The following is a 144179-nucleotide window of genomic DNA, read 5'->3' as shown; positions in this document are numbered from 1 at the left end:
GTCCTTTTCTGGAATATACTATGGATGGCTGTACAATCTAGTCATGCATGTGTAGAGAGCCAAATTCTCAACAAGGTCATGGTAGCCACATGTCACGGCATAGTGGCTAGTTTAGGTCTTTGATGTGGCACAGTCATGTGATTGAGTTCATGTTGGAACTCTGAAACAATGTTCAGTGTTTATTATATTGCATATAATAAAAGTATCTTTAACACATTTTCAACTGTAAGAGGATAAAAGCAAAGAAAACGTACAGTGTGCTGACACTATTCCATTCAGAAAAATTCGATAAAGGTATAAACTGGCCATACAAATGTAATAATAATTGGACCCTATATGACGAGCTAGAGATGTGGTATAGAATATATTGCAGAAATGCAGTTAGGCATTGTACACACTCGTATAGCTTTGTCAGTATAGTTCAACTGCACAGAGGATATGTTAATTTAGAAAACAGTTGAGGCTGCTTTTTGTTTAGGTTAGCTCATATGGGTTTTTTTTCCTCTGCTTGGTGATGTTAACCTCTTGCAGAAAGGCAAGAGCACCTTAAATAACATCAGATTGTTGGATGAATAAGCCATAGGTATTAGCAGATGTGTTAACAAGTCCCCAACGGTGACAAGGGTTTCTGGCATTGTTTCTGAAGCCTGGCTATAAAAATTCTGACCAATACACATCTGAAACAGCTGCCAGATTTACTGGCAGTTAACTTTATTTGTGAGGGCTCAGAATTCTGGGCATGTGACTATGCACAGACAATATGTCAGTTTGGGAACTTCAGTCATCCTATTTAGCATGTACCCAAGGGTTCAATTTCCACTATTTTGGGGTTGGATGGGTTTTGCATCATAGTTTGTTTGATCCAAATGCCATTGAAAGCAGAACAAGTCCCTGTATTGACTTCAGTTAGTTGATCACCGCATGACATAATAAGCATGTGTTAATTAATTCTCTGCAGTTCCTAATATGCACCCACACATAGTGGAGCATCATTAGAGGCCATTGTCACTGTTAGTCAGTTTCCAGTAATATCTGATTTTTAGATTCTGGCTGAAACCCCCAGTCCTACACAGTATTACAAGTAAGCCATGTAAACAAAAAGTTCTTGCCACATAATTGGAATAGTAGGAGCAACATTTTCTAAACTTGGAACTTTCCCAAAGTCATGCTCACGGATCCATGTGACATATTACAAAAGTTGCTTATTTCATGGTTTAGTTTTTGAACTTGGCTTTCGACTCTAGGCAGCTGAAGGTTGCTGCAGCCTGAAAGCAGGAGGGCACAAAGGACAAAGTATTGCACAGTGAAACGTAACTGTGACTCAGCTTTTGCTGAAAGTAACACTCATTTCGTTTCTTCTACTTCCTCTATTATCAAGAAATGCCCTACAGTACTGAAGGAAAGGAACACTGCCCATTTAAAGAATACTTTCAAAACTTACTAGAAATGGTGAACTGCAGAAAAGTAAAGCACTAGCTAGCAGTGTTCCTTTCTTGGCTGTGAAATTTGTGAGAATTACTCATGCTACTGTGCCATTTCTAATTTTAGGAGAAAAATGTCTATCACTTGTTGAAAACTTTCTGTTAAGGTATATCCTAAGATAATTCAGCTGTGCTATAAAGACATTGAGTTGCAACAGTAGCACAAGTATTTTGGAGGACCTAAGCAAAAATCTCGTGCTGATAGCACAAATGTTTTCCATGCTTGATGTGTGTGTATCTTTGGACATGAGAAGTGGAGAAATTAGTAGCATCAGTACAGGATGGACACTTTTCTCATGCAGAGCTTTCTGACCTTCCTTTGATGTGGATGAGAACTGGTGCTCTTGCATTCCTTGAACAACTCTCTGTAATGTAAATAGCATAGTGTTAGGTAGGTTTTATAAGTACTCTTCTTCTTTAAGTTTGTCTCTATTTATGTTCCTGTGGACCATGGTTTTTACCCTGCCTCTCATACCACAAGAATTCCAGAACTTCTGTGGCAGCAGTGTCTACACACTTCTTCCATGTTTGCCACAAGACAAGAGAGTGGAGATAAACATCACACATATTTGTTAAAATAAAGGGCTTCAGAAGTTACCAGAGGTCCACCAACAAGATTATTTTCTTGAATCTTTGTCCCGTCTTTTGTTTTGACAAGAGCAATGCCTGGTCAAGGATCACAGGATTATGTGGATTGGAAGGGTTTCTGGAGATTAGCTAGCTCAAACCACTACTGAAAGCATGGCCTACTCAAACTGGTTTGCTCTAGTCCTTGTTCACTCAGGTTTTGAGCATTTCCAAGGACAGAAATTCTGTATCGTGTCTCAGTAACTTGTTCCAAAGTTTGATTGCCTTCATGGTGGATATTTTTTAAAATTTTTAAACAAAATTTCCCTTGTTGCAACCAATGTCTATTGCCTCATCTAATTCAGTCCTTTCACTGCACATTTCTGAGAAGAGTTTGCCTTTCTCAGCAGCCTTCTATTGGGTCATATAAGACAGCTATAGGACTCATCATGACCTTAAAGCTGTGCAAGCAGGTTTCTCTCAACAGTGCTGCTTTACTACTGTTTAACTGTCTTCTGTAAGGTTGAAAATGCACGTCTTATCTTTGGACAAGAGAAGGTTTGTTCTGTCTTCAAGGCATTTTTGTTAGTTCCCCAGAGCAGAAGCCGAAGGATCACTAAAAAGCCTCAAGACAGAAAATATATTGGGATATCTCGGATAAAAGTGTCTGACCTTTACAATGGAGAGTAAGAAAAGGAGCCAAGGCTTGATGCTTTCTGCAAACAAGACTGGTCCTGTTCACTGTCATTACAGCCAGACACAATGACATAACAAAACTGCTTGAAACTCTACACATCAACATATTTTTCTCCCCTTCTGTTATCCTGTAGGACATTTCTGGTGCCATACCTTTTTTTTCTTCTTACTTCTGCTATCTCTTCTGTTACATACCAAAGCATTCTTCTTGCTACTGAGAGCTTTAGCACGTTTAGTAGCTATTAGCTGGATTTTCCTTTCCCTCATTTGATTCCAGTGCCACTGCAGGTTGAAGTATAGGCTGGAAACCTCTACGGGAATTTTTCTTTGAGGTGGGTGCCCGCTCTGGCATTGTGATCTCTACCAATGTTAGAAGCAATGTCAGACTGGCAACACCATGCTGTTTTTAATCCTCTTGATATAGCCTCACCTGTGCCAATAAACTGCTTATGCCCACAGCTAAATTCAAGATTTGCTGGAAACGCGGCATGAGGTAGATCCAGGAGCAGTTCTCACATGTTTTTGCTGCCATTTTATACCCTTCCTCTCAGCTAGATACATATTTTCTTGAGGTAGGGAGAACAGGGTGAGGTAAAAGGCTAGAGATTACTCTAGATTGTGCTTTGGAGAGTTGCTATTACAGGTACCCCTCTCTGCCACAGGACAAGGGTGACTGCTGAGACATGGGATTCTGCCACTCCAGCCCCACAAAGCATGCTCTATTTGGACTGTATTTCCAGAGAAAGGAAGATGCCAAAATGGTGGCTTTGAGCATTATTTTTTAGTCTGCATCAATGAGAAAGATCATATCCTTCTCTGCTATTTCACAGGGAAGCTTCATACCTTGGCCCCTCTACAGGAACACTTACTTTCATTAGCTCTCCCCAGTAGCTATTAACTGCTTCACAGAAGCTCAGTGTTGCAACTGACTTGCTGAGCTGAGCCCAAAGCAACTTGAAGAGCTGCTGCTGCTTTGAGAGGTGGATCTCTGGAACTCATAGCAGTAGTCCTCTTTGTTCTAGCCTGGTCTGGGTCGCACCTATTCCTTCCTATAGATAATTCTGCCCTATTAGGCTTTTTTAAGTGTGGGTCATCTCTTCCATCATCTCCAAGGACTGCAGCCAGCTCTAGGTCACATTTGTGCAGGATAACCTTCTGTATGTAAGCACAGATCTTAGAAGTCAGACTTTAGAAAACTCATCATCATGTAGTCTGCTCATAGTATTTTCTTATTATCACAAGATGAAACCCTGAAATAATCTTTTGCCACATCAGATGATGATGCTGGTAGTTGCTAAAGGGTTGCAGATGTTTCAGTACTTCGAGATGGCTCCATGCCTAGTCTTCGGTCCCAGGTGCTAGGTAAGGTCAAGTCTATTTGGCACTGGTATGATTACTATGGAAGACCTCATTAACTCATAATAGCTCCATACTAGTTTGCTTATTGCTAGTACAAGGGCATTTTTTAGGTCTCTTTCTACAAAGGCAAAGGCCTTCAAGGTTTTATCCAAATTTTTGATAAAAAGTAGTGACTTATTTAATATTATTTATTCTCCATTTTTATGACCAAGTTTTGTAAGCACAGGGAAAGTTTACATCCTCAACTGTTCGTCTAACTCTTTGTGCTATTCTAAACAGAAGCTTTGGTGTTATTCTGTTTATTCCGCAAGTAAAAAAACCAGAGTGTATACCTGCCTATGTATAGATGCTTGCTGGATGGTATTCTCTTATTGAGGACTAAAAGGTCAGTTTAAGTCTTTACGTTACGTTGCCTTACTGTTACATTACCTAGATTACCTTATGATTTCTAAATAGCACACAAAATGTAGTAGGGAAGCCAACCTTTTTTTGTAATTTGCAAATTAGTTTACTTGGTCATCTGTTTGTGTCATTGCAAAGCACTGTCTGTTTGGGGGCTGATGCAGGCTTGGTAATATTCATGTCTTTCAAGTAGTGATTCTCAGGATCATGAAGTATGTTTTGAAAGTCTTATAAAGAAGAACTGTAAACACAGGGAAAGTGTCAGGTTTCCTGTTTTAGAATTCTGCCTTTTCCTTCCACTTCACCTTGTGTATCCATTAGTAATTTGACATGATGGAATGGAAAACAGGTCAGAGTGGTATCTGCTCTGGTCAAAAGTGAAAAAAAAGTGCTCATTCCACTGAGAAAAATCTGTCTGTAGTGCACAGAAGATGCCTTAACCAGGAGTGGAAAAGATCTATCTGTTCCACCAAGATGATGAAGGAAATGGAGCATCTCCCTTATGGTGAGGGAGCTGGGTCTCTTTAGCTTGGAGAGGAGGAGACTGAGAGGTGACATCACTGATGTTTACAAATACTTAAAGGACTGGTGTCAGAAGGATGAAGCCAGGCTCTTCTCAGTGATGTCCAATGATAGGACAAGGGACAATAGGTATAAGCTGGAGCATAAGAGGTTCCAAAGAAACATCTTTGCTGTGAGGGTGAAGGAGCACTTGAACAGGCTGCCCAGATGGGTTGTGGAGTCTCCTTCTCTGAGGACATTCAAAACCCACTTGGACAAGTTCCTGTGTGATCTACTCTAGGTGGTCCTGCTCTGGAAGGGGGGTTGGACTAGATGACTTTTTGAGGTCCCTTCCAACCCTTAAGATTCTGTGATTCTGTGTAAACATTAGTAACTGTTTTTTCCTTTTACATAGTACAAACCCTGACCATCTAACATTCCTCACAATGGAAATTATTGCTGTCCTTCAGAACTGTATACAGATAAAAGTCAGTCTAAGGAACCCGTTACATTGCTCTTTAAATAGAAATGTGCATCTATTTGGGAGATGGTATACTTCTTCTGTAGTAGCAATACTTATTGTCTACTTGATTAATGTTACTGTTGTCTTCAAGCCTAGCAAAAGAAAGTCATTGAAGTAGATTGCAGTGTGTATTTTTACCGTGCAGTAATACTGCTTTATTTCTTTGTAAGAGGTAATTTAGATAACAAAGCACATCTTAGAATACTGTAGTGACATTTCTACTCACAAACTGGCTTTAGAAGGAAAATTTTCTGATGAAACTCCTTTAATTTTGTTAGGCATTAGTGTTTTTCTCAATAAACATTTAATTTTCTATCCAAGAAAAGAAAAAATTTGTACTAACACTAACAGAGTTAAAAAGAAGTCAGCATGATTGTGTACTGATTCTGCATTTATGAGACCTATTTTGGCCTGCCTTACCACATGTGCAGAGATCAAGACAAGAGATCAAAAGGGTCTATACACTAGTTCTCCGTCTCTCCTTATAGCCACTGTTGTAGCATTCTGCAGATGCGTTCCTGGCCCCTGTACAGTCCGAGGACAGAAGTTATTTGAGGGGAGGGAGCAGTTAGAATGCTTTTGTGTACAGATAGACAGCTCTCTTGTAATAATTTATAAGGACTGCATCAGGAGCACCAGTTGGGTAATGCTCCAAGTTGTGCTGATGGTTTTGCATGACCCTGACCCTGACCCTCAGTGAGGAAGGTGCAAGCCACCTCCCTTACATCAATTAATCTGAGTTGATATGGACAATCTTTATGTATTGAGATAAACCAGATGTTAAGGACAGCTACTGTGATCTTGTCTTCAGACAATGGGCTTTTTATTTCTGCCATGTAGCCTGTGTGCTCAAGTTAACTAGTTGGAAAGCACAGTGCAAAACGGTGTGTGAGATAATGTATCCATACAAGAAATCCACTTGTTTTTGTGTGCTAGGGTGAATTCAGGTGCATATTTCCTGGATTCTTTTATTGCAGTGGATTTTGTTGCTCTCTGGATTACCAGTGGGTTGTTTGTTCTAGAGACGTGGAAGTAATTGTGAACATCTCTGAAACACTAGTGGCATATATGCATTGTAAGCAAATGTCTACACTATGAAGTGGTGGTGTGAGCAACAATGAGTTGTGTAAATTAACCTTTACCTGTCCGTTAATTCTCCAGTGCCATAGCAAGCTAGATTTTGTTAGGGTTTATGTATGGATAAATCTTAAATTAAGGTCAATATTTAACTTGCAACTTAAGCTAACGTTACAGTAAAACCAAATCTAATATCAAATTTCAAAGAAGCTTGTAGGAGTGGCTCATAGATCAAAAAGCAATAGTTGATCTGACATGCCAGTCTCGTTAAAATGTATGGGCCTTTTGAAGAATCAAGGTATTAATTCCTATAAACATAAAGGCGAAACCTAGGGAAGCAAGGGCACTTATCATCCGAGCATGTACTCTGAATTAAAGACTACAGGGAAACATAGTTCTACGTTTCTATTTGCAAATCTTCTGTAAGGATTCAAATTGTATTGCTATCGTAAAGCTTTCAATTCCATTGAGCTTCTGGCTGCCCGAAATACACCATTTTGCTAGCCATTGTTGGGTTCTGTGCTGCCCCACCTAGATTGCTACAAGGATCCCAGCAAATTATTCTAAAGCTAGAGCAGGCACGTCTAGATTATACTGCAGCCAATGTTATGACTGCACTTTTAATTACTGTCAGTTAACAATTTTTTCCTTTATGAGGACAACTCTTGGAGACACTTCTCTTTCTCTTTATTTGTATTGTTTCTGTTGATATAAGATAAAAGCCACTCAGACTAAAGCAGTGTAGAAGTTCTTTTCTTATGAAAAAAAAAATACATGCCAGAGCGAGCACATCTTACACACAAAAAAAATAGTATGTCAGTTGCACTTGACAATTCTAAAATTCTAAGCAATGATATACACAAGAGGTTTTAAAGTAACTTTAAACAGGATCTTACAATGCAGGCACATTGGGTAATTCTGGACTTTCAAAGAGCAGATATTGTGTTACAGACTTATTTTGTGCATATCCGGATTTAGTCATGTGTAGATCAACTATAGGTAGCTATATAAATGTTTTGTGGTGGAGAAGGGACATAGCAAGCAGTACGGAATATAAAACTGAAATGGGCCATATTGAATTATCCTTCATTGTTTTACTTAATTTCATAACGGGTTTTGTTGAAATACTTAAATTCATAAAGTATTTAGTTTAAATCCTTAAATTCAGTCATTCTCTACAAATAAGTAGTAGAGCATTGCTATTTATAGTAGCAAAAAAACAGCTTGATAGAATACTAGCTGACCTGAAGTTTTCTAGTCTAAATAGAATTTGAAGTTTTATGTTAAACAAAACTGCATACACAAAAATCACTTGACTGAGATGATGTCTTTAGTAAATAACCACTAGATGATCTCTAAAGGTCCCTTCCAACCCCTACCATTCTATGATTCTATGAACCAAATTAAGAGCAGTATGAACAACTACCGAAACAAGTGTTTAATGACAACAGCAATTCTTTCTAAAAATGCCCTTCTGGGAGCCAGTAGTATGTTTCCCATGTGAAAGTGATCTTTCTCTTCCCTTCATAGCTGCATGTGTATATCCACTGATGCCTTCATGAATCTTAGTTTACTTCTTGTCTGCCTGCACTAGGAGGTCCTATGGGCATAAGTGGAACATATGTATGTCCTGGGAAAATAGGATTTCTGGATTTTAATTTATTCCCTGTAATGGATGTGCTGTGCCTGTTCTGTCATTACTCTGAGTGCCAAGCAGACATTGCGCTCAAATATTAAGCCTGTATAGATAATTCTTCCTCTTAGATCAGCAGGGATGTTCTTGGAAGGGCTCAATACAGTTCTGTGTTTCCATTTTCAGTTACTGTTGAAATGACAATCTCTTTTACCTGATAATGTGAATTTTTCACATGAAATTAAGCAATCTTGTTCCATTTGATGTTATCAATTTGTAGTTTAAATATTTTTCTTAATGCAATATGTTATTTTATATTACAAATATAGTTATTTAATTAGTCAAGTTCATTTCAAACTACATACTGAGCTGTTAAGGATAAACCTTCAGTAGGTGTTATCACGTGTGCCTATACTAATCTATAACCTCTCTTCTGTCCAGTTTTTCACAAATGTCAGAATCACTATAATTTGCTTAACAAGTTTAAGGGGTTTTTAATGCATAAAATATAGTTAGCATTGTTTGAATGTATATATGGATGTGACTTCCTGTGGGACAGAGATATCAGTGGGAATGCTGCTGTTAGAATAGGATCAGATGGTCTGTTCTGTGTGGTAGATACAATATCTGTATTTAAGATAGATTAGATACAAATTCCCATTTCTATTCTCTGCATTTCAATATGCATATGTATTAGTTTACCTTGGTCTACAAACCACTGTATTCATAGACATCCTTCACCAAGCTGGTGTTCTGGATGAGCAGCAATCATGGAGTTGGGTATCATGTAATTTATTTTATATGTATATGTGAATCCAAATAAAAATACCATTTATATCTAACTACAGCTTACTGCTATTCCAATGGATTTTCCATTTTTAACTTTTTTTATTGGTTGGAAATTAGATTAATTTCTCCAGTTTAAGACTTTCTGTATGACTTTCTAATCAAGAGTTCTATCATGCAGAAAAAGAAACCAAGGAAAGTTATTAAAACCTACCTGGTGTGGATAATGTATTTAGATTTCCTCTTGGTGTATGTTGCCCCTCGTCATATGCAAATTAAATCTTTACAACTGAATGATTATTAGAATTGCAGAGCATACTACAAAAACAAGAGTCATTTCCAGTACATCTTTAGTTTCCTTTAGTTTTCACTCTCATGTGCTAGTAAGGCTGTTTGGAAAGAAACCAAGTATTGGGATTTTGTATGAGTCACTGTGGTAGGTAATTCTTAATCTCTGAAGAATATACATTCCTACAGCCCTCGGAAAGTACGCTCTTGGTTGTATAGGAGGTATTTGACTTGCTTAATGTGTTACCAAACACTTGATTAGTAAACAACACTTTACCTGAGTGAATTTTGCTTGCAGAGAAATTCCATGTTAGATACAGTGTACCACAGACTTAAAAGTAAATGAGAACATGTTTTGTTTTTCTCAAACCTATGACTTGAAAGGACAGCATAGGAGGGAATTATACTCTGACCAAAGTTCTTGGTAAAATCCAAAACTCCAACAAAATACGTCTAGTGTCATGATTTTTGTACATACTCTTTTGGCATTACACTTGCTGAATTTTGTTTTGCTTTGTGAAACAAAAATTCTGGTTTTGGGATGAGATATTTTTGATTTTGTAAACTTGACAATAGTATTTCCTCTCACTAACAATCATTCTTATACCATGTGTTCTAAACTAAACAGTCCAGATTCCAGATGAGTGTTGATGTCTACAGTACAAACATCTGTTTTATCGACCTTTAGTACTGGTGTGTTATTTCCTCTGTTCAGCTCTAACTCATCTATGGAAAAAATTAATTAATCGGGTCTTATTATTCCCAGTTACTCTGGCTTCAGCACAGTCTTCACCATATAAGATTCAGGGTGAGTATTATTTTAAATTAGGCCTTGTTCTGTTAATAGCATTTCAAATCGCTACTGCTCTTTACAGAAATGTTTTGGGATTTTCATAGATGAATGTGCTAAATAGGTTCTTACAATCTAATTTAACTTTTTAAGAATTCATTCCTGTGTTTTTGCCTTATCTGGGTTATTCCTTCTGCTCTTATAGCCCTATATACTTGAAGTTAGCTGTAGGAAGCCTTGATAAACATCTCATAGTGTGACTTTTTTGCATGCAAGTCAGGTCTCATATTTAGGTACTTACTTCATTGGACTTACTTGCTTTAATCCTATAACAGGGCTAAAGAATTTAATCCTTTTCAACCCTTCAGTATTGGATCACATTAAAAAAGCCAGTGATCAGGCTGGATAATGCTATGAACCCAATTTCTGTATTGATCTGATGAGAACTGTGAGTTAGTGGTAGTCCTCTCAGGCAAGTTAATTTTCCCTCCCTGTTTCATTTCTTCATGTGAGTCTTTAAGAGTTTGACTTTTTCCAAAAGGAGCTGAAAAGCAGAGTTGTTTTCTGAAGTACATGAAGAAGGCAGGTTCAAAGACTGTAAATAAAATTTCTGCATAGGACCAAATGCAAGAATTTTGTTACAGTATTTGTTGGAGTTATTTATTACAGTTCTTAGATGAAATTCACTCTATCAAATAAGAAACAAATTACAATCTTCTTCTTATAAGTATTAGTCATCCTTATATAAGCATAGATCCAGGTCTTTCTCTAAGTACATATCCAGTGTTTTTTATCATACTTTTTGTTTTCTGCCATAAACATATATCGGGAAGGTTATCATTACAGACACTTTCCAAAAGATTTCCTTGTTACAACGAGCTTGATGCCAGGGCTCTGCCAAAATTCAGAACATGTAATCAGCCATATTTATTAATTCAACAGAATGATATCAGCGATACTGACTGAGCAAAGTAAAGTCTCTCAGGACATGAACATTTCTCTGACTAAAGCATCTTAATTTTTAATGAAGCCATAGTGTTTATTCCAAAACTTCAAGGAATGTTCTCAGTATCATTTTAAAATTTCCAACTGATTGTGATTATATATGAAAAGTCCAGTTTCTGTTAAGTTCATTTTAATTTACTTTGTTACCTTAGCCCCCTGGAGCATTGTTATGTAGTCAAGAAAGGAAAGCCAGAAGCCTTCAGTTAGAAAAAAAAAATAGGGGAAGGAATAATGAAAAGCAAGGGAAGTTATAGTGAAATGGGTGGAATTATGACTAGCAAAATGAGGATTCTGGTAGGGTTTGGTTTTTTTTCCATCAGAACATACAATTTTTCAAATGTAAAATGTTTTGTTGTAATGAAAAGAATTCTCATCATCTTGTTGAGAAGCAGATGAGCTGCTCCATTTTACCTCTGTTTTCCAGCCAAGCAAACAAGAGCCTGAGGGAAGCATGGAGATATACAGTTATTTCGTTCAGTAAAATACAGCTATTTCTTTATTTTCAAGGCCTCCTTGTGCAAGAAATTTCCAAATCTGCTTCACGTGTCCCAAGCTGAAAAATGCTCCACACATGAAGTCCTGTAACATCTTGCAATAAGACACTTGGATCCAATTTACACATTGCTCCACATGCAAGGTTTCATTTTGCTACGATACTGTGGAAAGAACTATTGCCATTAGACAAGCTCTGTCTGGATCAGGAAGATGCTTAGAAATACATCTAGCTCCTTGCAACTTAGTCATAAATTCTGGAAATGTATACCTTGAGAAGCAACATCCTTCTGATCCAGTCCTTTTTATTTTTAGTTTTTTCTTTTTTCCTTACAGGAATGGCTTTATGTGGACTGGTTTACTAGAAAGTCGGTTATGTCAGACATGTTTCATATGCCACATTATTGTTTACTATAGGAAATTATCCACTTCTGATTCCTTGGGTGAAGTGAATAGCGTTGTTGAAAAATGTAAACTGCCTGTAGCTTCATTATAATAGGCTTGTATGACCACCATTGTGATGACACCTACAGTTTATTATCAATCTCCAGCAATCTGAGCAAAGAATTCTAAGGCTTGTGAAGTGGAAAATGAAATTTTGCCTTCTTTAGTCCATCAAATTGTAACCAGTCTACCTTTCACACATCTACTGCTTCTTAGTGCCTTATTAATTGTATGGAGCATTATATACTTCCTTCCTACTACCACACTCCACAGTATGATAGTAATGTACAGGCTATTGATGGAAAACTTACAGTAAGTTAACAGTAGAAATATTTCTTAATGTATATGTTTCCAGAAGTTAAAAAGAACAAATAACAGTCAATCAGCCTCATGCTTAAAACAAGTGCATGGTGCAAATTATTAACTGATATGGCTCACACAGCTTTGGTCACTGTGCTTTGATTTTTATTACATTTTGTGAGTCAGGGTCCATTAGCTTCAATAACAACTGGGATTATAAATATCCACTGATCGTGTCTGTGTTCTAGGAACTGGTATTAAAAATTCAGTATTTGGGATTCACACTTCAGGGAAGGTGTAGTGGGATGCTGTGATACAGAGGTGCCTTTTGGAAAGAAGCCATTTGTCATCAGTAAAGATTCTTTTCAAGGTTGTTAACATCTATATCCTTAAGTTATATTCATAAAGCAGCCTAAATTGTTTCTGCAGTTTCAGTTGGAATATATTCCTCAACTAAAAAAAAATTGTGTAACACAGCTGTTACCTTTTGCCCTACAGATACCTCCCTTTCAATTATGGCTGAAGTAATCTCTAGGTACTTTCTAAGATGCACTGGTTAAAATTTTTCATATACATGTGCTTGAATATTAATTAGGTTGTTAGGTTTATTAACATTGTTATAACTGCATTTTCTGAAGACCTAGGGCTGTCATCCAGAAAGTCTATCTATTGGCTTACAATCCTGCCTAAGGCATATTAGCTTGAAAACTGTTCTGTTAGAATTTGTAATGTATTTGTTATATTCACCTATTGTTGCTAAAATGTTGAATTCTGTAATATGAATGCACTGGAAAGTTATCATAGTGGCATGATTTTCTATTAGAAATACTAACATTTCTGTCTTTTTTTTTTTAATGAGTGCATGTTTTGTGCAACTGAAGATATATGATCCTACCTTGTTCTATTTCATTCTCTCTTGACAGTGCTCATTATTTTCTTCCTCTTATCAGTCTCAGTCTCTGCATCAGAATGGTATGTTCATATTAGAAAAGTTTTTCAACAGAGACTTGTATTTTTTTTCAGAATACTGATATCTTACCCGAAACTTGTCTGGTAGCTCCAGAGAGCAGAAGTGTGTGAACTAAGACAGCACATTACAGCTTAAATCTTTACAAAGTCCATGTTCCTTAGAGAGGAACCATGGCATAATGAAGTATTTTGAGGTTAGCATGAAACTTACAGGCTGATTTTTCTGACAAATACCAGATCTAGATTTGTACAGCGATTCTGCCTCTCATAGAAATCTGAGTCAGCTCATCGTGTCTGTCTTTTTGCTGTTATCACAACCCAGGCATAAGAGACTAAGGACTGATTTTTGTCATGCATGTGGTGGAGTATATCATATGAATTAGAGTAGTATGATTTTGCTTGTCCAAGTACATGCATTTTGGTGGTAGGACTGGAGAGAACAATGATACAAGTTTCCTACTGAATACAAGAAGAGATAAGTACTTAACTAAGTCCTCAAGACAACAGCATAATTTAAAAAAAGAACACACCAGTTTATTAAGCTCAAATTATCTTTTTTTCTGCAGGAGGGTTGAGCTAGATGATCTCTAAATGTCCCTTCCAACTCCTACCATTCTGTGATTTTATGAAATTCCAGACTCTGAACCACTAGAGTTTGTGTAGTGAAGTGTCATGCTGACATTCTGTACTGCCCATTATGGGATGAGCCCACAACACTGAGGCTCAGCATACGTCTACCTGTACTGTATCTTATCTAAATGGACCTGTCATGGAAGTGTCTTATTGTGGATCTTTTTTTTTCCTGTGGGAAAGGAAGTCAGTCTTAATTTTGATACTGTAGGCAAGGCTGCCTGTTCTTTCACAGTCATAATGATAGTGGACAACTCCATTTGGTTTGATGTGAATGTGGACATGGATGGTGATTCTAGGAGGTGTAACATCTATGGGACTGGATGGTGTTCACCACTTTGCCTGAGGAAATAGTAAGGCAGTATGTTACATCAGGGGGGTTGGACTAGATGATCTCTAAAGGTCCCTTCCAACCCCTACCATTCTGTGATTCTATGATCAGTGGGGACCATGCATGTCACTTTTCCGTATCTCTTATCAAAACTTGGTAATTTAGCCAGGATCATTTTTAAGCTGCATGAGTAAGAACATTTCTGCAGCATGCATTCTCTTGTAATTCTCTTTATCCTTTGCTAGGCCTTTTTATTTTAATGGTTGCAGAGGTTAATGGGATGTCTTGTGTTCAGAATGTAACGCTACCTTTATATGGCTGTAGAAAATAGTTTAGTGATACAATCCTTATACTTGTAAACCCAAGGATCCTTGGAAGTGTAGGTCAGTTGCAATATATGAAGGCTATTCTTCACTCAGAGCCACTAAAATTTTAGCCTTTTTTTTGTATTTGCATGGAAATAATCACATATTGTTAGAGTTGTACAATTCCCAACTTTACCCCCACAAGCCTTATTATTGTGTGCTGTTGAGCCGAACATAGGAACCTATGTCCCCCTCTTGAACTCTATTACAGCAATGATTAGGTACTCAGGAACAGATGCTTCTTTCTAATACTGACTGCTATTTACTTACAGTTGTTACCCAGTCCCTTTAAATGACAGCACTGAGATGCCAGGAATCCAGGTACTGAGGTTGCTGCATCATTTCTTCCTTGAAGAAATCTGATTTGGCAGTTTTCTGTTCTTTGACTGGAAGTTTTTAAGACACCTTAATTTTATGTATTTTGTCTTTCTGTAAAGTACTTCATATGCTGTAAATGAAGATACATCATCTCAGAATCAGGAGTCACATGTTTAGTTGCAAGTGATATAAGCTTACTGCATTTTGATGTAATTCCATGATGTCCTCACCCAAGAAACAGCACATGATTATTTGTAGTCATGCCATATCTAGGAGGAAATTTGATAAGGCTTTCAGAATCTGCGTTGTAAGGCCAGTAATTGAAGTTATCCAATAAGGGAGCCCTCTGCGGTGGCATCACTCGAGAGAGTAAGCGTGGTGTGACTGCTGCTGGCTTCTCGGATCATGCTGTCTAATGAAAGATTAATGAGGAGATGATGCTTTGTAACAAACATCTCAATACTGCCACCGGGTCACAAGTTTGATTTGAAACAATCAATATAATTCATTCTTCTAAAGGTAGCTAATGATAGCATGCTTATGAGAAATGAGCTGCAATCTAAGGCAGCCTGCTTGTTCTAACTAGCTTTAAAGAAACAGTATTCATTTTATAATGTCTTCTAAACCCTAGAAAGAATGAAGAGTTGAAATTCTGAGGCAATATGGTAAAAAACTCTGTTTTTAAAAGTGAAGAAAACTGAACTAAAGGAATCCTTATATTAAAAATAAATTAGAATTAATGAATCATAAGGAGGAAAAGAAAAATGTCTCTCATTCTTAGAGTTAATAGTAGCTGAAAAAGAAAAGACAGTTTGATCTGACCTTGGGGTTTAAGAATCAGATGTACATTAATGTCTGTATTCTTAATACTACAAGTGACTCACCTACCTATGAAAGGCAAGGGGTCAAGTCCCCACCTATATCATACTGACTCATCTGAGGAGGGGGAAAAGAAATTGGACCATCATTCTTTTTGTGCTAACAGAGGGCCAGATAAGTTTCTGATGTAACTTCTGATGACTGGTTTTTTTTTTTACTTGTTGGGGTTTGTTTGTTTGATTGATTGATTAAACCAGCTGTATTAATTTCAGAAGGCAAGCACAGGACACAGAGGAGGGTATATATTAAAGTATTTTCCTCAGAGATAATCCTGTGAGAAAGTGAACAATCTGAGAATTAGAGGGCAGAATGAAGAAACACAAAGGCAAGATTTTCATCTGAACTTCATGGTAAAAGTTTTGATGGATATTGTGCATACTTCCTTCTTTCTAAGTAATATTGTGCTGTGAAAGTGCAGTGAATTACTGTAGCTACACATGGAATAAGATACAGTAAAATATAAATAATGGAGCTTGACTTTTGAACTCCTGATTGAAATGTCAGTTTTGCAAGCTACAGAGAGGGAACTCCCTACTTCTCTTAAAAAAGAAACAAATAAAATTCTCTAATGAAAGATTCTGATTTTCATAGCAATATAGTATTGTCCTCTAGGTATATGTAGGACTGTACTGAACTGGCTCCAGTTACTTCTTAGGTACAAAATAATATTTTAAAATATCATGACAATTTTTTCCTAAATGAAAATAGTATTCACTTGATGTTTAGGATAGTTGCCTGTGTGGTACTTTCTATCTGGCTAGATTGATAACATCATAAACTTTGTAACTGTTAGCATTATTTTCACTGACAATCTTACATTTGTAATAGCTGGAACAAATTGAAATTATCACAAAAAGTATCATTGTGTCATCAAAATAGCAGTATCAGATCTAGAAATAACATTAAAAACCAGGAGAACTTTCATGCTAATATCATTTTCCAGATGCACAGGTGCAATGAGTAAGCAGTCAATATTGGTGAGTAAGCCACTTCTAAAGCACTGAATAGCAACTCTAATAGCAATTTCAAGATCATATTTTGCCAGTTTTACACAGCTGTAACAAAGATTCTTATTGTCATTAGATGACATTTTCATATTTAGCTTTCTAGTTCTCATTGTACGGTAGGGGTAAGCACAAATTAGTCACCCCTAGCTGCAATTTGAGGATCTTTGCTTCAGTCACCAAAGCAGTATCTTTACTTGATTTCTTCCCCTCTCTATTGATTGCATTTTCTTTCCAGACTGCACTGTGATCAATTGCCATCATGTTTCTTGGGTTAACTTGGATTTCTTATTTTTTTTAATTTCTGTTTTCTTTTTTTTTCTTTTCCAGTAAGGGCTTTAAAGTTTAAAATGTTTAGATAGAACCTATTTACCATAAAGATTGGAATTTGCAAGGATCCCTTCCTAGACAAGGAGCATGGCCTAATGGTCAACACATTCCTGGGAGATGGATATTGTTGTATTCTTATCCTACTTAATTTACTTTAGTGGCCTTAGGCAGATGTCTCAGCTACCTACCAGAAGAGCTGTGAGGATTGATTGAGCAACCAATGTGTCACGTAAAGCTTAACATTATGTCTAATTTTAAGAATACTGCATTATTTACTACCAGCCTTGAAAACAAAATCTGTGATGGTTATGGGAGAAACCATTTTTTTTCAGTGATGTTACCTGAAGAATGACAATAAGGTTCCTGATTCCAGCAATGTGAATTCATAATTGCAGACTTTCTTTTCATGAGGAAATCAAACTCTGTCAAATTCTATCTCTTCTTGGTAACTGATATTTCTGCTAAAATTTCCTATAACACTTAGAGAGTGACAGATGTTTATCGATATTTTTGAAGGATCATGTTGAACTGATTCAACATGATTACCCCTTGTACTTCCAGTGACAGATCAAGGGATAATGGAAAGTAGCTGGGACACAAAAGCTTCCATTTAAGCATAAGAAAAAACTATTTTACTGGGGATGATGGAGCCCTGACACAAGCTGCCCAGGGAGGGTGTGAAGTCTCCTTCTCTGGAGGTTTTCAAAACCTGCCTGGATATGTTTCTGTGTGACCTGATCGAGGTGGACCTGCTTTGACAGGGCATTTGGACTGGGTGATCTCTAAAGGTCCCTTCCAACCCCTACCATTCTGTGAATCTATGAAATGAATTTCAGAGTTCTTGCTATCCATAGCCCTGGAATAAAAGCTGGAAATATATCCAGAATAAAAAAAAAAAAGCAAAAACTGATGTCTAGAGAAATGAAGTAGTATGCAATGCTGGTCATAATTCTTTACACATGATATTATAAATGAGATAGTCAAAGTAGTGAATTTTGTCAGCTTGTTGATAGTTTGGTCAGACTTTTCCTTCATAACAGACATTTTATCTACATCTTTACCATTTGTTTTTATTACTATGTTGCCTGGGAGCTCAACTCAGACTTTTCTGTAATTGCTGTATTTTGATTTATTTTTTCTTGAGTGTGAGGGACAAGACCTTACATGTAATATGTTTCACTCTGATTAGCCCTTTGTATCCTGACATTAATACTTCTCTCTTCCTGGCAACATCTCACCCAGAAAATCAGATAAGAGTGTTATCTGTGCTATATCACAATGATTGCTCATAGTCATCCTCTGATGCACTAATATGCCCTCTTCTTTCTCCTCACTTGTTATTTCCAAGTTGTCGTAAGAATTCTTTCTCCTATGTGTATGACCATGCACTTTATTTTGTCTAATTTAATTCTGTTTCTGTTATTGAACTTCCCCATTCACCTTCAGTGTAGAATACCGTTTATCTTTTTACTAACAGCTTATCAGAGACCTAATATCTGTGCCAAGCCTACAAGGGAAAATATCAGCTATGTCCCTAGACAGATACTTGAGGAATTACCCTAACGTTTTCTCTCTGGCCTGATACTTTCGCTTTCACTTTAGCCAGCGCTATAGAAATACAAGGAAGAAGATTCCAAATTTTCCTGTTACATTTACACATGAATCTTAAGGTTGTATAAATCATACTGAACTGTGAAAATGGATGCCCCAGCAGTGAACAGAGAAGTCTCTAAGAGGTTTCAAACATTATTCAGATATTTGCAAAGCGTCTCTCCTGAGACTGCTGTGCCAGCATTAAAATTTCCAAGTTCAGCATCACATTTACGAAGGGATCTCTGCAATTGTTAACTTGCTCTGACTCTGCCCTCCATCTAACCAGGGCCATGCTTTGGACTTGCCAGTAGTGGCATATGTTTTTGAGGAGTTTTCAATACCAGAACAAAACACTGTTTGTTAGTAACTAGAGTTCAAGTTGTGACATCCTTACGCACATGCTCAGAGCACTATTCAGTCAGATCTTGAATACTGACAAGGATGTAGACTACACACCCGCTTTGGACAACCTTCTCCAGCTCATGAAAAAATTTATCCTTTTATCAAGTTGAAGCTTTTCTTGTTTCAGTTTGTCCTTTTGTGTCATTCTTCTGCCATGCAGTGCTGAGAAGAGCTTGGCTCCATCTTCTTGGTAACCTCCTCATGGTTATTGAAAAGCTGCCATTAGGCCCTCCCAAAGCCACCACTTCTCTAGGCTGAAGAAACCTGCTTCCCGCAGCACCTCCTCACCCAGCCTCTGCTCTAGAACTTTTACCATCTTGTTCACCCTTTAGTGAATATCAATATCTTTCTTGTACTGAAAGACCCCAAACTGGGTGCAGTATTCTTGATGCAGTATTCTCAATGCAGTCAAAAGCATGCTGAACAAAGACAGCTATTCGATTCCAATGATCTACTGTCTGTGTGCCTGGTGGTACAGCCCAGGGTGTTGTTGCCTTTCTTTGCTGCCAGGGAACACTTCTGGCTCATGTTTTTGCTACCAATGTCCCCAGCTGCCCAGCCAGTTAGTCTGTAGCTAGTACCGCTGCATTTTTCCTTCCCATGTGCAAGACTTTCATCTGTTTTTGTTGAATTTCATAATTTCATATCAGCCCAACCCTGTAATTGATCTAAATCCCTTTGACTAGTGGACCAGCTCTTGAGTATATTTGGCTGGTCTGCCCAGTTTTATGTTATCTGGAAGCTTGTTGAGAAGACATTGACTCCTCTAAGTCATTGACAGATGTAAAACAGAACAGGTCTTAGTATCGACATGTGCAATACTTGTTACAAGCTTCGAGGCTGAGGAAAACCCATTAAGTGCTACCTTCTGAAATGGCAACTATCACACCAGTTTTTTACGTGTCACATTGACTCATCAATGTCACTTTAAAAAAACAGTCAGTTATTACATTAACATTTTTATCATAGAAAGGCATTTAAGCCGTGATAGCAAGAGACCCAGATAGCGTGCAGAAAAGAAAGTTGTGCATAATACTACTGCTTTGAAATCTAAACTTGTAAACCTAAATTGATTTCATTTATTCTTAGCTGATCCTGAGCCAAGAAGTCTCTGAAACTGGCTGCTCAGTGGAATGCAGTGTAGAGGCACCCAGCCTGGTGCGTTATAATAATTTATAATATTTTCAATCTACTGAGGTTCATTAACTCACATGAAGAGCTGTGTGAACCATGTTATTTCTGAACTCAGGCTTGGCTGAGAATGATAGTCATATTTGTGTTCTGTTACCTAGGCACGATGCACTTAAGCTAGCATGCACATTACTATTTTAAGTATCTCTGCACCTGTGTCCTGATTTATCTGCAAAGTAGGTAGCACGCCCAGAAATTTGACTGACATATTGGCTATGGGCTGACAGTTGAGTTTCTTAGTAGCTACGTAGTTGAGTCTGAGCATATGTCTTGAGTTCATATTTTCCAAGGCAACCTCCTGCTTGTATCTTGCCTGTGATTTGGCAAATATATATTGAGTCATTTGGTAAGCTTGTTATCTGATGTCATTCACAAGTTAAGCAGTTGTTTAAATGATCCTTTATAGTTTTTTGCAATTGTAGAATACAGAATGAAGCAAGAACTCCTTTAAAACTAGACTCTGAACATTTTGGTCTTGGTTTCAAGTCACTTGAAACTTCTGGAAAACTTGCCACTAATGTCAGTAGGAATGAGGTGGGGCATGCTTATAGAATAAAAAGACATTATGTCAACTAGTAATGGTGCAACATGTGTGAATAAAAATGGTTTATCTCACTAAATGTTAAGAGGCTTGCCTGAAATCACTTTCAATATCCTTTCTTGTTCTCTATACAGTAAGACTATGTAATTAGGGAACATGTTATACAGCAAACTCAGTTTGAAAAATTGATTTTTAAAGCATAAAAGAGGCAATGACTGAAGCCCTGCCAGACTCTATCAAACACTCACATGCATTATGTTGTAAACATAATACAATTATACTGTATGTTGTCATAATAATTGGCAATCGTATTGGAGCCATTTATTGAGTGCTCAGTTCATGTGGTAATAGATGATCAGGGCTACAACATTTGTTGGCAGCAAACCTGTTTTCCTTTCCGTTTTTCTTAGTAAATTGGTTTCAAAATAGTTTTGTGGATTTTTTTTCTAAACTGACTGTCATAGAATCCAGATGGCTTTATGTCTTTTTAATGAGGTTTGGGACATTCTTCTTAGAGATAGTGTTCACTCAGTGCTGCCACAGAGGCCACCTTCTTCACTTTTCTTAAATCATGGCACTGTGGCAACAGAGACAGGGTAGACTTAGTAGCAGTCAGCTACTAGTCAGCTACTTAGTAGCAGCACAGAGGAGTGGATTGAGTCAGATTCATTAGGATCCAGGGCTGAAAAGTAGCATGAGTCAGGAGACAACATAAAAACTCAGTGTGGAGGCTAATTAATAAATTTAGATTAGAAACAGCTTATCCATTAGTCTCCATAGGCTTGATTCTGTAATCCTAACTCATGCAAGCTGTGTCACTAAATTGCAGTAACTACCATGTGACAGAAGCTGTTCCTAGTGAGCAAGCGTGGCAAAAGTGCCCCATTTATTTGCAGAGGTCCTGAAGACGTGGCCAGAAAAGATAATGATTGGGAAAGGTGCATTTTTCCTGCTGAAATGTGAAGACATTTGTTACTTGGTTGCTGGATTTTTCTGGGACAAGACCCCTTTCAAGTTATTTCTTTTAAGATCCAGACAATATGACAGGGCTCTTCAGGATCCTGAAAGGCAATCTGTGGTGGCTTGAGGCACTTACAACAGGCATGCATTTCAGTTATAGTGGAGTGAATTTTACCTGGTACAAGTTTAACAGCTGAAAAAAGGTTGCCTGTACCAGCTTTTCATCTTCCAGACTATAAGCCTCAACTACTTAGCTTCCGACTGCTATGAAATCAGCACCAACACACACCCTGTGCATCACCAGTCTTTTACCTTTACGCATAACCTTTGCTTTTTGCAGTTTGAATCAGCTCTCTCTGACTTCAGTTCCACATGATAGAGCCATATGCTTCCACCCTTTTCAGGCTTCCCTGCCTTTTCTTGTACTGTTTATGTACTTGTCCTGCTTGTCCCCATGTCAATCATTGTCCAGCTCATTTTATGTTGTGTACCACCCTTAATCTCAAAGTCCATTTGTGTATGTTTTCATTCACAGTGTTATTCTTTAGTGCCTAATTCTTTTTGTTAGTCTCCTTGGATTATCAGCTGCAGAGTAAGCCACCTTCACATATCTCTAGTTCTGCCAGCAGAACAGAAGTTGGAATATAATCCGTTGTACAAGAACAGCTTGCTCCTACAAAGCAAACATAACTTTATTCTGTTTTGCACTGATGTATACACTTTGGCTTTCTTTGTACAGGTATTCTGAATCTGCCCAGATAGTTATATAGAAGGGATGATGTTCAGCTGCCTTGAGATGTCTCCACCTGTAGCCAACATTTAGAAATACTATCTATCTGCAAGTTAAGAACAGCACTTTTAGTTGAATCTTCAGAGGGAAATGGAAATTGGTAGAATACTTGCCCAAAGTGATATTTATCACGCCCTCTATTGCCAGGAGAGTTTTTGTAGCCCACAGGGTAGCTGAAAATTGTTTTTTCAAAACTACTATGTATTTTTTGTGGTGTACTTTACACCCTGTGTGGGGAAATCTATTCATGCAACAGTGCCCAGTACTCTAATTGGGACTGATTTAGCTTGTACTTTAACCATGCTAAAAAAAAAAAAAAAATCTTGATGTTTCCACAGTTTTTTGTGACTTTTGTCCACTCTACAATCAGGCTCTTTAGACCATGAAAAATCTTGAAGGAATGGCTGGCTTAGTCACACCTTTTTCTCTGTAGGAAATGGCAGAAATGGGATAGTTTTGCTGTACTAGGGCGAGTAACCAGAAGTTTGGCCTGTTTATATCCTCTAGACTCGAAAATTCAGAAAAGGGTAATCTGACATTCCTGATGTTCTAAGGTAATATGATTGAAGACACACAACAACCTAGCATGAGGAGAATACACTCCAAATGTTTACAGGTTTTTTTTGTATCTTGTACCAAAGAAGGAAAGGAAAACAGAGACGCAGCTTTTCCGAGATGAGTCATCTTATTCCTTACAATTGTCCCTTTGATAAAATTATTTGCTGAGAAGTTTAAAGCCGTTTTCTTCAAAGTGACAGCATTTATTGGAAAACTTAAAGATCAGGAGTTAGTTTCTGCTTCTTGCACCTATCTTGTTAGAGGCAGCTCAAAGGAGAGGTGCAACATTTGCAAGCATGAGTGCTGCACCACTTTGGAGTCACACTAAACTCTTTGTAATTCTTAGTACCCTACCCTTTCAACAAGTACTGTGGAAAATGTTTGCTGTCATCCTTTAAACAGCACACTATTTGCATTTGTCTTGGTCATCTGTTCCAGGGCAAAGTTCACTAGGCTGAGGAACTATCGTTTAAGTATAATTGATCTAAAAATATATCAAAAGGGAAACTACTGTATATGAACAGATTATGGAGAGGCTTTATACAGAATTGTTGATGTCTCTAAAAACATAAAACATCGAAGCATCAGTTTATGACATGTATTTCTGGAAAAGCAGATGGTCTGACTATCATGAAATTGTGAGTGGAATTAAGAACCCCAAAATTAGAAAATTAGAACTGTTCCCACAGTGTTATAAACTCTTTGCTCCAGATCTTGCCTCTGCAGATCAACAACAAATCACATATTAACATCAATGGGATCAGGCTTTGGATTTTCACTTCCCTCTCTCTGCTACATTTTCTTTAAACAAAACCCTTTTCCTCTCCAGAGAATACCCATTTTGCTGACAAGCCTGAGGATCTGACAATCTTTAGTGATTTCTGGCAGATCTCATCAACCAGTATTTCAAAATTAGTAAAGTGGTGTCAGCTACACTTCAGAAAAGAGTTAAAATGTATTTACTGTATGCACAGGGGAAAAAAAAAAAGCTGGAAGGAATTAGTAAGTCAGTTAATTTACTCTCTGTATTGTAAGTTATTATTACCCAGTTACATCTGTACAGAATATTTTGTGTTCAGCTACTGTAGAAAGTGTGCAAGTGCATGCTGAGCTACAACACTCAGAAAGGTATCCAGAGTTGAAGACCTGAAGAACCAAAGATACCGTTTAGAATTCCCATGGTAATGTAAATTATAGATAGCTTGTTGTTATAATATGCCATGTTTCCTACCTGAACTTTGTGTTTAAAAAAGCCTGAAGGAGACAGTTTTTCCTGTGATAAGTCAAGCTAGTTAATAATGTTAACAAGTGACTTTAAGTCTTTCCTTGAAACATATCACTGTAAGACAGTGTCTCTTCAAGTAATTTAGTCTGTTTTCTTGTATTCTGTTTTGAAAATACTCCTTTTAAAACATATAACTTGATGTGATGTTTCACTGTACTTTTCACCCGTGTTGCATGTAGCTGTATAAAGTTGTTTTGCTTTTATGTATATACATACAGGGATCATGTTAGAGGATGTTAGTTTTTTCTGCAATGTCAGCTATTTGTCACCTGTAATCCTTAGTATGTTTCAGACCATGTTTTACAGGGAGGAGACTTGGCTCTTGGTGGAACTTTTTGTTCTAATCCCTTTGCATTTGACTATATTATGACATGTTTAGTTAGAACTAGCTTAATTTATTAAGTGATTCAAATTGTTCTACGTTACTATCTTCAGCTTTCATCCTTACACTTTTGTTAATCTCTCAAATTTTATCATGGGTGTTTATTTCCAAATCACTGATGGTTGATGTTTCTTTCAAAATCACAGAAGCCCTAACATTTATGTTACAAGTCTCCATTCATTCTTACTTTGTTAGATGTTTCAGTTTTCAGTCCACATAACACATTTTATTGATAGTGTTTTACTAATTTTTATAATGAGAATGTCGTACACTTTTAAGTCACTGTTCTCCAGAAATAGATTGTAGCTATAGAATTACTTTCATCAGCTAAGTATCTGTCTTATCAAAAGAAGTAGTAACTATTTTGCAAGATCTATTTGCTACAAAACCGAGTTGACTGATATTAATTATATTCCAGTACATTAATTTTATAACAGCTATATTACCTGGAAGTAACATCAGGCTAACTATCCATTAGCTCTCTGAGTCATTGTGCTGGCCTTTGTTATTATTGGCACAATATTAGCACTTTTCCAGTCAAATGGAATTTCCCCGGAATGCCTTAATTTATTAAACATGATTCCTTCTCAGATCTTCTCAGTCTTAGCTCTTAGCTGTGAGTTAGGTGGATTGGCTGATTTTTAAATGTTTATTTCTGGTACCTGTTGTATAACATCCTGCTTGGTTACTAAGGGACTAGAAAATAGTTCAACATCATCATGTGCCATAAGAACATCTGTCCAAATATGGACTAGAAATATTTCTAGGTATTTCTGTCTCTCCTGCATCACTATTAAAAGTTTTATTATTTTCATCTGGCAAAGGGTTTATATAACTGGTAGGACTACTGTAGTTTTGATATTTTTAAATATTATTATCATTCTTAATGTTTCATTGGTCCTGCTAGCTGTGGACTTTCCACTTGACTTTTTTTTCCTTTGTATCTCCTAATACATGTGAATTATTACTGTTTCTCTTTATCTTCATTTATTGTATAGTACTTTTTACTGCTTACAGTTAAGTAGTGAAGGACGACAGGATTTTTAGCTAAAACTATCCTCTCCTTGACTGTGGAATTGCAAATAATCAACCATCCTAAGATTTCTTAAGGAAATATCACTTTTGAGTTTCCCACATCAATTTCAATCATCACCTTAATTACTCTGCTAGAATACTGAAGTTGCAGGTTGCTGACAGCTGTAACCCATGTACCACACTCATGGCTTTATGTGACAATATCTCCCTCATCTTTCTGTTCTGTTCGTGTGGTGGTGGGGGTTTCTGCATTAAAATCAGTTGAATCGTTGCACAGTGTTTCTTTTTCAGAATTCTTTTGCATTGGTGATAATTTCATGTTCTCTGTCTTATTACCTCTTCCAATCTAAATGCATAAAGCCTGAAAAATGTCATCTTTTAATACTCTTTGCCATGCTAATTCAATTTCTTCAAGGACTGTTTGAGCATGTACTGTGTTTGCTGCCTTTGCTTCTTTAACATCCTCTTACCTCCTCCAACTTATCTCCAGATCAGAAGTGTACTTCCATTCTCCTCTCTTTGAGGATTTTTTTGTGTGTTTTTCTAAAAAGTAAGATTATCATGGGGAGTGGACTTTCATAAAAGCCCTGTTAATGAACTCTTCCCAATTCATGTACTCGTTTGCCTGTTATCCATCTGACCGTATTTACTCTGAGCATAATGCCATCTGTCCCGGAGGTGATGCTGCAAAAAGGAGATTTCAAATAGATTTCATCACACCATTATGTTCTTTATGCAAAACTTTCACCAGCTTGCCTTCCACAGCAGTACACTGGCAGAAGCCAAAATTAAATATCTTTTTTTCTTCTTCTTCTTCTTCTTTTTTTAATGGTCCTGTACAAGAAGCCCTGTTTTTCATTTTGTGCGTTTTGCCTCTGTGACTCAGACTCCTGCATATCTGGAGAATGTGTCAGCTTTTTATTCCAAACTAGTGTGTGGTTTTCTTTCTTGTTTTAGAAGAGTGCCTAATAAATTCAATGGGATGATATAAAGGGTGTTGAGGGAACTGTTACATCCAGCTGATTTGTTAGTGCTGTTAAGGACTGCTCTCCAGGAGCAGAGCTTGCTGCATATTTTACAGTGAGCATTCAAATTTGGTCAGCATGTGGAAACAATGGCCATTCAAGGGTGATAAACAAAACATGTGGCTTGGACATAGCTCCTTGCTTTAGGATTATAAATCAAATGCCCTCCAAGGACAGAGCCCTTAGTGCAATTCTCCCTTCTCACTTCCTCTTTCCTTCCTGAAATAATCGTCACTGTACGTTCTCCTGTCTGCAGCAGGTAGGCGCAGTGGAGGCTGTTTCCTTAACACACGTACGTTGCAATTAAACATTTTAAAAAATTATTTTAGTAATATTCCTGCTTAAACCCACCAATTAGCACAGACTAGAGGGGAAACTGAAGTAGAGAAGTATTTCAGTATGCTTTTCCTATCCGAGAATAGAATAGATGATGAGCGGGGAGGAAAAGATAGCTGACAAAATTCAGCTGCACCTCTTCTTTCATGGGCTTGCAGTCTGGTTTATAACTGAGGAAGGAAAGGAACAATAAGCAGGCAGAATTAGAACATACAAATAATTTTAAATGCAGGCTTTTTTTCCCCAGTTCCTAGTTATTTCATACTCTGTTATAATGGTTGTCATATTACACAGATTTCATCTATTTTCCAGTGATAGCAACTCAAAACCCAGTAATGCCTGAGTGTCACATGCTTAACCTATGGTCTCGATATGATCTGTCCAGGTCATGTTGCTAAAGAAATCTTCATGTCTCTTGACTACATAAGAACATTAATTTCCTTCCTGAATGAAGATCACAAAAGTACTTTCTGTAAAAGTCAGTACAACCCTACTGTAGTAGCAGTGCTGTATTTTACATGATAAATGCAGAAAAAATACTAAGAAAGAGTCACGGTGCTGAGCCACACAGTCTTTCTGAATCCAGACTTGTTTGGATGTTTTGAAAGAGAAAATGAAATTGTCACATGGTTGCTGATTACATAGTGACTGAATTGTTTCAAACTACGTGTGCTTTGAGAGATAAAGCCTGCAGCTGGGAAATCCCCAGCATGTGACTGGTACAGCTGTGTTTGATAGTGTGATTAAGCTTTGCTGCAAACCTGAGTCTTTCATTGCATTGCATCTATACCTGTGGGTGTCTGCCTGTTGCAGCATTTGTGTAGCTGCCAAACATTGCCCAGTCTTTCAGAATTTTGCATCAGCAGTTGAACATCCAAGCTGCTTGAACTGTGCTAATCTTTTGTTGATAAAGCAATGGGGAAACAGTCTCAAGTGCAGCTAAGATTACTTCTCTCTAAGGGTGAAAATAGTAGCATTTGTGCCACATTGCCAAAGGACATAAATAAATGGTTAGGAAACAGGGAAGCTTGGACTTCTGCTTTTCTTGAAGCTATTTTTATTCTTGTCCATCCCCATCTTGTGCCTTTGTTTCCTCCTCCTGTGAAGACTTGTCAGCAATCAAGATGATTTGGGGCAGGAGTTCTTTGTTACTTGTTGATACAGTGCCAAGGAAGAACAAGACCCTATTCCTTATGGACTCTGAGATTTGTTTGTTTGTTACATAGATCTGGGATTTCCACTAATCCCTCATTCGTTGATTCATTTTGACCTGCTGTATTGTCTAATACATAGAAGTGTGAGGCACTGGGTCATGCAAATTGTCACTATGGGGAAAGGGCAGTTGTTGCGACCCCTTGGAGGGTTGCAAAGCAGGCCTCTAGATACATCACTGGAATTTGGATCATGAGCAGTTGCAATGCAATGCAAACGGAGCACTGAAACAGGCTGCCCAGAGGGGTTGTGGAGTCTCCTTCCTTGGAGGTCCTCAAGACCCACCTGGACATATTCCTGTGTGACCTGATCTAGGTGAACCTGCTTCTGCAGGGGGGTTGGACAAGATGATCTCTAAAGGTCCCTTCCAACCCTACCATTCTATGAATACATCACTATAGTGACTTTATCTGGTTAGTAGTCAAGCTTTTTCACAATCTGCCACAACCTGGAAAATTTCTAACATGCTGTGGGCTCCAGTGTCTCTCACAAATATGAACTTATAGCATAACCTAGTAGCGTGCAGCAAGCTCCATGATACTCCAAGTAACCACCTCTTCTGGGTTTTAGGGTACCAATTATGTGGTCCCTAGAACACTATAGTCCCTGTCCAGAGCAAGCTACTAAGAAATAACTGATCTGATTTAGAAGAGAGGAAAGATACAGGGAAGCACCAGTTTACGAAATCGTATATATTGTGAGAAAAATGTACTGGTTTTCACTGTTTCCAAAATATTTGCAGGATGGTGTCCCTTGAAAATACATTTATTTAGCCTTTGTTTCTCAGATTTATCATACTTTTTCTAAAAAGTATGATGTCCTGGTGGAATCTAATAGGACTTTGATCTTTCTCCTCTATCTCAGCTCTGCTGGTTTGAAAGTTTGAGTTATAATGGTGTTGCTGCAATCTTCCTGCCAAAGCTTTGCATAAAGTTTAAAAAACATTTTCCTCTTGATGTGTATCACCTTATGCTTCTAGAGACCAAACAGAGCTTTTTCTCTGTATTTAATTGTTTCCAAATTCCTAATGGGGCGAGATGTTACTAGTAGGTGCTTGAGAGGATCCTTGTCTAGAGCACTTTTTCACACATTGCAATGGTGTAGCATGTTAACCTCAGCTTTCCTAATTCTAAGTGTAAGCTTAGAATTTGTGTTTGTTTGTTGATAAAATTTAATGTTTGTGCTCAAGGTTGGTCGTTACCAGCTTTACATTGTAAGTGTAGAAAGGTAAGTTAGTTGTACAAATTAATGTGACTTTTAAAATACAGAACTAGATTGTTTCTCTGCAGATTGGAATATTACTAATGCATATAGCATTGCTTCTTTTTATAAGATTGTTGTGTTTTGTTATCCCTTTGTGAGGCCTGTAGGGCCTCATACTTCACAAGTTTAGGTATTCTCTGCCTTCACTCATTCTGTAACAAAGAGCAACCTATGCCTTAGTTGATCTGGTTAATTAGTCAAAGGATGGTAAGAGATGACACAACTCTTTGACAGAGCATGTAGTAAAGATTAGCAAAACAGCAACAAATCATGAGATGAGCTATTATTATTCCCCTAATTTGTTGGTTCCCAGTTTTCATGAGATATATATATTTCTCTGTAATGTGTTTGAGGAAGTAGTCAGATGAAAGGTCACAACTGTTTTTAGAAAGTGGGTGAATCATACTGATTCACTTCATATAGGCAGTGTATCCTCAGTGTATTTGAACTGTACATTTCTTTATCAGCGTGCCATCAGTTCTACTGTGGGAACATAACAAGAGATTAATTGGGCTGCAAATCAGTTAAACAGAAGCAGTGTTGCAATATAGTTTTATGGACTTGAAGGAGAACATATGTCATTCATTTAAATTGCACACTCAGTATGAATTTAGGCTGCATCCCCAAATTCTTAGAGATGTAATTTAAATGTGCAGGTATTTGCTTGACAAAGGTAGGATGGGTGGAGCATGTCCATTGCATTTGTCATGAGGTGGAGAATGTGCTTCCCCCTTTGACGTTTTTGATTGTCTGCAAGTGTCATAGCTTAAGGACATGTTGTGTCCCCAGATTCACATTAAGATCCATAGAGTGGAGTTGGGGCTGGGGACAAGGTCTCTGCGACAGCTCATGTGACCCAGAGCAGCAGTTTCGCTCTTACTTTCCTGTCGTTGACACCGGAGTGGGAAAACTCTCACAGCTGGGGTTTGAGGAGGATAGAGAGGGAAAATCATTTTTTCCAGACAAAAATTTGGAGTAAAATAGTCATCAAAGATTGTAAAGGGGATGATGGAAGAGTCTAGAGTAGTTTTGTTTGTTTATTCTTTAAGACCATTTTAAAATGCCGCATCTGCTTAGTCACTTGGCTAACGTGCCTAGTTCTCTGTTACCACCAAATTATATAATGTGGTGGGATTTAGCCAGCCTCACATGCTTCACCACAGCGTGGTAGGTCACTTGACAGTATGAGGAACACAGTATGGTAATTAGGGAGTCTAGTCTTTCTTCTTTTTTCCCCCTCCAAAATAGACTATTAGATGCTTGTGGGAAGGTACCGTGTTAGCAGTTCTAGGAAGCAACACTTTCTCCTATTCTCCAAATAGAGAGCATATGTATGGTGACACTGCAGGTTTTCTTCATGCTGGTATGACAGCGTCTCTGTTTTCACGTGGAAGTGCAACTTTTAGGGCTGAGAAAGCAGATCAGGCCAACTCAGGCATTTAACCTGTCATTACTACACCTTTTTGCTAAGACTAGCAAAACTTTAAAACCAGAGAATTCCTTATAACTTCAGCCAGAGCAGACAAGAGCCCAGGTTATCAATACTGATGCAAACGTGAAGTTTCTTGAGGCAATGAATATAATTGTCATAATATAATTGTACAAGACTTTGAAACTAATATAGCTGTGGTATAGGAAAGAGATTGCATGTACATTAAGCAATCACATGACTGCATGTTACCATATAGAGTGAAGTAAAGAGGGAAACAGTCCTATTAGATATACCAGTTAATCTATGTAGACCTGGAAAGTAATTGGAAACCCAATCCATATTTAGGGTCCTTTCTAGGAAAGTATCACTGGAGTTCTGCATAGTACTCTGCAACTGAAAGCCAGGCAATTTCATTGATACTTTTCTGGGCTGAGGCCTTGGGTTTCTTCTAACAACAAGCATAATTGCAGCTCCTCTGCTCTGACCTTTAGCTGACTTAATGTAGGCATCCAAGCTTGAAAGTGGTACAATATACAAAAAGAGTTCAAGTTTGGTTTTCTCTTACTACACCTACAAGTGGAATGCTGGTTTGATGTGCCCAGAAATGAAAATAAACACTGAGCAGAACAAGCAGAAGCACTGTTGTTGGACATAAGGATTCAGTATCACTCGGACGCCATTACTTCATTCTTATAATGCCATCTTGAAGATTTATTCTCTTTAAAGCAGAAATAAATCTAAATACATTTATTTTCCAGCCTTTTTTTCCTCAAATGATTTAGGATTCATGCATATGGAATTGAAAGAAAAATTTCTAATTTTACAATGCATGCCTTTGAAATTACCCTACAATGCAGTTATCGACTATTGCTTCACTCTACCATCCACTTGTGTTTTCTGCAGCTAAAAGAAGGTTTTAAAACCTGGTTTGGAATTTGACAAAAATGGTAAGAGAGAGAATGCCTCTGTAGAATATCTGTTCTTATTTAACTTCAAACATGCAGGCATTATGCAATGTAATATCTTAAAAGTTATTTTAACCCCTTTTTATAGGCACAGAGCTTATGTCTTTTTGAGAGCAAAATTTACATTATTCAAGAGGGGAAAATTAGGACTACTGATTCCCCTTCAATTTGTTTTTAAAATTGTTTGTATAAATTCTCTTATCCTATGACCAATTTAAACTATTTGTTTCATACATAATTGTGTCCAAGGAAAAGGAAGATGCAGCTGGGTTAAAGGCGGATGTTTGTGAGCGTGCTTGAATATTTCAGTATTAACCAGTGAGGTGAATGTTCTTGAAATCAGGAGGGTTTTCTAATGCCCTTTATTTTATGTAATTTTATGTTAAAGAAATTCTATTATATTTTTAAAGGCAGTTGAGCATGTCAGCAATTCTGGGGAAAAAAGAAAAAAGAGAAGGCTTTTTGGATATTTGAACAAGTTGGACAAATGGACAATACTAAATAGTCTTGAGGAGGAGGGAAGCACATATGCAGAAGAAAAAGAGATGAGATTAGGAACTAAATCAGAAAAACCACTGCAGGAGTAGGAAGCATAGCTTGAATAAGAGAAAAGCTGAGCAAGAGCTCTGGGGGCATCATCATGCTTTGCCAGCTGGGGGCACGTTTAGCTTCTGATTTGTTTGATTCTTGCACAGCTGGGAAAGATCTGACCTTGTGAAAGGGTTTGTTAGTTTTATCCTGAAAGTATAGCTGATAGATAAATAAATGGAGGAGGAGTGGGGAAACAAAGAGTAAAGTCAGTTCTTGTTTCTGCCCTCTCTCTGTGTGAGGTTTCTACCCCTTCAGCTAGAGTGCAAGTACTCAAGTAGGTTGAGTACCTGTATCTGGCATGACTGAGAGGCTGAAACTGTGGTGAGAAGCACAGCCTGGAAATAATGTCAGAAGTCACCTAAAAATGATCTGGCAATGATGAAAGTTTCTGTGCTCTCAGCAGCAGAGCTGCTCCAGAAGAGTAGAGACCACCTCAGTTTTGTCTAGGTGCTCAGGTTAGAATGTTAAGAGCTGAATAGTTCAGTTGGTGCCAAAGGCAAATGTGCTTCAGGAGCAATTAATGATCAGATTCAGCCTCCACTGAGGCTGTGGTTTCATAAACACTTCTACAGTAGTGCCATCCACTTGCTGTTCATTCTTGCTTGCTACTCACCTTTTACTCACATATTCACTAATGCAAGTACATGTGACTGCACAGTGAATTAGATTGAGAAACTAATTCATGTTTTTAAACAAATCTTTTCTTTGGGGGTAGGAGAGGGTTACTTTCCTCAATACAGTTCAACATGTGCCTGTACCAGCAGTTGTCCTGGCACAAATAATATTGTGGTGTAAGGTGGGAACAAGCTGGAGGGAACAAAGTGTCAAAGCCAGCACTGTTGCTGAAAGAGATGTTTGTGAAAATGCACCTTATTTTGGTGCAGAGCAGCAGGGAAGACAGTGTAACTAACTTTTCTGGGAATTGCTGGGTAATATGTGGTCATTCTGCTCAGAACAGAGACCTACCTCTGAGTGCCTGTGGACCCCAGTTCAGATCCCTCTTTTCTGTAGTAGAGTGAACAGAAATCTCATTGCTTCTAAACTCTAGAAGAGTATGCTGCCCTTGATTGGGATGAATGTAAATTTATTCACTAATAGAAAGAAAAAAAACCAAACCACCAATGAACCTGACAATTTCTGTATGATACTGTTGTTCTTTGGTGCAGTCATCTTATTGTCCTTTTCTCCATTTTGCCCTGGGCTCTGCTGCCACAAGAGATGCTGCACAGCAGTATGTCCCTTCCAGGTATTCACCTCAAATCTCCTATTCCTTGTGCTGTAAATCAGTCCTCCTGGACTGTAGTGGCTGCACAGGCAGCCTGTTCACTCCTTTCCTGTGTATCTCATGACTTTCCTGGAAATGTAGTTCCCTCAGGTACAGAGGTTCCTTACCTTCCTTTTTTCCAGGTGTAATATAGTAAGATTTTGCTGTTTATTCTTATCAAGTGCTTTAGACTTGCAGTTCTCACAGGTAGGAAAGGACGTTCTCATTCCTTACACACTAAAAAAGATGGTTGTAGCAGCTTGACCCAAGATTACAGCCTGGTCTCCATCAGAGTATGAAATAGTTAAATAGCTCTCCTCACTTCAGGCCACTGCCCAAGTCACTTGCATCTTAAAAAGGGGTCATTCTTTCTGGCAATTTGATTTGCTTGTTTTCCTATGAGCATATTATATTTCTGTGGTACGTATTTTTCATTAATATGGGCTAATTGGGTCATTAAATAAAGTTGATGAGAGCCAAACCAATGCTGCTGTATGTCTGTGTTCATCTTTCATTGCATACCTGAGACCACGATCACCTGTATTATATCTCTCATTCCAGTCATAAATTCTTCCCGTGCTGTTATTGCCAAAGTACACAGTGACACAATAAGAAGATAATGATATTAAAGAATAAAGGACAATAATTACCTGTTGACATTTTCTTTATTAATTTTATTATAGAAACTCGCTGATCCTTTCAGATCTGTTTGTAGTCTGTTAACAGGTCAACTGCTTGAAGTCCTTCTCCAGTTTTCACTCAGTTCTCAGTTGGGCAGCTTTCCCATTGAAGTTGATGCCATTTTGCCTAAGCAAGAGGACCAGTAAGCAGCATTAAGGGTATTTAAGGTTTCTCCTTAGCCCCCAGCCTGGCAGAGAAGCAAAGACACACCGTCAGCTCTACCTGGCAGTCACAAGCATGTTCACACCCAAGGTTATCATTGCTGTGGCTGTGTGTTGATGCACCTGTCTATGTCATAGTCAATTAACGTGACTTTGTTTTTGCTTCTCCTCACTTTACTACAAGTCCTCTATCTTCAAGTTGTCAGATTTCTTCCAGGAGGTTACATTGTACTGACCTCTAGTGGTAAAATATTCTGCTTGCAGTCTTATGTCAAAAGCAGGGTACTTTCAGGCACTTTCTTCTCTGTATTATTTACACCTTAAAACCGTTCTTGAAGAACCATCTTGCTTTGGAAATGTTGCCTAAAAATAACAACACTTTTAGGAAAAAGTTCTTAACAAGAGGAATTCTGTAACAAAGTTGATAGGAACTGTGATAGTTGGACTTTGCTAACATCATTCAGTTTCAAGTTTAGTTTTAAGTTTTGGTCTACCTCAGCCATTCTTCTGTGTTGTTCCTTGAACTCAAATGGAAGGATGAAGGAAAAGCTGTGGATGTGGTCTTTCTGGACTTCAGTAAGGCCTTCACCACATTCTCCCACAGCATCCTCCTGGAGAAACTGGCTGGTGATGGCTTGGATGGACCTGCTCTGAGATGGATGAAAAACTGGCTGGATGGCCAGGCCCAGAGAGTTGTAGTGAATGGAGTTCACTACTTCTAGTTCCAGTGGTGGCTAGTCAGCAGTGGTCTTCCCCAGGGCTTAGTGTTACGGCCTGTTTTGTTTAGTATCTTTATCAATGATCTGGATGAGGGGATGAAATGCACCCTCAGTAAATCCACAGATGACACCAAGCTGGGAGGTGCATAGACCTGCTTGAGGACAGGAAGGCTCTTGAGAGAGACCTGAACAGGCTGGAGTGATGGGCTGAGGCCAATTGCATGAGGCTCAACAAGGCCAAGGGCTGGGTCCTGCAGTTGGGCCACAACAACCCCATGTAATGCTACAGGCTTGGGGGAGAGCAGCTTGAGAGCTGTCTTGCAGAAAGGACCTGGGGGTATTAATCGACAGTTGGCTGAACATGAGCTAACAGTGTACCCAGGTGGGCAAGAAGGCCAATGGCATCCTGGCCTGTATCAAAAATATCGTGACTAGCAGGACCAAGGAAGTGATTGTCCTCTTGTACTTGACTTTGGTGAGGCCACACCTTGAATACTGCATCCAGTACTGGGCCCCTCATTATAAGAAGGACACTGAGGTGCTGGAGCATGTCCAGAGATGGGCAACAAAGCTGGTCTAGAGAAATAGGTCTTACAAGGAGTGGCTGATGGAACTGGGGCTGTTTAGTCTAGAGAAGAGAAGGCTGAGAGGAGACATGATAACTCTCTACAATGACCTGAAGGGGAGTTGCAGTGGGGTGAGTGTCGATCTCTTCACTCCAGTAAGTAATAATAGAATACAAGGAAATGGTTTTAAGTTGTGCCAGAGGAGGTTTAGATTGGACATTAGGATGAACTTTTTTACTAAGAGAGTTATTAATCATTGGAACCGGCTGCCCAGGGAGGTGGTGGAGTTGGAAAAGTACAAAACATTCAGTCAAGGATCTGAGTTAGCACTCCATTTCAACTGTAAAGTGTTGGTGAAACTTTGAATGCAGTTTTTGTCTACCATTTTCTGTATGGAGATTGGAGGGACAGCTTCACCGTGGTGTCTGAGGGATGTTGATGGAAACAAGGTCCTCAGCGCAAAGAATACACAGTACAAAAAACCGGTAATGCCAATTTGCCTGTTACAATAGCACTTAAGCTCTTTGAGATAATCCCGTCTCAGGAGTGGGATTTTTTTTATATGATTGCATAAAATCAAGGTGAGCTCCTGCCATATGTAGATCACAATTTTTAAGTCTTTTGCTTTTCAGTAAGTTCTTACCCAGTATCACAGACTCCAAAGCAGATGGAGGCTGAGGAAACAAAACAAAACAAAAGCAGATTTCAAATGTTTACTTTTCTTTGCTTTTCATGTTGCTTTTGTTAATATGTAGACATAAATTATTATATCATTGCTTAATTAGTGTTAATGTGTTGTTTTAGTGTTAGTGTTGATTTACCCTTTAAATAAAAAATGCACATAATTCTTTAGAGATATCTAGAAAGTAATAGTAATTTCAAGTTACTGTCGATTATCCATCTAACTGCAATGATACACAAGTGCAGATTCCACCAATTACCCCATTGATAATTAATAACCCTTCTAATAAAAGAAAATTCTTATGCATTTTTCTGTGCTTTTCCACAGGAGTACATAAGAAAATAGAGACGTTCATAAGAAACAAAGCATCACCTCCAGCCAGTGTCACTTCTTTTCCCTCCAGTGGAGCAGTAGTTTGAGAGACTTGAGATCTCCAGGATAGAGCAGTTAGGTAAGACTTCATTATTTATGTGAACCTAGATTAATTAAAAGATGTCTCAGTTTTTGGAGGCCACTTTTCAGGACTCGGCAGATGAACAAATCTTCAACTTAGGTCATTTGAATGAGGCAATTGGACAGTTACTTTAACACTGATCAAAGTTAATTTGAGGGTTGGCGGATGTATGCTTTATGTGTTACAAAGTATTATTATTAAGGCACCAGTGACGGATTTACTGTGCAAAAACCAGCAGTGTTTTAAGTTTTGTGATTTGACAGGCAAGCTACATTCTTCTGTGCCTGTGGCATGTACTAAATTGCTGTTTTCCTGGGTGGCTTGCTATGTATTTAATAGCTTTATGACACACGGATTTTTGAGACACTGAAGTGTTACTTAGACTTTAATACATATATCATCTACTTACCTGTGTAGTTCACCACTTCATGAGGCCTTGGAGTTAGTGAACAACATTAGTTCAACACACCATCCCTCCCTAGGCTGGTCAAGGAGTGAGGCTTGCTGATAACTGACTTGCTAATGAGGCTTGAGATGAAGCTGTACCTCTCAGATCAGTGCCATGTACCTCCATCTGCAAAAATGAAGTCTATATACTATGCAGATTAAAATTCATAGTACAAATAGTCAAGTTTAGAGAAAATACTTGAATGGACGACAGTAGGTGAGAAAAGTGTAAGTCTGAATGGCAAACAATTAGAACAAGATTCTGGGATGACACAAACCATTATACTTTCATGGAACTTAATAGACATATACCAATTCATGTGAGTTGAGAAACAAAATAATGAAGCAAAAACAAGAGAGAACTACAAATAGGACTTAGAGCAGGAAAAATACACAGCAGAGACAGCAGTAGTGTGTTAGCCTCTGGAATAATTTTCTCTTTGGTTCTGTGTGTCTGGTAGTTCGGCTGAAATGGTTGCTGATCCACGCGAGGACACGGACTAGGTGAGAACACAGTTGAGTTTGTCTCCGGTCAGGTTAAAAAATGCACTTAATTGGTCCAGCCACTGGATGTCTCTCTTGTTCTGCTTACATGAATGAGGACTGGCCTTCAGGGTGGAAAATCTACCTCTCAGAAAGAGAAACGGGTCAGTATGGAAAGCCAGCTATCCAGTGCTGCCCAGCTGACCGAAATGGTATGACATCAGTCCAAATTCTCAACGTAATAGACTATAAGTGTGAGAAATAATCAAGATTAGCAGTTGAGCAACACATTTTTCTTCCATTACAAAAGCATTTCTTGCCACAGTGTTGCAGAGCACAATTGTATTAAATAACTTGCTGCTACATACTGAATATTTTTTGAGAAAATAAGTTAACATCAGTTATGATTTTCTTGCTAGTTACAGTATGTAAGAAAATATTATGTTAGGCTAGATAGTGGAAATACACCAGGTAAAATTTCTTTTTTCCTGCCAGGGGTTTGTGGCTCAGGTCAGTTGAAGTTGGTAGTAACTTCAGCTAGACAAGAATTAGATTTCGCTTTTCTGGAAGAGTCTCCATCTTTTACCTATTTCTCTATTCTGAAACAGAATTGAGAGACATGCACACATTTAGAACTTCCCATGAAATCCTGTTCTGGAGAAGTAAAGAGTAGGAGAGAATTTTGGTTACCTGTGTGAGTCAAGACTACAGGACTCTGTTTTGCTCAGCTGCATTGCTTAAGCAATGGAAAGCTTTCTGCATGAACATTATTAGCTCTTGTTTGTTTGAGGCATCAAAATTAAACGAGTGCAGGGAAATATATAAGAAAAGCGTTTGAGGTTGAAATCTTTAAGGTCTCTGACTTATACAGAATCAAAGAGCTTCCTACTGCTCCATAGCACATAGCTTTCAGTGATGTGGAATACAGGGTAGACCGGAGTGAAGCCTCAGGCAGCAATTTCAGAAGAACTTATAAAGTTAAGTGCTGAGAATTTAGAGTTTCAGTGATTTAGCTAGGATAATACAGGAGTCAGGAGTTAGGGAGGAATATAATAGAGGTCTTTAAGTTTCAAGGTAATGTGGTGACTAGAATTTTTTTTCTATTCTTCAGTTCTCCTCACTATTTTCAAAAAGAGTTTCATCTGTATATTGTGAAACAGTATGTTTCCTTACATCCATACTATTTGTTTAGTTCTCTAAGTTAAAAACCATCTTAGATTACAAATTCTGACAGTTAAAATTCTGATATCTTTCTGAATTTTGCTGGATATTGTTTCAGTATCTCCCAGCATATATTTTTACTTTAATGGTTGCTCTCACTTTAATGGCTTGAGCTCCTCTAGTTTATTTCTGTCAAAAATGTTGATATGAAGTGATGTATCTTTGTGTACATTCTTTGTAATCAAAGTGGGATTAAACTGAGGTCCTCTTTCCTTCACTGCAGCAGGAAAAAAAGACAATAGGAAGTAGCTCCTTTGGCAGTAACCCAAGTCTCTCTTTTCAATCAGCACTGCAGCGAAAAACTCTCTCCCTCTTTTCTCTCTTTGAGGGGATCCAGGATCATTCTACAAAGTGCTTCACTATTTTAAGGAGGTGGAGGAGTTGCCTGCATATGTAACTTTTCTGAGTGGTTCACTTACACCATTATATACGTACCTTTGTATTTGCATCCATGTGGCTCAGATTCTATTTATTTGCCTTATGGCCAGCATCTGGGAGGTGTTACCTACTTGTCTGCATCTTCTGTTTGCTCACAGTTATATTTCAAACTCCCTCTTCTCTCTAGGACTGCAAACCAGCTTCATTCCACTCTTGCTTCCTGTCGGTTTTTTCTGAAGCCATTAAAGAAAGCAGGCAGGGAAAGTCTGTCTCGCACTTCTTTGTAAAAGGTGGGTTTATGAACCAATCTATAACCATATTTTGAAACGTCCTGTTAGCAACTCTTCTGAGCTGCACTTCTTTTTAAAGGTCGTGAGAGATATTTGGTCATCCAAGAAGTTTTCACTGTCAGACAGTGAAAGATGAAGAATATTGGAAGTGTTGTTTAACGGTCTAAACTAAGCTTTAAACACAGGATGTGCACATTGCCATGTTCTTAAAGTCTAGGACAAACAAAACTGCATTTTGCTGTACTGATTATTTTAACGCCTCTACATCTTCTGTATTTTAGCTTTTCCAGATTATTATTGGGAGAGATCTTTGCCTAATTCTGATTGTGTATAAAAACAATAATTAGAAGTGGTTATTCAGTGCAAGAGCCAGATTGTATGGTCATTATTTTAGACTGGCAGTGAACTCCCTGGAGTGCTATTTAATTTTGTAAATTACCATGCAATTAGGAAAGGAGTTTTTGCTTTCAGTTTTGGGGGAGATGTTTAGGGGTTTTTTTCCCCCAGAAAAATCAAGACCAAGCATCATCATAATGTATGGTCTCTTTCTATCGCTTTCAGCTAGATTTAGTAATTGCTTCAGAGTTCATCATTAATTATCCTATTCTGCATCTTGCAACAAGACTTGTCCTAGTGTTGTCAGAACTCCCTGTAGTGTGGATCTATTAAAAGTTTGCAAAAGGAGCCACGAAGGGAAAGGGGAAACAATGTATGCAGATGAGTGCAGTACAGAGCTCTGAAGTTCCAGTGTATTTTTAGTCAAAATCAAATATGAAATTCAGGAGTTATAGAAGAAAAGTGGATCTGTAATTATGTTCATGATTGGAGAGGTCCTAGTTTTGGTGCTTAATCTAAATAATATCAAATACATAGTTTTCTGAGCAACATAGGAAACATCAAAGCTGATGATGTAGGAGGTTTTGTGGTCCAGGGAAAAGAGTGGGGACTGATTGTAAAATAGTGCAAATCAGCATAGCTTCATCGGAGCTCTTTCTTTCTGTTGATGTACAGCAGTGAAAATTGGATTATGGCTTTGAGTTGCACAGAAACAAAGCAAACCAAAGAAACCATTCTAAAAGCATCCATCTAAGACAACATTGGGGGAAGAAAAATGCAGTGAAAACAGAACTCTTTCTAAATTAAATTTACTATTAAATTTAATAAAGTTTCCTGTGGTGAGTTCCTGGAAAATGTGGACTGAAATGTGAGGCAAACTTTGATTGCTCTTTTAGCTGCCTTGACAGTATATTTACAGGAACTAAATGTCTTTTTTTTCTTCTTCTTTTTTTCATTATCTCTAAAGAAGCTTTCTAGAGAAAAATACCCGTGCTTCATAACCACCTTAAGAAGAATTTACTAGGATTGTTTCCAAAGGAACAGCTCAATAGTTTCATAAATATCAAAGTTAATAGGCTTCTGAAAACAAGGAAAATTGCCTGTAGGTGATTTCTGCTGTACAGAAATAGCTACTCTCTCAACTGAAACTTTCTCTAAACTCTCTCTGGGCCTGTTATCTATTACTGCATACTTTGCTGTCCTGTTCTTATTCTTTTGGCTGTTTTGAATCAACGGTGGGCAGAGCAATACTTAAATGAAATGTACTTGAGGGTAAAACACGATCTAACAAATTACAGAAAATAAACAATATCAAGCATAGCTTGTGACTTTAAGGAGATCAGAAACAGTCTAATGGGGACACACTTTTGGGATGTTTTTTTTAATGTAACATCTATGCCACATCATCATAAAGCCATACTTGTGGTTGGCTTTGAAGAAAATATAGAATATTTTTTAAAGTGGCTTTCAGAAGGGAGTCTGAGAAGAGTATTTTCTTTTCTTGTATTGAGTTCCTATTTGGTACACAGTAGCTGCTTCTCCTTTATTTTTGCTGCCTTTGTTTCCTTGATTTTCATTTTAATGGTGTTAAGGCACCTAACAGTCTCCATAAGCAGGTTTTACCTAAGGTATAAAATCAGTATTTTCTGTATAGATCTGGCAATGTGTATAAGCCTCATAATGGGCATAGTTTGAGAAAGAAATGCTCTTTCCGTCCCTTAGACATGCAGAGAAACCTGTGTGCTGGCAAATTAACATACACTGTGCTTTATTCTTCTTCCTTTTAATCTTTGTGGCATACTTGGAGGACTTACCATTATTAAATAGCTCATAGGATCAGGCTTGTGAAAAGACATGCAAAGTATGAAAAGAGATGCCAGAAAATTGGGCCTTCCTGTTAGGATTTCCTAAAACACTCTGAGTCCTGGTGGACTTTCTGCTGCTAGAGCCTTAAACCAATCTAAATGCAATAAATAACCAGTCTAAGTGCTTTTACAAAAGGCAGGAAGAGACTGAAACAAGACTGAACAGTGCTGGTTTATGATATGTGAACAGTCTGGTGAAAACTGCAGGTGCCCTGCGCATTGATGCTGAGCTGGTTCCACCCGGGAGGTGCAGGTGAACTGTGATTTAGTTTGTAATATCTGCATCTCATTTTGGGGTGCCCATTAGAAATTAAGAGGCCCTTGCTCTCTTCTTCTTTACTGCTTCTGGTTTTGGTAATTTCATTTTATGTGTAGACAGCTGTTGATCATATTAGATATTTGTATTTCACATTCCTCAAGTCTCCTAAATTCTTTGTCAGTGGGGAAGAAACACTCATAAAGTTGTTTATCCACTGACAAGTTTTAGGAATTTGTTATCTAAAGTTTTACACAGGAGCTTTGATGGAAATCTTTATTTTTGAAAGGTAATTATCAAAGCACATTGTTACTAGTAACATCCCTGGGAGACTGGCGCCCTCCAGAAAATATATGCTTCCTTAAAAAACAGATGATGAGATACCATAGCCTTGACTTAAGAGTGAGCTTTTAATTCCCTCATCTGCTATTTTTTGACAAATCCATCTCTGATGCTCCATTGCAGGGTCTAATGTGCAATAAGGAAAAGCTTTCTTTTTCTCCCTCAGGCAACAAGGAGGCCTGTCTCCCTTTCCCTTTGTTCAACTGCAGTTGAACCAAAACCACCGCAGAAACTTAGAGGGAGAATTAGAATTCAACACATATTTCTTCTAATCACTAGGTGCAATATAAAACAAAACTTAATGCTCAAATATTCTCTCTTTAAAGTGTGAGTATATTCTTTCCTCACTATCGTAGTCTTACATAATGAGGCAGGAACCAAACACAGTTAGGCTGGCTCTGGTCTTCTCTTACTAAGCTGTGGCTGTCAGTGTCAACATTTCTATTGCCTCTCTGGTGCTTAGTTTTGAGGGTCCTTCTCTACTCTTATTCTCCTTCTTCCACCGATCACTCTCTCCTCCCCGTCATTCTTTTCACAGAATCACGGAATCCTTCTTTTCTTAAATCTTGGACAGCTTTTCAGTTTGCTCCATGTTGCCAGGACTGGACTTCCAGTACATTTTGTTCTGCCTGACTGGGGAAGCTGAAACTTAGCATCCCTTGGATTTCTCTGGCTGTTGTGTAATTGAATTGTCTAGTGTGTTAATCATCATTTGATTATTCTGACATTCTTGATGAAAAAATATGTACATTAAAACCGTAATGTAATTACAGATTTTGCTTTTAGCATGAATTTATTTATTCTCAGTGACATGGAAATTACTTACTGCTCCCAGTATTTATATATTATTTTGACAGATATGCAGTGGGCTATGAGTAATTATAAGGTGGCACAGTTTACTCTACGCAGCTTAAAAGCAAGGATTTTCCCCCTCCTCTTTTCCCCCATCACATTCTGTTACGAACGGACACATTTGAATTGTCAGCTTTCCCGAAGCCTTGGTGTACAGGCTGGAATAATCAGATTAATTTAATTGCTTAACCATATCATTGCTAGCTAGGAGTGCTGAACATCCTCTTGTTCTTGCTTTTTATTTTCCTTACCAGTTCTTCTAGATCTTTTTATTATTCATCCTGCTAGTTTAAACATAAGGATTCCAAGCCCAAATAGCCTGTAATGGGGAAATGCCAGCTTCCAGGAGCTGTATGGGCTAGGAATAAACTTTTGACTTTGCCTGGAGGCAGAATGCTACGATGGCTCAGTTGGCAGGTTAACGAAGATTGTCATGAATATTAAATGATAGAATCAATACAAAACTCCCAGAGAGACACTTAAGCACAAATCTGACATAGCAACACAACCAGCTCAGACAGCTGGCTCTCTGTAGACTTTCTTGAAAGAAAACAGTGCTGAGACGTACTAGGATGACTTTTATAAACCGGAAGGCCAATTTGTGATGCATTGTTTGAAAGTTAGAGGTCTTCATGATTTGTAGCTTGAAGCAGAGATCTGTTTTCTGAAGCAGATAAATAACAGGTAGATTATATATGTGCCATTCTCCCTTGTATTAAGTGTTCAAGAGTATTTTTGAGCTTTGTGCTCACAAAAAATGTCTACAAGAGGTAAGCCTTAGAGTTGATACCAGCTCTCTGGGGTGCAGCTACAGTCCTGCTTCTTCCTCTGAAGTTCCTCTGTCCCTTCTTTGGTTTGGTGGTTTTTTTTCTCTCTAAAAAGACCACATTGCAAGGCAGAGAATAATCAACTACAGTTGGTTTTGCTTCTTTATTGTGATTTATTCCAGACAGGGTAAGAGCTTGGAGTTCCTCCTTCAGCTCTAGGGGTGTAAAGCTTGCTCCTGCTACATGGAAAAATTGCTCCAGCATATGCAAAAGAAATAAAATTCATGAAGTCTGGATTAATTTAAAGTAACATCAAAGAAAGATCTGGGATGATTCTGTCAACAGCACCTGCAGTTGTGCCTTATTTCTAAAACAGTATCCAATGGTGAGACATTTTGCTATGGCCTAGAGTCACCTTTGTATGCTTGGGTCAGCTTCTTACACATAACTTCCTTGACTGTCATGGTTTTGAAAAATTTATACCAACTTAAAATGTAGTTCGGTGATTTTCAGACACCAAAAGTTGAATAGGTTTACTCAGATAACTGCATAAGGCATGATCCATTTGGTGGTGTTATTCTGAGGATAAAAAGACGAAGGAAACAGAAACTATTTTTAGGTGCGATGAGTCACTCTAAATGAGTTGATGGAAAAAGATACAAATGAAAGGACAGTCCAGTCAGAGGAAGTCATGGACAGTAATGCTTTTATAGAAATATTCTGCAGGATTCATTTGGCTTTCCAAACCCTGTCTGTAGATCGAGAAGTGCTTTACAGTGGCTCATGGAGACTTCTCCAGTCATATAGTGCTGACTGTCTTTGGTTTTAACTCAATTGCATTTAAAAAAAGCCCAGAATATATTTTTTTAAAGTAGGATTTTGGGAGTATTTCTGTAAATAACTGATGTGGTTATTCCAGTGATATAACGTGACTATGAACAGCGTGCACAATTAGAAACAGAAGTGGCTGGCAGGTTTCCTGTTGTGAAGAACACACTTTCAGCGAGGTTCATTTTTCAGATACTATCTGGACAACCCTCGATTTATTTCTGTTGTTGTTAAACAGCCTAGTGGAATGCGAGTGACTTTTTAAGGGTAATGTAAAGCAGATAGTTATTATTTTTGTGTTTTCACAGAACCATGAGGAATTTACACTCATACTCTCTGACAGGGCTTGCAGCAAGGTGAGCTACAGTATCATGGAATAATAGTTGGCAACTATTTCCCTGGATATAAAAGGTTCTCATAAATATGTGTTACTTCTGGAGCAGATACAGCTAACAATTATTCAGTAAAATATGCTTAAGATTTTACTTTTTTTCAAGCTCCTTTAGGTATTTTAGGGGGTCCAGGTTAATGTACCTTAGTCTGCAAAGCCTAGAAACAGTTGGGTTTGGATTAGAGGCTCATTTCTTACTTACTTATTTGAAATATCTTCTCTATTTTATCATAACTGTCTAAGCCTAATGGATGAAAAGTTTACCTCTAGCTTCCAGCTGCACCTTCATTTTGCACATTTTGAATATTTCATTAAAACTCTTTCACTATGTTGTGAAACACCTTTTACACAATGTCCTTCAGCAGCTGAGGCAGAAATACTCTTGGGATCATAGAATCATGGAATGGTAGGGTTTGGAAGGGACCTTTAGAGATCATCTAGTCCACTCCCCTGCAGAAGCAGGTTCACCTAGATTATCATGGTTTCTACAAACAAATAACCAATAGACAAACAGACAGATCCCAAGTGATGACAGACACAGCTGAACATGGGTAAAATATACTCACTTCAACAGCAAGATAAGGCATCACAAAGTGATGCCTTTTGGAAAGCTAGACCTTCAGAAAGTGTCATTCTTGATATCACAGCCATCTTAAGGTCCCATCAGCCCTAGTGTCCAACCAATATTTCCTTCTCCAGCTGGCTGAAATTCCCAATAGAGATCAAAGACAAAGGGAGTTCAAAGGAAGTGTAAGCTCATTCAACAGCCAAGAAACCCAGAATTAGGGATGGCAAAGTCGTAGTGAAGACGAAAATTGCACCTTTGTGTATCTGGTCATCACTTTAGCAGCAAAACTGTTTCTTTCTTAAACTAGGCTGGGCATTGTTTAAAGACAAAAAGAGAAAAACTGGTAGGTTATGGGCTGAATAGCAGCAGCGTCATTCTCTATGAATCCAGGCACCTGCAAGGTATCAAAGCTAAAAGCATCAGTATTTTTGGAAAGTGAGACCAAGGATGTCAAGCAAGGAGCCAGGAGTCACAAACTGTTTAATTCATGGTGATTTTCCCAGAACTGTATCCGAGGAGGATGTCACGCTTTTCCGTTCTCAAGTTCAACCTTATCTCTGAGTGCATCAGCAAGTTTCACCTCTCTGAAACTGTACTCTCCTGTGAGTTATTTATAATCTCCTGCTGCTTCTCGTAAGTAGAATTTCATCCACCTTCCTTCTCTCTGCCCGGGACTGTTATATTCCACTTAGATGCTGCTGCTTTGCATATAAACCTTCTAGCCACCTGTTTGCTTCTAACTCCAAGAGGTCGTACTATCCTATGCTTAAAAAGTATTGCACAACTACTTTATAGCAGAAAGAATGGTTAAACAATAAATAAGAGAAAAGCAGTGATACCCTTGAGACACTTACAAGCATAATGTGGGACACAGACGCATCATCCAAAAATATCATTTCAATTTAAACATGTCATCCCTTCAATTAACACTTTTGCCTTACATATACTTAGGTCTGATGCACAGCTGCACAATTCTGCAGTTCAGAATCAACACCTTCCTTTCTGTGGAGCAATATTTATTCTTTTTAATTAGATTATGTTTTTAGGAGCTTTGCTCAAGCATAAAATTTAATAAAGAGTTAAATGTAATGAATAAATTTGAGCTATGAATTTATCTGTGATCATCACCAAAACAGCACTGCACTGTAAGATAAAGGGTGTACAGCCATGGCTGTCTAGGATCCTCTTGATCTGCCACAGCTATTTTGAACCAGTTATCAGTTTAATCTATAAAGTTATCCTCCAAGCAGTTAATTGCTTAGTAACTAAGCTCCGCATTTCCAACACAACTGGTTTTAATACCTCTGCAAATGAGCACAGAACTAGGCACGGGGAAGTTTCCACTTGAATTGTCATCCAATTCTGTCTGCTCAAACTGGCTGAAACAAATGCTACCTAGGTTCTTAGGTTTGCTTTGGGTTTTTTTTTTCATTCAAAGATACTGTTGTCTACAGAAGCAGCATGCAAAGCTTTAAATTCAGCTCTACATTCAGTCATTCCTACAAGTGTAGGCCCGTTTCATGTGTTTGACTGTAATCAGCCTACACTCTGTGTTGTTATAATTTCTAAAGCCCAAGTAGATATGCCAAGAAATGGACTCAAATTTTCACAGTGCAAGGGTTAGATCCAAGTCCCTGCTGTATCTGCTGCCTTTGCACAATATGAGACAGCTTTCAGCAACATCTGGAAGGTAAAATACAGACAGCAGGACATCGGTTGTCTTTTCCTTTTTCAGAAGTTTCTTTAAGTTGAGGGAAAATGATGTAATTTGATTCTTCCTGGATGGCTTATCTCAAAGAAGCCTTGCACTCAGATTCTTCTAAACTTTTCACTTCTCAGGAGGATAATGTCGCATGTTAGAAGGATAAAGGTTCATGTCAAGAAGTACTGCAGAACATGGTAACCTGAACATTCATTAACAGGGAGGAATTTCTGATGGCAACAGCTACAAGTAATGTGTGGGAAACAGTAACAGAAATTGTTTATTCGAGAATACTTCCTGTGGCTCTGCAGTTCATCCAGGTGCACAAACTCTGTTTTTCACAGAACATTAATCTCAGTTTCTCTTAGTTTGGATTTCTTGTCAGCGGATAACCCAAGCACAGAAGATGTAAGCATGAGTTTTGCAAACAAGTAAATTAGGACTCACACCTTCTACTGATCAGGGAGAAAAATGCCAAAACAGAAGGCGTTATGCAAAGACCAAGTTTACATTGTTATCATTGACCACGTCTGCCAGAAGGAAAACCAGGAAGCACTGTCTTGTTATCAGACTTGCATGTACTGCTCTGCCAAATCTACCCAACCAGGATAAATCGTCCCAATAGTACTCTAAGACATTCTCATTTCCCCCTGATTCTGTTGTCTGCATTAGGGTAGTGCTTTTTATGGTCATGCCAAGATCAAAATCATGCAAGTCACCTTTGGTTATAGCACTGATTTTTTCTGTCAAAGCAGTCAGATACATTCTATATTATAACTCTGAATAGGCGTCTGCAGATGGGGCTCTGAGTGAAGTAATTATTACAAATCCAAAAGGCAAGGGGTTCTTATTTGTTTGTATCAAGCCATTCACAGACAAGGACTGATTTTCTATGAAAACAGCCATTCTGTATACCATGTAAATAGCTTTCAAGTTATAGGCTGTGTTTTGCTTTATCTGAATATTACTCATGGGGATGGGTTTCTGCATGGCTTCCCTATTGTATCCTATATGGACAGTAAAGCATTAAGCGAAAGCATAAATGGATGATGGATAATGGAGTGTGTGATTGTTATCACTTAATGTCAGTGCTGAGATTTCAAGATATCCCTGAGAATAGCCAGTGTTCATCTGAAAATATGCAAGTACTATTCAGAGCTACTTAGCACATCTTACTGATGTGCAGCTGAGTCCTACTGAATGGCAGCTTCTTCACTCACTGGTCAGAAATTTCTTTGATTTTATTTCCTTTCAGTTTAATGATCAGCTGAAAGATTAGTCTTGGGCTTCTGATGCAAAACTTTCCACATCTCTTTCATTTTCTTAATATACAAAATATTTGTATATTTGAATATATTGTATATTTGTAGATATTTGTATACAAATATCTAAATGATGGGTGTCAGGAGGTCGGGACATCCCTTTTTTCAGTGGTATCTAGCAGCAGGACAAGGGGTAATGGGATGAAGCTGGAACACAAAAAGTTCCATTAGAAAACATTAGAAAAAACTATTTTAACTGTGAGGGTGAGGGAGCCCTGGCACAGGCTGCCCAGAGGGGTTGTGAAGTCTCCTTCCTTGGAGTTCTGGAAAACGTACGTGGACATGTTCTTGTGTGACCTGATCTAGGTGGACCTGCTTCTGCAGGGGAGTTGGACTAGATGATCTCTAAAGGTTCCTTCCAACCCCTACCATTCTATGATTCTCTTGAGCACATGCAAATTACATTATGTTTAGATAAGTGTATTTATCTATAAAAAAGACAGGATACATTTGTAAAAGTCAGCTAAACCTTTTTTTTTTTTCCTTATTTTCTCTCCTGCACTGTCAAGTGAGTTCTACATGTTCTTGGGAGTCTTGCAAGGGAAAAACTGCAGGAATTAAGTGCCTTTCCAAACTACTGTTTGTTGAATATGTAGCCTGATGGTGATTTTGAAACAAAACAAAACAAAACTCCAAACTGTGTTGAGGCTTTTCCCATTCCACAGCACCATACTCCAACTGGTAAGTATCCTCTTTTAATTTTTACTGAAACGTTAAAAGTCTGACAAGCACAGTTTGAAACATGATCCTACACTGTTTCCCACGTTTCTATGAATTCATAGCCAGGCCACAAAGAATATTAGCTTAGGCTGCAGTTTTCAAAGAAACACAAAGACTTTTCTGCATAAGAAAACTAATAAAGGAACTGATTCACTTAAATAAATAAACAAAACCTCAAATGCTTGTATTTTGGCAAAGGACCAGAAAAAGAATGGTGTCCATATACACATTACAGGCAGGAAAGGAATAACTTTATATCTAATCCCAAATTCTTTCTAAGAAAAATCTCAGCCACTCAATCTACAGGATCCAGAGTCCCTGCATTCTGGTGGTGGTCTTGTTTAGATTAGGATGCGACAACTACTAACGATGACTAACAGCTGCTAACACACTTTATATGTTCTTAGTAGGATTTCACTGAACTGCAGTCTCTACAACTGCCAAAACAAAGTTAGTACTTTGGTTTGCATTTCATAAACCCTTTCTTGAATTTTGGTTGCTTACACGATTAGTCCTCTTGCTCCAGTTGTTGTTCAGAGAAGTGCTTCTTGAAAGTACAGAAGATAGAATCTACCCTGTCACACAAGTTAGTCCAATGTATTAGGATGAAAGTGAGGGACTGCTGAAAAGAGTGCCAGGTGGAAAACAGCAACTCAGGTTATACATCCTCTAAAAGATCTGGTAATTCTTAACATTCTGAAGAGCAAACTCTTGTTAAATACTAAAGTAACGTTATTCTTGGTGTAGCAACTCGTTAAAACCGCCAACCATTCCAACACCCACCTTAAATTAGCCAGATGCAAATTAAAAGCAGCACAACAAAAACAGTGACGTGCAATGCTACCTGGAAGCAGTAAGTCAACTGAAAAGAAAAATTCACTCTCCAAAAGACATGTGGAGTATCAGGAGGGCTAAAACAGGGCTTTACACAGCTTGCTTGCTTTGAGTGCAATTTATTGATAGTGAGGCCACCTGTTTTACTGGAAAAATAGAGGTAAGGGAAATGCAGCTGACTGGAAAACAAGGATAGCGTACAATTACAGCAAATATAGCAAAAAGCAAGGATAGCAAAATAAATTTCAGACTCTTGGCAAGTAATGACCTTAGACATAAATTAGCATCATTAACTTAGCACTAAAAGACATACTGTGGTACTCGGAATTCATTTTTAAAGAGTAGCCAGTGAAAGTGTTATGCCCACTTATTATATAGCCTAGGAAGTAATTAAATGTGAATCCTTCAGTTGACAACTGAATAAAACCATCAAGGGAAATGTTTTGCATTCTAAATGCACTCAGTTGTGATAATCTTGTCTTCGGTGACAAAAAGGAAGGACTAGAGCATCTGCCTCTGTTCACAGACATGAGTGGACTGGATTGGAGTTGGACCTCCAAGGATCTCACGCTACAAGAGTGAGGTTTGTATCAGCATTTCCAGTTGCAACAGGTGAGTTTCACCATTGAAATGAACTTGAAATTTAGTACAAATAGAAACTGAGTTATCTGCTTTGAGATCAAAAAAGGTGACCTTCCCAGCATGAACAGGAAAAGCAGGGACAGAATATTCTTACTCTTAGTAATATTCTTAGGGGCTTAGTAGCCCCTCAGTGGTGCTGAGTTATGACCTAGCTACATCATCTTTGAAATGCAGCTGGATATGCAGAAGAAGCCAAGACTATTACAGTAATCACAGTAGCACAGCTACTGAAGCTTCCCTTAAGGAAGTAGAAAAGGAAAGGTAGAGAAGGGGAAAAAAACAGTAGGCATTGGAAAATTATTTGTGAAACACTGTCAAAAGAACAACCACCATTAGCACTGACCCCACATGCATTCCCATAAACATGGCATTCTTCTAAACACACATACCTGGGGGAAGGTACCAACCAGCTGCTGTTGGATCTAATCAGAAAGGTCAGAAGTAATAATACTACCACTACTAAGACAACTCAGCAAAGTAATAGTATTTTCTTAGGTACTTAATTATTTATTAATAATGGGAGGGGGCCCATGGACCCTCCTGCAGATTCCATGGCCTAATGGTAAAATGCAAATCAAGTTGTGTAACACTGTGAAAGAAAGGACAAATAAACAGAAACAGCTCTGATAGTTGCTCAACTGACAGGCAGCTGTCCCCTGCAAACCAGAGAGTGGAGAATCAGCTGATAAAATCTTTCCAAAATGCTAAAGAAATAGAACAAAATCTAGAACTGCATTTTTATTATATATTGTTTTTAATACAGAATTTTTCCACGTCAAACCAACCTGTCCCAATAGCAGATAAATCAACATACATGAGAACTCACACTCTACCAAAGTTAGTGAAAGTCAGTATAGCACATGCTTTTACAGTCCTCTTGTTGCTGAAAGGCTGCCAGAGAAACCCCATAAAGGGGGTCTGCTTTCACCCTTTGGACATGCAGTTTTGAATTAGGTCAAAAGGAAGAGGAACAGATTAATTGCAACAGCAATGATGAAGCCAGAGTAAGAACAAATTGAAACTAACAGAAATTATAAAGAGCTGAAACTGATGATACAGAGATGCTAACAATATCCACAGGATAGTAAGCTACTATGACACACTTGTGCTATAAAAGTATGTGGTAAACAGTAAGCTATCATTTCAGGATTTTGTCAGAGAGGAGGAGGACACTAGAAGGAAATCATCATCATCCATCAGAGATGATGTCTTTGATAATTCTTTTTTTAAGTGTCATTTATTCAAAACTAACATAGTAAAAGTCATGCTTAAAATGTTACAGTAGTTCTTATGAGAACAAAAGATTTCTTTTTCTTAGTTTACAGCTGTAGGCTATAATTTTCCACAGTAACTGCATTTTAAGAGACTCAGTGGTTTTATACCCAGTATTCTCAAACCCATCACATATTGAATCCCACAACGCTTTTTAAGACATGAGCCTCTGTTGCACCTGTTTGTACACGTGGTACCTATGTGCACTTGAAACAGAGAACTGATGTTACCTCATCTAAATAAGGCCTTCATGCTTTTTCAAGGAGGGAGAAACAACTTGGGAATTACAAAATGACTAGTTATGTTTCAGCTATTAAAAACTTCCTTACCCTTTCTCAGGAATGTAATTTTACATCAGAGAAACCTAAAGAGAAGGAACTTTCATAGAATCACAGAATGGTAGGGGTTGGAAGGGACCTCTAAAGATCATCCAGTCCAACCCCCTTGCCAAAGCAGGTCCACCTAGATTAGGTCACACAGGAACATATCCAGGTAGGTCTTGAAGACCTCCAAGGAAGGAGCCTCCACGCCCTCCCTGGGCAGCCTGTGCCAGGGCTCCATCACCCTCACAGTGAAATAGTTTTTTCTTATGTTTAAATGGAGCTTTTTGTGTTCCAGCTTCTTTCCATTACCCCTTGTCTTGTCGTTTCTTTCAGATGAAACAATTCCCATATTTCAGAGCAAGCAGAGCCCAAGTGTACCACACTAATACAAATCTGTTTGTTTCCTCTGAACTATGTGTGTACACACCTATGTATTTTCTAAAAGAGAAACTGATTCCTGATAGCTAATTGTTGTAATGAACTCCAGAAAACAGGGAACCAATCAATACTCTACCAGGCATTCTCTAGGTACAAAAATGTTCCTCAAAACTCGTCTTTAATGTTGAAATGTGGCTGATCTTCAGGTTTAAAGTCCAGATTGGGGCTGCCATCCTCATTCAGGATTCGTCGAGAAGTATAGCCAACAATTGGGTATTTGGCCTTATAAACATTATTGAAGATATCATCCAGGGACTTGAGTTCCTCTTCTGAGAGTCCTGTCTAAATTAAATACAGAAATGAAAGTCCTGTCTCAAAGAAATTAAAAAATAGGTATTTATATGCATTTTTTCTTTTTTATTGATTAGTATAAACCTTAGAGTCAGCTTTTGGATTTACTTTGCAGAGCACAATTAACAAAACTTGACAGTAGAACCTGTAATTTTACTCCTCTCCTTCAAACTCAGCCTTGATGAAACTTTGATATATTAAGGTCAAACAAACCATTCATCTTCTTTCATTTTCCCTGCAGTAGCAAATCACACCTCAAAGAAACGACGACCCACTGTCAGAGTTAGTGTTCACTCACTGCCATGACAATGGCACAGGACACACTAAATCAGCTGACAAGGGAAGTGACAGACTGTCTTTGGAAGCACCTTTTTAAACAGCAGGTAATTTCCCCTTTACACCCTTACGTAAGTTGGATTGATTCCACTTGTATTGATGACAAACTTTCCTCTTTAAGGCTGTTAGCACTGCACTTTCATCAGCAGCAAATACAAACCCATTTTTTGTATTTCAAGAACGTTAACACACTTTGTTTTTAAAGATGTGAATCAGCTTAAATAAATTAATACTATCTATTAATACCATCATTCATCACCTTGCAAAAGAATAAAGCTTTGCAAAGCGGAATTAAACAAACAGTCTGTTCTCTTACTATGTCATGTGTAAGATCTGCGGGATCAAGAGACATCTTTGCAACTCCTCTTGTTGAGTCTTTTCCAACCAAAGCATTGTATGGGGCTCCTTTTCCATAAAATTCTGTCAGATTTTAAAAACAATAGATCTGGTGAGGATCAGACAATGTAGGAGGTACGTTCAGGCCCTGCTTTTCAGTAAATTGAAAGCAACAACTCAAGCCTAAGACTTGTTTCCAAAACCAACTTTCAGTTTGCTACTTTTTGGTAATACATCCCAGCCTTTAAAAAACAAAATCAAACAAGGGGCAGGGTTATACAAATGCTGAACTCCTATACTGTGATCTTAAAATGTACCTATTATTTCAGGAGCTATGCTTTACATTCTCATGAGAGGTTTGCAGCCTCCAGAACTGCCAGTGGCAAGCCTTGTCTAAGTTAGGGTTTGAAGACTGGACAACATGTATGTCCAGACAAGCTGCATTAACAAGCTCAGTACAGACAACGCAATAAGCCATTAGTTTGCTTATGATGACTTCAAGGCAAAATGTCCAGGACCTCCACGGTCCCTTCAAGTATTTCAGAGCAAACCTGGATGAAGCAGCAGCAGTTTAAATTAAAACATCTGTAGTTCTTGAGGAGGGCACAAACAGCAAATCATAGAATCATAGAATGGTAGGGGTTGGAAGGGACCTTTAGAGATCATCTAGTCCAACCCCCCTGCAGAAGCAGGGTCACCTAGATCAGGTCGCATAGGAACATGTCCAGGTGGGTCTTGAAGACCTCCAAGGAAGGAGCCTCCACAACCCCTCTGGGCAGCCTGTGCCAGGGCTCCCTCACCTGAACAGTGAAATAGTTTTTTCTTATGTTTAAGTGGAACTTTTTATGTTCCAGCTTCATCCCATTACCCCTTGTCCTGTTGCTATCTACTATAGAAAAAAGGGATGTCCCAACCTCCCGACACCCACCCATTTTGTAAATGTTAATAAGATCCCCCCTCAGTCTCCTCTTCTCCAGACTGAACAGCCCCAGCTGCCGCAGCCTTTCCTCATATGAAAGATTCCCCTGATCATCCTGGTGGCCCTGCACTGGACTCTCTCCAGCACTTCCCTGTCCCTCTTGAGCTGAGGACCCCACAACTGGACACAGTATTCCAGATGAGCCCCCACCAGGGCAGTGATAAATGGTTGAGGTGTTGTCTCAAACTAGCCTAAGTTCTAAACTTTAGTAGGGAAGATGCTACCCGAGGAAAGTGGAGTTTTTTCAAAAAGGAAAAAGTACATCCTTTCTGTTGCAAGTGAACTGCAGGCTGCTGACATATGGGCAATATTTAAAAACCAATGACTGAATAATAGCAAAACAAAAGCGGACAGCTGAGAAGAAGCAAACTCACCCTTTCCAGAAGTGACATCAAACACTACTCCCTTCACCGCCAGGTAAATGGGCTGTCCTTCCTGGAAAGAAAGCCAGCCATCTATCCTCAATACTTAAGTGTAGGCAAAAGGCAATTTGTTTCAGCTATGAAATCCGTAAGCACTTGGGACACAAAGAAGAGAATTCAATTGTGTTGTATGCTTTCTCTTGTTTGTGTGTCTATACAAGCATACATGTTCTCTCTCTTCAAATTTCTTGCTTGTGCTTTAAACTGTCCCAGAGATGGGTTTTTTTGAGATTTAAGTATATGCCATGAGAGAATCATTTTAACCTAAACATCACAATCATAAAAGACACGTGCCTCTTGCACATCACCTCTGCACGCTTGTGTGCTTGAAGATAACAACTGCATCTTTCCATTCCTAATGCAGACGGGTATCACTGAAGATGAATGGGTGTATGGCCAACGGCATTTGTATTTGATTAAGAGAACAAGAGGTAAACACATAAACACACACTAATCTGATCTGCTGACATCTGTTTTGCTTATTAAGCCAGTGCTTCTGCTTTGTCTTTTATGGGTAAGATGTATTTTCTGTTGGATGCTGGTTAGTTTCTTGAAAGTATCTAGAAAAGACTCTGAGCAGGTCTGCCAGCAAGTTTTTCAAAAGACAGATGTGTATCGATATGGGGCTTTATCATTTTGAATATGAAGTTCTGCTGAGATTTCTGCAGAAAGCCCAAAAAAAATTGTAAGCTGAAATTGCTTTGTTATTTGTATAATCTTGTAAGAAGTAAAAAAAAAAAAAATAAGGGTTTAAATACACGGTTCAATTAATAAAGAAGAGAAAATTACTTTGGCTCCAATTTATGGTACACTGAAATTCACTGGCATGAGTATGTGTCAAGCAGACAACAAACAAAATAGAAATGTGCCATCTAATTGTCTGTTGGAAACTTGGAGGCCCAAAATCGGCAGCTGCCAGCAGGACAAACGCCTCGCAGGCCAGCAACACACGGATGCCAACAAACTTCTCACCAGACTCTAAAAAGCTCCCTGATTACTGGGAGCAAGGGAGGGAAGAGCACAGCAGCAGAGCACGAGAGAAACATGTTTTAAGGTGGTTTCACGGCACCGAGCGGCAGAGAGGGTGGCAACGCTGGGGGCTGTTAGGTGCTGTGCGCTGCCGGGAGGCCTCACCGCCCCGGCGGCTCGGGGGCCCGAGGCCCCATCGCGGCCCCGCTCCCGCGGGCCCTACCTGCTGCCCGTCGTATCTGGCCAGCTCGGGCTCCGTGAAGAGCCGCACGGGATCCTCGGCCGGCGGCCTGAAATGCAGCTCGGGCTCGGCAGCGGCCGGGACGGCGCCGAGCAGGGCGACCAGCAGCAGCCGCGCCGCGCCGGCCGCCATCCCGGCCCCGCCTCCAGCCCCCGCGGGCCCCGCTCGGCCCCCCGGCACGGGCAGCTGGGCCCGCGGGCGGGAGCGCAGCCCCGGCGCGGGCGAGGCGGCGAGATGAGCCGGAGCCCCGGCGCGCACGCACGGGGCTTGCGCGGCTGCTAGAAAAGCGTCCGGCGCTGCGCCCGGGGCAGCCGAGAGGGCTGGAGGCTGCGACTTGGGGCCGGGGAAGCGACCTTCCCCGCGGGACGGCCGGCCGGCACCGGAACGGACATCTGCTGATAAAGGATTCTCAGCTTCCGTCCTTTCGCCCCTCTGGAGTGTCTCTGATTGCTGTTTTAAAGGTTCACTAAACCAGCACACGTAGGGCAGGCTTCGTCTTCATGACTTAAATAGAAAAAAAAAAAAAAAGAAGAAATAAACGGACATTTCTAGCCTAAGGAAGGGGAGAATAAGTAGTGAATTTTCAAATAACATGGTTTCCCCAGTATAGCACAGGGAAACATTCTGGGCTAGCAGAAGAATAAACAGTTTGACCTTTGTGATTCCATACAGAATTAAGAAAATTGGAAACTTTTTACAGCTTCGACAGCCACATCACATCCCTCACCATAGTGCTGGCAAGTGAGGACTCACAGGAGTTAAAGCCTGGCAGTTTGACGCGGCAGCATCCCGTCTGCCTGACCGTCATGCTGAAATTCAGATCCTCGTTTGGTATCTCCGTGCCTTGGGAAAGATGAGCAGCTTGGAGGAAGATCCAGGCAGTAAACAGGAGACAGAAAGGTCTTTGATCTTTGTCGTATAGGTTGTTTATAAGCTCTTCTTGCATAAAGTGCTTGAGTCCACCCTGGAGGACGCCTGTTCCATGTTGCCCGAGGTCACACCCTTTTCCACAGGCTGTCCAAAGGTGGTTCTGTACATTGGTGTCAGCAGAGATGACGTAGCTAATCTAAAGCAACACAGCCCTCAGTGACAAAAGCAGCACAAGAGAAGCACAGGGGAGAAAGGGCGTATTACTACAGAACCAGTGGCCCACATCCCTGTGTGAGCAGCCAGACCCAGCCTGGAGAGCCAGGGCATGGGGAAGGTGGGTTGTCGTGGCCATCTGGGAGCTGACTGCCACAGGCCGCTATATGGTGTGGCAAGCTGAATATTGGTCCTGTTAGGGTGAAGGTTTACAAGGTTTGTTACCGTGATTCTCCTTAAGCAGTGTAGACAAACTTAAGCAGAAGTTTGTCTACACTGCCTATGCAATAGTTGGGCTTCAGAAAAGACATCCTACCCTGGCTGTCCATCACTTCCATTTACTGACTCCACATGCCACAAGATAGACCTGAAATGTCAAGTGGAAAAGAGATCTTTAGTAAGACTGTGGATAAAACAGCTCCTGAACATTCCCCTTACATGCAAGAGCGAGCTCTGGCATTTGCGTGGTTGCTCTGCTCGCAAATACCCCTCCTGGTATGCCGCAGAGACCCATGCTGCTAGGAAACATGCAAAAGTCTAATTTGACTGTTCGGTCCAATCATGTTATAGATTTACTTTTTCTTCTGAAACAATTATTTATTAGTGTCCCCCCAGGGGAGCACTGCAAGTGATACCAGCCAGTCTCCATCTAAGGCGTTATTGATCTGGGGGCATGCTAGAACCAGCCTTTGAATCACAGACATCTGAAACATTGGTAACAACAACTAAAATATTTTCTTCCCGAAAGGAGGAATTGTGTATTAGGACTGTTGTTGTGCAAACCTTGGTTATTAGGTGTGTCTTAGGCATAGGGAAACAATCTACTGAGCAGGGACTCCACTACAGCATTGCATCTTACTACAAGAAACGTTGTGCATGCTTTTTTTTTCCACCCTCCTCCCTCGATGATGAAACATTAACAATTACTTCCATGCTGGGCAAGAAAAATAGCTGTGTAGGTATCTGTGGACGGATGGCTCATGAGTCAGCTCTTACGTGGTTTTAGCTTTTATCTTCTCCCAGCACCCCATTGCTGTGGCTCCTTTGCCCGCACAGCGTGGGTGGGTCTTTGTTAGGAGCCTTGCAGAGGTTTTGCCTGGTTGCCAAGCGAGCCTGTGTTGGTGTTCAGCTACTAGCACCCTTAAGCAATAAAAAACCCACTTTTTTTTTTTTTTTAAGAAATATTGTGTACATCTTGGGGAGAGCTGGCAAAACTGTTTTAAACTGCTTTTTCCAACCTAGTTCAGTCTCGCATAGGAGAGAGTGTGTTGTGAAGCGTGTGGTGTAGAAGCCGCTCATTCCCCCATCACTACATGGGCCTCTCGCTGCCCGCCGCCGAGGGAGGCCCGTGCGCGGCAGCAGGCGGCGGCCGCGACCTGGCCCCTTCCCCGCAGCCCCGCACCCACGGGCGCCCGGCGGCCGCTACACCGGCCCCCGCCGGACTACACCTCCCGGCAGCCCCCGGCGCCGGGGCGGGAAACAGCCGGCGGGCGGGGGGTTGCCGGCGCCTGCGTGGCCCTGCCCGGGCAGGGCGGCTCGGCTCAGCCCGGCCCCGCTGTCGCCGTGCCGGGCGGTGCGGTGCGGTGCGGCTGGGCTGGGCTGCCTGCAGGCCCCCGCGGCGGCCGCTCCCCGGCGATGCCATGCTAAGATCAGAGGTCTCCGCATCCTACCAGGAGGTACGGGGAGGACCGGGGCAGGGCTAGCGGGCAGCGGGCCCCAGCTCGGCGAGAAGGGCCGGGACAGAGCCCTTGGGCGGCGATGCGCAGCCTGGAGCGTGCAGCTCGCCGAGCTGTTCCACTCGGCGCTGTCGCCGTGAGCTCGGTTTGGCTAAGATCTGTGTCTACGGCTTGGCTCGCCGCGGCTCGGCGCGGGGCGGGGCGGGGCTGGGCTGCCGGGGGCGGGGAGTCCCGGCCGCGCCGTCGCCGGCCGCGTGGAGCCCGTCGCAGGCTGCCGTGCCCTGTCGGCCGCCGCCGCTGCCGAGCCAGGCGGCTGTGCTGTGCTGTCGCCCCGAGGCCGTGTGCCGGCCCCTGCCTAGCGCTGCCGCTATCCCGCCCGCCTGCCGGCCGCCGGCGTGTCAGCCTGCAGCAACACTCACTGGGAGTAAACGGGTGGTTTGGGTGCTCCTCGTTTCGTGTTTTGCTTTCGAATTGGTTACAACAATCGTCAGTGGTTCTTGGAAGGGTATGAACTGGGGGCAGGTGAGCCTGGAACTGGGGCTTTCCTAACAAGGAGGTGGTCTGTCGGGTATGAGAAGGGACTCTGGTAGCGGAGCCCTCAGGCAGGAAACTCAAGGCCGCGTTATCATCCTGCCAGCAGCAGGCCTGCTTTGCGTATCACCACATGGGCTCGCCTTGCTCCTTCCTATCTCCTGCCGGCGATAGGAGCTGTTGGTGCCGAGTTCAGCAGCGGCAGAGACTTACAGCAGGTCACTTTTGTTTGCGTCTTGCAGGCGAAAGGAACGCAGATGTTTGCCTTCCTCTGCGTGTGACGGATAGTTCGGGGCTCTGTTTTAATATGGTCCAATTTAGTTTTGTCTGTTTGATTTCAGTCTCTGTTTTTGTGTCAGGCTAGAAGGTGATGAATCAAGTAGGCTAGCAAAAGGCCTGTGTGGACAAGTCCTCCTTTTATTTAAGAAGGTTTTATCCAGTATGAAGGTTTTTTCCCGTGATTATCAGGATGAAATTAAGTCATGCAAGAGCTTGCATATAGGGGAGGTGCTTGAGTTAATGAAGTCCCATTGATGCCTGAAGTTGGGACTAGTGTTTGGGTTGTCCCATGTGCAGGTCTAGGTGGTGTGTGAGTGCACTTGCTGTGCTTCCTTTTCCAGCACCTGGGACAGTCTGTGATGCCCTCCCCACTAGAAGTTATACTCAAATGTCTGGAGTTACCCTTTCTGAGCTTCTGTTCTAGTGTTTTCCAATGCATAGGGCTGAAAAGAAACTGTCAGGTCACAGGAAGGCTCCTGCACTTGTTTCTCACTCAAACTGGATGTGCTGAGTGCAGAGGAATACTGAACAAAGGCTTGTTTCATATCCTTTCCTTCTCTTGGCATCCTCTCCTGTCTCTGCATCGTATCACAAGCTTAACTGCCTTGCAAGTTTGTGCTCCTTCTGCATTAGCACCCTGCTTCACCTCTTTGTCAAAACTAAGATGTCAGACGCAGGAAGAGCTGGCCTGTGAAGGTGAGCTCCATTGGCTTACGCCAGGTTCACCGTTGTCATTTGCCTTGATTTGGGGATTCTGTCAAGACTGAAGAAACTAGAATCTGCTGTCGTGCAGTAGTGGAGTGACTAGACACCAATATAATGTGCATCGGCTCCCAATTTATTGTCACATAATCATCACTTATATACCTTTTCCAGATGCTGTATACGTGCTACAATCCATGACAGTTAATACTAAGGATCACTAGCTATGCGTAAGGCCTCAAAGTTTCATTTTTGTAACAACTTAGACACCAACCTCATTGTGTTAAAACACCATCCTTATTGTACTTAAAACATCAACCTTATTGTGCTTAAAATATCACCCCATCTATTTGGCCTTCAGTTTTCTCTCACACTAGACTATGGTTATGCTTACCTTACATTTTACTTAACTTTATACTATTGTTAGTTACATATGTTACAGTTTGTTAGTCACCTACAAGCGATCACACAGTGCTTAATTGAATTGTCTGTCCTGTCTTCTTGTTTTGACCTTGCCTCTGTTACAGTCTATCCTTTCGGTTTCTCCCCTGCTCAAGCTTGCTATCACATAGGCATTCTTTTCTTTTTCTGCTGCCGAAGGCGATTCAAAGATGAACTGCTAACTTCCTCCCTCTTTGTCTGACTTCATATGGTTCATTATAGCGCCGGCCCCAACACACCTTTGTCATTTGCCTTGATTTGAGGGTTCTGTCAAGGCTGAAGAAACTAGAATCTGCTGTCATGCAGTAGTGCTGTGCTGGCTTCCCAGTTGTTAGGAAACTGTAGCTCAGAATACCTGTGAGTTGTTGGGTTTGTAGATCTGTGCTGCCATGCCGTGTAGAGTCGGTATGCTGTGTGCTCAAAATGTGGTGGCTGAGCCATGAAGAGTACTGGGCTTTTTGTGGCCTCAGTGGCTTTATGCAGCTTCTTGTCTTGTCAAGTCACATGTTCAGGACTTGCAGTGAAGTTAGTTATTTTTGGGGAGTCTTACACATCAGCTCAATCTACTCACTGCACCTGAGGCAATGTTAGCATCCCTGCTTTTGAGTAGCTGCCCTTCACTGGTTTTATGTGCAAAAAGCTTATGAAACTATATCTGCCTTGTGAGCAGAGATAAGAAAACATAATTGTATGCTGTTTGGGGTTTTTTGTTTTGTTTCTAAGGAATGCTGGTTGCCCTTTCTGACTTTTTCTTCTCCTGCATGCTGAAGAGTTGCCATAGGTACTCTGGAGAGGATAAGAAAAGTTGCATGTTGTCATCCCATTTAAACTTGTGATCTCCTTGCTGTTAGGAAGGAGACGTTCTTCCCTTCTATATAACCTCAGTCAATGAGGTGTCTGGACCTGGGGAACCGTGGCTGACCCAGTGGGGTCTGGGAGTCAGCCGAGAGACTGACATGACTTCAACTTATGTTAAGCTTTTTTTGGATCAGCTCTGGTATAAGGAATTAGCATAATTTGAACTGTCTTCTTAGCTGATTTAGCTTAACCAGTAGAAGAGGTTCAGTGAATACTCTTCTTGTGTCAGAATAGCTTATTTTGGGTCAGGTAAACAAATAGGACCGTTATGTTCCTACAGAAAAGGGGCAGAGAGTTAATTTTTCCATGTTTTACAAAGATAATTGAAAAAAAAGTATCTTCGGTTGGACCTGCTACTTCTGCAAATGAGCTGAGTTTAGCCTGTTAGTTACCTGTCCACTCCATGCCTCACACCATGGGAAATCATGCTTTATTTATGTACAAAGCATTTTAAACTAACAGGGTAACTGCTTTCAACTTGCTCTGCGTGATGGAAATGAATACAGAAGGAATTGATGGACACTTTAATTCAGTATTGAAATAGTCATTATACCATTAACAGGTCATCATTTGCACTTATTAGGAAAGACTCCACTCATCTTACGTCTTCAAAGTCTGACGTAAAGTTGTGCGAAATAAAAGCACTTCTTTATGGAAGTAACATGCACGTTACTGTTGAGTAAGTTGGGGGTGTAAAGCTTAATAGCACTCAGTGTGGCTGCTGCGTTAACTGTGCCCCCATTTTCTTTGCTGTGGGAATGAAGCTGATGTTCTTTACCCAGCTAGGTAGGTGATGCCGAGTGTGTAGCTGGGACTGTTACTGTGCAGCACATGATGTGCTGCAAGCTTACATCCTGGTTTGCCATGCTGTAATTTGTTTGTCAGCCCCTGCCATGAAAGAAGTTTGGAAAACATGCAGAAGATACTTTTATATATAAACACATTTAATGTTTCAGGGTCTCATGTGATACCTCTCTGATGTGTTAGACTTCAGACTTTGACAGAAGTATCATGACAGTTGGAACGCAGAGTTCCAAACAGCAAAACAAGAAAACATCTGGTCCCAGTTGCTGTTTTAGAAACACCGGAGGACTAATTCATTGCATAACCACTAATATATTATAATACGTACAGTGAGCTCAAAGAAGTACCAGAAACACCAGGATGTTTGACTGTTGCCTTGTAATGACCCACCTACCCATGTGGCTGAGGCTGCATTTGAGTTACATGCCCTAATACCTGTCAACATTACGTTAGAACATGGGGAAATGGGGTCAAGGGGAGGTTTAGATTGGACTTTAGGAAGAGTTTTTTCGCCAAGAAGGTTTTTAAGCATTGGAACAGGCTTCCCAGGGAGCTGGTGGAGTCACCATCCCTAGAGCTATTCAAAAGACGTATAGATGAGGTACTGAGGGATATAGTTTAGTCATGAGCCTGGCAATGTCAGGTTAGTGGTTGGACTCAATGATCTTAAAAGGTCTTTTCCAACCATAATGAGTCTTATGATTCTATGAAATTGCAACTTGCTCTTTGGGCAACTCTTTGTTAAGAAGTGCTAATGCTCTGTTTGCTGGTATGTGCTGTGGTTTGTTTGTGCCTAAAAATACCTTCTTAAGTGACAGAATAAGGTTCCTGCTTATTTCCAAGGGCATTGTCTTAATTGGAGGTTTAAAATGAGCTGAAGCTGCCAGGGAAACAATTACTTTGATCTTGAAAGAAAAGGTGATATTATTGTTGAAGCAGCAAGCTTAGAAGTAGGTTAATGTGCCATCTTTCTCTTTTTGCAGCATGCAAGTCACTTAATTTTTAGCTGTAGGTCTACGTAAATGTGACTCTTGTCTTGTGAATGAGCAGAAGAGCTGTTGGCTGTTTTTGGACTGGGGGCATGTTTTTGTGTGTTTGGTTAGTTGTAGCCTCTTTTATTTGTACCATAGAAATTCCAGCAATTACAAGTTGAGAGCTTGTTTGGAAATTGAACCACTGTTTTAACTACACAGCTGAGTGAAGATGTGGAGCGAGTATCTGGAAACCCAGCAGAGGAGAGAGAAGGAGAGATGGAAGTTCATGAAGATTCCAGCTCTGTTATTTTACCAGGTGAGAACTATTGACCCAGAAATTACCAATTTTAAGTGACTGATAAGCTGCTTCTGTGTGTGGGTTTGGTCGTTTTTTGTTTGTTTGGGTTTTTTTGTTGCACTTCTGAAAGCAAACAAAACATCAAATTACTTATTTTTGGGAGTAAATACTGATGGAAAGCCAAGGAATCTTTCCAAAGAGTGAGATGAGAACATTTCTTTGTTGTGAGCTGTGCTCAGTCAAAGAAGATTCAGCACGTCTGTTTCTGAGATGGTTTAGAATGTCATCTTCCTTCGTGTTGTACCTTCCTTCAGTTGCCGTGTCTGTGATGGCAAACAAAGTCTGGGCCACATTTACCCGGGCAGGGTACAGTATTGAACAGATGTGCTTTTAAACGCATTTTAGGTAGGCTGTTTGGACTTGCTTTTGGAGGTCATGAGGCAGCGTTAGATGTGCTTATTGGAGCTCAGATGCGGGCATTAAGATAATCCAACCTGAAAGGAGTATCCCTAAGTGATCTGCAGCTGTTCAGGATACAGTGTTTTCAATAAGGCAATTTAATGCATGTTAATGTCTGAATTTCCTTGGCTGCCATCTCCTGATGTGTAACCTGGGAACACGTGTGTGACCACAGACCTTTGTAAGAGGTTATAGGTGTTCAGTAACGTTGACTAAAAGGCTAGTCTTTGCTCTGGTGAGGAACAAACATCAAACCGTGCTATTACAGTTGAAGGGCAGAGTGTGGTGTGGCCTGAGAGCACCTAACTCATTAAATTACAACACAGAACAGTCAGCATAAAATACACCTATTTACCCACTCTCATCTGTTGGGTTTGAATGTTCCTGCTGTGTGTTCAGCTCTATGTCACGCACCGTCAAAACATGACATGTAACTCAAGAGTGGAGGACATATTCCCTTATGAGTGTTGCCAAAAGAAATGGCGAATGCAAAGAGAGCAGGGAAGCAGTGTCTGTGTACTAGTGAGACTAGTGTGAAGATCCTCAGAGAATAAGCTTTGAAGGCAAGGAAACTGTAAAGAATTGGGTTGGTCTTTTTGTAGCTGTCATTGGAAGAATCCTTTTGTAAACCTTTATGGAGTACACACAAGGGATTCCAAACCAGAGTCCAGAATGTTTTCACTGTGAGGGTGACTGAGCAGTGGCACAGGCTGCCCGGGGAGAATGGGGAGTCTCCTTCCTTGGAGGTCTTCAAGACCCACCTGGATGTGTTCCTATGCAACCTGATCTAGGTGAACCTGCTTCTGCAGGGGGGTTGGACTAGATGATCTCTAAAGGTTCCTTCCAACCCCTCCCATTTTATGATTCTATGAAAATTGAGAGGGCAACAGATATCCAGTGAGTTCTGCCATGGTGGAGATGCAATGCAGGCAGCTGTGTAAGAGCATTAGGATATTAAGTCTCTTTGCTGATGCATACCCTGCATATGTAAGAATCACTTCAGACTGGGAGGGAGGAAAGAAGTTGTTTTTTCCTGGAGGAAAGATTTACTATTAACTGACTTTTTTTTTCCTTACAAACTTTGAACATTGTTTCAGAGTTGTCCTTGAAAAAAAACTTTGTTTCCTGCCTGTGACGTCTTTAAGCAGAGTGCCAAATTCAGCACGTGGAAAAGAGGCACAATCTTTGGCTGATTATGCCTCGTACACCAAATCCAGTGATAGTTGTGGGTTTTGAAATCCAGTTGTGGGTTTTGAAATCCAGTTGTGGGATTTTGAAAGCTGAGGTTTGGGCTTACCTCCCTCTCAGGTGATTGATGTCTAAATGAACACTACATAAATTCATCCCAAATACCTGTATTTTGAAGTCCTAATCCATATTCTGTTTGGTTCCAGATAGTGAGCTGGGTACCACTGCCCCTTCTTTGCGTTTCAGCAAGACCTGCCTAAAGAATGTTTTTTCAGTAATTCTCCTGTTTATTTATCTGCTACTCATGGCTGTAGCTGTGTTCCTTGTCTACCAAACCATCAGTGACTTCAGGGAGAAGCTCAAGCACCCAGTAATGTCTGTCTCCTACAAGGAAGTGTCCTTATACGATGCACCTGGTAAGAGTAATAACAAATAAAATGAGTTAAGTTGTTGTTCACATTTACCTTAGAGTTAAAAAAAATGTTGGTATTGCTTCTCCAGAGCCCACACTGGATATAAAGCTTTGCCTCAGGTCTTTCATTTCCTCTTTGGTAATCTACGTTGTGTTGACTTTGCACGGAAATGTTGATGTTGTATGGGAGATTTCGGGAGCTTTCATGCCAATAACATGAGTGACTGTAGCTGGGGAGCATTATGTGACAATTGATAGATAAGTGTTTTCAGACTTATTCTAGAGTCCTCTTTTTAGGGAAAGAGGATAATTCCTTATGGAAATATTCCCCAAACTGTGTCATCCAAAGAGGTAGCACGTAGCATGTGTATGAGGACCTTGGTGCCGCACTGGACAGTGAGATGCCTTTGAGAGTAAAGAAGGTGAAATTCTCAAACCAACCACAAAATAACCCCAGTGCCACTTTCTGCTTCTGTTCTGCATCGTTTATAACTTTTTATTAGCTCAGTAGGCAATGCAAATGTGGTGTGACTGCCAGGAACAATGTTGGCATGAAAATGTAGCGTGGCATCAGAAAACTCCATTGCAGTTTGCAGGAGGGATTATGCCACAGAAGCATGTTTGAATAGTGAGTTCTATTGTTATGTTTTTAAGTTATCCAATAAGCAGTCATAAATGTTCATTTAAAAAAAACTCACTTTTTTTGTTTGAAATGTTACCACATTTTACAAATAACCACTCCAGTGATTGTGGCTGAGAAGTGATCATTTCAACTTGTTGCCATATCCCTGTGATTGTTTTTCTGTATGGTCAGTTAGGCTTAGCTCTGTAAGTAGGTCCTTGTGTTTGGACCATAGGGGTCTGAGTGTAAGAGCAGACTCTACCCTTTTTTTGTGTGTGTGCTTGGTTTTGTTTGGGTATTTATTTGTTTTCATGTGAGCTTTTCATACAACTACAGGAAGAAAATGTCATTTAAAGTAGTAAACAACATACATATACATCCAAAACATGTTGTCAGGGATCCCTGCCAGATCAGGGAACCTAAGATAATGTAGCTCTTTACTTAGTTGCTCTGTTAAAGTGATGAGATGGCAAGTAGTGAGCATGGAGCGCTAAAGAAAGGGTTAAAGTGTTTTTAGACTGATTTGTGCTGGCTGCTTTGACGTCTCGCATTTTGGCAGACAAGTCATCTCAGATGTGTGAGTTAATCATATCTAATAACTCAAATCAAAATAACCAACTTTGGTAGTTGGTCTAGATTATCTTCAGGCACGTTTGATTCCAATAATGAATGTGGCATATGTGGCATAACAAGGTTTGTGGGTTCAGGCCTTGTCTTTTGCCAGCCTTCTACAGATGAGGTGACTGAGGTTCTTTTAATGCATGCTGTTGCTCTGTAAATGGAAGTCTTGTGGTATCTATGATTTTCCATACAGGTGAAGTAGCAGCCTACCTACCCAACAATATAAGTAATAAGGGATAGTAACAGGTCGTTGTTTGATGGCTTTGATTTTTATCATGACATTGTATTCAGTGGGCAGAAGATGCCAGGTGTCTTGAAGAGCATCTTTTTGCTTTTTTTAGGTCAGCCAGTGATGTTTGATCTGTTGTGAACAGTACACACGTTATTTTCAACTAACATTTGACACATTGGATGATAATATCTGCAAAGCTGAAGCACTACGTGTCCCATGGGACTTCAGTGGTCACTGAACTTTACACATTCGTTCTGTTAGAGGCAAGAGGGACTGCCGTGTTATGTGCTGGCTTGTGGGAAGACGAAGGAAACTTAGAACCACAGGGGTTCTGTCCTGATGTAACTGTCACTTTTGTGCTGCTCCAGAGAAATGCTGAAGCATGTGGCTTAAACAGCATGTGGCTGTTTTGCTGGATCTTGAGGATAGTTCAGTATCCTGTGGGATTAGATCTCAGAACGAAAAGCTGTGTATCTGGGAAAGAAATCATGTCTCTCAATTGCTTTTTTTTTTCCCCTCTTCAAATAGGTATTGCCTTTTACCCAGGCAAGGCTCGACTGGTTAGCTGCAAACATCATTACTATGATCCAGGTCAACCAGGAGACACTGAATGCACCACTCGGAGAATCAACTACACGGATCCCTTTACTAATCAAACTATGGTAATAATAACGTCATAGAACAGAGCTTACTCAGGGTGTGTGGGGGAGGTTTCTGCTGGATATGGTATTTGAAAGTAAAAATATTTACTAAGCGCTACCAAAAAAATCCTTGTTTCTAGTCTATTTTTTTTTTCAAGTCACCTGTCCTTTTGTTTTCAGAAGCATAAAAGACCCCAGTCAGTGTGTGTATATGTATATGTGTTATGGAGATCAGCTGTCACATAGGTGTGTGCAGCATGAAAACCCGAATGAGACAAAATAAGTCATTTTTCACAGCAAAACCCTCCTTTCATCCTGCCCCAAGTGAAGCGGCAAGCATACTCCTTGATACAGGAAATCTAGCTTGAATTGAAAGCAGTAGCAGTTACTGCATTAAAGTGGGATAGCTTATCTTCTTGTGTTTTTTTAATCTGGTTTTGGTGACACTTGGAAAAGTCTTAACTGGGCAGCAAGTGTTTCATTGAACTGAAATGTTGTGAGCCAATGAGCTGAGTGTCTTGAGTGATTGCCTTACAATTGCCCTTAAAAATGCAAGGAATCTAGCTTCTGTATAAATAAATGTTCCAAAAAAAAGGTATTAAATATGGTCATTTGTATCTAAAGTGACTGCTCAGATTGTTTTTAAGGAAACTAAATCCAAGCAAACAAACTATTTAGGCAGCTGTTTGGTCAGCTTTTTTCCTCTTCATATTTTCATAGAATCATAGAATCATAGAATGGTAGGGGTTGGAAGGGACCTTTAGAGACCATCTAGTCCAACCCCCCTGCAGAAGCAGGTGCACCTAGATCAGGTTGCATAGGAACACATCCAGGCGGGTCTTGAAGACCTCCAAGGAAGGAGACTCCAAAACCCCTCTGGGCAGCATGTTCCACTGCTCTGTGGAGTCTAGTCACCATTCCATCTAGCCACCATTTCTTTCTGGGAAGCACTTCCTCAGTATATTTGAAAGGTATACTCTAGGTGCAAGTCTAATTGTATTTTTGCCACTAATGTTCTCTTTTTGCATGTTTCAACAAATTTAAGAACCTGCATTTCATGCTGTGGGATAGATTCATTTAGAAGCTTGCAGGTCTACTAGGGTTTAGTCCTGCAGTGGGATGGAGAGGTGCTGAGGCAGAGAGCTCTGAACCACGTAAGAGCCTTGGTCAAACTGGCTGAGTCTTTTGGCAAGCAGCAGCTTGCTGTTCAATATAATGCCTACACTACTTGAAGTTGTATTCTGCCTGGTAGCATTTTTTGTTGGTTTACTTGAGGTGCCTGAGGGCTGTGAAACTGTTCCTCTTTCTCAAGAAGCAGCCTGATGGTTGCCCACATTAACTCCCCATTAATTTGTTTCACATCGAGCTGAAAGTTCCTAGACTTTAACGCTCAAAACGGTTTTGATTGTCCAGCAGAATTCAGGTTGCAGGGACTTGACTGGCAATTCCACAGGAACCCAAAGAGCTATGATAGAACTAAATCAGACTTCTTAGAAAAACAATAAATCTTGAGGTAAAGATGACTTTTTAAAGTAAAAGGAGGGATTCATTTGGCATTCTTGTTAGATACTTCAATAAACATATACTTAGTACTGGCCAAGAAAATCTTGGTATTGGATTTCTCTGCAGACTTAGTCACAGCTGGCAAGTTCATGAACAGTAAATGAGGATTCCTTTGCTACTCTCACCATCTCTCTTGTTTGCTTACAGAAATACGCTTTGGTTGTTCAAGGCCCTCGTGATGTGAAGAAAAAGGAACTGGTGTTTTTACAGTTTCATTTAAATGGAACAGACCAAGACTTTAGTGCCATCGACTACCTTCTGTTTTCATCTTTCCAAGAGTTCATCAACAGGTATGTGAAGGGATGAGCTTGTAACTGCATTGAACTTGCTACAACAATACTAGTGAAAGCAGGACATCTTTGTAAAATGTCTGGGGGACGTTGAATGTTCTTTCATGCCTTAGGTTTTCAGGTCTTTTTGGAAAATTAATTGAGGGCTGTTTCAGTGACAAAACCTGCCCTTCAGCTACACTTCAGCCATTTGCTACTGCGCTTTCTGAAAGTTACTGTAAAGATCAGATCCCTAGATTGGTCTGTTACAATTGTGTTGAAAGAGTAACTGTATTTCTTTGTATTACTAGCTTTATGTAAGGCTCTGATTTAATTTTGTAGATGGGGATTTCTAAATTGCATTGTATTGGTTTGTGGCTGGTGCTGTTGGAGTGAATGATGGTCGTGCCTTAACTGCAGCCAACAACCAAGCACCACACTTGCTCCCCCTGCCCTCAACTCATGGATTGGGATAAGAACAGCTTAATAACTGAAATTAATTTAAAAAATAGTAATTGTAATGAAAAGGAAGGTAACGAAGAGAGGGAAAACAAGTGAAAGACAAATGATGCTCAATGCAATTCTCACTGCAGTGATGCAGTGCTGACCGATGCTTAGCCAATGCCTGAGCAGTGATCGGCCCCTCCTTGCCAGCTCCCCTGTTTATATACTGAACATGATGCCATATGCTATGGAATAGCCCCTTGGCCAGTTTGGGTCAGCTGTCCTGGCTGTGTGTCCCAGCTTTATGTCCCGCTCCTGCCTTCTTGCTGGCAGAGCTTGAGAAGCTAAAAAAATCCTTATTTGTTGCTAAGGAGCATTTCTACTGAGTGTGTTATTAAAATTAGCCTCATACTAAATCCAAACCACAACACTATACCAGCTACTAGCAAGAAAATGAACTCTGGCCCTGATAAAACCGGGACAATGATCAACTGCCTTCTGATTTTGACAGGAGTGGAATTAATCCTGTCTTGAACTTTCTTGAAAGCCCCACCCTCTTTCCCACATTGTGAGAATAAATTCCATCCTTAACTGTTTCTCTTTTGCTTTAATGTAAATTCAAATTCTGTTGTTCTCTCTCTGATCCAGATTAAAAACTACACAAGAGATGTTAGTCACAGGGAGACCTAATAGAAAGCCTTAATTTGGTAATAGTCAGCTGCTCAGTGAAAAGGGAACAGGCATAAAGGCCATGTGCAGAACAAAATTAGGTGAGGGAGGGGAAGAGAAGTAGCAGATTTTATTGTAACAAAGCATTTGTGGAGGCTTGGACATGATCATACTGGTGCTCCAGACAGAGAAAAGCCCGAAAGCGTTCAGTTCCAGTATCTCTGGGTGGCCAAAGACCAATTTGCTTTTGACAAAGCATTTCTCCTTCAGTGAAAGAGAGAGCTGAAATTAAATGCTTTCTGCAACTGTACTAAAACACCTCAGAACATGCTAATGTTCAGGGTATTTTAGGCATTGATATTTTAGGGTGAGAAAATACAAGAGTAGCGATGTAGAAGGGGCTACTTGTTCCTTCCATGTTGCTTCTCCTCAGTTTTTGTGGCACGTGCCGCAGTTAGTGGTGTGTGCAGCAGGACCCATTCCAGCAAGGAGCCACAGCTGCTTCTGTACTGCGGGAGACAAGCACTATCTTGAGACCACCCCTGGTGAAACACAGAGCAGAACGCACCGTTGTGTTGCATCTGGTTCCTGGCTCTTTGCAGAATGGGCCAGTTCACCGAGACATGCATACTCGACTCCTGGAAGCCACATTTCTGTGCTCAGTGTATTAATTTGCAGCTATGACACTTTAAAGAGCTACCTCTTTCCAAGTTAAAAGAGGTACGTCCTACTTAAGTGAGCAGTATTTCTGCAAGCTGCAAATCTGCATGCTGCTGTTGCAGACACTTCTGACACATGTTGTGCAAAGGCAGGTTAGATGTACAAAACAGCAATAAGCAGTATTGCAAAGGTCCTAGCTGCAAGGCTGTGCTTGTGCCAATGTAGGTGAATTGGTAGGAATTGCCTCTAAGGTGCCTGGGAGAAACCTTGATCGCAACCTCCTGCCTCCGGGTCGGCCAGGTAAAACTAGTTAGATGGCAGGATCGATCCCTGAAGAGGTGGGGAAGCGTTGCTGTGTTGGAAAAGCACCAGAACTGAAGCTGGGAGGGTGAAGGCTGAGCCTGGGTTATGTTTGGAGCAAAGTGAAAAGGTAGGACATGGTGATGTCTGTCTGCAGGTGCATCCCCTGTGCCCATTTGCAGCCAGTACCAGGAATGTGAGTTAAAGCTGGTTTTGAACTAACCCAGATAGCTGTAAAATTGGCAAAGGTCCGTGGGCCTTTCAACTTAGCAGTGAATGATCTGCATGTTGAGGTGCAATACAGTAAGAGAACCAGTTGTGTGCAAGAGGCCAATAGCAACTCTCTCACAGCGTCCACCAAAGCATGATACGAATCGCATGGCTTGTCTCGCTCAGTATCATGTATTGCTGTCCTGCTGTCATGTCCTGGGGTGTGAGCTGGACAGGCCTGGGGACAGCTTGAAAGTCTGCGTTTCCTCCTGCCTGTGTGCATGTGAAACTGTGTGCATATGTGGAATGTGCTCATCCTGTCCAGCTTCTAGCAGAGGAGAAAATAGAAATGATTTCTGGTTCATCAGCGGATGCTAAATTTAGTTGATGGGAAGTCTGGACTAAGATATCTGTAGAAACTGATGTGTATCCTTCCATATGGCCTCTAAGAACTGCAATCATTTGCTGCTGTTAACTACTCTTCCTGACAAAGTGTCTCACTCATTATAAGAACATATAGTTTCACAGTGTCCATGTAAAATGTTATTAAAGACGCTGAGATACCTGCTCCAGCTCATGAGGTATCATAATTACCTTTACAGTTTGCAGTGCCTGCAAACAGCTTAGGTTGGGCTAGGCAGGCAGACTGCAGTAAAATATATATGTAGGGTATTCCATCGTCTTAAATCACAATCCCAAACCCTTTGAAATGGGTGAGAAGAGTCCTGCAGCCTCTACACCACAGTTTCTGTGTAGAAAATGTTATGTGCAGCTCACTTTTGCTTTAAATAGCAGTCATTGTATCAGTGAAAGCATCGGCGATGGCGTCTAGAGACTTATATCTTTGAGAGGTTTTTTTGAAGCACAGCAAGTGGTGTGGACTCAAAGTCCAGTTGTTTCTGTCAAGGGTTTTATTCTCTGCGGCTCCTCTGTTAAAACTGGACCAAGAGGCTACATGAAACTGGCACTGCTTGCTAGTTTTGTTCTGGCTGTTGCAGAACACTGCTGAACTGTGTGCTATTGTTGGCCTCTGAGTTGGAGGGATACTGCAACTGGCTTTTGTCATCTTCTTTCTGGGTTTTTTTCTACTGAGTTTTTTCGACACAGTGACAGCTGCTGTCTGTACCATATTAATTGGAGGGAAGGAAATAATGAAACCCTTGCAAATTACCCAAAGAGTATAGCTAAAAATACAAGTTCCTTTCCTGAGCTGTCATTAGTATAATACATGGGTTTAAGAAGAAAATCCTCTGAACGTAGTACTGACAAAAGTATTGTTGGTGTAGCGTGTAAAATAACTTCTGGCCATGTGAGATGATGTGAATGCCAGTCTGAACAGGTCAGAGATTATTTAAGGGTCTAAACAGAGCGCCATGCTCACGTCTCTGGTCTGGACTGCTGCGTGCACAGAAAGAAATTATAACCTAGAAGGGCTGAGCCTTGACCATCTGACCCTTGATTAGTTCCCATAGCTGTCTGAGAGTCTCCCAGTCTAGGGAAAAGCAAAAGCAATAAACACAAATTGGGTTTGACCCATCTGTGGTTTTGGCTCCTGCTGTCGCGTTGGAATCTGCTGGTGGGACATCCTAAGCTGCCTCTGGCTCTTGTGGGCTGGTCCATAGAGATGGGTGTTAGAATGATCCACTGCAGCTCAGCCCAGGATTAGGTTATCAATTCCCACAGCTGGGACAAACACAGTCTCTTGTGGTCTGATGTTGATCAGTCTGCACTGGGGCCCTGTGAGCACTTTGGACTGTCAATGGGCTACCAGAGAGCGCTGGCTGAGAGGAGTTGGGGGCTTTGTAGCTCACTCGAGTGAGACAGTGGCCTCTTGCACCTCGCTTTCTCTGCTGTGATGTTGGAACTGTTGCATGGTCTTGTGGTACCACTAATATTCCAGGAGATCCTGGTACATAGCATTCCAGGAATTGTACCGTACAGCATAATAGGTAGAAGAACTTACTGAACAAAAATTAGTGCTGCCTTTGCAGTTTGTCTCTCTTTGAGGTGAAGAGGGAATTCCAAGAAGCAGCCTGGGGACTTGTCCTTCAGCTTAAAATCCCTTGCCAGTCTTGTGTTCACTTAGCTGTGTGTGGTGTGTACGCTGCATTACTTGCCCTCTGCTATCATTCCTGAAAGCTTATGCTGCCTCTATTACCTCTGCCCCCTCTCCTTTTTTTCCCCCTTGACTCTGGCAGTGCTTTGGATTACGAGCCCATGCCAGGAGATGCCTTCCCAGACCACTTCTCCTAAGATATTGGTAATCTTTCTTTTTCAGTAATTGCAAGCCTGCAATTACTGTCGAAGGCAAAGCACATTTCTGCTGTCTGCTCCAGTTGTGGCTGCAACGTTCAGCTCTGTGTCAGAACTTCCTGCCTCTATTTTCCATGCTGGTTTGGAAGGCTTTTCTAGGACGCTGCATTTAGTCAGGCATTAGGCATGTGACCGGCCAGCAGGGTGCTAATTATGTGTGTTCCTCTTGAGTGGTGGAGCACCACACTGCTCTGCTGTCCCATCAGCTGCTGCTGTACCCACACCCCCAAGGGGGGAAAAAATGGAAGATTAGGTCTCTCTGTGTCATTGCTTTATGTGCTGAGGAGTAGTTCAGGCCATGGGCCTTGTGCTTTGCCCACGTCTACCTTTTGAGGTTAGTGGTGCACTGCCATCCTGTTGGGATCACTGAACAAGCACCTCATGTTACAAATAGATAAAGATATTCCTAACTTGCTAAAACACTCTTGCAGTATTCTCTGTCTTGATGAGTAGCAAAGCCTATTCGTTTTTCTTTCCAGAAAAGCTTCTCCTTTCTGTTTGTGTGCACAGTGGAGTTGTGTGTTTGTGCCCATCATCTGAAGCCTTGATTGGAGAGCAATGGCTTTGGTACGTTTGCCTTCCTACAAGCACGTGCCTATTCATCTGTGAAGCCCCAGGGGGCAGGATAGGACAGAGCAGCCATCAGTATGATATTCTTTTTATCAACTGTATGCTTTTGCTGCCTTGTAGACAAGGCATCTTAATTGGTAGGAAGAAAAGGAGCCCTGGTTTTGGAAACTAAGGAAAAAGACAGGACAAGTGCAGATCCAGTCAGTGCTGGTACAGGAAAAACCTTCCTGCTTGGTATGTTGTCTGGGACGAGAGCTGGCTTCTTCAGCTCTGCTCTTCTTCATTACAGCTTTCTGCTGCAAGACCAGAATACATTCATCTTCCAACAGACCTAGTCACACGCATGCTCTGCCACACAAGCAAAATACACTCTTTCCCTTCACCTAGGAAGATGGATTTAATCAGAGTCAAAACGCTTTAACGTGTCTCGGGGATTAACGTACCCTGACGTAGCCCTGCAACTTGAAATCTGTCTTCAGTACAAATCAGCAGTCTGTGCTTTAATGATTCCTGACTCATCACAGTGGTTGACTGCTTCCTTTCAAATGAAACCTTGTTGAAAAAGCAGCTGTGGGGCCACACATTTCAGAGATGATATGAAAGTGGCTAAAATCAGGGTACTGAGGAGCTCTGAGTAAATAGCATGGGTAATTCACTGTGTCCTGTGCAGGTGCTAGAGACCAGATATGCCTTGGAGCTACCTCTTTACCACTTGCAGCATGAGGGGAGCTGGAAGCCTTAAAATGGCTTATGGTCACAGTATTAAAGACAGAAACCAATCCTGCTGTTCTGGGGTTACCCGTACCTGGGATTGCCTCGTGGGTAAACAGCCGTGTTCCTGCAGGGGGGAGCCTTAAGCCACAGGGAGAATAGGAATACATTGAATGGAAATTTCAAAGCCTTTTAAGTGTGTCTGCATTGCAGGCAGTTTATTTGCACGGCAGAAACAGAGTCAGGCAGCCTGCTTTGCCTCTATGCTGTTCCATCTCTTGCTTCCTAGTGTTGTGGTGTCTTGTTTCCTGGGGTTCTGGCTCCTATCTGTCCCAGACATGGCAGATGAGCAGAGCAGAGCAGAGCTCCCTAGTAAGGCAGAACAATCCCTAGGGGCAGGCAGAATTCTGGGGTGGTAGGGCACCAGGTAAGTCTTTTGTGGTTAAGAACAAGTGCAAGTGCTACCATTAATCAAAACATCACTACTCAAAATGTTTTAGATACGTTGAATTTTAGCAGTTGAAACATAAAGGAAACTGTGAACAAATTTTGAAGTGCCTGAAGGTCTGATGTTCTGCTGCCGACAGAGCTCAGATAATGGTCAGTAACGGTCTTTGTCCTTTAGTCCAGAAAAAGCAGAATTCATGAAGGACTGTGAAAGTTCATACTCCAGCTGGAAGTTTTCCGGAGGCTTTCGAACATGGGTCAAGATGTCCTTGGTGAAAACAAAAGAAGAAGATGGGAGCGAGACGGTGGAATTCAAACAAGAGGTAAAAAAAAAAATGGGATGTTTTGGGACCTCTTAGTTTGTTAAGAACTAGCTACTGCCACAGTTTAATGGTTACTGGCCAACAGAACTTACTAAGGGTGCACTCCTGTTTAACATCTTTATTACTGATCTGGATAGAGTGCACCCTGAGTAAGTCTGCAGATGACACCAAGTTGGGTGGAAGTGTCAATCTGCTTGAGGGTAGGGAAGCTTTACAGAGAGGTCTAGATAGGCTGGATCACCTCTAGATACTTCTATGGAGACCAAATGAAGCAGAACCTTCAGTTCTCCTATCTTTTCACAGTTAGAGCATCATGTGGCAAAGCACTGTGGGAAGAACAGAGCTGTGACTGTGAGGTGGGTACTCTCCTACTCCATTGGAGGAGAGGAGGCAAATCCCAGAGTCATGCAAGTCCCAAATTAATGATTGAGTTTGCAAGAGAGGGAAGAATGCACCAGTCAGCTGCTGCTGTGGACACACTGCCAGCAGTTGTCTGTCATCACCTGCAGCTCTGTATCACTTGTCATTACCAAGTAGGTGTGTGCCCAAGTCTAACGTCTCTCAGAGTAGAATTTAAAAAAAGGATGACTCAAAGTCAGAAAAAGCTGAGCTTTCTGTGACCATAACCATCCATTCAGTTCAGCAGTGATGGGCTCCCTGAGCACTTGGGTAGGTGACCATGGCCCAGGGTTTTGTTTCTGTGTTGGTTGGTTTTTGTTTTTCTCAAAACCACTAGGAAACAGGAGTCAGTACAAATGTGGATTTGGGGTTTCAGATCCCCAGCTCAAATAGTTGAGATATAAATTGCACTTGCTTTGTATGAAGTACATTATCTGCTTAAATTGCACAGGCAGTCCGTTAGCCTTTCCAATCTAAAACTGGGAGCTGGCGTACCAGAACAATGCTACAAGTATTAGGTCAAATAGTGAGTCAGTCTGCTAACTACCCCAGTAGCCTTTACTTTGGCTTTTCTTCCTTTCCCACTGCCTTCACTTAGCTTTGTGTACTGCCCCTTTCCTATGTGAAGTTTTCTTGAGTGAGTGTAATCGGGGTGGGGTATGCTGCAGTGAGTAAATGAGCTGTACAAGTATGGAGTAAGGCTGCAGCAAAGGTATTTGACCAGAAAACATGAGGGGGTGAAGCTCTCGTATGCTCTGAATCAACATAGGTAGTGTTCTAGCTCCCACTTTTACCTGTTCACAGGCTAAAATCTGGTCAGGGTATGGTGTGTGGAGAAGACTGATGAAATGTCAAAGTATTTGTAAAGAACATACGCCATGGCAGATGGGAAGTTTGGGTAGTGGCTCATGTGGCAGACAACAAAAAGGCTTCTAAGAAGGTGAAAATAGCAGACTGCTTAGGGACTTCCAGTCTACCCTTCCTCTCCCTGGAACAATAGTGCAGTTTCCTCCATCTGTGTCATGTTCCTGTGACAACCCTGAAGTGCCATTACAGTACTGCTGGATTCAGTACTTCCACTACAGTATTAAACTACCGTAGGAAGAGCAGCAGTGCTCCCGTGTGCACACACTGAGAGGTAACTGCTCCTCTGAGGGCTGTAGAAGGGAGGAGTCCTTGCATCACGTGTTCAGCTCTAACTCCTGTGCTTTCCAGAGGTAACTGTGTGGCTCGAGTGGCTTGTCCTGTCTCCAGGCAGCATAGGGCTTAGTGCAAACTGCCTGGGCACATAAACCTGTCTGTGTAGGTCCTCCCAGGCTGGGCTGGGGTGTTACATGACAAGACTGATGTCTTTTTCTGAGGCCTGATGTCTTAGTACTTTCCTAACTGTGGTTCTTAAGACTATGGTTTCTTGTGGCTGCAGCATGGATCTGGTATCCTGAACTGTACCCTGGTGGGATAGTGCTAAAGCTCTCTGCCCATTGGCACCAGTTTCAAATGGTAACCTAGTTAATGGGCAGCACTGGGCAGCTTGCACTGGTGACATCTGGGCTCTTTGCACTCCCAATTTCATTCTGCACTTGCTGGCAGCTTTTAGTTTATCCTATAACTCATTTTTTTAAAGAAAAATAGTGTCTTCCTGGTAATTTCTCTGGTACATTACAGTAACGTAGCATTCATGAGAACTTGCCAAAGTTGTATTGCTCCCAGTAAATCAGTTTTGTAAATGAAATTTCCCCCTCAAAGGAAAAACTGTGTAATAAAAATCAAGGCCTCTCTTACCAGTGTAAAAATGGCATTGCAGTGCTTTACTAAGTGAGAAATAGGAAAAGAAGCCAAACACGAGACAGATGGAGGAAACTGCCGTTTCCATGTTTTGGGAGTCTATTGTTCTGGGTGGAGGAAGGCTGGACTGGAAGTCCCTCAGCAGTCTGCTGTTTTCACCTCCCTCTCACAAGCCCTTTCTGTTGCACAGAAGACTCATTACACCCTTGGAGAAAGTAACACGCATGTTTGTTTTGTTCCTCCCTCTCCCCAGACCAGTGTGGTTACCTACATTGACCAGAGAACTAAACCACAAAGTGACCAGCTGTTTTTTGTGGTATTTGAATGGAAAGATCCTTTTATACAGACTGTTCAAGCTGTGAGTAACACACTACTCCTTTTCTGAGCTGTTGGCTGACTGTATATGCTCATGGCTTGTGTGCACAACCTGTCTTACCTCACTCCACGCAGAAAGCCAGAGGAAGAAGGGTGAGGTTAGTTCTGAAATTTCAGTCCAGGCTCTTCCTTATATCCAGAAATGCATCTTCTGGGGAGGTCAAGACCATCTCATGCATTTCCTTGGCTTGGTGCCACTCAGCATTCTGTTAGCAGCTGCTGGTAGATGTAGCTAAGACAAAGCACATGTTCCCTATGTTCTAGCAAAGTGGTGCTTCTGACCAAGGCTGTACTTTTTGCTTAAATAAGTGTGCTTAGATAAACAGATTTAATTACTTTTTTATTAATGGATAACCAAGAAGCCTGGGCTTAAATCAGAATAATAAAAATAGCCCAATTTTATGCATGCAGATGCACAAAAAGCACTTAAATTTAGCTCAGTGTGCTGCAGCCAGGTGTCTGATGTGCTGGACACGTCTCAGGCCCTGGAACGCTTACAAGGTGTGCAGGTGGGCAGTGCAGGCACACGTGCTTTAAGCACATGAGCTGGGTCTTATTTCCCCAGTGTTCTAGGGGAGAAGGTCAGATAAGGTTGCCCTCCCATGAGAAAAGCAGAAAAGCGAGCACACACAGTCTGTTAAAATTCTGCATTTAAAATACCTGACAACCACAGCCCAGCACCAGTTGTTCTCTTGGCCCAGACAAGAGGGTGAGTGCAGACCGTGCAGGGCAGGAGTTGTTGCTTTGCTGCAGGTTTCTTCAGGCAAGGGCACCTGTTTCCACCCACTCGCTGCCTGCGGGGGCCACAGTTCCCCAGCAGCTGACCCTGAGTGCAGACTCCAGGGCACATCCCAAAGCTGCGTGCTGCTTTATTGCTGCTGCAGCCCAGCTCTGTTTGCTACAGCCGAGGATCCTAACAATCATCCTTGTGCCTACAGTTGTGAGGAGAATTGCAAACTGTAAGTAAACTCATCTACTCTGGAAGCAAACATAGTTAAAAGTAGAAAGTTAAGATACTTGCTGTAGGTCTGCAGAAACAGTTGCCATTGTCAAAAGCTGGTTTAGCGTCGCAATGCTGCCTTGTTATAGCTTTCCAGTAGCTGCTTCTCTTAGCTTTGTCCTCTGGAAGATCTTTAATGTGACCACTTGTTTTTGTATATCTTTAAATAGTGGATTTCATCTAGAATCTTAAAATTAGCAATTTAACTGTATCTCTAAAATGTCATAAACAATTCAATATCCTGAATCCAAAAGGAAGGTAGCAGCTGGGATAGTGTGTTTACTTCCAGATGGAAGGAACTGGGAAACTGTGGTGAGAGGCAGACGTGTGGGGCAGGCACTATGGGCCACCTCTGCAGTGTAAAGGAATGGGCTGCAAAACACTTCTGTGTGAAAAAAGAGGTTTGTTGTTGAACAGGTAAAATACGCTGAGGCAGATGAGAGAGAGGAATCATTCTTTTAATCTCTTTCAGATTATCACAGCAAATCCCTGGAACATGATTGCTCTTCTCTGCGGCATCTTCTTGGCTCTGTTTAAGGCAGCAGACTTTGCTAAGCTAAGTGTGAAGTGGATGATCAAAATCCGAAAGAGGCATCTGAAGAGGAGTCGTCAAGTAATGAACCACATAAACTGAGAGTACGTCTGCCTTTGAACTATTCACAGCAGAAAGGACAGAAAATAAGTGGAATCAGCTTTGGTCAGTGATATGGCAATTAAAGATGCAAACCAGGTCTGTTTTTGTCCAGAAAAACGACAGCTGGAGGACCAGCCCATTGAACTGACCTTTGAACCTCACAACGGAGCTAACTCAAGACAGGTCTAACAAACTCATGCTTTTCTATTCCAAATTTAACCATCTTACCTCAGTATCGGGAGGGAAAGGGGGGACGGACATGAGGGAAAGGAGAGAATTCACTAATGTGCAGAACAGCAACATTGTTGTGGTTAAATTCTAAACAAAAGAGTGTTTGAATGCTTCTCGGAACGGGGGACCTTTTTGCCTCTGGATGAGTTACGACCCAACACCTGCTGCCCTAACACAGTGACTTGCTTGCCTGTGTTTAGTGGAAGGGAAAGCGGTGAGCAGAACAAGAGCCTGGCCTCGCGCCTGCACAGCACGCGTTACACCAACATACACTGGAGTCCCCCTACGCCGCAGTGCTTGACTTACAGAGACTTTCGTATTAAAAGATACTTCAAACGAGATATCGTGTACATTCATTGAAACTACCTGCTGTCAGGTTCAGCTGGGCTCTTGCAGGAGCTAGTCCAGGCAGGAGTATTACAACGAGCTTAAGTAAAAAACAAAACCCTATTCTTGATGAGTCCAACTCAAACTCAGCAGCTCCACACCTGGGCGTCTGAGAGACTGAAATCTGTCTCAGGCTGTTGCTCTTCCCTCTTTCCCCATCTTTGCTAAAAACCAGTCTCTCAGCAGCCTGGCATTTGTATGGGATTCTCTGTGGTGTAGCAAAGGCGTGTGACCTCGCTGTGCTGTGCTGGGGGAGCTTTTTTCTTCCTTAAAAGTCCCTCGTTAATCCAGATGCCGAACTCCAACATGGGGAGGCCACAGGGTAGCAGCGCACCACTCGGGCTTTGCTCTGAAGGCGTTCTGGCAAGGAAAGAAGCATGCCAAGTCCCAGTTTACTTCTTCCATCCTCTACTATATAAGAGTATTAATATAGTAGTAAGCATATAAAAACTACTCCCTTGTTCTCTTTTTGCCTTCCAAGGAAGCATTTTGGAACAAAATTTACTACTTGGAGCTGACTTCCAGAGCACATCAAAGCACTGCACTGTCCAAACACAGCCTTGAACAAGGCAGCAACACCATGCTGTGATAAGCAAACCAAACCAAGGTCCATGGCTTCAGGCACAGAGTGCAGACAGGCGAGGGCAGGAGGAGGTCAGAGCCTGCCCCTTGCTCCCAGTTACCGCTCTTGCCTCTTCCCCAGGGCTAAGGTCAATGCTTCACACAGCTTGTAATGTGAATGGAATTATTAGTCAGAGCTAAACTGATCACACTGTCCTGGGAGGGAAAAAAAAAAGTTTGGTTGCAGGAAGAGGTGGTGTTCAGCCAGCACTTCAGGGTCAGTATCTTGCAGGGTTGCTCTTAACCAGGTCTGATGCGAGCAACCGGTTGGTGCAGTATGGAGCAGGGACATGAGGGTAAACAACAGAGGAGTAGCAAAGCCCAAACGCTGCCCCAGTGAAGCAAGCTGTTTGAGAAGTACTTCATTCCCTGGGTGCTGGTGTGGCAGGGAATGGGACAGAAACTCGGGGTGACAGAATAGAGACAGGAAAAAAAACAAACCACCACACCCTTACAGCATCCATATCAAGAAAACTCCGTTTGATTTTGCTGCTGACAGCCTACACAGGCAGGAAAGCATTGCACTGCCTCCCCTGCTCAGCTTATAGCCCAGTGCTTTCCCAAATGCACTCCAAGGGCCTGTGCTGCAGGTAAGAGGGAGACAGCCAAACTGTCTTGATTCGTTACTGTCAACGAAACCCAAATGCCTCTTTAACAAATGATATTAATGGCAGCTATTTGTGGAATTTGACAGAAAGTTTTGGAAACAATAATGGCATCAGATAGGAAAGCATCCTTCTGCATTTTTTGTTCTTCTTTTTGCTAACAAGAGGAGAGAAGGTAAGTTGACAAGACACTTAGAGTAGGTGTGTAAAGTAAACTTAAGTGTAAACTTAAAGTCAAGGGTGCACTGCTTTCTCCCGTAGGTAATGCACTACTTAAAACAAAATTTCTCATAGTAGTCAACTGCAGTCATTGTGTCTCAGCTGTCAAGACTTTTTGTTTTATAAGGAAATGTTGTTACTAGAGCAGGCCAGCTGATTCCAGCCATGATTTTTTTTCTATCCCTATTTAGAGGAATGTGGCCCATTTTGAAACAGCCTCTTACAGCTAGTGTGTTGTTCTCCTAATACTTTTGATGTCCCATTTTCTAAGTTTTTGAGCAGCTTATAACAATTACCAAAGCCAGGAATTTGTTCTTTGCACGCCTGCAAGGTAAGAGTTAGATTCCCCAATGCTTGAATAATTTATTTCCTTTAGACTGTAGGACAGCTAAAGATATTTTTCATCTCAAATTCTCTTCTACAGAGAAAAGGCATTAAAAGTACTGAGGTAACTGTATCTGCATGACAAGTCACCTCTCCTGAGCTGGTGAAGCACAAATTTGCAGACCCCACTGTGTTTAATGTCTGGCTTCAGGACTAAAAAATGGTGCGTAAAAAGTAAAGGTTTTATCTCCCCACAAAAATGTTGTGCAGCCACCTACCCTGGCAGTCGGCTGTGGTCAGCTGGTGATGCAGTCTTCTTACACACAACTGACACGGAGCGTTGGGTTTGATCAGGTGGAGCTGTTGGGAGCATGAGCCCCGTCAGGCAGCGTTCTTCCCATTTCCTCTGTGAAATGCAACTAGAGACAAAACTGAAGTAACAATAGAAGATGATGACAAATAGGCAGAGATGTTTTCCCCCTGGAACCTGCTTGAATAATGTCAGTGACTCAGCAGAGCAACAGGAAGGACAAGGCCAGGACCCAACCTCAGCTGTTGTGACCCCCACAGAGCAGCACAAAGCCTTTCACCCCTCCACCCAGCCCCTGCAGCCCACTCCCCGACAAGGCTGGTCTTAAAAGCTGTTCTAATTCTCCTGGTCTTTATAAACACAAAGATGTGATATACAGCACTAAATACAAACATAAAGACTTTATTGAATGCTGCTCAATTCCCCAAAGATCTTTCATTACAAAAGTTTTCCACACAACTGCAGTTTAAGAGATTGGAATGGTACTCTGATAAAAGATGTGAAAAATACTTGATCAAGTAAACAGACAAGACTTCTATTGCCAACTTTCTACCTTTAAGAAACAGACTGCATTTTCTTTAAATAAAACAAGGAACTAGTTCCTGACATCCTTCCCTCCTTGCAAAAAAGAGGGAAAAAAATAATCCCAATTTTGGTCTCATTCTTCAGTCCATAAGATGCTGAAAGTAATGCAGAAACACCCCGGACACCCTCTCGGAGAGCTGTGCTACTCTGCAGGAAGGCCTTGGGCTGATGGGGAGCATCATTGATGGGCTCTCTAGAGGAAGCTCCATCCTCAGCTGCAGCAGGAGGAAATCTGAGCAGCCCAGGACCAAGAGGCAGTGAGAAAGGGGTGAAGGCTCTCACCATGTGGCAGGGCACACACACAGACCACCCCTACTTGTTCCAACTTTCTCCCTACTTTGCCTCACTGTATTGGGAATCCAATCAGGAATTGAAGGACAGCACCATATCCGAGTTCCTTTCCATGCTGTAAGGGGCATATACCGAATATCTCAAGTTCCTGGTAACGTACCTTGGTTTTATTTGAGAAAATACAGCACAACTAGAAGCCTTTTCTATCACCTCAACCAAATTATGCAGCAATGTGAAAAGCACATATAAAACAAAGAAAAAATGTACATAGCAAACTATACCACCTATGTGCAACACAATCAAAAATTCAAGTCAATTCTCACCACTCCCATAATTATTTCACTCATTAAGGATGATAATTCAGTTCTATGAAACGTTGGAAGTGACAGTATATCAATAACGAGACAGATTTACAATATGCTGCGGTAATGACATCACTTAACTGCTGTGTTTAAATTCAAACCTTTACTTTTGCCAGAGGAAAAAAAAATCGTCTGTTTCTATTACACTGATGAGGTTTCTTTTGCAAATCCATTTCTATTTCAAAAGGGTACAAAAAAGTGTGTGTGTGTGTGTGTGTGTGTGTGTGCCGAGCCAAGGGGGCACATCTGTTATTTGGCACTTGGATTGTGGGCATTTAGCACACCGTGAGCGCTGTGCTGCTTTTCTGTCATGGCCTTCTTCAACTTTAACTCTTCCAGCTTCCTCCACAACTCTTCCCGTTCTAATTCTTTCTTTTTCTCTCTGTGGAAAAGAGTAAAGTATCCATTCAGATGTGCTTGAAGTACAACGTGGAGATGTGTGGGTCACAACTGTGACTTACATCCAGTTTTTCTCTCAAGTTTTTCTCCAAAGCTATTTTCAGAGGCAATTACAGTTCTCTCTATTAAAAAGTGAGTGTACAAATTGGTAATGGTTAGTGACAAAACTGCAACTTTGCCCCAGCAAACTCAGACAATGGCTGTAGCATGGCATTGCACAGATGACTGCAGTTCTAAGGAGGCTCTCTATCATGTGAAAATAAAGAAATCCAGGGACTAAGCATCTTAGGGGGAGAAAAGCACAACTGCTGAAAGGAGCACACAGTCTCAGCTGGCCTAGGACAATCTACATCCCCACTTCCTTACTCCAACCGTACTACTTAGCAGGTCAGTAGGATAACAGAGCGGTTTTAGCTGAGCTATGAGGTGTTCTCCAGCTCTGCATTCTTCAGCAGCACGGCTGAAGCCACAGAGCAGCCCCAGGAGGAGCCCAGCTGCTGCAGGAGGGAGAGCACAGCACCTGCCCAGGCAGTCAAGGCCTTCCTGTGGCCACCCCGGTCCCCACCTTGGCACAAGCACAGGCCTGCCTGGCTGCCTCCCTCTACCACCCATCCAGCAGCAAATACCCGAGGAGCAGTCCCACTGCAGATCCCCACAGCCACAACAGTTAATGTTTTGTTTCTTTTCAGCTGGCAAGTTTCAGGTACATGTTCATCAACGTGCATTTGAAAGAATAATCAGTACCTTTGCCTTTCTGCTTTATAGGAGCTCGTCAGTTCATCAAAAAGCTTGCCGTTCATTTCCATCAGGGTTTTCAGCACGTTATATACCAGTGCCACGATAGTTCTGGAACAGAAGGAGCACAGCCATTAGAATTACTTGACACTAAATTAACGTTCCACTGCTCTGTTGGACTCTAAGCTTCTTACTTAAGATACTACTGTAAAGTCACTGAGTTTCTGAAACAAGATCTTTATTACAGTTTCCTCCAAGTTAATAAAATATATATTTAAATGTTCTTTGAAATGGCCATTTAATCACAAAATTCCTGACTCTTGTAATTGCACAGGATACAATTATTAGTACCGTGGCTGTACTAACAAAACCCACAATATTTAAGGTAATTTAATCTCTTTTAAACCCACTCATAAAAGAAATGCAAAACCAGCAATAAAACATTTTAAAAGGTGCCTATTATTAAGCTTGTCACCATTCAAAGAAGTAGGTAAACTGCCTTTCCCCTCACTAGCAGTTTACCTTCACACACAGTATTGGCTGGTGGAAGGGGCTGTGCAGTCTTGGGACCTTGAAAAATGAGTGAAAGAAAAATCTAAGGAAATAGCCCAAGGACTCAGGTTTGCCTTTTCAGTATGCTCTGGCACTGGGAAGTCTCCCAGCAGTTCATCAGAAGCATCACACACATTCAACACACACAGTCTACTCAGCCTGTCTACACAATTTTTGTTTTGTTTGGAACATTGGCTTTCACCTGGGTTGAAGACAAAAGCTTACTTGGGGTTTTAGTGTTCCAAGAGGAAAAGCTTTGTTGTCGGTGAACAGTTAAGTCCCTCTCAGACAGCTAAGACGGACACAAAAATGTTACTCTGCCCTCCAAAGCTGATTAAATCCAAAGAGTTTGTCTGTCTTCCCCAAACTTCCTGGTCCTCAAGGTACACAATTGTTCTGTTAGCCTGTGCCTTTTGCTTCCTTGAGAAAGAGCAACTTCTGTCTGCAGCTAGGGAAAGAGGGACATCCTTCACATTCACTGAGATCCCAAGTGCTATTAATGCTGCCAGAACCAGGTCTCCAGTATGTAGATTTGGTCTCAACTGATACAGTTACAACAAGACACACCATCCAGACAAATTCAGAATCATTTCAGAATCCAAGGGCTTAACACAGGAGATCTGATTTATTTCAGAGTTGTGGAAGGCTCCTGCTTTTGCCTGTCCAAGCTTTATGTTGACTTGTGACTCCCTTCAGGATGCTGGACACAAGCAAACTGTGCTTTTTAATTACTGCTTCTCTAAAACCTGATATAAAAACAGTGTTATCTAACTTCTAGCATTAAATATAAAATGAATTAGTCGCTCATTTCTCATTCCTTTCATCCTTTACAGGGGTAGACATTGCTCTTCCCTGATGGTATCTTTTGCCCTCCTTATCTCACTGGGCAGCAACAACAACTTAAGACGCTGGCAGTATTTTGTTCAACTAAAATAGTAAAGGACAGCAAAGCATAAATACAGGAGAAACAGCCCTTGGAAATTGTTCTGGGCTAAGTAGTATTAATTTGCATTTTTAACTAATGCATAAGATCAAATGTGATTACAGTATCAAGACCATCATCCAAGTTTCCTCATCCTTTTCCAGTAAATTCCACAGGTCTCCATCATGACAAGGCAGAACAGTGAAAGTACAGCTGGAAATGACGTTCATTTTAGCACCCACAATCACATCGATTTCATCTGATTTCAGTAAAAATGAAATCACATTTACAGACTTACAATCCAAACCAGACACAGTGCACTATTTGTTTATGGTACTATAGATAAAGGAAAAGATTACATACGGATTCCAGTGTTCTTTGGAGATCTTGTATAAACTGCCAAACATAATTGGCAGAATTTTATCAATGTTCTCCTCAATCAGGCTAAGAATATACTCATTATTCCAGAAATACAAAGCTCTTTCTGCGACCTGAAATGCAAAGTTTAAGGGTCAACAGCCACAAAACAAATCAGGACCACGGGGTTTTTTTAATTATCTTTTTTTTTTTACCTGAAAATGTGAACTTGACACACACTTGGATATTTGCTTAAATAAAGGCTCTTCTATTTTTTTGAATTGTGTCGGTTCTATTACATCTAAGATTTCTTCAATTTCACCTAAAAACATTACCTGTTTGCATAAAAGAAATACATCAAAAAGGATGAGAATGTTTCGTATTGCCACTGCAAACAGAAACAAACAAACTACAGCTTATACCTTCCTAATGAGTCCTGCAAATAACAGGGATTCTAACTGCAATGCATTTGGCAGCCACAGTTGTTTTTTTGCAGCCTGAAAGAAGTCGGTCATCAATTTCAGCTACCAGGTTACAGCGCACCTCTTGGATTTCTTCTTTTGTGTGGTTGCTCTAAACAGTTCACAGAAGTATTCTGCTTCTGCAGAATACGAGGGGTTTTTTAGAGTTTAAAAACAATGCCAGAGCATTTTATTTCTTTAGGAAAGGCTGCAGAGATTGCCATTATCCAAGATCTATGAAGTAGCTTCTGAGGTGGTCAATAGTGAATTCCCATTTTAATTTATAACCAGCAGAACAGGAGGTAGGTGGCACTGAAAAATTTAACACTGCTCACACAAACAGGGACAAACAACAATGCCAAGGGACCTACACACATACTTTTAAAGAGCTGGTGGGGGAGGGAGTGATGTATCTGGTGACAAAAAAAAGTTTCCCAGGACCATTGCAACCTTTTTTTGGTTCTACTATGGAAAATTAATGTAGCCATGCTTTACCAGGCGCTTAATCATGGTGTCTCAAGTGCTTTGTCTGTGTCACGTGGCAGATGGCTACCTCCAACCTGGTCTATACCTACTCAAAGACTTCTCCACCTTGGAAAATTGTTTCCCTGTACAACCTCTGAACTGGAATGCAACTTTTAATACAGTTTTAACATGGTGGCACCATAGTAAGGACATACGAAACAATTGCACTGAGTTGCGCGACAAAGACGAGTTCCTCAAGGACCTTCAAGAAGCTGCCACACTACATCTTACATCACAGCAGTCACCAGAAACATGAGACAAAACCAACCTCTTTCTGACTGCAAGTTTTTGGCCAAAATTTGAGCAGTCCTCTGATTACCTATATTAAAAATACAAACACGTTAAAGCAGAACAAGTTTCTGTAACATATTTGATAAGTGAGAAAACAAGCACTAGTTTGCTTTTCCTTATCCAGAAGTTCAATGAAAGCCGAATACAGCTAACTAGTTCCACTGCAGATAACTACCACATTGTCTTATTCAAACATTTACCTTGTTTAGGTTATCAGAATAATATAGATCCTTATCTCTTTGATTATCCCTTCACACTCTGCTCCATCCCAATACCTGCATTAATTGATAGGATGCTGGTAGCTTCATTTTGTTAAGCTTTCATGTTATCTCCCATGTAGCTAAGTTTCCCACAATATTTTTTGTCTTCTACTCATCCATATCGTGGTGAGCACCTGTCTTGGGGTCAAGGTGTGAAGCCTGAGAGCAAACAGTACACACCAGCTGTGCAAGCAAGGCTACACACAGAGGAGCCACGGCCTCCACCACTTCCTTTTTCTTCTAGAATCTGAAGTGTTAAAAGACTGGAAACTAAAAACCACAGATGTGAACTTGCAGTGAAAAATCTATTCCAGTATCTACATTGGAAACCATTTTAGGCAAGAAAAAACCTTTGGGAAGTGTAATTAGAAAGTACAGCCCCCAAGAGGAAGAGGGGAAAAAAAACCCTAACACACACCAAAACCAAATACGCAAACAAACAAAGGCCAGAGGTCTGTTTCCTAGAAACAAACATTTGACATGTCATCTAAGTTACAGAATTAATGATGGCTCAAAAGCAGCTGTAATCATGTGTTTCAGAGGCAGAAACATTCTCAGAGCCTTATAAAACTTCTAGTCTGAGGAAGAGACCTCTATTTTTATGATACAATGGCATCTAATTGATCATATGCAACTGTAAACCTTACTCAACTATTCTAATGCCTTCCACATTTGTTTTTTTGCCATGTCAATGTTTTTTTTTTCTCAGCTGGGTGTTTTATTCACAACTATTGAAAGTGACTTTCCAGAGAAAAAAATTAATATGGTTTTAAGTGCCCACAAGACTTTATTCTAGGACACTCACATATCCTTGTATTGCAAAAATGAATGTCACTTCAAATGACACTGAGCAAATGCAGAAACCTCAGGCAGCTGGGTGCAGTCCTGTGCTCAAATCCACACAAACCAAAGCAAGTTACAAGAAACAAACACTCCTGACAGAGCCTTACCTATACAGGTCTACCCCAGGTGGCTCAAAGGAAATGCTAACACCAGCATCTGACACCTGATGAGGGAGCTGGAGGCCTGCGTCAGCCCACCTTTTCTGCCCTGACCCAGCGAGGCAGAGCTGCCTTCCCGGGCTTTTCTGCTGGCACTGGCCTGGCCTCCTCCCTGCCTCCAATAGACAGAGCAGAAGAGCTGGGGGAGACGGAACAAGTGTGGGAGTAGAAGAAATTTTGAGCTCCCTCATTTCACTGCAATTACCTGCTCTGGCAGTCCCTCACTCCCTGGCTTCTCCTCCACTCTCACGGACTCAGATGTGTGAATTAATTACATTTGTTTCTCTAGATTCCAAATTTAAAGTGTTCTATGTAAACACACTTTAAATCCAGGGCCATTTTCTGTTAATCAGCTCATAACTGAATGTCTCAGTTATAGCCCACTGAGGTTTTGCATTTTTAAAAAAAGCAAACCTGAACACTTAAAGGTATTGTAGCTTACTCTGCTGACACTTTCCCTTCCCCCAGAACAATGCAATTAAAACATTTTTAACAAGCATGTTTGCCAAACAAAAGCTGCGAGAACCTACCATAAACCCCTGGAGTATGAATTTACTGGTCTCAAAGGCATAAAATTGAGTTAGCTGGAAGAGTCCAGTGTCCAGCACTTGTAGGAGTATTGATACAGAGACTTATAATCTCGGCTTGATAAAGAAATAGCACATTGAGGTCTGTACTGTTATACTCAGGACAAGATTCATTGCTCCTGACAGAGAGGATCACTTTTGAGCTTGACTGGGCTTTCATACTGAAAAGCTGATACATGCACATTTGTGTTGAAATATTTCATTCAATAAATTATTCAACATCCAATGGTCATCTGAAATCTTACTGCCCTTACTGCTCTTCTTCCCTGACCTACAAAAATCCCATGAAGTGATTTACAACATGAAGTACCTGCTAGAAAACTTATCCAACATACGAGGACTTTATGTTTAGCCTGATTTCTTCAGTGTAAAGGCCACTGCACTTATCAGGGTTAGGTAACAAACTCTTCTTGTCAGCTCTGCAAACATCAGGACTGACCTAAGGCAGACTACCATAGTTACAAGAGCTCAGATTGCATGTCCTCTAAATTGACCCTGAGTGACAATTCCTGCCAGAAAAATAACAGTAAGGTACTAGTGAAGATAGCCTTCTGATGGAGTTCTTAAAATATGACTTGACCTAAAGCCATAAGTAAATAAATAAATCAAATACGATCTCACCAGTTGCCCCAAATTTTAACATCTACTCTTCAAGCATTTCAGAAAGTTTCTTAAAGTTTCACTTCTTATCATCCTGTCAACTTTTACTCCTTTATAAAGCCAATTTTACTAAACACTGAGTAATGACACCAAAGCAAGTACAGGCAGTGACTCTGCAGCGAGTTATCGCATCTACTCCATTCTGAATGAACCTTTACTGACTAAGAGGCAACCAGAATTCTATATACTGTAGTCCAGATGGTGTCTGAGAATTGCACCATGGCTCTCCTACTTCAAAAGCCCTGCCTAGGCTTGGCTCCTGCGTCACAGTCCTGTAAATTCATATTGGTAAGTTCTGACTTTGTCATGTAATACTACACATTTTCTGCTCACATGTCCACTTTAACTGTCAAAATGTCTGGGCTGTTTTAGCGCTTGGCTGTAGGAATAAGGCTTTATACAACTCCTTTCTCCTCACCCCATCCAACAAAATAAGCTTATTGACCAAAGCAGCTGGCAACATTGCAGTACAGGGGAAAAGGACGTGCTTCATGCAGATAATTTACAAGGCCAATTTATGGGCAGTCAGGTTGACCATCATTCACCACCAATAAAATAACTTGTCTTCTGATGAAGAACATGGATTACTTAAGTGGCTGTGCAGAAAACAAGCTTCCACTCAAAGAAGATCTACAACGTTTGCACAAAGCTGTTGCTTTTTTCTTTACAGAAGAATTAAAATTTTGCATAAGTTCTTCATTTTTCTGTCACAAAAAGGGATACGGTACTTAAATATCAACATACCACTAATGGAAAGATTTCCAATTGTCCAACCAAAACCACTTTCTGTTGTAGCTGGACTAAGATCAGTCTGTGTCCCCATGAGCTGCTGCACTGCCCTGAGCCTGCATTCTTCTTTATGGGCATTGCCAAAGCCCTTGCATGAAGCACTGCAGCCCCCGTTTGAGCTGAGCTGTCAATATGAATCATGGGAGATGCAGTCTGGCAAAAGCCACTGATGCCCGAAGCCCCTGCCTTGTAACTGCCGAGAGGCATCCCCGTAACTGAAGAGACAGAACAGAAACGTCACATTGGGAATTTCAGAGTTCTTGAAGAAAGGGTCGCTATTCTTCTCAAATTTTATTTTGGGATTGTTTATTCCCTAAAAAGATTTAAACTTTATGCAGTGGTTAGGCACGAGCCATCAGCACCAAAAACATTGACATTTTAGTTCTTACCTGGAGAGAATACAGTGGGACATGCTTTCTCATATGAGGTAATTCACATGGTATCAGTGCTTCAAACTTTTACTTAATATGTGCTCTGTCTTGGTCACAGTTTAATAGATAACTGCCCTTTCAAACCCAGGATTCTCTTAACAACTGTTCTAGATTTGAAAATACCTTTTTTTTCTTCCCCTCTCCCCCATCAAAAAACCCACCTATGGATCATTAATGGAAACAGCATTGATAGCACTGCTATACAATTCTAACCAGTTACACTGAAATATTTAGTGCAAACTGAAAACAGAAAAACATTCAACTGAAAAACACTTACAGGCTCTGTTAAAGTTGTATCTTTTTCCAGGAACTGTACAACACAATAGGCAAGCTAGAATGCAAGTCATATGATTATTTAGTTTAAACAGACACTGTTTAGACATTACAGCATGATCAAATATCACAACTTAGAATGGAAGCACTTCGGATCAGGGAGGGGCAGGGGGAGAGGAAAACCCCAACCCAAAACACCCTTACACTAGCCAGTTTCAATTCTTCCAAACTAAACAAAAAAGCAATTAAAGTAGTAAGATACACAGGCTTGCTCCATCCTACAAAAACTTCCTGCATACCAATATTCCTTTTTTTTTGTCCTAGAAGAAAATTACTTTTAAGCATGACAATATTCCCCTAACTCAGATCCAGTATCCAGACAGATCTTTCTCAACATCGATTCCCATACCAACATTCCAAAGCTGTTGTTTTCAAACATCTATAGTAGGTTAAAAAAGGTGACACTTTCAGTCAGGAAAAAAAAAGCTTTAAGACAGGTTCGCCTGAGCATAAATTGCCCAAGTACCAGACATCTATAGCATGCAACAGTCAGTGATTTTTAATGTTATTACATGGCCAAAAAGATCAGGCAGCATCTGTCCAGCTGAGGATGCTGTCCACAGCAGTGGCCAATAACAAATGCCTGTAGGAGAGGGTATGAAGTTGGGAAGCAAGATGTGACAAAGTCACTGGCATGCTTTCCCAGCCTCTAGGGATTTCTGTCCAGGAGTCTTCTCAGGCCAAAGTGGGATATTATATAATTACTTATTGTTTAGTTACTTAGCCCATAGTTAAGTAACTGAACAGCCATACCTCTGCCCAGTACAGAAACCATACAACAGTCTTACTACTGAAGTAGCTACAAGCCTAGATTCCATGAAGACTGATTTTAAGAAGTCCCAGTATTTTTCATTTCACAATATAAAGCAAAGAAAAAAAAGTGCCTGCATATATTATGTGTACATTTCAATATTTAGGATGCTCAAATTCAAGCATTGCCTTTTTTTTTAATCTGCTACTCAAAGCAGATCATTACAAAGCTGTAACTACAAAAACTCTAATTTAATTTTTAGCATTAAGCTAAGGTTGTATAGGAGTAGATTAAAAAAATAATGAATGTCACACATTAATGTAATCAAATCCCATTATATATGTTGTGCAGTAATGCTTCATTGTTCTGAGACACAAAGACTCAAACTTAATTCAGCTTTAGGGCTTTAACTTTTAAGGGTAGGCTAAACTTGTGCTGTAGCAACAAAGCGGCCAGGCCACTCCTGATTGCAAAGCCAATGTGGTGCTGCTTTATACCTTCAGGACGGTAAGAAACATCCAGGGCTGAAACTGTACGGGGCACTGAAAGTTTATGAAAGGACAGATGAGTAGCTATGTCAGCAAACCAAATGCTTTCTTCAGGTATACAGTACAGTTGAATTTGTGGGACCCTTTCAGGTATTGATGAACCATATTAAATATATTACAGAAAAAAAAGACAGCTTGCTGTACTGATCTGTAAGTGAGAATACTTTGGGCAAGTGACTGGTCCTTTTCATAGCACTGATGCATTCCATGGAGCAGACTATTGCATGGCAATAAACCACAAAGTGATTTAATTGAATTAAAACTTATATGAGAATTAGGAATTAACTGAGCTCTTGACTTGATCCTGTTTTTAGACTACATAGTCATGATTTCACTTTAATTAAAAACTCATTTCCTTATATCTATAAGGAGTTGTATTAATAAGCTAAGTTAACAAAGCAAGCTTTTTTTTTATTAGCCATAGAAGAATTACTTGCAAGTCTGCATCAAATGTATTCAATACTCAAGGGCCATATGTCTGGAAAGGATACACTTTATTCCTGAAATGAAATGCTGCACGTCTATGCAAAGTATAAGAATGGAAGTCAAATGAAGAACTGCAGCATTCTGACAGCATGTCATGGATCTACATAATGTCTAGCTGATCTGGAGAGCTACTATTCATTTCTGCCGTTTATATCCGACATTCTCCTCCCCTCCCCATCATGGCTATGGCTTTAGAAATAAAAAAGAGCTTCTGAAATAAGCACCTGGGCATATTCAAGGGTCTTTGACACACAGCACTGCAGTTACATAAAGGAAGTAAAAACAACACAGGGTCCTGGGATTAAATGAAACTTAGTGTGATAAGACTGGTGAGCAAAAAAGCTTCCCGCTTCAGCTGACGTGACTGACTCATTGTTCTACTCTTTTACTTTTAACATATGCTGAATATTATCTCAAAATTTCACTTAAAGTTTAACATTTAGACTTCAGATGTGTGAGATCTTTGGAAAAACAAGTGACCAAATGTGCAAATATTTTTGAATACTGATATTCTAAACCACATTGCTCCAAATTCCATTCATTTCAAATGAAAATACAAAATCCCCCACCACTCTTAAAAACAAGCAAAAGCTTACCTGTGCATGAAACAAAGCTAATCCCTTTGCAGTATGCATGGGAATCAGAACTTTCATAAGGAACTGTTTGTGTTCTGCTTTCAGTGGCAGTGCAAAACCATTGATAATACTGAAAACATGAATAAGTAGGATTTATTTTTATTAACTTTTTTCAAGCAAGTCAAGAATTTCTGTAAATTCAAGAGACATTCCATTCTGATTTAATTTCTAAACCTGATTATTTTGAAGCCATAAAATAGCTCTGCCTACACACAACCTTTAAAGTGTTGGTATCATGTGAGTTTAGACTTTTGCTAGGAATACCAGAGAACCACAGCAGCAGTCAAATAATACTCATTAGATCACCTGAAGTATTTTCACCGTGACCTCCATTAAGTAAAGTCATTCACAGTAAGTCTTGCCTTCTAATTGTAAAACTTCACACACATCAAGAAGCTGATCCATTTCACCCATAATCCCTAGCAACTTGCAGAGAAAAAAACCCCACATAGGCACACAATTTTGAACTCTTAACAGTGCAATCTGAATGTCTGAAAGTGTTGAACAAGCTCTCCCTCCAAAACCAAAAGAAGTAACTTATAGATTCAGTAATCTTATTTTTAAGAGCTGGTAAATCGTAGAATGGACTCAAGTCCTTCAGGTTGGGGTGGGTTTTTTTCCCCCTACATTTTAGGTAAGTATGAGAAAACAATGGTATTCTTTTCACTTATTGTCATGGAAATTCGTTCTACATTAGTTTCACCATGTTTGTATTTTCAGTTAGACCAATAATATTTATAACATGTTCTACTGTGAAATACACATGTCAGTTTTGGAAAACCAGTAAAATGGAAAACCACAAAAACCTTTACAGTTAAAAACTAAATTGGTGAAATAATGTCAAAAACCCCCACAATCCTAAGAACCCCTAGCACTTACAAGGCTTTCCTGAACAGAATTAAAAAAAAACAGCCTGATGAAGATTGAACTTTTAATTCAGCATGAGAGCAGAAGTTAACATCCATTTTCTGAATCAAAGAACAAGTCATCTCTCAGATAATAAGTATGATGAGATACTCCTGACAAACAAGGACCCTTGAGAAATGTTTTGCCAGTCATCTCTAAAGCCTGCACCAAAAATTATAGTCTATATCCTAATTTGATATTCACATGGTAACTCAGATAGAATTAGATTATATCAGTGACTGCACTTCATCACTCATTATTGTAATAATTCTTTTCCTCCCTCTACTCCCAAAGACAGACAGTGGAAACAAGCACCCACAATAACGTTTCATTTTTTTCCTGTGTCAGAACAAACTTACCTTCCTAATATCTCAAGAAGTTCAGCAACACCATTGAAGTGCTCTGTTTCGTATATAAACCTGTTACAAAAAGAGGCAACCATCAAGAATTCTAAAGACAGCATCATAGATTCCAATGAAATAGCTTTTAATAAGCTTCAAATATTTCAAAGTCAGAGCACTAACTCAAAACAAGGTTCAAAATAAATTACCAAAGACCCAAGTAAAACCACCTTTGACCTAGTCACACAAACACACGTATCTACAGCATACCTGAGGAAAATGTTGTTAATCTGTTTCCTGATGAATGCTCTTAAACCAAGGAATTTTCCATAAATTCGATGAAGAACTGTCTTTAGGAAATCACGTTCTCGTGGGTCTTCACTATCAAAGAGCTCCAATAACTTTGAAAATTAAATTGAAATGTGTTACTTTTGAAAGACTTAACTTTCATTATGTTACTAACCAATCTGAGTTTTATCTTTAATTTACAAGCTTATATTGGACAAATTAGAAATCAGTTTAACAGAGAATTTTCTTTGGATGTGAATATTATATTTTCAAATTAGATTTTTAATAAAGCTGATCCTTTTTTTTCAAATATCCTTCCCTTCAAAAGTCTGTGTACAAATAACTATCAAAATAAAAATGACATTGTAAGAACATTATGAAACTTTAGGTAAGCGTTCTACACTTGCTCTTTAAAAAATCAGATTAATTTCTTAAAATCCTGTACTGCTCATCTCAAAAAAACTACTTGTATCTTGAAGGTTAAGCAAAAGCACTCCTAAACAAGAAATCACACAATTCATGATTTAATATGGAGAGGGTCACAAAATAAGCATAAGACATGTAATTATTAACATATTCTCTGCTAATGCAGACTAAATGCCACAATAAGCTAGCAAAATTTACCACACATTTTTTTCTCGTAGAAAAGTTTTCCAAGGATACAAAAAAGACTGTAACCATTTGTAGACACCAAAAGATACTCCAATCCCATTATAGACCATTTTTAAAGATGATCTTCGTGGGGTTTTTTTCCTTTCTGCATGTCCAAGTAAGAGCATAACCAGAAATGCTAACTGTGCTAAGGAAGCTACTAACTTAGCTCAAGCACTCACTATGGTCTCCTGCTCAGTCCAGGTCTGCAAGCATGTACGTATGTACACCCCAAGCAGCAGAAAGGAGTGGAAAAAGCAGTTCAGGAACTTTGTTAGGAATTTCATTTTTATATTTAGAAGGAATTTCTCAGGCTCACTACTCCACGTTTTTCACCTCTATATAGCTAGCTGCTCATTGCATTGTCTGTCTTGCACTCTAGAAAGAGATCAAGTGAACTGTGAGGAACTGGAACTCTGCAACATGGCTTTTAAGAACTTCAGGTCAATTAATCAATTGGATAGAATCATAGAATGGCAGGGGTTGGAAGGGACCTTTAGAGATCATCTAATCCAACCCTCCTGCAGAAGCAGGTTCACCTAGATCAGGTCACATAGGAACATGTCCAGGTGGGTCTTGAAGACCTCCAAAGAAGGAGATTTCACACCCTCCCTGGGCAGCCTGTGCCAGAGCTCCCTCACCCTCACAGTGAAATAGCTTTTCCCTATGTTTAAATGGAACTTTTTGTGCTCCAGCTTCATCCCATTACCCCTTGTCCTGTTGCTTGATATCATAGAAAAAAGTGATGCCCCAACCTCCTGACACCCATCATTTAGATATTTGTAAATATTAATGAGATTCCCCCCCCAGTCTCCTCTTCTCTAGACTAAACAGCCCCAGTTCTTGCAGTCTTTCCTCTTCCTTGCTGTGGATACCCATAGCAAATAGCTCAGCAGCAGCTTCAAGCCTAAATTGGGGAAAGTTGAATAAAACAGAGAACCTAGAAGTGAGAAGAGTAAAACCAAACAAATGGGAATAAAATGCAGCCACTGAAGGTGGTGAAGAAAAGTGTCCATCTGTGTTTGTACTTTTCATTGGTGCATTGTGATGGCCTGTCAGCACTTACTCTTCAGATGCTGAGCTTTTCCTTGACAAATAAGTATTTTGACATGGAAAAAAAAATCCAGACTGAATTCACCTTGGACAAAAATTGTTACACTATTCTACAGCCTACTTCCTGGAGAAGTTATATTTAAAATGAAACCTCACTTCACTGTCTTGCTCACAGTTACTTTGTGTGGCGAAATATGATTTTCCCACATACTTTCTTTCTTGATTCTCCTTCGGTACTTAACACACAATAGCAAAGAGGATGATACTACCTAGTCACAAGCAAGCAGATGTTGAAACACATTCCGTGTACAGTAAGTACACGAGGTCTTTTTACGGGTAAAACGGTTGCTCTGAGCTTTCCCATGATAAATCTATGAAAAACCCCCAAACATAAAAGCATTACAGCCATTTAAATCAGCACATTGTCCATCTGACTGGAAGTTATAAATCACTAAACCCATTTGTAATTTGTAAGTACGAATTATATCTTTAATTGCAAAATACTGAGGATGATAGCTGAAAGCAATGTGTTTCTGAAGTTACTAATTACATTCAGCCATACTACATAGTGGTAGGAAGTGCTGCATATTTAGGGTTTGGCAAAACTCTGTCAACATGAAAGCTTTAATATCTCCTTAGCTGTACAGTCATCTGATAAGTTTAGCTTGAGAGGTGGTCTTTAAATCTGTGTGTGGGAAAACTCTCCACTTACCTGCTGTACAAATTTCTGGTCAATATATCGCTTTGCAATGCTAGGCTGAAAATCTGGGCTCTCCAAAAACCTCAGGAAAAATTCATATACCAACTACAGACAATGAAAGGAAAATGTTGAGTTAGTAAGTGCACCATAATATAGATCTCAGCCCCACCACCACAAAAAAAACCCCACATCAGAATCACTATTGACATGCTTAAAAGGTACAAAAGGAAACCATAGCCTTACACATCACAGCTTAATCATAATCTCTAGCAGAATTTACCAAAAGAATTACAGTAAGTATCCAGAACACTAATTCCCAGAAGTGTCAAAGCTTTATAAATAATGTACTGGAAAAATATCACAGACCAAAATTAAGTACTATACCTATTTGCATTTCCTACTAAGTATTTAATACGTAGAAATAATTTTACCCTCAATGGTGGTAAGTGGTAACTTAAGTGCTTTAACATCACATAATTCCTTAAATAGGTGAAGAAAAGTCTGCTAACTAAAAGTTCCTGACATTAAGTTTCATCTGCAAATTCCAAAAATGAAAAGACATATTAAAAAACTGAAAGAATAAACAGAAACTGAAGAGTTTGGCTTAACATCAGGTTTCAACATCCTGGACAGTAAATTCAAACAACAGGACCCTCTGCAGCTTTATCTTCAACATCCATTATATTTTGTAGTATATTATTTCTAATGAGTTGAAGTCCCCATTCACTATGATTGCACAAGGTCCACAGATGGAAAAACAGGCAGGAGATCCAGAGGTAGCAGAGAGAGGCATGAAGAAGACAGAGCACAAGTTCCATATTTTGGAGTTCATCAGAAATCTAAGGCACAAAATAGTGTACTTACATAACAACAGCAGATTTTATAAATACACATAAGGCACTAAGACAGAATTGAGAGGAAAGATGTCTTACATTTAGATATATTCAAGGCTGCTTATGTTCTCAACATCTATGGCTTAATTTCACATTAATTAAACAGCTGATTAGCAATAATACTAAAATGCAACTTTGATACGTAAAGACTGGACTTCTAAATAAAACCCACACAGACCTGCAGTTATACTCAAGGGCATGTATTTGATTCAACTAGTACCACTAAGAGTGGTTATTAAACCGAAAGTGAACACCCAAGTAATTCACAGCTGTGAAGTTCACTTGAGAGAAGTGCTTGACAATAAGTACTTCTATCTAGAACATTTGAGATGACAGTTCCTCATGCATAGCCTCAAGGAGAGTATGCTGTATCTGCAAAGCAGAAGCTCAGAAACACAAGTTTCCCTTCACTCTTTCTTCCTCTGAGAAGCCGTAATGAGAGCTTTCCACATCAGCAGTTCAAACGGACACAGATTTCATGTAACTGTATTAAAAGTCAAGCTTCCCTGTACAGCCTTGACTTGTTGTCTTGTGTATAAGCACAACAGCACACAGTTGCACAAGAGACAACACAGGACAGGTTTTTTAAAGCCTTAGTAATACACAATCCAATAGTAACATTATAAATATTTCCAGGCTTCACCCCCTGTCTTAGAAAGAGATCAACCACGGCTGTTTAACATCTTCATCAGCAACAGAAACAGCAGGATCAACGGCACTCTCAGCAAGTCTGCAGATGACAACACACTAAGTGGTGCGGTTGACACACCTAAAAGACAGGATGCCATCCACAGGGACTTGGACAAGCTCAAGAAGTGGGCCTCAGAGGTTCAACATGGCCAAGTGCAAGGTCCTGGATATGGGTTAGTACAACACTCAGGATCCATATAGGCTGGGGGATGAAGAGGTGGAGAGCAGCCCTGCAGAGAAGGACTTGCAGGTACTGGTGGATGAAAAGCTGGACAGGAGCCAGCAATGTGTGCTCAGCCCAGAAAGGCCAACCATATCCTGCACTGCATCAAAAGCAGCATGGCCAGAGCAGGTCAAGGGAGACGACTCTGATCCTCTGAGTCCACTCTCATGAGATCTCACCTGCAGTGCTGCATCCAGACCTCGGGCCCCCAATATAAGGAGGACCTACTGTAATGGATCCAGAGGAGGGCTACAAAAATGATCAGAGGACTGGAGCACCCCTCCTATGAAGGCAGGCTGAGAAAGTTGAGGTTGATTTGCCTTGTAGAAGAAAAGGCTCTAGGGAGACCTCATCATGGTCTTCCAGTACTTACATGGGGCTTATAATAAAGATGGGGACAGAATTTTAAGTAGGGCCTGTAGAAACGGGACAATGGGTAATGGTTTTAAACTGAAAGAAGGTATATTCAGACTAGATGCAAGAAGAAATTTTCTACAATGAAGGCGGTGAAACACTGGAACAGGTTGTCCAGAGAGGCAGTAGATGTCCCATCCCTGGAAACATTCAAGGTCAAATTGGACAGGGCTCTGAGCAACCTGACCTAGTTGAAGATGTCCCTGTGCATTGCAGGGGGGTTGGATTAGATGATCTTTACAAGTCCCTCCCAGCCCAAACTGTTCTATGATTCTACTGATCTTTTTCAAGCTAGAAACTAGATAAATTTGTTAGTGGTTTGTATTGAAATGGATAGCATATGGTTGCAAGGAGGCTATTAATACAGCTTCATAGGGATTAATTTTGGAATTAAATTTCATTAAATATTTCTGTAATAAATTCCTGGATTAAACGTTTCTATCAATGACCACATCAAAGAATAGTCACATGTATTAACTGCTTAGATGATGCCACAATATCAGAAGCTACCACCAGGAAAAGAAAAAGGAAAAGAGGTATGCCAGGTTATCAATAAGAAAGGACAAGTTGCCTTTCAAGGTCTGGAGTAGAAAATACAGAATGAAACTCAAGGATTGCAAAGTCACAGTTAGAAATCCAAGGAAAAAAAAACCCTGCTATGCACTTATAAGCCTTTAAGCTGAGAATTACCCATCGCATAGCTAAAATCATTTACACAATGAAGCTATGGAAGTGACAGATGAAATCCAGGGATATTTCAGGAAGATCCTGACAGTACAGAGATTAACGATCTGAAACATGCTTGAGGAAATGCATTCAAACCCGAAAGTTTTCTCCTCCAAAGAAGCAGCCACTAGAATAGTCATGGAATATGCACCTTTGATGAGTGAGGACTAAATTGGCATATCTTGTTTTCCCTAAAGGTCAGAGCGGGGAAAGATCATTAATAGTTTCTGTCCCTAAACAGACACGGAGACTGTAATAATCATTAAGCATAAAAAACTAAGTTAAAGCATAATGCTGGAACATCTTGGTACAAGATGTCCAAGATTAAGTTTAGGGTATCAATTAGAATCAAAATCAAGGTACGTCTCACCTATAAAATAGAACAAGTCAATATCAACACAAGATTCTCAATGTATGATAACAAATTAATCAGTTGCCTATCTCATATCTAATATAGTGACAGTATCCATTAGTAACCACTTATATAAACACATCCAATCCCAGGACCACGACTGTTGCTATTGTTTATCTGGAGGCTTTAAGAACAAAATTTAGTGCTCAAAAATCTAGCTTCTAAGTTCTATTGCAAGGAGGTTTTGTCCGCTGAAGGAGTGTTAATGCAGTTCTGATGTTTATAGAATCATCTAGCTTCCTGGTAATTAGTATCACCGCTCCTAGAATATGTACTGCTGATAAAAGGTATCAAACAACTCTGGAAATCCTTGGGAGCCTTGGGAAGTCCATGAAGCTTTATCGGAGGCACTGCAGGAAGCCATCTGCAGTGGCTGTTTCTGGGTAGTCAGTCTGTCCCTTCTCCTGTATGCCAATGTTTGCAAACTTAGAAGCATAACAATTATCAATAAGGGGACAAAAATGGATTTTAGCCAACAGATACTGTCTGCTCCCATAAATAAAAAAGAGACACATATATACACTCAACTTTGGATTTAACTGCACCATTACCATTCAAAATACTAAAATTGGGGAGACTGTTGGATTTAGTCTTTTTGCTTCTCAAAATTGGTCTGCTTGAGTTAGAGACATCAAATGTAACTCCTATTAGTTTAATGATTTGATCTTTGTTCTTGCAGAGACCACTAGAATATTACCGCTTTAAACCACCAATTCCACCAAATCTGCAACTCCACAAACAAAATACACAGTCATTTTAATGTCAACCTGTTCAGCCTAGTTTGGCTGTTACAAACTATCTTGGGTACTGCTTTAAAGCAATGTCTTCCAAGTGGCACTCATTTCACTGAGGGACTAAAATCTTTTGTTGTGACTGCATACACTGGTAACATGAAGCCATCATCTATCGTGTTATTTTATAGTGAAATGCCAAGAGATTCAACAAGAGAAATGCAAGAAATATATTTTTTTTCCTTTCCCTCAAAATTGGCTACCTGACTGTCAGACCAGGATAGGAGCCTGAATTTTTTCTCTAAGTGAGCAATCACAAATTACAGCTGGCAAAACATTTCACACACTCTGCCCTCCTCTGCTTTTTAGGCTATACCAAAATTAATAATGGATTTTGATGGAGGGAAACAAAACACACAATCCCCTTCCTCCATACACAAAACCTGACAGTTGTAGCAGCTTTGTGCTCTTGGATGGCAATTAGTTATCAAACCTAGTCTACTACCATCCAGTAGCACATGAACTGTAAAAGAGAGGAAAACACAAACTGTTTCCATTGTGCTGCAATGAGCAATCTATTCTGCAATTAACGACCAGGCAGCCCAGCCAAAACTCATTTAGAAAAAAGCAAAGGAAAAACCTGAAAGTTAAAAGTCGAATAATACCATGAGCTCTGAATTTCTTTCATTTTCTCTTGGACAAGCCTAAAGCACAAGTGCACTGGTTACAGAAATGATGAGTCTTCTTCTATAAAAAGAACTGAGAGTTTACTTATGACCTGAAGTGAACTGAGGTAACATTTACAAATTTTACTTCTGAGAGACAGGGGCATTCTGAAGTTAGATGATGCCACTACTGACTATAAGAGACATTTGCATATGCTTTGCACCCTCTCACCCCTACAAAATCTCTCCTACAAAAACTCTCTCCTAGTTCAGTTACAGCCATTTGTCCTATGAATTAGGATCAGCCATATACCACTACCACAGCCTTTAACCTGCAGAGTCATTTTTTGTGAAAACTTGTTTCTTTCCTGGTTTAAATCTCAAATACTATCCTGAACATATACCCTATAGCCAATATTAGAAGTCCATTCATTGCTACATTAGAACTGTAATATTATAGGGAGAGTAATATTTTAAGTTTTAGGAGAAGAGAGAGAATAGTACACAGACGTGCAATAGCTATTAATCTTCTAGCCACTACTAGGTCTTGCTTTTTAACAGACACTGCTTCAATAAATTCAGCAACAAACTACTGGAGATTTGAACTTGGACAATAACAAGTGATTTAGGTTCATTCAAATTTTCACAGTTAAAGTCAGCAGTATTGCAAGTCAATCACGTGATTGATACAGCAATGCTACAGAAATCATGAGATTGGCACAGAAGTGCAACAACGGAATAAGTAACCAACTGTTACCAAACAACAACACCTATATTGTACAGTTTTTGCATGGAAGAGGGTGGGATGAATGAGGAGATATCTATTTCTTGCTCAAAACACAAATAAAAGCTATCACTTCATTTTTTTTTTGTTACTGTCAGAAGAAACTGAACTGTAAACATCCACTTATGCTTTACTGAAATTACACAAAACAAGTTGCTCCAGAGCAGAAACCAAACCTCTAAAGAACATAATTACCTGAAACATGCATGTATTAAAAACCAAAATACATATAAAATACATATATCACACTTAAACAGTACAATAATTCCATTTAAAAAAAGCTATTTAAGCATTTGGAAGACTAACATTCTGCTGTATTTATCTATATTCAGAAACACACCTCTTTTCTGCCTCTCAAGTATAGAACTCAATTGTACTATAAAGCAATTTTGACACTTACCAAAAGGCACAAAATGACTGAAGTATCCATTCACGTGGAAGGTTGCTTGAAAATAAAGAAATCACATACCTGTATGTGAGGCCATGAGGCTTCAAGAGTTGGTTCATCTTCTTCCGGATCAAAATCTGGGTTATCACTAGGTGGAAGTGTTCTGAAAATATTAGAACTAATCTGCAAGAGAAAAAAATTTGTTTCATTGTATTGCTTTTTATGATTCCACATATTATACTCACCAAGGTACTGCTTTTATCTTAAAGTAACATGAAACAAAGCCATCTTTTTAAAAAAGGTAATGTCATAAATCACTTTTATTCTTTCTCTTTTCAAAACTGCTAAATCCAAAGAGCCAAAAGGCTGAAACAAGTTAATGAAAATAACAAGAAAGTAATTTCTGTCTGAATTGCTTTACAAGTTTGTAGCTAGACATGGTCAAGTTCAAAAATTTTTCTCTGAAACCATGACAGTCAACAGAAAATTTCAGTTTCGCCTTATTTTTTACTATGTGACACTCTGAGGTTTTACACAACAACAAATACAGTATATGACTAACAAATTATGATTCAAACAGAGCTCCCTTCAGATGTAAGGCAGACAGTCCCACAAACACACCTAATTTTAGATTCGTCACTTTAGTTAATTTCAAGATATTTCTCACTTTGAAGTAAGAACTGAACAATAGTTCAAAATTTTTCATCTTTCATAATTTCAAGATGTTTTGAGATTTTGGAAAGTCAGAAATAAATCAAGAAGTTCAAATTGTTATGTAACAGAGTAGCTTTCAAAACAATTTCAAAAGGACAAGTTTAAAAAAAGGCATCTTCAGGGATTTTTGAAGTATGCAGAAGTCTGGACAGAAGGCTAAACTTTCAGATGGCACGAAGAAAAATAAATGACATCTCTTCTACCAGATGTGACATACTGGATATGAAATATCTTAAACATGAACAAGAGAGAACAAAGTTAACTTCATTTCTGCATTTTCTACTTTTTTTTTTAGGAACACATTTAGCCCAGCTTCTCCAAATCACCTTACAAACTCTTTATAGAAAATGTCTGACTCTGCAGCAAATGCCACTGCATGGCTTCCATGGAGTCTCCAAGGTGTTTGAAGAATCTTGCAAAAGGACTTTAAAAGATACTGAAGTCCCACAGCTGGCTCTGCATAGAAGAATCAGCTGCCTCATTAAACAAGATTCAAAGCTATTGCATAAACTGACTTTTCATTTCCTCCTATACGCTTCATTCTATGTTCTGGCTCCTGTTGGTATAAGGCAAAGATGCAGATACTGCTGTTCCAGAGCAGAAAGGCAATGATGTTCTATATGGATGGAAATACAGCTCTCTCCTAGTTCACTGAACAGCAGGAAAAATACCTGAAACGGTACAGCTGTCTTTTAACATGAACAGAAGGAATTTGGCATTCTGGAGCACAAGAGAAACTGGGTGAGGGGAGAAGAGGGGGAAACAGAAGTCTGAGAGAATGTGAATTTCAATCAAGCACAAAACTTGAAGCTACAATTATAGTTCTGTTATTTGATATTGTCTGCTCTTATTAGGTATTCAGTAAAAACATCCAACATACAGATGAGTCCCCTACAGAGACTTCCCTGCCTCTGCTTACAACTCTTCTGGTAACGTCTCCTGAAAATGCATCCTTTTTTTCTAAATGCATCTTGCTGAACTGAAACAGTCAATCCTTTAGCACAGAACACAAAGTTTCCAAGTCCAAAACAAAGGTACTGACTACTGAACATACTTCTGTGGCAGAAGCATATAGCAAGTGTGTTGGCCAGATCTTTAAAAAAATGAAATCTGTGATTTTTGGAGTACTCTGTACTTCTACTACTTCTACCATTATCAGTCTCCTGAGAACATAAGAAACTTAGAATAGTTTGTGTACCATTTTTATGTAGCCTGCTTCCCTAAACAACTGGTTCATATATTTCATTATGTTGGAAATACTTCTGCTTCCCATCTTGGTAACAGCATTGACGAAAAATGTGGTTTGGGTTAAAACCGTAATTGTTTTTCTACAAGCAAATTTTTCTCTACATCCTCTCATATTATTTAAAACATCCCTTTTCCTTCCTAAGTGGGGTCTTATCCCAAAACTGTGATTTAAGAAATATAAGGTATAAAAGGCTTCTACAGCTGGACAGGCTTCCAGAGAAACACACCATTAGCTTTCTAAATTATAAAGTTTTATGGAAGTGACATGTGGAAACGTCTCAGGTAACTACTAACATACAGCAATTATATTTCCTTGGATGGTGGTGGGGAAGGAGCTAAGCATTTGAGGAGGTAGTAGATTCAATTCCAGCTTCTGAGCATGCAGATAGGCATACCTGATGGTTTTTGAAACTCTGAATTCACAGCTTGTGCAAGCTGTTAGGATGTTCTCTGTAACAGGGTTTTGACACGTTGGTGGGGAATGAGGGAGATTGTTAGGCAGGAGAGGGAAGAGTAATGTGTACACTGGAGGGACATTTCTGTTATACTCCCAAACCTGGTGAATGCTAGAGCTTTCTAACTTTCCAGGAAATTTTAAAACTTTAAATAGTCACAATGTCAATCCCTAAGTAGTTTCAGAGTACCTTCTACTGAGAATTTCCAAACAGAGAAAACACTAGTTTCAGATGACCAAGAAAAGAGGTGCACAGACCACTGTGCTATCCCTTCAAAACTATTTGTAGGCAAAGCTCTTCCGCAGTTCTTAAATCAAAGAAATTACAGGAAATCCAGGTTGCCTCTGGCACTACAGCATATGGCCTGCACATCTGCCTAAACAAAGAATGATTTATTTAATAATATTTTTCCATTCTTAGTGCTACCCATTTGCACCATTGCTTTCTACCTCAGGATGCGAGGGACAACTACATGACCTATTACGGTGTGGAACTGGCTTGGTAGCTATCATGGTAACAGAGACCATGTGAAAGGAAGGAATGCTGGGAGACCTCCTCACCTGCACAGACCTTGCCTGTACACTGGGCAGAAGCATTTTTTTCTCTTAACATCTGTAAGGGACTGTTGACTTTCCTTGCAGTTGCCCAGGTCTTGTGAAGGCAAACTGGGCTGCTTCCCTTGTAAGCTGGAGGAAAGGTGTCCCAGGGCTAGGGAAAGGCAAGGGGCTTTGGAAGGAAATTGGACCTGCTTCTGCCACTGATGCCACTCAGCTTTTTTTCAGAAAATTGTTGTAGCCTGTTCATCCTTTACTACCAGTCAGATGATAGTTGGGTTTCATTAGGGTTGATTTCTACTTTTGTCACAAAACCACTATCCTTCAAACTCTGCAAGAAACCCAAATGACTTTCAAGTTAGTAACACTGAATAGTCTAAAATCTTTTAAAATAAACTTATATCACATAGAAGTTTTACTATCAAGAAAGGCCTCAAGCCTGACACGTGTGTTGTTTGGAGGATGAGATCCATCCAGAGTTCTTTCTGAAAGCTGGTACATCGTCCTAATTCGTAGCAAAGACCTTTTATGCTGCCAGTTGCCAGGGAGACTAGAAATACCCATTCAGGCTTGGAGGGATCTTTTGTCTCAAGCTCTAAAAAATGCTCTCACTGAGCATTTAAGGCCTTCATTTTCTGTCATTTTATGGCAGAAAAGGAGATGGAAATTTGTTATGAAAGGAAAACAAGTATCTACAGAGTCCAATCATCTGTGCAACAACAATAACCTCAAAAGACAGCTCAATATCACCTTATCTCCAAGAAAAGAAAACAACTCCAATATAAAAAAATCTCCCTTCAACAAGCATGATAGGCTAGTTAGTATACTCTTCCAACAAGAGGCTACAAAGGGCACACAGAGTAAGAAAATACCACAGGGATGTAGGCTTGTTGCCACCAGCAGCAAAACAAAAAAAAAAGCCAAAGAAGAACTGGACATACCCTGACCTTTATTTTCTTGTGCAAAATAACCCACTTAGGAGAGAAACACAGGTCCTTTAAAAAACAAAACTACAAAAATATTCCAGCATTCTAGATCATCTGTGGAACTTAATGTGTATCTGGTGAAACAGTCAGAATGAATAAAAAGGTTTCAATAATCCTAGCCCTTCAGTATAATGGCAACATTTCCTTGTTTACTTAAGATCTGATCCTCCATATTAGCTGTTCATAGAAAAAGAAAACACAAAAACTCAACCAAAAGCGAACAAAACGTTAAGAAAAAAATATCTTGCACTGTATGAAAAACTGCAGAAGTTGTAGCCCATGTGTGAACTAGTCTACTTATGTTCCTGATGACCACTTTTGAAGTTCAGCATTGTACTTATAGAAACTTAACCCAAGTTTACAGAACCATTAGCTTCAATGCACAAGTATTTAGTCATATTCTTTTTAAAATGTAAAATCTCCAGAAAATTTAAAATATTTCTGATTACTGTCAAATGTCCTGCAGTTGTATTTCCTGTATATGTTATATAGGCATGTCCAAAACTTCACTTACATGGCATTTGAAGATGCATATAAAAAAACCTAGGAAAGTTGGCAGATAATGACCACAATTATTTTGTTGCTTATTCAACAAGCCATTTGTAGAAATTGCACAGTACGAGTCATCCTGTGGTTTACAACTCCAGCAAACCACTTAGACTACTCTAGCAGAGCTTTCCAAGGCCAAAACAGTAACAAACAGCCATACAAGTATTTACAAAGTAGAGTTGCTTTCTTACACTTACAGACCTTGCTGTTGACACTAGTACCCACAAAAACTTTTACCAGAAAACTTTAGCCTATCGCTCCACTGCCATGCTTAAATAAACAGAGGCAGTACGGAAATATTGCCATTTTCTGAGTGAAAGCAACTTCAAAGCTTCCTCAGACTGCAAACATCTGCAATATAACAGTTCTTTCATTTTAATCAACCTGAATGCATCATATTTCAGCTAATAATTAAAACTTTCAAGTTGTTTGTTTTTACAAGCCTTTCTAAACAAACTTGTAAGCCAAATTATCATTAATGAATTATATTATATCGTATAAGCAGGATAACCAACAGCAATTCTGAGTTAGATGCCATCAGGGTTATAATCTGATTAAGACATTATATTGAAACTCAAACTACAACAAGGGCATTCTACTCACCATTTTCACTATGTCAGCATAAGCTGATTCGACAATGACTCCACGATTTGTTGAAACATATTCAACCAGTTCATTCAGTGTTGCTCTCTTGATTTCTTTGCTTTTCAGGTCTGAAACAGAGTCCATGAAGTCAAAGAGTACACAACACTGTTGCAACTTCTGACAAAAAAGATCTTGCTGTTCATTGAAGGTGGCATCTATTAAAAAAAACAAACACAAAAAAACCAACACTTAGAGCTGCAGAAGCAAACTGCATATTTCTAATGTATCTTTTTAATTAAAATTTGCATAGTTATCATTTTATTATGAGGAATACTATGCTCTATAGTCAGTAAATTAATAAGCAATGATGTCAAAACTGAAAACATCTGTTTAAGGTTAGAATGAAAGACAATTCACAACTTGTTTCATACAAGAAATGAAAAAATATTTATGGAAAACAAGGTCCTGAATTAACTTTATTTGAAATATGTAGACATTAGTGAGTACCAAGTCCCCCTCAGCTAAAGTCACATACAGAAGCAGTGCATCAGACTAACCTTTCATTCATCCGATTTGTCTCATTCCGTTCCCTAATCCTTTATTATGTAACCTGCTTAAAAGCTGTAAAATCTGCTTCGAAAGAACTTTGTCTTTTTGCCCCAATGCAAAATACTTCACATACTTTTGACATCATGTGATGAATGTTTCTCAAGAATCAGCTCCGATATTTCAAAAGATTTAATCCTGAATTTTCATGCTTTGGTCTAAATAATTTATTAGAGTCTTGGTCACGTAATGTTTTCCATCTTTTTTGGCCTATTAAGACAACATGTTTGTCTGACTTGGCATTTTCATTTCAGAGTGCAGTCTCTCTATAAGCTGATAAGCAAAATTCTTCCATTACTATTTCACATTAGCTCTAAAAAACACAGATTAAGTATGGTACACTTAAAAAAAAAATCATACATCCTTAAAGTATGGTAACTGTTCTTGCAAGGTCACGACAAAATCAGTCACAGTTTTAATTGAAAAACAGGTTTAATGTGCTTTTTTTTCTTTTTTTTTTTTTTTTGCTGGAGTTCCAAGCCACTCCAGCAACAGACCATCACCTCATCTCATCTATCAGCCTGTTGTGATTTCACTTCTTCTGGTGAAAAATTTATATTTCCAATTTTATCTGCAAATAAGGAATGCTCTCCTCCTAAAGAACTTAAGATCTGTCTATACCTTAGCTTCATTCATTGACTGCAGCATTATTAACACTGCTGTTTCATAAGGAAATTATCAAGACAAGAAAAGGCAACTGCCTTGTAACACATAGTACTGGAAATCTTAAGTCACACTTCAGAATTTGAACAAATCACAAAAGACCTCATGCTTCTCTGCCATTTCAGGATTAATCTAATTAAACAAACTTCATTTGAAGTTTCATTTTAACAACCCAAACAGCCTTTGGAAATGACAGTTGCCCAAGTTTCTTGCCAAAACACCTTCCATTTAGTGGCTGGAACAACAATAGTCAAGAGTGGTTTTAATAATCAGTAATTATCTGATAGAATTCTTTCTTTTCCATAAGCAAAAAGTAATTGCTAAAATGGACTAAAACGCCTCCACTGTAATCGCAACTGCTCACTCTGCCCAGAAAGTTCAAGCACCGGGAGATTGTATTCTATTCCCTCTCCTCATCTGACAGTTATGATCCTATTAACTAAGTATAATATCTTCAGCAAGCTTATGAAAGAGCTAGCAATTACTATTCCCTCATAAAGAACAATTTACACTTTTCAATGTTAATTCTGCATTTTTAACAATTTTTTCTTTTGAATAGAAATCTTGCAAGATGCTTATTTCACTCAGATAACTACAAAGACACAAATTGTTACACTCTGCAAAATAATGAACATCAGCTGTAAAAACATTTGTAAGTTACATAACATTTCAGCTCAGATCTTCTAATATTCTACAGTGGATCGCATGTGTAAGTCATGTATCATAGCAACAAAGCAATAACAGTGACATAGTGAGGATAAAATCCAAAAAGCCTAATTTAAGGAACCGACACAGGGAGAACAGCTTTTCCTGACACTAGCCCCAAGCTGACAGCCAGATGCAAACAGGAGGAAAACTTACTCTTACTCTTCCTCACTACAAACTTAACTGCACTCCAAGTTACAGAAGCCTAGCACTGAGGTACAGCTACTACAGTATTATTTAGCTGACATTCAATAACATGAAGCACCAGTAACTCAAATTTACCAAGAAGTTTCAGAAAAGAACACACAGCATCTGAATACTCTGAATAGTGGCTAAAACAGACTCAAGACCTAAGGCGAAAAGGAAGTAACAGGAATTCAGACAAAATAATAAAATTGTTTATTACTTTCCCTAGACTATTAGAGAAAACTCTGCATTATTCACTTTTAGTTAGACACTAGAGTAAGAGATCATACCTCTCCCACCCGCTGTGCACCACCAGCACATTTCATTAGCAAACTGATGTATGCCAATGCATCCATTTTTCATGCTTACAAGGGGAATTGTAAATCAAGACATCTGCAAGCTATGAAAATTATGTGCAATCACTGTAATAAATAAGGTAAGAAGAAACCCAGTTCTGTTGTATCAGCACTTGTCTTCATGAGCTCAATACCTTCTTGACACAGAGTACATTTATCTTGGGAGTGTTATGAGAGGTACCATGGGAGCCACCAAGTAATTTGGGAAGATTTGTCACATAGTGTTCTTAACTTTTTTAAGCCCTGTCTTTAACCACCTTTAATTATCCCAGCACAGCAGTAGCTAGACAATTCTACATCACAATAAAATTATATTGCAATAGCTTACTCCAGTTGTATAAATAAAATAAAAACTGTGCCACCATAATTGCCTCAACACCAGAGCTTTTAGCTTTAGTTGTTTAACAACCTCTGGCATGATTTTTTTTTTTTCAACTTCATAGCTATCAAGATTTACACCACACATCTGATGTTCAAGATAACAGCTTTTCTTCAAATACTCTAAATACCATAAGGACCACAGAAGATAATCTAGGTTCAAAGTAGACAGTGGATGCCTCAATAAAATAACCATGTTTACAAGCTGTACTTTGAAGTGAGGTAAAACAAAGCTTGAATTCTATTACCAGCTTGTCCCTAAATTGCTGCATGTTGTTGGAAAAGATACTTTAGGGAAAAAAAAGTAGAGGGACAGAATCAAAACATGAGAAAGCCTAAAACAGAAAAAAGAAACAAAGGCATACAATTCTATTAATAAGTGTGTCAAGACACATACATTAAAATACATCCCAGAAAATGGTCTACATATCGTCTGACTTGGGTGACCTAAATGCAATTGCCCCAACTTTGTTTTCTAGAGGCTGCTCAACATAACTATTATTTCAGGAATTTTTTTAAATCCACTGTTAGAACTAACCTCAGAGAGGTTGGTTGTAAGTTGATCTGAGGTCCTTGGAAAGGTAGTAGTGAGATTTTAGGCAGCCACAGAAAGTAATTCTTAATCAAGTATGATGGTAGGAGATCCTAAAGACAAAAATTTTCATCCAACATCAAAATAATTATTGGAAATTATGATCCACTTTAGCCATGACTCTAAGGATATTTACCTGCCTCTAGTCATTTCCACAATAATGATAAAATGTTGGTAATACATGAAAAGAGTTTATCAGCAGACTATTTCTACTATTTACCAGACAACCATTATAGACAGTAGCCACAATATCAAAGGATAAAAAGTTACAAACATGTTGATTTTGAAGTTCCTCCTGAGTAGAATTTATTGAACATTAAAACTGCATGACTGTATAGATTTGTCTCTAAATACAATGCTTTCAAATTTATAAGGTCATTGATCTGAGTCTAAGTATGGAATATTGAGTTAAAAGATGAATTGTTTTCAGGGGATGCCCACACAAAATATACATAAGGAAAGATGGTTCACAGTCACAGAGCTACCTCACTAGTATATAACTGCAGAGAGAACCACTATATCCACTAACCAGGGAACTACAATAACATCTTCCCACAGGATATTTCTCTCATCTGTTTACAGGCTTGGAAGGAAAAGATAGCTACTTCTCCTTTCTCAAAGAATTGTTTACCCAAGACCTTCCATATAAAGCCAGAGAACCTAACATAATCCTTGCTTATCAGTATCAGGAACCAGAATCTAAGTCCACAAACCTCTCTCAACTATACAAACTGGAAGCTTGGAAAACATACTTTTCCTGACAGTAATAAATAAACTCTCAAACATTTGCAACAAGTTTCCTTTTTTGGTTTTTTTTTGTTTGGGGTTTTTTTTTGGGTGGGTGGTGGGTAGAGGTTTATAATATCTCTAATTAAATATTTCTACTTTTCCTGAAAAACTACCCCAGGAAGCTGCAGAAGCCAGAAAAACAACCATGAAGTCTTCCTCTGACAGCCTCTTAAAGCTGTTTACACACAGCCCTTTCAAACACTTAGGGGACAATAATATTATGGAATAAAGTGCTGTAAATTGAACTTTGTGGGCAGTCCTATACTTCTACATAGTTCCCTGACAAACTGAAATCCAGACCGAGATTGATACATGACAAGGAACATACCATAGTTATGTCATATTTTACAGTGTGAAGTTTAACATTTAGTCTCTGTTGTGAAGTTACATTTACGCAGCTGTAGTCAATGGTAGAGGGATCTGCTAGAGAAGAATGAAGCCATAACACCAACATGGAAAGACGAGCACATGCACTGATGAGACATTCAGTTTTGAGGTTTGTTTGTCTGCTTTCTTACTTATATCCTCACATCAGTAAGTTTTCAACGCTGTTGTACAGCCCATTCTTTTCAGAGATAGCATTACTCTGGAAAGGGCTTAGTCTGGGAATCTCTGCCCTAGTCTACAAAAATCAAGCATAGGGAGTCTTGTTTAACCTAAATTTAAGACTTTTGTCCTGGGGTGTTCTTGTGTGATCTCTTGTAGCATCTGGGTGCCGATGTTTTATGTTCCAGCATTGTTTAAAAATGGAGTTTGGATGTAAGTGATGTTACAACAGGGGACAGACAGAATAGAATATGTTCCTGAGTTCTCAGAAGTGTACATTTGCAGCTTGACAAGCAGCAAAATAATTGGCTAACAATGAAAAAGAGAGAGGTCTCTCTCCCCACTACTCCCTTATCATTTATTCCTCCCTTCCCATCCTCTGCTCCATCACATCCATCCCTCAGCACTGGCTCTGGAACTTGTCAGACTTTTGTGAGCTGCTTTAACTCAATAACATGGCCATGTTAGTGAGGTTAAATGCCTTCTGGAGGGGCCTAATGTGCTTCAGCTCTGGCACAAGATAAGTGTTAGGAGCAGAAACTACTTTCAGCTGCAGTGAGCTGTTTAGTCCTTGTCTTCTTTGGATCTGTCACCCAACTATAGAGGTATGGGATAAGTGAAAAATCCTACCTACACACATAGTTAGCTACTTTGATACTTTTTTTGAATAATACATTTTGGGGTTTCATTTGGATTTGTTTGCTTGCTTTTTTGTTTTTCTGGGTTTTTTTAAAAATCACGCTAAGCTTTTAAAGAAAGAAAAATGTAGTCCCTGTATAAAAATCTCACAGTATACTTGGCTATACTGGTAGTCTGTAACATTCTCCAGTAACTCTGCAGACCTATAAAAGAAGTTCACACAATTCAAGCTTTTGGTAACTCAGTAGTCCAACTGAAACTGGTGGGGCTACTCACTCCAGCACCCTATGTATCCAACAAATCTTGTAATTATTTCCAGGTTTCCCACACAGAAAACTTTGGCATTCTAAGGAATAAACACCATTTCTTATGGCATGCTAAGGAATAAGCACCATTTCTTAATGAACTAGGGTCATTAGTTTTGCCCCTGCCCCCTCCATTCAGAGTTCACAGCACGTATTTTTCACATTACCTGTTACTTCGAAGTCTTACAGCTGTTAACTCAGCCCTTTCCAGAGTTTCGGGAAGTTCCTCTGCATGTTTTCAATAAATTGAGCTATGACTTCCCAGGTCAGATAGAACAGTACTATAGGTCTCAAAAGTTAACCAACTCCCTATACAGCACTAAGTTTGTTCACTAGAGAAGGAAGTTTGGAAGACAAAATAGAATTCTATTCTCAAACATTTACACTACACTGAAATTCATAGTATTTATAGGAGATAATTAGAATAAAGACTTGGTACAGAATTAAAGGTATAGAAGGCACAGTGGTCAACCTGTCTAGGACCCCCACATACTCATACTAACACTGGATCTCTTGATTTCTGAAGCTGAAAGTACTGCAAAGGAGCAATCATAATAATGAGCTGAGCTTTTGCTCTATTTCCACCTACAGGTAAACTATTCTGCAGATGGTCATCAGGCATGATGTAAACTAAGAGATCTGCATGTACACTGTGACACCATACACGCTCAACTGTCCCTACAGCATGTTTTACTCAAGCTGATACACTCCATTCTCCAACCTGTTATGCAATGTCAAACAAAAACTGCCAAAACCAACCAATCTGATAAAAATTCACCACTTAAGTAAATCTCCTTTTTTTTTTTTTTTTTTTAAATAGCCAAGAAATAAGAACTTTTGCTTATTACACTATTCTGGAGTTAAGATTAATTCTGTGATCTATGCCAGGGAAGAAAAATTAAAAAAAAAAAAAGAAAAGAAATTATACATTAGAAGTAAAGACAGATAAGGGTAATAATCAACAATGACACTTATTCACACACAGCACTATGGTTTATGAAGTTAATTACAAAGTCCAGGCTATACACAATTTTAATGTTGTTTACTAAATACTCCTGGAAAGCTCTATTCCATCCATAACAGATAGTCTCATCTGCCAGTTGACTTTAACAAATCAGTCCAGAAAATCTGAAAAGCCTATGCTGACCTAAGAACATCTGTCACAAATTCTGTGACCTGACTCCTCGCTGTGATAGTAAGCTCCAAGTATCTTATCTACGTTGTTTCCAACATCTTTTATAAGCTTTGTTATAATCCCATATAGTTAACAGTCTCCAGCTATTACCATGTTAAATCTCTTGAGTTTAATGAAGATTTTGGTCAATGAAGATACTTCAGACAGTAAGAAAGTACCCTGCTGAAATGTTTTCATATCAACAGCCCTATTTCATACTGCCTAATTACAGAAGACAACACACAGTCAAATGCAAAAAGGTAATAGAAATTATTCTCTTGGTCCTCAAAAAGTTAAATAGTAAGACTTTAGTTACCAGGTCTGTCAAAATTCACCTCATTTCTATCACACTTTATCAAAAAGCAGAATTAAAGAACCATTGATTCCTTAAACAAAAAAAAAAAAACCTCAACAAACATATCAACTACTGGAACAGGAAAATAAAACACTCTAAAGTCATCCTTAACAAAATCTACAACTTGAACACCACAAAAGTTTCCTGAGGAGCACACCACCAGCTCAGAATCTAACTGAAACTCAGTAGAAAAGGCAGAAAAAAACCCAATACTGTCTGGTGACCTGACACACCTGCTTCTGAAAGTACCAAGAAGTTGAGATCTCCACATATGGTTAACCATATTCAAGTTCTGTTCAGTCATACTGTATTTATTAGAAAAGGCAAAGAAGTTTCAATACTTACATTACTGAAGTGCATGTTTTCAAATAGCAGTTGTGCTCCTCCTCTTGTATTTGAAACAACTGTTCTTCCACCAGTAGGGCAACTATTATGTTCCTCAATGCATTCATTTATGTTTCTGGCATACACTACTACTGTATCTGCTATCTTCATTAAAAAGCCATCAAGCAGTTTTAATGGCTGATCATATGCCAGGGTGGGGGGATCCAGAATATAATCAGGGGCCCTACGGGCTGAGCATTCGCTCCTGCAGGCAAAACATTAGCCCAAATAATGGTTTCATTGGCTTGCTGAAGGTATAACAGCTTGTGATTATTCAGTAATAGCAATCCTGAAATAACTTCAAATAGGAACTCTGCCTCTTTAAGGAAGCTAGTGCTAAATTTAAGGGTGATAAATCCTATCATAGAATTAACATACACAGACAGGTCTTTTAAACTTCGAGAAAGAGGGGAGAGTAACTGATTTGTGGAATGGGAAGTTATTTGTAAGGGATAGATGGCAATCTTTAACTTAAAATTACAAAAGTTGATACAAAGGCTTGAGAATTAAAACTGCTTTCCCAAAACAGAAAATACAGCTCCTAAATGGCTTTTGTTATATTGAAATGCAAAATAGGTTTTTGTTATGGTAAAACATACATGCTTTTAAGAAGTCTACCTAGCAAGAGGGTAAACAGAGGTCAAGGTAAAGTCCTGGGTGTATAAACAGGTCCGATCTCTCTCTTTAAAGTCATACTCGGGTTACATTGTAATAGCCACAAGCTGAAAGCACCCACAGAGAGGCTGGCACACAACAATTTGTTACTCCTGGTAACTCAGCGCTGTGCCAGGAAAGTTAACCACTGGCATGACCTAAGCCAATCTACAGAAAGGGAAAGTTTCTCAGACCAAGTTTCTGAGACTGTCAGATCAAAAGGATCAGAGGGGACAATCAGTATGATGCTGCTTGCTCTCAACACAAACTATTAATTACACTTTTCCCCAAGCGCATACATTTGCCTTTAAAGAAATGCTGTTTCTTGAAGTGTAAAAGTTCAATACAAATTTGTATTTTCACATAAAAATTTGAAGATGTAAAATAACCTTTTAGGTTGTCATCTCAAAACACATGAAAGAAGAGATGGTTATCAGGAAGACTCGACACGGATTCACGAAGGGGAAATCCCCCTTGACCAGCCTGATAGGCTTCTATGAGAGTGTAACCAGCTGGCTAGATGAGGGGAGAGCAGTGGATGTCATCTACCTTGACTTCAGCAAGGCTTTTGACAGTCTCCCATAACACCCTCATCAGAAAGCTCAGTCAGTGTGGACTGGATGAGTGGACGGTGAGGTGGATCGAGAGCTGGCTGAATGACAGAGCCCAGAGGGTGGTGATCAATGGCACAGAACAGAGTTGGGAGTCCTGTGGCCAGTGAAGTTCCACAGGGATTGGTTCTGGGGCCGGTCTTGTTCAACATCAATGACCCGGAAGACAGGACAGTGTACCCTCAGCAAGTTCCCTGATGGCACCAAACTGGGAGGACTGGCTGATTCCCAGAAGGCTGTGCTGCCATTCAGTGGGATCTCAACCAGCTTGAGAGTTGGGCAGAGAGGAACCTCATGAGGTCCAACAAGGACAAGTGCAGAGTCCTACACCTCGGGAGAAACAGCCCCATGGACCAATACAGGCTGGAGGCTGACCCACTAAAGAGCCGCTCTGTGGAGAGAGACCTGGGAGTTCTGGTTGATAGTAAACTAACCATGAACTAGTGATGTGCCCTCGTGGCCAAGAAGGCCAATGGCAACCTGGGATCCATCAAGAAGAGTGTAGCCAGCAGGTCGAGGGAGGTTCAGCTCCCCCTCTACTCTGCCCTGGTGAGGCCTCATCTGGAGTCCTGTGCCTAGTTCTGGGCTCCCCAGCTCAAGAGGGACAAGGAACTTCTGGAGAGAGTCCAGCACAGGGCCACCAAGATGATCAGGGGACTGGAGCATCTTCCCTATGAGGAGAGGCTGCAGGAACTGGGTCTGTTCAGCCTCGAGAAGAGGAGACTGAGGGTGGACCTCATTAATACTTTCAAGTACGTAAAAGGTCCTTGTCAAGAGGATGGGGCAACACTTTTATTCTGTAGTGTCCAGTGATAGGACTAGGGGTAAAGTAGCTGGAACACAAAAAGTTCCATTTAAACTTAAGGAAAAACTTCTTCCCTGTTCAGGTGAGGGAGCCCTGGCATAAGCTGCCCAGGGAGGGTGTGGAGTGTCCTTCTCTGGAGGTTTTCAAAACCTGCCCAGATATGTTCCTGAGTGACCTGATCTAGGTGGACCTGCTTCTACAGAGGGGTTGGACTAGATGATTTTTAGAGGTCCCTTCCAACTCCTACTATTCTGTGACTCTGTTATGACAAGGTAGACTCAGAAAACTGTTTCACATTTACGTTGCTAAAAATTAGAAGAACAATCTGAACAGCTCTGCTCCCTATATTATCCCAACAGCAGCAGGAATCTGTACATACATCACCAGGAGGTAAAGACAGCTGAAAAGCAGGTGACAAAGTTGTGCCACACTGATTCAGTAGAAACTCAAGCTCAGTGCTCATTATACAGTACAGTATTAAAAACATCCTTTACATACAGGAACATAAACACTTTGCTTGACCAGAAGACCAAAACAATTTAACTTGCACTTTTTAAGCTTGAAAGGACAAAACCTGTATTTACAACTATAGAAAGATCCCTTTCATTAAGCAAACTAGAAACATGCCCGAAAATTACAATATTTTATAATTAGTGAGGGTTGATAACGAAGTATGCCAAAAGTGGATCTGGTGTGGGGTTTTTTTTTTTAATTTATAAACTTGTATTCTTCCCTAATTACTTCCTCACCTTATCTTTAAGTATAAAATGAATTTTGAATAATAGAAAGCTGCTCCAGTTTGACATCACATTAGAAAATGCAAGTCAATATTAGAAATAGAGTTTGTTTGTATTTTCCCAGAAACTGAAGAAACACTCATGCCATTTTCATATGGCAAAATTGGTGCTGAGTGCAATATAAAAAATACCTTTTATTTGAAACCAAAGAGTGGCTGTTAAATAGCACTTCACAGAAGTATAGAAACTCATTTTGCAGTTAATTTAGCACTTAGCTATTTTAATGTGTGAGTGAATGTATAGGGGAGTAATTGACTAGGAAATCCATGCCAGGGAAAACATGCAATCTAGCTTTTCAAAAGTGAAGGAAAAAGCTCCTCTTCCCTTGAATACCTGTGTAAATCTGGGTGGAAGTACAGGTTTTGTATTAATTCCTCAGATGAATATATACTTTAGAAACTGGCTAAAACAGTGTTTCTTAATTTTCAAATTTTTCTCAGACAAAGAAGATAATGAGATACTTTATAATGGTGTTACAGTAGGAGGAACTAATATTAGACTGGAAACAAAGGTGAAATCCTGGTTCTGCTGCATTCAGTGACCTAACTCCCACTGGCCTCAAAGGGTCATCCTAAGCAAAAGAATATTCAAGCACTTGCAGGGTCTCTTTACCCATTCCACTTACATCAAGCATTTCATCTCACAAATAAAAAGTTGGAGCTAATTTTTACATAAATTTTAACCATACTCTAACAATTACGTTCTCTCTGTCAAAAACAGCAAAGAGAAAGTGTTCAGTAATGAGTGATCCTACACTTAAGTATATTCCCATTTGGTAAAATCTGTTGTCTGTTTTTAAACTCAATTTGCACTACTTTGATGTACCGAGTTTATTTTGCTCCTGCTTCCTACTCTTAAAGGAAAACACAGAGAAATATAAATTGCCAAATCTTGTCCTTCCCGTCAGTACCCTGGGAACCAGCCTATGCCTCTCTAGGTGGTTCTGATAGTTGCATCCTAATTTTTCATCTAAAAATGATGAGTGTTTTCCTAAAAAATTCTACAATGCTGAAATGCACTAATTTATTTCCCATATATAATTCAAAATCTATGTTTAATTCTCATAATTTCTTGCTGTTACATACATGTGGAATCAAAACTTATGCTGCTTAACAAGCCTTCAGTTTCACATGTATGTCATACTTTAAGTAAGCATAGGGGTTTTTTATGAAAGATATCATACACTTTTCAAAGTTTAGTCAATTCAGCTAAATTGGAATTTTTTTTAAAAAGTCCCATTACTCTCCTATTCTTTCCCATAGAATTTTACTTGGAACTGAATGTGTTATTATTTTTCAAAGGAACAACCACCTACAGAAACAAAGTAACCTATTCAATCACTTCTAAAAGTTCACTTGTTTATGCAGTGATGCACCCTGCTAATTCTCAAATACAGCAAGAGCAGAAATAAAGCTGTTTCTCCCTGCATAGTCAGACAAATTGCTGTGACTTTTTATTCCTGCTCTTCTTCAGGAAGATCAACCTCCCTGGCTCACGCTACGCTGTCCTCCTCTGAACTCGCTCACTCCACCTCCTCTTCCAGTTCTGAGAAAATCTACCACACTGCTTTCACCTCTGTTATCCACAGGTTGGTAACTCTCCAAGTGTGTGATGGTCTCAGATATAAACTTTTGATCAGTAATTTGAAAAAGTAAATCTTTGTAACAGACTAAAGGTTTTCCTGTTATGATTGGGAGTAGGCTTTAATGCCTTTTAAAAATCACTTACTAGAATGAGAACGTTTTCCTTTTGCAGCACTATTCTTGAATACACACGTGCAAATACCATTTTCATTGTTATCTGCACCTTGACCTCCCAGCTCCACAGCAAAATTTCTCTCTCTCTTCTGAATCCTATCAGATCAATGAAGCTGACAAAAACTATCATTTTTTCCAAAGCTTTGCTTGGTAAGGTAGTGAGAAAAAATGGCAAAGAGAAGACTTGAGACCAAGATAGAAATCTTTTCTCAGAGGTAGCTAGACAACACAACAGTACTATCTTTTAAAGTCTATAGCTTTTTCCCTTCACCACATTAATAGTAGCAATACATGCCACTACTTTAGCAGGCTACAGGTCACCTGCAATTCTGATCAGACTGTTGTCTCTTCTCGCAGCCTCTATAACCTTAAAATACTAAGGCCTTGTATCCTTCATCTGTATTTTACCAGTGTCTCAGCTTCATCTCCCACACCACACTCTGCAAACACAGTAGCTAGAAGCAGTACTACTAAACACAGTGATTGAAAATCAGTTTCATGCACTGAACATGGTCACTGCAGTTATGTTCGCATTTTTAAACTCTCAAGATTCTCATTTGATGAACCAACTCATCTGCAATCAATTCCTGATATACAGAACAAAACTCCCGAGCCCATGAAGTTTCAGGAAAACCATGGGAAGCTCAAAAAGCCACGGTTGCAATGAAAAAAAAAAAATCTATGAAGAAACTAGAAGAGAGTATGGGAAGAAAAAGTTGCAGAAAGTTTCACAGCCAACATGAGCATTGAGTCTCTAAATAGTGAGCTTTCAACAGCTGCTGGAGAGGAGTTAGCTTCTGGCCTCTCTTCCCACTTAAGCTTCTCCAGTCAGCCCACCACTTCCATACTGCCTCCTCACCTGTAACACATTTCTGGGTTCCTGCTTCTGGAAAAATAACAGGTTTTCCATACATACCTAGTTGCCATGCCTAGCAGTAATACGGACAAGAAAACCAAAGAAAAGCAGAGTAGCCTTACAGGGCACAGCAGGTGAGGGCAGCATGGTAGACCCTGAAACATCTGCACAGGATAGCATAGCAGACATTCAATCACCAGACTTGCTGCTGAGCATGTCTTAGAATTTGGATCAAATTAGACCAGTTTTCATCAAGATCTATGTGGTAAACCCCAAAGTACAATTAACATTAAATGTCAAGACAGTTAAGTTTGTGGGGTTTTAATACTGACATTGTACAATTTATTTTTACTTTAGTCTTAGAAACAGTTTGAACTGTTTTTGCTGAAACTAAGAAAATTAGCCTGAGGAACAGTTACAAAAAAACCTGTCCATACTTGGCATGGAAAACTTCAGTCCAAACAGTTTAGCAATGTTGTAAGCAGCTGAGAATCAGGTCTTGTGAAGGAAAATAGTAGGCGACTTTAGCTATGATGAGCTCTGCCTTGAAGTCAAAAGTACACTATGAAAGAGGCATTTTGTAGACAACATACTTCACAGGCCATGAATTCAGCAAAACTTAACAAAAACTACTTCAGTAACCCTCTGATAAGATTTAAAAAAATAATAACCAATGATTCAGATACTAAAAAGAGGCTGTCACTGTTGATCCAGCTTTTAGTGGTGCATTTTGCCAAGAGTCTTGTTCAACTGATGTTATTTACTACTTATCCATCTAGTGAGGCTGTGGTTCCAACCTTCAAAATCCACACACTGTTATGAGACTAAATATACTTTAGCCTGTTAGATAAAAGCAGGAGTTTGGACTACAACCGCATAGAAGTTGAATTTGATGCCCTTCCCAATGTGTCTTTTTTCATTCACATATCCCTTCTGTGCTTAAACAGGATATTAATCTGTCCAGAACTGTTGGTATGACACCTTTTCAAAAGCACTGAATATTTTTAAGATAAGTATTATATATATATATATATAGATATATATATAGATATTTGTAAAATAAATAGATTGAAACAATCTTCTTTTGATGAGATGACTTGGAGCAGTTAAGCAATTCCATTTGTATTTCCTACTAAATTCAGCACCTGCAAAACTAATACCTGACTAAACTAGAAAGAAACAAATATGGAAAAAGAAATCTGAGACTAAGCTGGCACACAGAAGATGTGAAAGATTTAAATAGAAAAGTTCATGTGAAGACTGTCAATAGGGTCTATATTTAGGAGTTGCTCTTGATGGAAGCATATTCTAAGACCAAAAATTCAAGTCTAAGGATAAAAAAAGGTCAATTTGTTAGGAATTAAAGACTAAATGTTCCACTCCATAAACTAGGAACAGTTCCTTAATATAGGAAAGAAATTAAACAGTCCATTTTCCATGTAACTACATTAGAATATTATAAAAATTCTTAAAACTTCTTTAGCTATTACAGTTTATCTTTTCCTCAAGATTTTACCTTAACTAAATAAAAGTTCTGACTACTTTATAGTGCATCCTCCTGAGATTATACATATGAGTTAAATCTAAATTCCTCACAGAACATCCTCACTCTTCGTCTGAAATAAGAATTATCTCTCAAGAAAAACTCATTCAAGAAGATCATTGTTGCAATGGATGCTGAATACAAATGGTATAGGATGGGAGACCACAGAAATGGAAAGGAAATAACAATCAATCACAAGGGATAAGAAAAAAAAATGCTAATCTGAGACAGAAAACTGTAATTTCACTTACAAAAAATTATTAAGGCTGTAATAGAAGTAAATGATTCTAAAATTATCAAAAGACATTTTCCTTTGGGAAGCAAAGGCAACTTAACACTATTAGAAGAAGAGAATTCCTCTCAGCTGTTTTTAACTCCACTTATTTTTGTCACTCTGAAGTACACGCTATATGACTCAAAATATTCAAAGTTTGAGGTTTGAACTGAACCCAATAGATTTAGTAACATCAAAGTGTTATCCATAAGCAAGTTTATTGGGCCTTCCTGTAACATTTCCACAAAAGCTTACCTTGAATGCAGTGTCTGGCTTTCAGTCAAATACAAGCTCTCTCTTAAGAATTAAAGGTCAAGAAAATACTATTGTGAACATATATTTTAGATCCCATATTTGAATGACAAAACTACACACTGGAAAGTCTTCCTAGAAGTGATTTATGCTGGTATACATCACCATTGTAACTCTCAGGCCCACAGAGATTGTTATAACCATTGCTAGCCTATAGTTGAAAGATTTTTGGACCACTCTCCTGTTCTTCCGCTGTTAAGGGCCAGAATCTGCTCTATGGGGAGACAGTTTCATTTGGAAGTAAACACCAAGAATTTCTTTTCATATATTTGTTCTCTGAGCATGATACAGATAATAAGCCTGTGGTGACATGCATCTTCCCAAATGGATATTCACTATTGAGAAGATCACAGAAAGACATCAGGAAATGTTTATTCATTCCAGCTGCACTTGACATGTTCGGTATACAGGAAAAAAAGGTCTATTTGCTTTACAACCTGATAGACCACATGAACTGTAATAAATAAAAGGAACAAGTTGTGTTTTCTATTCACAATTTTCCACCTGTATTTTTACATGCTTCTTCAAACAAAAGTGACAGTAACAAATATGTATACTTTTACTGTAATGAGTCAGATCAGGTTCCAAGGTCAGGCTGTATCTCTTCTTTCAAAAATTAAGGTGTCTGCATGTGCTGCTGCAGTCTTTAAAAACAATTTGCTATTGAGACAAAACTAGCATGTTTTAAGACATTATCAAAAATAACACTTCCTTTGCCACATTTCTTTAAACTTGACACACTCCATGAAGCTGCAAATCCTGCTGTTAACCAGCATGCTATTTTGGCTGCAGATTTTTACAAAGGATTTGTATTGTGTAAACTATAAAGTAACAAAATAAAAGGAGATGCAAGGGGGAGCAACTTCAACTTCTACCAGGTTTAACAATGATTTTCTTTTAAATACAGTCACAGTGTCTTCAGCATTCCTTATTCAGCTTTTCAATAATACAGTAAAATGGACACTCTCCTGAATAACAAACATATAGGAAACCTGCTAATATAATGGAAGAACACAGTACTAATTCATTTTATGTATCTTGAAATCACTCAGGTTTTGCTGAGCTTCTTAAAATGATGATAGGTATCCCACACAAAACTATGCCAAATGTCAATGACAACACACAATCTCACTGCCTCAACAAAAACTCGAAATTGGAAGAGTACCTACTATTTACAGGCATTTCTTTTGCTAGCAGTGACCCAACATGCAGCCAAATAAAGGAATTTTGGTAATACGTAGCAGCGGCACCATTAACTCCAGAAATATGTATTTTTAAGATGCTACATCTACAGACTTTCAAACAACACAGCTACGAAAGTGTGTTGCACAACCCTATCTGGCAATTTCAGTGGCAAATAAACAACAGTTCCTAGATAAAAGAAAAAAAAAAAGAAAACGACCCACAACACTACCTACCCATTACAGTATTTTTTTAAAAGGAGACAGGTAATTTTTACTTCTCTTCTGGAACATTCCTCCTTCCAGTAAAATAGTTGCAAGTATTTTAGGCCAGTCTGACAAATCCATTGAGGAGTTCTAGAATATTGTTTATACTTACTTTAGAATGGTTTTTTTTTTTCCTTAAAAATGTTTAAGACACTATAATACTAAACTGCTTTTTTCATCTACAAAACACTCCTTTTCCCCCCAATATAGGCTTTAAACATCTCAGATTTAACTACTTATTTGAAGAGAGCTGGAAAAGCAGAAAGTCTTAATCTAATTTCATAAGTGAATGCTGATCATCCTTAGGCATCATTATAATGACTGTACTTTCCTTTTTCAGCCCAGCTGGCTATTACTATGTAGATGACACTACACTGGCAGCACCGCAACTATTATTGAATTCCATCTTAACTTTAAAAAAAATGAAACAAAGCTTCATCTTCAAGACACAGGACTAGAACAAAGTTTTACAAAACAATACTATTATAGAGAGAGTAAATGCCTTTTTTTCTAGCACCTTTTCTGGTTTCAGTAGCAGGGGAGGTTCAACAGAGGAAGGAAAGAGGGAACCTCAAGCAGATGGAGAAATATTATCCTACATTTATAGCTACATTCAGGACAAATCCAACATCACAAACCCAAGGGAAAAAACATGCAGTAGAGTGCTATTCAACTTTCTGCCAACTGGCTAGTTGGGATACTGCAACTCATTAAAGTATATTTTGGGCACAAATTATTGCCCATTATTTATCTCTGAAGCAGGTTAGAAGACAAGTCTTTGAATTTAAATCATAAGCATAAAGACAGACGTGATTTTCATTTAAGAACTTAAGGCAATTACAACTACTAGAACACTGCTTAACTGAAGAAATTCCTCTAATAGTTTATGGCCTCAAATTTCTGCACATATGAGCTGCTGTGCCATGCAAAATTTGTCTGCATTGTAAGTAAAAAGTTGTAAAACCACACTCATAAAAATGTAAGATTTAATCACACAGAGTTAAAAACATAATATTAAGTCCCAGCTCAACAGAGAATGTAAACTTGGACATTTTGCTGATTTGAGCTGGAATTACTCCCTACATAAAACACGTATGCTTGACTGTTTGCTGGATCAGGACTCAAACTTTCTGAAGTCTGCCATCTATGTGCCGTATTTACCAAGTGCTTTTACAAGGTCTTAAGCATGGTTTTATAAAAATCACCTCTAAGGAAAATATACTGTCTAAACAGCATGTGAATAGCAGAAACTAAATCTCGACTTCAAAGAAATTATTCTGGTTGTGAGCCTCTCAAATCAAACTAGTGTACCAAGACAGGACACAACTTCACAGGAAAAAGAAAGTCCAAAACAAGCAGCAAGAACACCCCTGCTGTTGTAAAAAGCAACATCCAAAGCCACTGCAACAAACACACTAAAAAATCCAAAATCATCCCCTTGTTTCTCTCCTGCCTAAGCTTATTTGCATTTAAGAATATTTCTGAATTTAATAACATTTGTTGTAATAATTATGGACATGACTGCAAAAGCCATAAAAATCAAATGAGAAAAAAAAAAAACAACCCAAAACTTAGTACCGAGAAATATTTTTAAAATTTGCTGTATTTCCTTCAGATTTTGGATATTTGCTTCAAATCAGAAATTTCTTCCACCAGCATACAATGCAGTTTCAAAAACCTTATGACTTCAAGACTAGTGGAAAAAAAAGTAACATACTGGGTCATGTTAAGGTAATTGCTCTCCGTTATTTTTTAAGACCCTGTCAAATACTTTAATAGTAAGCTCATATTCTCTGCCTAACAACTATTTTAATCACTTTAAAGATAAGATTAAATATACAGAAATATACGCTGATGTTCAAAGGTGTGGAAGGTTGCAGTTAACTTTTGCTTGGTTTTCATAATCTAATGAACTACGTCTTTTCAGACTTTACCTCCAGTAGAAATTATAAAACCTTCACTATCTATTTTAACGTCGATGATACCAGCATCTACAATTTTCATTCACTCGTGTTTGCATACAGCACTGTGTGGGAGGTCTCGAAGGCAACTCCTGATCATTAAATAAAGACAGGCAAAACGTCATTCAAACACTTCCCAAAAGCGATGAGAAGGAACCAACAGATAATCACAAACTCTTTCCTATAACTCGGGATATTATGCCACAGACAAAAAGTTCCTCTTTGCAAAACCTCCCCGTGGGAGGAGCCACTACTAGCTCCTAGGGTTTAGTGTTCAATTCCCAGCACTCCTGAACTCAACTTATCGTCTGCATTTTCCACAGCAAGAGCTCAGAGAGCACACCTGCCCTCCCAACACTTACTCCTAATTATCCAGAGAAGGGGTGGCGAGTTAATAAAGTCGGTCCGCAGGGCACTAAACGTGAGCCGACCTGCTTGCAAGAGCAGAAGAAGCGAGCCCATCCGCACACAGAACTACCCCTGCAGGGTCCCTAAATGGAAAAGGCCGGGAGCGGAGGAGGACGCGGCTAAAAGGCCGATGGGGAAGGGGGACAAGGCTGGACAGGCGGCGACAGAGCAGCGCGGGACAGGCATGTTAGAAGCAGCAGTCTCCGGCGGCCCAGGGCATCGGCACCTGTAGCCGGAGGGCTGGGGTGGAACGGGAGGAGGGGGATGGACGGCGGACGAGTACCTTTGAGCTGGGGCAGCGGCGAGAGCTCCACCTGGCTGCTCTGGCTGCGGAACTGCGAGGAGCCCTGCGAGCGCTTCTGCCTCTGAGCCTTGCGCACCGATTTCCGTGTGAAGCCATCCACTTTCTCCGCGGCAGAGATGGCCGCCGACATGGCTGGGCGGTGAGGCGGCGCGGGGGGACGTCGCTCTCCAGAAGCATATATTAAACCCAAGGGAGAAGCGGACGGGCAAAAAAAGGTCTTAAAGGGGAAAAAAAAAAAATCCCTAAGCCAACCAAAGCCCAAACCCAAGTCCTCACGCCCGCCCGCGCACACCACACCGAGGGGGAGCGCGCTGGCGTCCTGGCGGCGACTGGGGCTGCTGGCTGCCGGCCGCTGGGGAGGCTCCGCAGTTCGGGCTGCCGCCTCGCTCCTCAGTTCCTGCTTCCCTCGCCGTTTCCTCTCTGCGCGGAGCTGGCTGTCCGGGAGGCGGGGGGAGAGCGACGGCCGGCCGGAGAGCGGAAGAGGGGGAGGAAGGGAAAGGAAAAACAAACAAACAAACCCAACGATAACTTTGTCCGGCGGGAGCCAAACTTTGCCGCTGCGGTGGGATGGGGGAGTGGAGGGGAATCGGGGGACGGGACGGGGCTCCTGCTCTCCTCAGGGCAGGCGCGACGCGAGCTGCCGCGGGCCGGGCTCGGCGGCACCGCTGCCGCGCTCCCGACTCGTTCGCTCCGCGTGCCTCTCAGCCGGGCTCGCCTGCGCCAGCCCGCGCCGAGCCCGCTGTCATCGGCCGGACTCGCCCCTGGGCCGAGCTCGTCGAGGAGGCGGCTTCCACACGCCCCTTCTCCGCCTTCAACCGCCGCCGGGTGCTCCCCGCGCCTCCGCCGTCATCCTGTCTCCACCCGCTCCGTCGGGGGCCGCCACAAAGTGTCTCCTCCCGCCTGAGCCGCACCGCGAGAGCCCCGGAGCCGGTGAGCTAGCGACCGTCCAACTTGGCGGTGCGCTGGGACTTGAGAGGAGGCAAGAGGCAAAAGAGGCGGGGCGAGAACAACCGCAAAAGGGGCAAGAAAGGGAGAGAGGAGCGGCCGCTGTTGACGGTGTTGGATGATTGACGGCGCCGGGCAGCCAAAGAAAAGAGAGGATCGTGCAACACTCACCCCTCCACTCCCCCCCGGCCTCGCGTAAGAGCTTGGGGAGGACGCAAGAGAGGGGACGCGTACCGAGGGCGGCGTGATTGGCAACGGGCTTGTCCAACCGAGAGGAAGGCAGGTGAGGTAGGCGGAGCTTTCCTGGCCAACGTGAAGCGCGGCGGGGAAGGGAAAGGGTGGAGGGGGCGGGCGGGGCGGGCGTCGGCCAATCCGCCCCGGGGGGTGGTCCCCGAGGGGCCATGAGAGGGAAGAAGCGGGCGTGCGGTTGGTCGCGCGCTGCAGCCGTTCTCGGAGCTCGCTGTTTCTGGGCCGCCCCTGGCTTCAGGGGCCCTCGCAGGTGGCCAAGGCCTCTCCTCTTGTGGAGCCCGGTCCCGCTCGCTGTCAGTTCTGTGGAGACGCGAGCCGTCAGGGGGACCGGCGCGGGGGCAGCAGGTGCAGCCGGCATCCCGGGCCGGGGCCATCTTCCCGCCGCGGGCGCCCTGCCCCAGCCGCCTTTGGGCCTTGAGGGGATAGGGTGGGAGGAGGCCGAAAAGGAAAGGAGTGCCAGCTGTGGGCCTCCCCCGGGGCCCGAGGCGTGCCTCCTCCCCAGGGCCGGGCCGTGGGCGCGCTGAACGAGCCGGGCATCCCGGCTGCGGCGTGCCCGGGGGAGTGAAGGCGGTGAGGCAAGGCAGGGGCTTGCCTGACAGTACTGGAGGTGCTGGGAAAACGACAGTCGCGCTTGCTGATTTGAATAAGCCATCTGGAGGTGCTCCTCGCGTCCTGGTTAAAAGAGTGTTTAACCGTGAGCAGGGCGCACGGAGTCACGACGGCATGCGGATGCGGTTTATGGCGTCTTGTAACTGCTTCTTACTTCTTTTCCTTCACTCGGCTGGTACCTCAACGATTTTGGTCTTCTCATCTCTATTTGAATTTGTCACTTAGGAGTCTGTGTTACCATGGTGTTTGCCTTCTCACGCTGAGTCACAATCTCGTTTTTCAGGCTGAAGGTGCAAAATTGCCTGAAACAAGCACAAGCTTAACTTTCAAGAAGTGAATATTTATGGAGTAACTAATTCTTCTTTGTACCATTTATATGATTCGGGCTGAATTGTGACTGCTGCAGCATATGAAAGTCATGATTGTTTGCAGTACACAGCTACATTAAAGCCTGACTTTTACTCTATCCAATTTCCATATACAAACAACCCCCCTGCTTTGAACTGCAAATATATGGAATGCCTTAGCTTGCAGTCATTCACACAGAGATAAGGACATATTACTTCTTACTATATAGTTTTAGGTACCAATTCACTAAACAAGTATTTGTAGTATTATAAATACACACTGAAGTTTCAGTAGCTGTGGTAGGACTTAAATACCTTACAGTAACTGTTGCTCAATGCCTTCATGAGTAACAGTTATATGTATAAATCATATTTAACAACGTAGATTATAGCTTTATATGAATATAAAGAAAGAGTAAGACTTTGGAAGCCTATTCAATACAAACTGTTGTCTATGTTTTGTGGATTTATAGAATAGGAGGGGTTGGAAGGGACCTTTAGAGATCATCTAGTCCAACCCCCTTGCAGAAGCAGATCCACCTAGATCAGGTCACACAGGAACGCATCCAGGCAGGTCTTGAAAACCTCTAAGGAAGGAGACTCCACAACCTTCCTGGGCAGCCTGTTTCCTTCTGTCATTCTTACCTTTTTCCTTTCCTCTGACAGCACACACACTTGTAACTTTTTAGTGTATGATTATTTGTGTACCTCCCAAATGTTTTGCTTCTGGTGAAATAATCCTGAGTTTTTGGAAATGGATGGCGAGTACTCTAAAAAAATACTTTGGATTCAGTTCTGAATACAATATATCTAGAAATTATAAGAGACAAGTGTAATATGCTGTTGTAGATGTGTAGACTTTGTATTTAACTTTTTGAATATATTGTAAAATCCATTTTACACACAAAACAGCAGCCTTTAGGCATTTATCCTTTAAACTGCCAGCTCATGTATTCACTGCAGTAAAAGAAGTCTTTGCATTCTTTACTTCGTTAATTCAAATTTCACTTCACGACCCATGGCTCCTATTGAGAGGCTCAGACCCTGTATCGCTATTTTCCTCTGTTCCTGCCTGCCCTCCAGCAGCTGTCATTTTTTTCTGCACCCATTTTTAGAAGGTGACACTGCCCAGTGTGTTCTATGTGTTGCTTATTGGCAGCTCAAGCTGTCCTGCCTGTTGCAGTGTCAAAGAGTCTACCTTAAAGTTTCATCAATTAAATATTTTGGAATTTGTTAATGAAAAGCCTTATATAAGTTCTTAATAACCCTTTTTTTTTTCCTGAGATTTCTTCAGGGTTCCTAGACTTTAGATTGGCTGCCATGCTGTTTAAAACTATGCTGTAAAAATACATTGGCAGTTGAAATTCATGATGCAAAGACCTCAGTAAATAATAGCTATAGTCATATCAATTGCATGGATGAGATTTTCAGACTGTATCTACATTTATCACTCTGAAAAGAAACATGAGTGAAATCTGAGTCAATCAAAAAGAAAATGGTTAATTGTCTCAAAATAAAAAGTGGTTTTAGCTGTTAAATTTTCTCACGTCTTTTTACTATAACCCTTCTCTTTGGAAAAGAATCAGCAGCAGCTGTGTAGATCAGCTACAATGTCACAAAGTGAAATGGTAATGTTTGAATTACTGTACGCTTGAAGTCAGTGAAATTACGTGGATATATGAAACCATTGGAGTACACAGGCCTGTGGGACTGGGCTATTTGTAGAAAAAAATGAAAGTGAGACCTCTGACTAGCAGTAAGTACGTTTGAGGAGGCTGGAGATTGCCCTTCTCCAGTTTTCGCACGTGCTGCTTCCTACACATCTCTTGAAGCTGCTCTGAGTCAGCTTCTGAACCCTCTCATTTTTAAATTTAAAGGCAGCCAGTGATGATGCCAGGTTATAAGCTGCTGGCTCCAAATCCGATTCATAAAAGTTTGAGGTGTTCACTGAGAATGTTTTAAATAGTAATTTTACGCCAAGCTATTCCCACCCTTAAAGCAGAGCCCTCAGTATGCACTGAAACACCAATTCTGCAAAACCTCATGTGTGTCTCCAGCTTCACTTGGGAGAAACTCATTATGTTCATAATTAAAAATGGAGAAGCAACATTCTGGAATGGATTCAAATACAAGTTTATTTATTTCACCTTCTTAGCAGCTTTTTACTCAGGAGTGAGACCTTTGGAAGGGTGAAGTAAAACATGACATTAACTTGCAGAATCCTAACCAGCTTGGCTTGGAAAGGTGGTACTTCGAGTGCCAGCTTGCTAGCAATTTTTTGCTACAGGGAGTTTGCGTGGTTGCCGGCAGATGCAGAGTTAACTGTGTCTCTTCTTCCCTATTCTTCTGTACAGAGCTTAGAAGCTAAGCTACAAAAACACTAGCTCTTCTCAGAGACAGTGGGAGGAATATTTCAGCAAAGATGATGCCCTAAATGCATAAACCTTCAGCCGGGAAAGTGTGTAAGAAAGCTTATGAAAACTTATTTCCTTCTCAAAATGACAATTTTTAAGAAGCCCCCTTGTCTGCAGTTGTTCTCATATTTACAGCTGCACCACCTCATTAGTTTTTCAGGGTGTTCGAGCTAACTTCAAAAGCTTTCTGGGCTAAGGCTGTTCTCTTGCAAGCATACATGGAATTAGGTTTAAGCACTTGGACTGTCCCAGTAAAATCAAGCGAGCTATTCACATACTTCAGGTTAAACTGTATATTTACACATGCTGTGGTCTGCAATGGCCAGTCACTTTCTAGCAGAAGTGTTCCCAAGCCTTCTGCTTGATAAATCCTTAAATAGCATAGCATTGGTTATCCTAGGGACCATCTGTTACCTTCCTCTCAGAGCAGAATTTGAAATTCAGGGGTTGGAATTCAGAGATTGGTGACACTTTTTATTGTAAGGGCCTCAAGTTTGATTTCCTTCGTAGTACCTATGAATACGTCATTAGTCTTTCCAGGCAAAACTATGCATATGGGTACATGCAGACAATGGATTGTTAGAACTATCTCTTGATTCATGTTATTATTTTTAAAAAAATTCTAGTTAAATCTTCTGTCAGACAATGCAGTGTGATTGTGTTGCAAATAAAAATGCATTTTAAGAAGTTTGCACAGAGGCACACACACACGGGTACAGTGGCTAACATAACTGATAGTCCAATGAAAATGTATCCCAGTTTAACTCCTTAATTCTGCCTGTGTCTTGCACTATCATTTTGGGTGGAAACAGCACAGTCTGAGAATTTAACAGCAGTCTTTCTGTCTCAGCAAGATGCAAAGCATCCCTTAGGGACATAGGTTTACAACCAAGCTTTCAAAATCAGTTAGCATCTTTGCCGTAATGACATTTCCTTAGCAAAAAGCTACAGAACAAGAACATGTGTGTATTAACCTCTTTTCTATGCTGAAGATTTGTTAGTATTTTATATATAAAACAAGAAAAATCTCCAGCAGGAGGAGTGGATTCATAGTGGTTTTAAATGTAACAAATGGCTCTTAGGTTCACGGAAATGCAAAAAGAAACCTTCAACCAACAACCAGCCACCACTGCCAACAGTAAAAACACTGTAGCTTTTCCTCTTCCACTTTCTAAATGCTTTTGTCTGTGGCAAGCTAGATCTTTGTAAATACCAACAGACTCTATCCTCAGTGTTACAGTCTTCTGTCAAGATTTTTCAACATGGCATTTAGAAAATAAAAAAGAACTATTTCTGTTGTGAAATGTTTGCATGTAAAAGCAAACACCTGGAAGCCTGAGTTCTTTCAGAAATAAATCCTAATGCTCAGTGAAGGGAATTAAACAAACAAACAGCAAGGTTTATTCTGTCAGCTTCTCAGCAGGCTAACAAGAATTACTGCATGCTAAGAATCAGTTGCCTTTGAAAACTTAATGAGTATGGCAGCCAGAGAAGTGCAAAATGTGGCCAAGAGATGTAAACTAGACATATAGGCTGTAACAAAGAGAAATGAAGAGGATTGGGAAATCTCTCTGTAACTCCAAGGTGGAAAGGGTTTGCTGTACTAGCAAACCTAGCAGTTAAACAGTGTAAAGTACTTTCTGTAAAGAGTTGGTTTTGCATCTCAAATTGTAATTCTCTTCCCTTGTAATTCCATTCTCCTTGGAGAATAACAGCAGAAAAGTATTTTTATATTTTCGTCTGTCTCTGCTTTGATTTAGCAACTTGAAACAAAGAGCCAAGTCTACCAGACAGCCAGTTCTCTGTGGCTCACTGGCAAGTGGGCTGACATTTATTGTGTGCAAATCTGTCTTCTCTAACCAGGTTCAATTTCAGGCGATATCTTTTCAGGCACACTTGTGGATACTACTGATTTGTCATATAGGTTATGCAGCTTTTGTGTGCAGTTGTTTCATGTTTTCAGGTTTTTCTCAACTGTTTTGAGAGCTGCAAAAGAGACTTATAAGAGACAGCTGTGGTTCTTATGTAATAACACAGTTACCAGAACTGAATCTTTAAGGGGGGAAGGAAAGAAGTAAGACTTAAGATAAAACAGTAGGCGTGGGTAAGCACACAGAAGAGATTGACATGAACTTTAAGAGAGATGTAAATAATGTTCATAGTAATTTAGTCATTTGTCTTTTTGTCTCTTAACATCAAAAAATATATATATTTGCCAGCAGATTAAATAAATGGTCTTACTGAGAATTCAGAAGTGTGTACCTCCATGTTGGGATTTGTCTACCTTGGGGAAATCTATTGTTTTCCTTACAGCAATAGAGCCATAGTGGGCAAATTAAAGCAGCACAGTAATGCCTCTGATTTTTCCCTAGGTGGGTGTGCTCTTAGGCATGATGGTAAAGGTGGCAACACTTGTTTCTACCACAGTGAAATGTGACATTATAGTAAAAGCTATCTCTCGCAAGTCACCGTCTAGAGCAGGATGCCAGCATTTCCCTGCTTGTGCTAAAGGATGGAGCACCTCCGGTGACCTGACTTGCTCTCCTTCCAGCGGATCTGACACCACAGTCACTAAGCCCAGACCATGCAGCAAGCTCACTTAATCCTACCCAGTGAACACATGAGCCACAGTTTGCGTTTCAGTCTGTAAATTGTTCTTTTGTTTTGCAGGCTTTACTGAACACAGTTTTATTTCATGTGACTGTGCTATTTATGGAGGAGTAAATATTGCCGGGGGTCTATTTAAAAAGGCCAATGACCTGGATTTTTTTCCATTTGGATTATCTCCAAGAGTCAGACATGTTTAACGACTGATTTTTTTCCCTTGTTGCTGTAGATTGCCGTCATTTCTAATGTCTTAGATCAACACCAACTAAAAAAGACAAAGATTTTGAGTAAAATCAACTTCATGCAGCATGAGTGTGGTTAGACAGTATGTGACCTTGCCATTTTAGGAAGAGATTCATTCGATGCTGAATTACCAGTTATCAACAGAGCATGTTTCTAACCTCTGAACATTTGGCTTTTCATACAGTTAAGGTAATTCCACTTCACAAGTCTGATTTGTTACCTTTTTTTAAAAAAACCTCACACTTTTTATTTAAAGTGTATGTCCACATATTATAAATAAATAAAAAATCCCCAGATTTAAAGAGAGAAAATGTTCTTCTTGCTGTTCTTACAGTCTAAATACCAGTATTGCTTTACTATGTAAGAAGCATAAATTTAAACATTGCCGAGAAAATAGGGCTGTACTTTCACTTCTAAGAAAGAGCTTTGTGAATGCAAACAGGTACCCAAATGTCAGCAATATTAAATATGTTTGAGTATTCTTAACAGATAAGCCAACTCTTGATTTTTCAATATATAACATTTTTAACAATATAAAATTAGTTGGTCACAGTAAGCATGATGGGCTCCAACCTGAAATTTTGCTGTAGACATCTTTACTCAGTCATGTGAAAACATAAAAACGTATCGTTTTTATACTAAATGCCATTCAATGTATTTTCTAAAGTTTGTGAGGTTTACTGTGCCATTACAAGGCAGCCTGGCTTCAGTGCAAAGGTAGCTTCAAAAGTCACAGCCTACTTCTTCCCTCAAGAGGTGAAGCAGGACAGGGATGTGATTCTCTCAGGCCAAAGCCATCATCTCACGTGATTGCTTTTCCTCAAAATCTCATCTTTACTGAGGAAGGAGCATACTGGGTAACACTTAGATAGCTCAACACCCTTATTAAGTAAATGATGAGCAAATCTTTAGTGTTATTCTGATCTGAACCACACTATGCCATGGAGTAGCCATGCTATACATGTTGCCTGTGCACAAGTTCTACCAGTCCCGCTCAGCCCTTCAGGAGAGTGCCAAGAACTGATGACAGAGCTTCTCCTGTTGATGCCTTAGGAGACACAGTTGAAGGTGTTGGGAAAAATACTCCACATTGCTAGTCAAACTAGTCGAAATTTGCACTGACATACCTTCAAATGAAACAAACTTAGTCCTTGGAAAAGGTATTTTACAGAGAATAAAGCCTTTTTTGAAGGTTTTCCGCACAAGCCCACCACTGATTACTTTGACCTTCTCATTTTTGGCATCCCTCTTCAACCATCAGAGTTTACCAGTATGTTATTTCACACTTTAAAAAGACATTGTGGAAACTGAGTTAAGTGAAAGTTAAGTTGAGTGAAAATTGTTACTGTGAAGTGAACTACTGTCAGTGACATCTGCAGCCTTCATTAAGATGAGCTGTACAAGTGCTGTTTCATTCTTGGTTGTAACATATGTTTTCAGTTCTTGTTTGTACTACTAAACAAGAGTTTTCAGATTCTAACTCAAACCACCCTTCAAAATTAAATTAGCTAAACCTTAATTAGCTGGCACTGATCAGAACAGATTGCAATGACTACATATGCTAACCTAATCTATCTCTTTGTTAAAATGTTGACAGCTTTTAAGGAAATAAAAAATTCAGACTATACTCTGTCTTAATAGACCTCAGAACTGTCTGAGGTGAAGCAGAATAAGTACAGTATAACCAAGCACCAGCTGTAATTCCTTTCTAGATTATTTCTCACTGATAAATAAGTTAATACATAAAACAGACCTTGAAGTAAAAATACGCTAAACTATTTTGTAACATATGCCCTATTACAGGAGTATCTCAGAATCTTCTTCCATCTTTCCCTTTCTGTAAAAACTGGTGGCCTGATTCTTCTCTGCCATATTTTTTGGAGGCCATAAACCCACCAAAGCTGTCACAGTTACAATGATGTAAAATGTACTAACTTATGTCATTAAGGACTAACTCCTCAAGTGAGCCTGAAGGCTAAATTTTTTAATAAAAATTGTAAATATGCAGGAATTTTTTCCTCCAGAAATTTTAATTTTATTTTAATATATCAATTTTTCTTTAAAATTGTCATTAAAGTGGCCATCCATTTTCTTACAGAACAGATAGGCTGCTAAAGTAAAAGCTGTTCTGTAAGTAAGGCTTCATGAGAAGGAACCAGTCTGAGAGGATTGGTTCTAAAGGCAACCCACGATTCTGATCTCCCTAACACAGCTGAAAGCATTAAATGTGTACAAAGATAGGACTGGACCAAGACTAACATACATAAAATCTTAGATAGCTACATTTGGTGTATATATGAATATATTCTGACATGTGTGTACTTCAGACCAGGATACCTCTGCCTCTTTGAGCACACTATTGACTTGGGTTAGACACCTTGCTAGACTTGGATTTAAGTACATAGCCATTGCCTATCTAATTGCTCCTAGTGTCCTACCCCTGCATCATATTAAAAGACAAATTTATATTTAATTTTATACTGCATGTTCTATTCTGGTTAATCTGTTAAGATTAAATTGAGTTCAAGACAATCTCTTGATCTGACAGAATTAAAGGGTCTGCAACGTTCCTTTGCACTGTACCATTTCAACAACTCTTCACTCAGTTATCTGCCCAATAATTACAGCATTTGTCATCAGGTCTCTCAGATCCATGCAATCCTTAACACCAAAAATATACAGATACACTTGCTGCATCCTTCTGCAAGTTAATGGAAGGATCCGTAAGGATTCTGTTCCATTGTGAGCAAAGTATTGCACAAAGCACCCCATTCCCAGTCTTTCTGTAGCTGGTGCCTGATGATACTCACTCCTTGCATTGTGCTGCATTGTACCACGAACACTCCTCATCCTTCCTCCTCTAGTTGCTTTCAGCACCTTTGTGCTGCTTCTTGACTGTGAGGCTTCTGCCACCACCTCCCCTCTCTTTTTCACCTAGGTGCTATCCTGCTCTCCTGTCACTTCCACTGCTTTCAGCTAGGATGATTTCTGGCCCAACTACGAGTTGGTTGTGAACTTTCTCTGCCCAGAGCTGACGTGAGTTCTGCAGAATTCATCAGCCTGCTCCACACTTCACCTATGTTACAGGTATTCATTAGTTGGGAACTAGTGCAACGAAGTGTAGCATTGTGATTGGATCTACTTGTCTTAAAACTATGATTTTCAAGACTTTCTTAAGAAAAATAAAAGCGATTACCTTTTCCATAGGGTACAGCATGCTTTCACTTCATGCACTGCCCTCTCTCTACCCCACTGCTTGTGGAGGCTTCTTGTGTTCTGGGGAGCCACCACCGAGGACATGTCTTTGAAGCAGCTTAGAAACTTACAAAATAGGAGAGCATTTCATGATTGATAAATTAAGATGCTCAAGGAAAACCATAATTTGGCTTGGACATGGATTACTTTATAGATTAAAGATATTTACCATGTGTTTATCACAAAAGAACATCAATGCACCTGAGCTGACCCTTAAAAACAGTGTATGAAAAATAGATGATCTTTCAACGTAATTCTTGGTAAAACAGGATCCTCACTGATGCCAAAATACTCAGTGCTGTTATGGTTTCAATAGTATGAATTAAAAATATATATTTTGTTGCCTAGACGTTGTTGCTCCTGTCTAACCTAAGAGTGATTACTCTGACTTTTATATTTTTTATGACTGTTAAGAAGCATCACTAGTAAGCTTGCTAAGTGAGAGGAGGTTTTTTAAAGTACTGTTGCTATGCCCTTAGTTTCTCATGCAGTGTGTTTTTGTTCTGTCCACATCAACAGCTATACTGGTCCACGTGTCAGGTGTCGTGCTGTCAAACCTATGCCTGCTTTTCCACCATGCAAGTGGAAGTGTTCAGAGAAAGGAGGAGGTATAGTTAAAAGATGTCTTCCAGTTTTATTCAATACAGACTTAATTGACTGTTAATCTAGATTGCTCTATCTGATAGAAGATGGGATCACTTCTTACAACAACTTCTGCTAATATTCACTACATTTCCAAAATAACGTAGACAAATTGCTACAATAGCAGCATATATGTGATTTCTGTGGTTGGAAAGGACCCATTTGTACCTCCAAATATATATATTCTAGATAAAAAATTCTTTTTTGCCTTCAGTAATTTTTACCACAGAGGCTTCAGTGGATGTGTAAGTTCTTGGCTTTTTATCTTAAAATACCTTCACTGTAGTCCGATGTTGAATGTGCTGCTGTCTACATATATAATTACAAAACACCACAAAACTGTATATTGCCATTGAAGCATCTTTAGTATTTGTCCAACAGAACAGTGGGAATTTAAAACACTGGTATCTGATTCTGCAGTTTTAGTATTACCATAGACTACCCCATTTTTTGTAGGAAAAATAAAAGGGTGAAATTTCCAAATCACTGTTAGCAAGGTCTTACTTAAATGTTGGTGTTAATTGACTTGGCTGGTGTTTATGAGACTAAAGTAGGCTCAGAAATGAGTGCTGCAATCTATCTTAGAAAAAACTCTAAGATATCCCTTTTAAACAATATTTAAACTCTATTTGATCCCAGGTGTATGGAGTGGCCAGTATGTTTTACATATCTTATGAATTTTGGACAATATTATTATGGATGTCATATTTTTAATGTGGAACAGACCATTTGCTGACTGAGTCTATAGCACATACTTGTCAGAGTGATGAAGAGCCATTAACTTTAATGGCTGTACCAGATAAAGTGGAAAGTTCTCAAACAGGAAGAAGGAATAGAAATTAAGAGAACGTCAGTCCCAGAGGGACTCACAGAGGGGAAACGGAGTGATTTATGAAGCCTTTCAAAGGTTTTGAATGGGAAAGATATATGAATTTTTTTGAAGCAGAAGAAAAAAAAGATGTGATTTAGCTATCAGATCCTACAATGTCATAAAAAGGAACTTTGATTTTGAGGAGAAGCAGCGAGATGCAAGAAGATTGTAGATATGCTAAAGGATGTCTGACATACTGCCACATAATGCTATGGAAACCAAGTCTTGAAAAATATCATTAAAGTTTATTATTCTGTGCATGACTATATATATTTCTTTTGCAAGCTAAGTGCAGAGTCCCTTGTTTTAGATTTCAATCCAAAATCTGCATGGCTATGAACCCTGCTTTGCGCAGACACTCAGAGTCTTATACACAGCCAGCTGCAGGCATCAACATGTTAAGCATGCTAACCAAGACTTTCTCTAGTCAGTGGGGCAAACTAGGCACTCTGTAGTAGAAAACCACACCACAGATGGGCTGAGTTGCTCTCCAGAGATCACCTGTCTCTCTGCACTGACTACGGAAGTAGCTTACTGTGACCATGATCCTGTAGCTGCTGGGTATGATTTGCCAAGGCCTTTGTCTTGTAAAAGGCAAAATATCTGGAGCTATAGAAAAAGAATCATGCAGGTCGCTGGGAACTTGAAACTATGACTATACAAGTAAACTAAACAGTGCAGGGATTGTTCCCAGATACTGGGACTCTCCCATCTCTATCACTATGTTACTGGAACAGCGGTGGCCTTCCCAAGCTCCCAGTATGCCATGTATAAAAAAATGCCCTGGTTTTGAGGGCAAAACTAGTTTTGATTAATTTATTTCCTCCTCACCCTTTGTTCTTTTATGATGATCCTAATTTCTAATAGTTGGATTAGGCCATTTTCTTAGCTCCATCACATTAAATAAACTCGTCACCATCACTGAAGATAGACTGATTTTCTTAATCGATTTCTTCTTTTTCTGCCCCCTCCACCTCTTTATTGTGTTACATTTGCTTTTTTCACTGACCACTAATCTCTTCTAACTGCAAACAATCTGTCACTGTAGGAATTGTAGTACAATGTGATTTAGTGTTGCTTTTAGCTCTGCAGACCAGAGTTTAAATTCCTTGTATTACTTTCATAGGTCAGATCATGCTGAGTGTCTTTAATCAGATTGCATGCTGCTATCATTTTGCTGTGTCTAAATATTAATTAGGCCTTCAGAGGAGTAAGCAGTTTTAATACATTTAGATAAGTTCTAATAGGTTGTTAAGAAAAGGGATCTTTTATGGACCAGATATCTGAAATTGTATGAGCTGTTTTCCAGTGCACAAGCATATGCAGTTAAAGAGGTTTTATTGAGTGCTATTTGGTAAAGGTTTGTGCCTCTG

General features: G+C 40.0%; 4 protein-coding genes across 10 annotated transcripts; 1 reads left to right on the top strand and 3 right to left on the bottom strand.

The window, feature by feature from the left end:
- Window positions 1-49985: 49985 nt before the first annotated feature.
- Window positions 49986-57528, bottom strand: NENF (neudesin neurotrophic factor). Its single transcript, XM_061991400.1, has 4 exons — window positions 57092-57528; window positions 55852-55912; window positions 54479-54582; window positions 49986-53817 (listed from the first exon to the last, which is right to left on the bottom strand). The coding sequence occupies exons 1-4, from the start codon at window positions 57239-57241 to the stop codon at window positions 53641-53643; spliced, it is 492 nt and encodes a 163-aa protein (XP_061847384.1). The 5' UTR covers window positions 57242-57528; the 3' UTR covers window positions 49986-53640.
- A 2194-nt stretch (window positions 57529-59722) lies between these two features.
- PACC1 (proton activated chloride channel 1) lies at window positions 59723-82172 on the top strand. Of its 6 annotated transcripts, none has more exons than XM_061991398.1 (8): window positions 59723-59868; window positions 64677-64773; window positions 66717-66818; window positions 68818-68951; window positions 70641-70783; window positions 77265-77409; window positions 79847-79951; window positions 81441-82172. In XM_061991398.1, the coding sequence occupies exons 1-8, from the start codon at window positions 59833-59835 to the stop codon at window positions 81600-81602; spliced, it is 924 nt and encodes a 307-aa protein (XP_061847382.1). In that variant the 5' UTR covers window positions 59723-59832; the 3' UTR covers window positions 81603-82172. The 6 variants fall into 6 exon arrangements, with proteins under 6 accessions (XP_061847382.1, XP_061847378.1, XP_061847379.1 ...); XM_061991394.1 differs by having other exon boundaries at window positions 66609-66818; XM_061991395.1 differs by having other exon boundaries at window positions 64614-64773; window positions 66609-66818.
- A 2513-nt stretch (window positions 82173-84685) lies between these two features.
- PPP2R5A (protein phosphatase 2 regulatory subunit B'alpha) lies at window positions 84686-131752 on the bottom strand. 2 transcript variants are annotated; one of them, XM_061991392.1, is made up of 13 exons: window positions 130604-131750; window positions 111235-111431; window positions 106207-106308; window positions 100212-100304; window positions 97778-97908; window positions 97526-97585; window positions 96222-96330; window positions 93785-93838; window positions 89757-89807; window positions 88718-88837; window positions 88509-88636; window positions 86681-86782; window positions 84686-85919 (listed from the first exon to the last, which is right to left on the bottom strand). In XM_061991392.1, exons 1-13 carry the CDS (start codon window positions 130752-130754, stop codon window positions 85787-85789), a joined length of 1431 nt encoding a protein of 476 aa, XP_061847376.1. In that variant the 5' UTR covers window positions 130755-131750; the 3' UTR covers window positions 84686-85786. The 2 variants fall into 2 exon arrangements, with proteins under 2 accessions (XP_061847376.1, XP_061847377.1); XM_061991393.1 differs by lacking the exon at window positions 89757-89807 and having other exon boundaries at window positions 130604-131752.
- Window positions 131737-133794, bottom strand: LOC133624861 (basic proline-rich protein-like). The gene is made up of 2 exons (XM_061989632.1): window positions 133763-133794; window positions 131737-132490 (listed from the first exon to the last, which is right to left on the bottom strand). Exons 1-2 carry the CDS (start codon window positions 133792-133794, stop codon window positions 131737-131739), a joined length of 786 nt encoding a protein of 261 aa, XP_061845616.1.
- Window positions 133795-144179: the final 10385 nt, after the last annotated feature.

This window comes from Colius striatus, chromosome 2, assembly GCF_028858725.1.
Source record: "Colius striatus isolate bColStr4 chromosome 2, bColStr4.1.hap1, whole genome shotgun sequence".
Taxonomy (NCBI): domain Eukaryota; kingdom Metazoa; phylum Chordata; class Aves; order Coliiformes; family Coliidae; genus Colius; species Colius striatus.
The sequence above is the reverse complement of the archived record's forward strand: the minus strand, read 5'-3'. Positions and strand labels throughout refer to the sequence as shown.

Excerpts from the sequence above, each read along its gene's own strand:
- NENF (XM_061991400.1), bottom strand. The coding sequence starts at position 57,241 with ATGGCGGCCGGCGCGGCGCGGCTGCTGCTGGTCGCCCTGCTCGGCGCC. Across the intron at positions 55,913-57,091 it reads CCAGATACGACGGGCAGCAG|GAAGGACAGCCCATTTACCT; the intron begins GTAGGGCCCGCG and ends CTTTCTTTCCAG. Across the intron at positions 54,583-55,851 it reads TGATGTCACTTCTGGAAAGG|AATTTTATGGAAAAGGAGCC; the intron begins GTGAGTTTGCTT and ends AAAATCTGACAG.
- LOC133624861 (XM_061989632.1), bottom strand. The coding sequence starts at position 133,794 with ATGGGTCGTGAAGTGAAATTTGAATTAACGAA. Across the intron at positions 132,491-133,762 it reads GTGAAATTTGAATTAACGAA|GACGCGAGGAGCACCTCCAG; the intron begins GTAAAGAATGCA and ends TCTTTTAACCAG.
- PACC1 (XM_061991394.1), top strand. The coding sequence starts at position 59,833 with ATGCTAAGATCAGAGGTCTCCGCATCCTACCAGGAG. Across the intron at positions 59,869-64,676 it reads TCTCCGCATCCTACCAGGAG|CTGAGTGAAGATGTGGAGCG; the intron begins GTACGGGGAGGA and ends TTAACTACACAG. Across the intron at positions 79,952-81,440 it reads TTATACAGACTGTTCAAGCT|ATTATCACAGCAAATCCCTG; the intron begins GTGAGTAACACA and ends AATCTCTTTCAG.
- PPP2R5A (XM_061991392.1), bottom strand. The coding sequence starts at position 130,754 with ATGTCGGCGGCCATCTCTGCCGCGGAGAAAGTGGATGGCTTCACACGG. Across the intron at positions 97,909-100,211 it reads ACCAGAAATTTGTACAGCAG|TTATTGGAGCTCTTTGATAG; the intron begins GTAAGTGGAGAG and ends TAATTTTCAAAG. Across the intron at positions 89,808-93,784 it reads ATACAACTTTAACAGAGCCT|GTAATCAGAGGACTGCTCAA; the intron begins GTAAGTGTTTTT and ends TTTTTAATATAG.